This window comes from Bactrocera dorsalis, chromosome 3 (genome assembly GCF_023373825.1).
Source record: "Bactrocera dorsalis isolate Fly_Bdor chromosome 3, ASM2337382v1, whole genome shotgun sequence".
NCBI lineage: Eukaryota > Metazoa > Arthropoda > Insecta > Diptera > Tephritidae > Bactrocera > Bactrocera dorsalis.
In genome coordinates, this window is record NC_064305.1 from 92663425 (window position 1) to 92806997 (window position 143573).

A 143573-nucleotide genomic window follows, 5' to 3' on the forward strand; every position below is an offset into this window, starting at 1 on the left:
TTACAACGAACCAGTATTGAAATGATAGTCGACAATTGCAGGCTATCAACTTGTATCAGTTTGGGAGCGCCGCAAGGTCCCAATGAGTTTTTAAATGTTAATTCGCCATTGCAACTTGGTGGCACACCAGTGGATCTCTTGCAGCTAGGTGAAAAACTGAACTGGACATATACGCCGAGCCGTCAGGGTTTCTTCGGTTGCATACGTAACTTGACGATCAATAATCATACATACAATTTGGGAGCGCCTGCAATATCACGTAGTATCGATTCGGGTTGTCAGCGCGCAGTTGCTGTGGCCGTTAGTTTCGGCATTGATCGCAACTTTATCATTGCTATTGTGGCATGCATACTTCTTCTGCTGATTATTTTATTGGCTGTGGTAGTACAGAAGAAGCAAAAGAATGGTTGGCATGAAAAGGATATTGACGATATAAGAGAAACAATAATCAATTATGAAGATGAGGGCGGTGGTGAGCGAGACACTGACTACGATCTTAACGTGTTGCGCTCGCAACCTTTCTACGAAGAGAAGCTGTACAAAGATCCACATACCTTACAATCAATGAAAGTTCCAAATAATGAAATTCCCGATATTGGCGGCTTTTTGGGTGATAAAAAAGAGAATTGTGACCGGGAAGCCGGCACGTATCCGGTGGATGATGTGCGGAACTACGCGTACGAAGGTGATGGTAACTCGGATGGCAGTCTTTCTAGTCTAGCCTCCTGCACTGATGATGGTGATCTCAATTTTGATTATTTATCGAATTTCGGGCCGCGATTCCGTAAATTGGCCGATATGTATGGCGAAGAACCATCCGACACAGATTCAAATGTGGATGATGAACAAGGTTGGCGTATATAAAGCTGGATTATAGACTTCCATTGACATTTCATACCGAATGTAAAAGACTTTAAAATTAAGACCATAGCTAATGGTATAGTAAATGTATTGTATGGAATTAAATCCATAAATGTGTACAATTTTACACAAATCATACACAAATACATATGCAAATGTAAATTGGCGCTTGTCTTAATATACATAAATTTTTAAATTATTTTTTCGTCAGTAATTTAATATGGAAAAGTGATGTACATAATTATAAGTAAAAGCATATTGTAGAAAAAAGTGTTCGCACATACATTCACAAAATAACTGAACAAATATTTATATTAAATAGTTTTTTTCTTTTTTAAGAAACACATTGACAATCTCAAAGATAGCGAGTGTAGTATCCAGGGATGAGATATCCATATAAATACACATCGTATAAAATCAAACAAATATTGTGTTATTTAAAAGGAGTAAACACAAGTAAAACATTTAGATATCAGTATAATTTTTGGTTCCATTATTTTATAGCGTACGAAGAAGTCTTCAATTACATACTAAAATAATTCAAATTTTAACGGAATGGCTGCAAACTGAAACCGAAATCATACTACATATCTTATCTAGAAATGTAGTTAAACAATAAAACAATTTAAGGGTCATAAGTTCCAAAGGGAAACCTCCCTACCCATTTGAAGTCCTTTCACATACAAGTACGTAACTATAGCTCGATACAGCGCTGATGGATATGTACATAAATATATGAGATACGAAAAAAAAATTCTGATATGAATTAGATTTTAAACACTGCATATACATACATATACCTTAATATAGGTAACGACGATTTTTTAGTGTATTTTTGAACTATGTAGTCCCATTTACATATCTAAAAATGTAAATGTAACATAATATTTTTCCAAATATTCTAGGGTAGAAGTAAACAAAATCGAAAAACCACTTGTAGTTACAATAACTAATATAAAACGATATACAAATGTAAGTCCATATACGGACATTTGTTTCTAGACAGCTAAGTGTAATTAGTGGTATGCATTTATGTGTGTTTTTAATGTTCATACATACATTCAAATACATACAACACGAACATAAATTATTTTTGTAAGGCATTGATTTTTACTGGCCAGAATTTATTAAGGAAATAAAGAGTATATGGTTAAAGTGTGATTATTGATGAGTTTGAGAATCAAAATAAAAAAAATTGAAACAATATTATAATGTATTTTATTTTATATAAAACTTTCCAGTTTTTAAAAAATAATAGTTTATAAACATTATTTATATTTGTTGAGTATTCATCATTACGACGAAGAACGACTAAATTAACATAAAATATAAACATTCTCTAGTAGTAATTTTTTAATTAATTGTTTTCAATCTCTTAGCACAATACGAATACAGATCACGGATGGATCAGATAAAAAAATATTAAATGTATTTTCATCGGGAGATAAATATTTCTGTAAAACTCATAATCACGATAAAACTCAAATATGTACGTGTCCTAACATTTATGATCATTAAGTGTTATAACTTTCTGTATTATCTAATTTATAATTATGAATTTAAAAAGGATTGGCACGCAAAACGATGAATTTAATGTGAATAATATTAAATTTGTTAAATAGATTACTCTTAAAAAAATATTACGACTTTAAATTGTTTGATTGTTTTTTAAATGAGTCGTAGATAATAACTTTGTTTTTATAAAAAAGCCTCACTTAACTTCTTTTTATTTTGAAGAAAGCGAATGGTTGCTTAGTGAAATATGTATGTATGTATACATGTACATATAAATGTTGCTCACTTTATTTCTTCTTGTTGTTGCAGCGGCAGGAAACATCTTAGAAATAGCGGATAGACACATGAATGCATGTATAAAGGTTTCTTCCGAGCGGGTCGCTTTTGCTCAAGGGCATACAAAAACAAACATATATACATATATACATATATTTACATAAACTTATGCAGCTCCGATGTTTTATGTACATACATATGAAGCATGTAAACATTTGCTTTATTCTGTTTCTATATGTATATACATACATACATACATATGATGTGATGGCACCAGCTTTTTCATATGTTCGTGTTCGATAGTTTGGACTCAACTTCACGGCGACCCATCTGTTGCTGTTTACTTCTTTGTCGAATTCCTGTTAGTGTCGCCACCGACAGCCGTGGTAATCATTCTTGCTTGCTTTAGGTTTGGTTGTTAAGTCGATTCTATGCTATGCATTTTTATACGAACGTTACATACATACATATGTATAAGTATGTAAATGCATCACAAACCACAAATGCAATATATGAAAAAATGCTTATTGTTTGTGTATGGGTGTTCTATAAATTGTAATTGTTAAATATTACAATTAGAACGACAATGATTTACAAATTTAAGCATAATGGTTATTGTCTATGCACGTAGTACGATTGGTCAGATATTTTTTCTTTAGAAAATTCATTTGCTTTTTAAATGATAAATGACCTACATAATAGTGATGTTCGTTTTTTCTATTGAAAATAGAAGTAGAAATATCCACACGTATTCTTTCTAAAATATAAGCATTTTTATAAGCATTGAAGTTGCCTTTGAATTTATAAATCGAACTTATACAAGTAATGTAAAGGTAATGTAAAGGTGGCATTTCCACTATCATACAAATGCATTTGCACATCTAAATACATACATACAAGCAAACCATCCAAGTTGCTATATTCGCTTAGTTGTATTGGTGTCCAATGTGAATGTTTGGCTTTCGCTTCTTGCTGTCGTTGGAAACATCGGTTGGAAATAGGGGCAGATACGGCTACTGGTTGCGGCAACATAAACCAGTATTTTGTTTATCTTCGTTTTATATCGTTCATACTCTCCTCAAATGTATTTAAGTATGTATGTGCATCTATATACATATATGTATATATAAGTACATATGTATGCATGCATTTGTGTATAAATATGCAGACTTGTGCATTTCCTTCATACCTTTTGACTAAATATTCGTACATATGTATATTTTTATTCCACGGCGTTTTTTATTTAACCACATTTTCAGCACACCGTTTTGTTGGATTCCATTTGGAATATTCCCGTGTTTATTCGTTCGCTTTTACGTGTTGATCCGTTTGGTGTTGTGATAATGGCTTCTGAAACGAAGGCTGCTCAGCTCTACTTCACTTCGGCTCATTTGCTCGTTATTTTCTCTTGTGTTCTTATGCCGGTGTAGTATTTTACGCCATGGTATTAACCGATGCCATTTTATTGAATATGACACGCATGCATGCCATAAAATTCTTTGTATTACTCACGTTTCAAAACTCAACTACCTGTTGCCGACTCGGTTAAGCTGCGCATGTGCAGTCACTTTAATACTTTCGAAATGGCAAAAAAATATGAGACCTCTTTAATATAAACCACTTTTCTTATATCTTATATAGCTTTTCGAAAACAAAGTATTTAATAGAAACACATAATGCTATAACTTTTACTGAGATGTCTCTTGCACACGACAATAAAAGTAAATATGTATGTACTATGTGTCATGAATTCTACTATAGGGACTAATTTCATTAGACATGAAAGTAAATGAATATTTTTCATATTTTTGAAATTAAACCACATTATGCAATTGCTAATTCTTCTAAATTGATTGAGGTATCTAACTCACTAATCCTTAATATATCGGACCGATTTCATAAATTTTTAGCACCATAACCATTTAAATATTTCAATCTACATACCTTAACCGAACCACCAAGTCGACCAGATAGCGGTTAGCTTTATTTTAGGTACATGTGTATATGGGAAGCTATATAAAGGTTTTGAGTGAATTTTAAAGACAAGCCACATACTGAACCGATTTAAACAGTATTTGGAAGGCTAAACTAACCTAATGAGGGTCCTCATAATAATGTCACATAAGAATTAATTTTAGTTTCATTTCGTTAATTTTAAAACTAACATTAATGCCTATTGCAAATCATGCTTTGAGCCGTTTTTTGATTATCATAATTAATTTATATACATATGTATGTATGTATTATGAATATTAAAAATATTTTCCATAGGTTACTTCCTCTTATATTATTTCATGGCTGAGATAGGACACCCCGTATCTTTTGATTAGCGACATTTTCTTGGTGTGGTCCATGTGCAATGCTAACCCCCTTACGTTTTTCAGGATATACATATGTATGTAATTTCGGGAGTGAGAGACGACTGTTACACAATTGAAGTTTCACCTAATTGAATATGTTGGTATTAATTTCACACGTACATACATACATTTTATGTACATCACACGTACATAACATATACATACATAAATACCATTTTTAAACGTTGATCCGAGCAGTTGTACTCAAAATTTGTTTTATTTCTATGTAGTTTTTCATCTTTTGTTTCCAATACTTTTTTTTTCATTTCCGCCAGCAGCTGCATTCGGAAGTATGTATGTAAGCAGAACTCGCCGTCCATTTGAAACGCTAAATTTGCAGTTCAGTGTGCAACAATAAAACAGCTGCACATCGTGAATATAATAGACCCAGGTACAGGGTGGATTCAGTAATATTTACTTAAACAATTTTTTTAACTACTTTTTTATGGGTTGTACATATATGCACAATACAGAGTTATTGATTTGTACATAAAGAGAAATCATTTAAAAAAATTTAAATTTACTTAATTAGCTTTAAGTTCAGACCGAATAGCCCTCTCTTACTTGTTTCCATTGTTAAATATCTTGAAAATAAAAAATAGCATGCACTATGCTAATCATAAATTATTGAAGGATTCTATATAATATTTGCCATTTAAAATTAGAATAACAGAAAGGTTGATATGTAGGGTTGTGTGATGACACAAGTGAACACATAAATAGCACATTTTTAAGTACACTCTTTACTTTTATTATTGACAGTGATAATTATTTAGAAGATATTTTGTAAAAAAGTTGACAAGGAATACATTGCATGCCGGAAAAGACAGTGCTTATACGAGTATATTAGATGAAATGTCCACATCAAAAATCGTCTGCATTTGCAAAAGCTTTTTTCAGATTGTGCTATTTACATATGTACATATGTACATATATGTCCCAGCTGCCAAGCCGTCTATTTTTATTTATAAATGAACATTTATTGTTTTTGCGTTTAAGTGATATGAAAATTAATTAATATCCAAATAATAAATAATAATACTAATGTCTGTTTAAGTGCTATTTATGAGTCCATGGCTGCATCTTAAAGCTGTATAAGTCTTTCTTTTGACCAAGAGAGAGAAAGCTAATCGAAGGAGTAATCGCTTATGTAAGAACCTCAACTTTTGACCTATAATCGCCTTAACAGGCATATAAATGTGCATGTGATATAAGTACAGCCGTCGACCTTTAATGCATCTTCACAGGAATGGTTCAAATACCGTAAGAATAAGTTCACATTAATTTTTTTAATTTCAAAACAATGATGTACGAGTATTAATATTTTTTCTTGAAGAAATGTATTAATGTTATTTTTTCGAATAAACTTCGAAATGAAAACCTTAAAACTATTTCTGTGATATTGGCCTCGCACAATGTATGTATTTATTTATATTAAGAACTTACCCATAATTTTGAGAGTGCATATACATATGTACACATTTATGTTATATTTCAAACAATACCGTTTATCTAATGGTAAAAACGAAGTGCCAAGCAACGGACAAGTTGAAAATGCAGTTGAGAAACAATAGTTTGTACGAGTACATAACTAAATATGTATGTATGTATTAATGTACGTTTGCTTGTTATATAAGAAAGTTTTGTAAATGTGAAAAATAATAACTGAGAAAATGCTGAAACCAGAAACAAATGCAATAACTGCATAATGGATTTGTAGACTCTTAAAAATTGTAGAATTTATGAAATGCGAACTTGTTTTTTGTTCTTCAACTGTTGGGAATAATGGATGTTGGTGCCAAATAAGCTAATACGTGTATTTAAAATAGTCATATATTAATGTATGTAATGTAATGACGTATCCCGATTACGCCCATTTTCAAACGTTGGGAAGAGAGCTGGTGATAATGTTGATATGATATTTCACTAAAAATTCACTTGTAAGCTTTCTGTATCATCCTATCGACAAATTTAACGTTTCTGGCGTTATCAATCTCACCAAGTTCGATTTTAATGTCTATATTATGAGATACATAGAAACATCTGTATGTGTATATTAAACACAGCTTATTTTATATTAAAATTTTAAGCGGTTATGCCCGCCCTACTGTGACCTATAGCAAATAGCAAATGCAGACGATTTTAAGTTTACTGAGTGGTTAAGTAAGGGAAGATTATGTTTTACGGAATATAATTTTTTGTGGGCGTATCCGCTGACAATAAATTTGACTTAAGTTATCAGTGGTGCAATCATTCAAACGAACAATTTTGATATATAAATGTCAAGCGATACGGTCCGATTTCTTCATTTTCTGAAGGTCACATTTTAGCGGTAATTATAGCTTTAGTTTTAAAGCATAAGAGGAATAAAAATATTATAGGCATGTATGTGTGGCGTGTTTATATTTTCGCGACAATCCTCAATTTTGCTGAATAACAACACTTTTGCAGAATCAATTTATTTTAGCCAACCAGAAATAACGATAAAGTCCCTAACAACAAGATTGGAAATTTCATTGGAAACCTTATTGATGAAATATGACCTCAAAATAAACTCTAACCAATAGACATCAACCCTAAATGCAGTACATGTAAATATTGCTTGGGTCTTTTTACACATATATGTACATAACCTACAATGAATTGAACTGGTTTTGAACCACGTAGTATATGCAAACTGCAAATTACTGAACAACTGAATTACTAAGTATGTACTATGTTTTCTCATATGAGCAATTGGTCGGAGAAATGCCACTCTCGTTAATAAATAGTTTAAAATAAAAATCAAGCAAGTCTCTCTTATTATAAAATTAATAAATATCGTTGAAACATATACATATGTACATACATACATACCGCTCATTTGCTGCAAGACCGGCATAAATCAAAAAACGTGATTTTTGAGTTAATGCTGCAGAATTGTTCGTTATATCATACTTCATGTTGAGTGAAAAATTCATATGAATACCTCTTATATGCTCCGCTTGAGAAGAGGTGTAAGGTTGTAGTCAGTTGAAAACTTTAAACGCGTTTTCTGGAGAATCGATTTTTTTGACTTATGCAGGTGTTGCAGCAAATGAGCGATATGTTAAAATTATATGAAAAATCTGAAAGTGTAGAATCAGTGATTTCTAATTTAATATTCATATAATTAGTCAATTAAGCTAAACTGGTGATATTTCTCTCACATAAGGACATATGTAAATATGTTTGTTCAGTTTGGTAGTTTTTCGATTCCTTCTCATTTTCCTTGCATGGTCAATCTGTCAAGGATATTGATGTTCAACGGACAGTTGAAGTAATATTTTATGGTAAATATATGTATGTATATATCCAACAGGGTTTGAAGCAGGCAATGAAGCTAATTTCTTTTAATTTTGAGAAGAAAGTTGACACTTTATTACTCCAGGTAATAAATTAGAATTTGTGCATTTCATAGGTTTTTGTTAAGATCTGACATCAAAGTCCGAACATGAAAAAAAACCTTCCGTAGCGCGATAGCGACTTTCCTACAGATTAAAAATGGTTTGGAAATTTCGTCAGCTCCTTTTTTACGTGCCATTTCAACAATTTATTGAACTACTATATGTACACCCAATAAATAAACATAAAATTTAATTTGGTATTCGTCACGATTGTATTTATTTATTAAAAAAACCGGACCGGTTAGTCAATTCCAACATTAAAAAAAAATCGCGACAAGCAGTGATTTTTCAGAGGGTCACACTGAGACGATCCCTTAAAGAACGAACGGTTATAGTAGTACGATTTAAATGCTTTATCATGTTTAATAATTATCATCGCTGTCACTAAACATGACAATGATAATATATATGTATGTACATACATACATAGGACATATGTATTTACACCTGGGTAATTGAAGTATATACATACATATGTATGTACATACAATACTAAGAATATTTACTAAGATGACTATGTATGTACTTGCGCTCGCTTATATATACTATGTATACATACATACATGTGTATATACATAGGTATGAACTCACCACAAGAACTCTCAACTTTTGCTGCCATTGCGTTTTATAGTACGTGTACGTTGACACACTTCGTGACATATCACCAAGACAATTCGACTCTTGTTATGCAATTAAAAGCTTAAGCAATAACAAAACTCAACTAAAACAAAGCCATTGACACACAAGTTTCGTTTTACGGTGTACAAATTTCTATATATTTACATACACATATGTATATGTAGATAGTATATGACAGTGGCCAGCTATGTGTATAATCTATGTATGTATGTATATATATGGACCGGCTTCTGTGTCAGCACGAGCGATAATATGAACGTATAGTACATTCGGGTCACTTCAATGGCTGCTTTTTCTTGAAGTCAAAGTTGATCAGATACTTACATATATACAAACATAAGGAATACAAATTGTCAAACATACATACATATATATGTATGTACATATTTATATATATATGTACATATGTCACGTGCTACGGGAATATTTCAGTGTGCCGAATTTAAACTGTAAAGACGTACATCGAATCATTGGCTTTAAATAAGTACGTTTGTATGTCAATTCGAAAAAATATATCCATTCGCAACAATTAAATAATTTAAATAAAATTAAGGATGCACGAATAAATATTATTAGTTTTAATTTTTAAAGTAATACTTAGCTTTCAGAGTCTTCTATAATAAAAATGACGAGATGTTACTTGGCAAAACGTAAAAAGATGAGAGTTGTCCAACATTCCGCTTGGCTTCGGGTCAAACATTTTTTATGTGAAAATTCTTAATTTATTCTTTAAAATCTATGTCGTCTCGAAGTTGGTTGAAAATATGACGAAAAAATCACGAAGAATCATTATAGTATGCGACGGTGAATTATCGTGGTACAAAGACTAAGATCGGTCGGTCCAGTTCTGGCCTCTTTTTATGAATAGCTTCGCGCAAATGACATGTAATACTCAAATCCTTGTAGAGAGTTTCATCGGTTGAAAGAAATTTGGAGTGCACCACTCCTCGATAATCTTGATTTTTGAACTGCTTGACGTGGTTTTTTCGGCTTTGGCTCACCTTTGCCCGACTGATCGTCTTTTTCCAGGTGGTAGGCATATTTCCAATACTCGTCGTCAGTAATAGTACGTTTCATGACATCCTGGTAGTCCGAAAGCATTGTTTCATAGACCTTAACGCGCCGCAGTTTTTCCAAAAAATTTAGTGATTTTGTAACCAATCGTGTTTTCACTTTTCTTAGGCCCAAATGATCTTTTAAAAGAGTTTTCACTGATCCTTCCGATATTCCAATGATGCCAGTAAGATCTCTGACTGTTAATCGTTGAATTTCAAGCACCAATTCTTTTATTTTGTTGACTTGTTGATCATCAGTTTATGTTGATGGCCGTCCCTGGACGTAATTTGTACCAATCAAAAATACTTGCTCGCGACAAACAATTATCACCTTTTCCAACATTCTAAACGTTACGTCACCAGATTTTATTCCGCAAACAAAACTTCTTTGTTGAATAATATCACTCATCGGAAAAATCACCGAATGCGCTTTATGTAATTCAGAAAGACATTGGGCACAGATGTCACTGAGAGTCATACCAACCTAGAAAAAAATATTACGACGAATGGGTTATCGCGGGAAATTTAAATTAAAAAATTTTACTAATTTTTCCTCCAGGGGTATGTGAATTGGCCATTAACTCAAGTACGCTTGACATTTTACCTCTTCGATTCGGTTAGAAACGTATATAATAGTTGACCTTGCTTTCCTATAGTTTCTTACAAAGGCAACGGATTTTCTTTAGATAACTAACAAATATTGCGCATTATTTTAGAACTAAAATGAATGTATTGTACGAAAAATAATCAAGCTTTATGTTTAGTTTTAGTTATCTTTAAAATTAAGTGAAACTCTTCCCAAGGAATGGACATTCGCTGCCAGCGAAAGAAAACTACGATTTCAGACGAGCTTGGTACATATTTGATTAAGTTCTCTTACGACTTTGCTTGGCTTCAAAAAATTGCATTTTCTTCTTATTATTCCTGTAATAACTCTTTCCTTCATTCCAGGGCTACAAAGTGGGCGATATCACACTTTTCATCCCTCTTCACACCGGCTCCCATAAAAAGATAAAGATAAATAAATGAATGAGGATTGCACCGCGACGTAGGGTTTATTGTGCCCTCTCCCGATTCACAGTGTCTCAACCAGCCCCAGCAAATGGATGAATTCCAATATACTGCTAGGTGCTAGTGAGGCGATGTAATCCCTATTTAGAAACATGGATGCAAGGGCCTTAGTCCTGCGCCTACAGATTGCTGTGCAATCCATTAGCAGGTGTTCTGGAGTTTCGGGTTCCAAGTCGCAGAACCGGCAATTTGCACAAGAAGCTAGGCCCATGTTGAATAAGTGCTTCTTGAGTTTGCAATGGCCGGTGTAGAAGGGGAACAGTTGCCTGACTTTATCTCTTGGGAGATTGATTATAAATTTAAACCTTTTGAGGTTATAACCATTCATTAGCAACTTTGCGTGCCGCAACCCTGAAAGGTGTTGCCAATGTCTCTCCCTACCAACTGCTTCATCCTTGCGGAACTGTTCCTTTATGGTGTGGGGACCTACCGCTATGAAAGGTTCCGGTCCTACCATGCTGGTGGATGCTGCAGAGCGGGCAAGCTCATCGGCCAGTTCATTTCCGGCGATGCCTTTGTGACCAGGCACCCAAATAAGGTGCACTTGGTCCCATAAAATCATCTCAGACCATATCGGATGTAAAATTTAATGTCGCTGGCGAATTTAGTTATTGATTTATTGCGCTTTTAGTAGTTTTTAACAGTACCGTTATATGGGGAGTTATCTTACAGTTTCATCCATTTTCACACCATCGAAAGGAGTTCTTGTAACATTTGCACTGGACGAATTTCGTTGTTATTGCTTTAATAGCTCAGAATATATGTATATTAAACTTATTAGAGGGCGGGGCCACGCCCACTAAGAGACCCGCATACCTAATTTAATCAGGATATCCCAATTTTAACTTTAGTTACAGCTTGCATAGACGGACGGACGGGCATAGTTTATAGGGTAAGAATATTTAAAAACTATGTATAATCACAGATTAAACTCAACCTTTACTTCTTTATGTTGGAGATATGTCTAGTATTAAATATTAGTAAACCAAGTGCCCTCTTTACTTAAATCCGACTGCAGGTTTGAACAAAAGTAAAAGAGGTTTTGTTTGGTAGCAGTGACAATAGAATTGTGGGTGTATCTTTCTATTCAGAAGCTCAAATACGTATATATATATATATATACATATTTATATATATTTATGTTTATGTGTGTGTATGGGAATCTATTTTGGTTTATACATAGGTTAGTGTAATGTTTTCAGGTACTTCACGAAACAAACATAAAAGTTTCGGTGGAGAATTAATCAACTGTAAAAAAAACGAAATTAGCATAAAGTTGGCATCAACATTCATTTTATTATTTCCCGTTTTTGGTCTTTATTCGTATTATTTAATCGATCGCAACTTGTTAAACGGAATAATTGTTTTTTTTTCGCTCGACGCTCCTTTGAATTAACGCTACAAATGTATTCTCTTAATTTATTTTGCATAACCTACCTTATTGGAAACTATTTACACATAAATATCTTTTGTTCCATTTCAGTTTTGTTCGTAAATGAAATGGAAATTTTAGGTACATTAGTATAATGTTGGTATTTAACTGGCAGAATTTATATCATTGACATCTAAGAAAAGTCAAAATGTAAAAAGTGTTAGTTGAAAAAACGTTATTGAAAAATTGGGAGTCACTTCCACACATGTTCAAATTTTCTTTGCGCACACTTTGCGCTTGTTCAAGTCTACGTCACAATGTCATGATTTTGATAAATTTAGCATCCGGGTAATTAAACGAATACTAAGTCGACGGTTTGAGTTTAAAACTTTGCGCACACGAGTCACATTGTCGGTGTTTGACGAAGTCGCAGGTATCCCAGCACGGTCTTCATCAGCCACCTCTTCCCGGCCCTCCAAAAAGGCCTGGTGCCACCGAAACACACCACTTAGGTTAGGTTACACTGGCCGGCCGTAACGCCAATCATGGTCCAACTGGTCATTAGTAATGCCAAATGAAGGTTAAGTTTAATTTGAGTTTAAAGATTTGTCATACAGGACGTTAACGTTTCTTGCTTGATATCTGTATAATTATGATACGCCATCTAGTACTTGAACTGAGAAGTTATTAGATATCTAAGACGAAGTATAAGAGAGGTTCAACTATCTCAATGCACTTTCTGCATATATCGTCGTTACTTAAAGAATACATATTGGGCTCGCATGTGATGTCAGTAGTTTGTGACTTGTCATTAGGCCAACAATCGTCTTACAGTCTTTCCAGACCGTGACGGTAAAAATCTTGCATGTTTTTCTTCGGGGATTTTGCACATGATCGTGGTGATCCTGCATGACCTTAAGGCATTTCATCTCGCCTTTACTCGTCTCTCAGCACTTTCGGAAATTTCATTGTATTTAATGTTTACTGATTTCCGTATTTCCTGTGCTGGTTTGGTAACCAGCAGGATAGCACTTTTACCAATATAATAATTCATAAATAAATCATTTTCGTTTCCTGGAATTCCTTTCCTGGTACCCAGTATGATGCAGCCGCTTTCCGACATCCACTACATCTGCTGTCTCCCTGCTTTCAAGCGCATATATTTACATAATTCTATCGCTTACCAATTCAACAATCAGTGGTGTCGAATGTATAATTAAAAGCTGATCGAATAAGATTAAAGCTAGTATGTTATATAATCAACATAACCTCTTGTGAAATTTTCGACTCAAATTACTAGAAAAACAGAAACAAAGTTGAAAAAAAAATAAAAAAAAAATCATTTTATTTAAAGTCACCCTATTGAACTACCCCAACCAAGAATATTCGGTATATAACAGAAACTGTTTTATGATGATAATTCGAAAACACTTAAAACATAATTGGAAAAACTGTACCTGTAGTCAAGGTCAATGTTGACGAACGTCTCTTTGATCTACTTTCGCAATCCTAATACTCCCAATACTGTCTGAAATGGCGAAAAACTCGTTTATTTACATGTCAAAATCCCAACCATTTGATCAGCATGCCTTTTGTTAAGCCTCTAAGCTTCATTCTATTGTTTGTTTAATTTACCCACTTGTGAGGCTAATGCTATTATTTGATTATAACGAAAAATAACAGAGGATATCGTCATTGTCGCTTTGCATTAAAATAAACTCAAGAATTTATAAGATTTAACAGTGTATAAATCACTTCGAAACAGAAAAAAAACAAAAAAGGCGAAATAAAAAATGCAAAGCTTCGAGCTGACTAATCGTCTGTTTTGAAAAGAGCCTCGTGGCTTGCAACACGCATCTTTCACCCAATTACCAGCACCAACTGTCAGCAAGGCAATGAATGATGGTCCCATGTACGAGAATTCACGCAGTATAGTTGGGGCTATGACAGCTGACAAACCCCTCCCATTTCCAACAAGAAAGACACTTCACGAATTCTATATGGCATTGTATTCGTTGTCGCATGTTTTATTGCTGCCGACGTTGTTATTATTGTTATCAGTGCATTGGACGCATAAATAAGAGTGCGACGACGGCGAGTGTCATAAAATTTAAATGCCTGCTTTGGAGCTAATTTAGATGATCACTTTCACGCCACTCTCAACCTATGGTATTCTTGTAGCGAACTTCAAAGTATCTACTACAAAAACACACATGAAGATCAACACAAAGCATTCCAAGTTAAGTCTAGGCTGTGCTCATAATGCGGGAAAACCTATGTATGTACTATTGTGGGGAATAGTCAACTCTTGCTATATCCTGTTTTCAATTCCTTTAGTTCTTCTATTTTTCAATGCGACAGTGAGTACGCTTGTGGTCGGTCTACCTGCGCGTATGCAAAGAAAAGTGTAGAAAGAATGTTGCATTAGTTGTTCTGTTGAGTATTTAATGTACTAAAGTTAGTGAAGTTGATATTGTTGGGTCGATGTGTACTCATCGAAGATACTTATGTACGTATACTTAAGAAGTAGTTCATCCGAGCGCGGTATGCCCCTACCAGGCTAACCGCGACGTGCGGACACACGACATAATAGTTTGACATGACACTGACTTTATAAAATTAATTTTGAATATGTTTCATTTTGTTTGCTGTCAAATGATGTTTTGACCACAGAACCCAAAGTAAGGATCACCTTTCATTAGTATGGTATTTTAAAGTATAAGTGTGAAGAAAAATGTAAAAGGGAACAATATAAATATAACAGGAGGCAAAAAAATGGGAAGAGCGCACCTGGCAATTATTCCAAGTCTTGTGGGATTTGAAAACAACTTAGCCACTTACTCCTACTTATATTATTATATTATATATTTTACACAAAACTCTTTTCAAATAGTAAATACTTACGAGTATGTTCATACAAATGGCCATTACATAATATTCACTGAGAAAGCTCGAAATTACATTGGTGCAATGGTTTGATTATGGTCACAGAAAAGAGTTTTTTTATTAAACGCCGTACTTAAGACGTCCCAAGATTGCTTTCGAAACATTTATAGTAAATTGAATTTGTTTCTGCGGGTGGAAAATATTTATAAGCAAACCAATTGTGAATCCGCTATGGAGCGTTCTAAAAATACTCATTTGGATTTGTACCCTTGATTGGAGAAGTACATGACGTAGAGGAACAACAAATTCATTGTGGTCACAATGCGGTTCTTCTCAATGTGCCCCTGGGACAATTGAATGAATTATTTATATTTGGACAATGAGCGGAAGTTTTTGTATAGTTACATGTTAAGACGAATAGTTTGAAATGTTTTAGTGTTGGCGAGTCTCGTGAGAATTCACGACGTCCCCCCATAATGTAAGCAACAGTTAAAAGGTTTGCACTTGAATTGATGGTGGGTTAATACTGCAAAATATAAATATACCTTCAACGAACGGGGTAATTGGTTGATTGGTTATGTATTTGACCATATAATTGTTATTCAATTTTAATACAAAGCGAAAATAAATAGTTAATAAAAAGAAAGCAATTCTCTCGGAAATTAATTAGATGAAGAGATCATATCATTCTATTCGAATTCATAAGATTAATGTGATATAAACAACGCTCTTTAATTGTAATATTTTCTCAACAAGACAGAAACATTAAATATTTAATTAAAATTTTTAAAAGATTACAACAAGACTTTAGCATGTTTCTAATTCAAAAGGATGGACTTGGAACAAAACAAAAAGACTTGTGATATTCATTGCCTCCGTTATGTATGTACTGTACATGTACATATGTACTTCATAAAGTACATTACACATGTATAGCAAATCGGAAATTACTTTATAATTAATTACTAATCTAATATTTTGTCAAATGAAGTTTATTTTATATAAAAAAGGAATATAGTCTTGGAAAAGGGAGAGAGTTATTACTTACACACATATGCGCATAAAAATGGCAATATATTGTATACGTATGGCAGTATATGTATAAATAATATATAATGTACTTATGTACAATCTTCTGTAAAATCTTAATAAATAATTGTGAACGTCTGTAATTATACTGATATGTACGTAGATAAGTATTATATACATACATACATATTTGCACAGTTCACTTCTTGTTTGACTTCTGAGGAAATGTTTATGTTTCAATATGGTAAATGCGTATACAGGGTTTGTCCGGAAAGTAATAGGACTGATTTTCTTCCGCCGCGATTGTACTTTGAAGCGTGCGCGCACCGACTGGATGTGGTAGCGGGCGTTCCTAGCTAACGAACGAGCTCCTGGTCAGTTGTCTCCGAGTACCTGGAGAGTCAGGACAAACATTTTCGCGTGACGTGTTTCTGTGAGTGGTACAAACCGAAAATGCTGCGTTCGTTAGAGCAGAGGTACGCGATTAAATTCTGTGTTAAACTCGGTAAATCTGCGCAGCCGATTGAAAGTAGCACCACGACAACGCTCCGGCTCCCGTCGCCTTTCTTGTGAACAACCAAGGCCGGGATCCCAACGCTTCCGAAGCCGCCCTACAGCCCAGATGTGGTCCTCCCCGGACGTTTTTTTGTTTCCTTGCCTGAAAAGGCCGATGAATGACAAGCATTTTGAGACGACAGAGGGGATTCAAGTAGCATGCACGTCGGCTCTCAAGGCTATTCCAGAAAATGCCTTCCGTGACGTCTTCAAAGTTTGGAAATCGTGCTGTCAGCGCTGCATCGAAGCAGAAGGAGCCTATTTTTTTATAAGTTTTATAGAATTGTAACTATTGGTTCAAGTTTTTTTCAATAGACTCCGTCCTATTACTTTTCGGACAATCCCTGTAGTATGCAAGTACATATGCATGTATTTGTGCACAGATATATACATTTCATCATGTACATATCTCGGCTTGAATTTAATTGATTGCCCGATGAAAGAGGAGCATAGAATGAGCTGAGTTTGTAGTATTTGTTTTTATTCGAATTCAAAAGATACGAGTATTTCGTAATAATTTCTTTTACGAAGCAAGGGAATCTCTGCAGAGAGTACTTATATTTTGTAAATGTATGTACATATATGTATACTTATGTGCATGCTATATATGTATGTATGTATATTACGTGAAATACCAAATTTATTAAAGTAGATATTGATTGTTCGTTGTTTTGATGTGAAGAGTTGGTGTCAATCAACGATACTTTAATTGGATATTGATTGAATTAGCAGGGAAATAAATGCTGCGAGACGATTCGTACTGAATTGAGTATGCATCTGAATACATACATACGTATGTTTGCATATGTGTACATTTTTATGCTCTTGCAACAAGTTAGCTACAGTGTATTATAGTTTTTTCGCCTAACGGTTGTATATATCAACTAAAAGTAATCAAGATAGAAATAAGGTATATACATACATACATAAATGATCAGGGTGACGAGAAAAGTTGAAATTCGGGTAAATGTCTGTCTGTCCTTCCGTCCATGCTAGCTGTAACTTGAGTAAAAATTGAGATATCTTGATGAAACTTGGTATGCGGGGCCCTTAGTACAAAAGTTCGTTAACCGATAAATATAAAGTATAATAACTAATCACTAAATTAAGATATATCGCTCATTTGCTGCAAGACCGGCATAAATCAAAAAACGTGATTTTTGAGTTAATGCTGCAGAATTGTTCGTTATATCATACTTCATGTTGAGTGAAAAATTCATATGAATACCTCTTATATGCTCCGCTTGAGAAGAGAATATATTTCCTGTTTTCCGTGTAAAGTTGGAGTCAGTTGAAAACTTTTAACGCGTTTTCTGGCAAATTTTGACTTATGCCGGTCTTGCAGCAAATGAGCGATATGTAGAACTGTAATTTCCGGGCACAAAAGGTTGAAAAAGTGGGCGTGGACCCGCCCTCTAATAGGTTTAATGAACATATCTCCTTAACAGCTAACGCTACAACAACTCAATGCGTCTCGCGCAATTATTATAGGAACTCCTACCGAAGCTGTAAAAATGGATGAAGTACCATATAATGGTACGGTTAAAAGCTGCTAAAAATGCTGTGTACCGGTATAAAATGAGCGTATTTTTGCGAAAATGAAATACCGAACATAGCCATTCCTTACTTGTTCTATTTTATATGGTATCTAATAAAGCGTAAGGTTTTTCATATATAAATACTTCTCAACTCAATTTTTGGATAACCTTCGGCTCTATCAGCGATTGCATCTATCTTGTAAAACGACGGCTCGGTTTAAGGTTCGCTTTATATTTGGAAATAGAAAACGGCACACGGAGCCATGTCTGGCGAATATGGAGGCCGATGCATCGTTAGGGTATTGTTTTTGACCAAGAATTCACAAATAAGCAACCAAGTGTGAGCTTTCAATAAACGAAAATCGCTAAGCTCATAAAACAGAAGAAACATGACGATCATGTTGAAATTTATTGCAATAAAGAAGTGCTCAAGCTATTTTAGCCGGCAGTTCACACCGTACCCTTCAACCGACAAGGTCAAAAGATGTTTTACCCGGCGACTGCCCAAAAATGCCAAGAGACTGCGGGCCACTTACTCTCAGTCATGAGGAGGTGCAGAGTGTCATCAATAAAGTGAAATCATCCAAATCCATTGGCCCAGACGGAATTAACACATTGGTGCTAAAACATCTAGGCTCGACGGAAGTAAGCTACCTAACCGAGGTACTCAACAAGCTCCTTCTCTCTTCTCCCAGTAGTGATTACATTTGAAGCCTTTTACTCAAATTGGGCTTCTCGGCTGAAATTTATTCGAGCCAGTAGAGGTGTAATCGCAAACCCTTATCTTTATAATAAGGCGAAAAATATTAAATTATAAACTTATATGCTCCTATTACTTTTATTTAATTATTGTCATTATTCCACATGCATTTCTGAAACCGAAAAAGCTTTCTGTGCCTAAGTTAGTGACTTCTTCTCTTATCAATAACCTAAATACAAAATATTGTCTGTACATTTTCATATCTGTATGCTCTGTGGTGTTTATATATGATAAGTATGTATGCGATAAGATGTGTAGGTACATACTTATATGTATGTATCTCTTCAATTTTCTTATTGGGGAGAAAAAAATGTATGCACTTATGTACGAGTATGTAGCCATTTACAAATACAATGTTTATCATATCATATCGTCAATCAATTGCACCGATACTCATTAAATGGTGCACTGCTATGTATATGAATTATGAAATATATTGTACATATGTACATACTTGTACAAATGAAATATTCATATTATCCTCTTGCCACTGCCGGCAAATAACATACATATAACATATATGTACATATATATAATCATATAGAATTAATTAACAGTTATGGTTTTCTAAATATTAGAATTTCAATGTTATTACAATTAGCAGTTACTAAGTAGTTATTAGTAATAAAGTCGAATCCAAACTCAAACAAGGTTAAACCTTTTATAAATGGAAATTTTGTTTCGTAATGTATTTTGAAATTTCTTATCGTTAAATCACCTTTAAGATTTGCAGATTGCCGTGGCACCATTATGTCGCTGTGCATGTGAAGTTTTGTGTTTCTCACGCTGTTTTCGCGGAATTTTCATTCCATAAAATGTCGTAAAAACGTACGCGTAAGAACGCTATCAGCCGCACAAAAATAAGCATTATTTCAGCCTTTGATAAAGGAACCAAAAAAAATTGAAGTGGCAAAACATTTCGATATCGCTCCATCAACCATAACATAAATTCTTCAAATAAAAGAGTTTATTCTGTAAGCATCCTCTTTTAGTAAACTAAAACATGCATTGGCTGGCCAGATCATTTTAAACACCGGCACAGTATCTCATTCAAAAAATGTGCGGCGAAAGTTCGTCTGCTAATGAACGCGTATGTTCTGAATGGAAGGATTACAACCTACCAACACCACATCCAAGCTGCAGCCTCTTGATATACATATGTAGGTATTATAAAAGATTTTAGATCACTATACCGCCACGAAATGGTTATTAATTTGGGTAACAGTATAGATGAAAAAAAGTTTAATTGCATAATATTAACAGCTCTACAAATTGCTTATAAAGCGCCGAAAAATATTAGCATATTGTGTATTCAAAACTGCTTCCCTGCTTGCGGTTACAGTAAAATATTAAACGATACTCCATGTTCCCTGGCGAAAAAGTAAGGCGAAGTTTTCAGAGGGGCGTAACGCTACGACCACAAAACGCCATTAACCGAAAGCATATAAAGTGCCATAACTAAGCACTAAAATAAGGTATAAAACTTTAAAAGAGGTTCGCAAGCGTTAGAGCCATCTCCAGGTTAAATTTTGAATAAATGGGCGTGGCTCCGTCCTCTAATAGGTTTAATGTACATGTATTTTAGACCACTAAAACTACAACAGCCAAATTCACCCTGGATATATCCCTTAAGCACCTCCGCCGACAGAATAAAAATGGTTAAAATCGGAAGATAAGCCTATGCACTCCTTAAATAACGATACTGTCAAAAAGTACCAAAATAAAATAAATCAATATTTTATTTATGGGAGCCAGGATATTCTACGATGGACGTGGCACCGCCCACTTTCAGGTACAATTATATGCATATCTCGGGACCCGACTACAGTCCGAAAATGAGTGAAATCGGGTGACTTTATACTTCATATATGTGAGTTATTTGTTTCCGTCTTTCAATTATAACACTGTATCTTTGTACCTAATAACTAATATCAAAATTTTCGAATTTGTTTCAGTGAAAAGAGATTTAGGCTCTGCAGTGATTTTCAGTTGTATTATTACCATATTCGTATTTAAATAGGAATTTTAAATTGCAAAGGAATGCGATACATTACTTTTGCATAGCGGTTGAATAATTTCTTCTTCATAAGTGAGCAGCTGTTTACAAAGTGGGATTTCTTCGAAAAATGCAACTTAGAGAATCACGGGCCAATTTAAAAGATCGATTTATTGAAGGAAATTTGTACGAAATTTGTCTTCTATTGCCAAATCAAGGGTTTGAGTTATGGAGAACTTAGAGTTGAAGTTTAACTGTATTTCTATGTCTGCAATTTTTCCAAAAAAAGTGAACTATCAATTGTGTTCATCATGAAACTAATTACGCGGATTCCGCAGCTCTCGATCTCTGTTATATATATGTATATTTTTTTATATGTATTTGTACTTAATTGTGCGATATTTTTTAAACTTATTTACCCCACATTTAATGGTTGAAGACGCAAAAAACCATTGTTACAATATCATGTGGTGCGACTAATGAGAATGCGCTCGCGTGAAGTTTATTCGTTATTATGTTAAATCTTGGAAACGCATTTGCTTTGTAGTATGAGGTAATGGTACTGAGAAAAATATAACTATTTACAATATTTAGACATTCGGTTCTTTTTAGCGAGAATGAACGGGAAAAGAAAGCTGAACCATGTCGTGTGTTTACATACTGCTTAATTATTGAGATTGAAAATAAAAAAAAAGAAATAATTAGAGATACTGAGGATTATACAAATACCGAAAATTAATATCGCCTTAATGGTCAAGAGGGGACATGGTTGAAATTAAGTCTACTCTAATTTTCTGTTCTTCGTTTAGTGCCTCAGCGAGTATAATTTGTCTGTGATAAGAGTTGACTGAATTAAATTCGGGCTACGTACATATGTATACATAAGTAAGTATAAGAATACATTTTTGTTATTATTTTATTTTATATTTCTGTATTTTTAAGAGATCAATCTGAGATTATTGCTTTGCGAATGGTGGTATGTAACCTACACAATCGCCATCGGCTATTACCCAGTAATATGCATATAAAGTATGTATGTAAAATACCGCTATGTATGGTACATTCATATATCCATGCACATGTATATTTATATTTAATTGAAGAGCAAGGTCACCGATCATATTTAGATCAAATTGATCAATGCTCTTATATGAGTCATCGGAGTATTATGAACACAGATAATTGCTTCGCTATGCGCTAAGACTTAAGCGCGCTTGAGTACGAGTATTTACTTATGTACATATGTACAGTTAACGAGATATACATACATATATGCACATACACACACATATAGTACTCGTACCTGAACTTATTATGCGTAGAAAATATCTATGTTCGGTTTTCGCTTTATACATAACAAATGTATGCAACTCGACGAGAAAAATAAAAAAGAAAGTTACACTAAAAGTCACTGTAATGGCAAAAGTTCGCGCATTTTATACATATGTACTTATGATAGTTGTACATTGGTAGTCTTGGAACAGCATGGACATATCTCGAATTGGTGCTAGTTGCCGACCCAACCAGGTTTTAGAGATTGTAAAAATTTGTACCACAAAATTCAAAGGCCCCAAAATTTTCAACATTTACTAGTAGTTTTTTACTACTCGAATAAATCATTTATTTCGCTCTACAAGTTTCTTTCAGAATCACTTCAGATCGGACAATGTAGCAAATCAATCAGAAAAGCGCTCAACTTTGTGCATTGAATAGATGTGTTATTCACGGAATTATGGTATTATGTTTAAATACATTCTTATATATGTATGTATTTATATTAGGTGTAAGAATACAAAATAAACATAAACTAAATATCAGAAAACAATTAAACTTTTTTACAGTTTTATTATTATAATAATTTTACAGTTTTAGAGATTATAATGCTAAAGAGCTGGTGTGTATTTCCAGTTTTCTGAACAAGTCAAGTGTACTCTCAATTGTTTGAGCAACTACATACATACACATACATATGTATATGCAGTATGTCTGTCGACTATTTACCATAGTATTAACGCCCTAACTTTTTACAACTATTTGCAAATCTTTTAACATTGAAATCTGTAAGTCATATAGTATATACTCGTATATGTATGTATAATGATTGCATCAACTGAATTTATACTTTTTAATTCTTTATAATAATGTGTACGAGTTATTGTATACGTACAACATACATATGTATATAGAGCCATATATGTACATACATACATCGGTATAAGTGAATAATTAAGGAGATTTAAGTGCGAATGGGATTTGTATAGAGAAATATGCACATAATGTGCTTTTCACGTTCGCTCCTTTTCTTATTTCTTTATGCTCTAGTGGCTAGAATCTAACCTTCAGTCGCGTCTCACCGTTGGAATGCAGAAATTTATGATTGTCAACTGTGAACCGGCAGCAGAGAAAATATTTCATTCTCTCCTTTACATTAAGATATTTTCGAGTAAAAAGCGTAAATAGAGTGTGAAATAACAGCAGGAAAATATAATTTATGAACACAAATAATTTACATCTGTTGCTGTATAATAAGTAAAAAAATTAATAAATACTGGCCAAAATCATATCCTACATGGCAATAGGCAAGAAACATGAATAAAATCTTTATCACTCAAATATTTCGTGATTACTCCTGATATTTGATGTAATTAATAAAATAGTTCATACACGCTTTTGAAGCATAATAATTATAACAAAAACAACGACTGTGTAAAAATGAATTATAGAATAGACACTTTAATATGCAACGAAATCCAATTACACTCGAGAATTACATATGAATGTACATATGTATGTATGTGCATAAGTATGTATGTATATCCTAATATGAACAAAAAACAACTTCTCCCATAAATGTTTAATTCCCATCCACAGTGGGCTGAATCAGGAAACTAGCTGACAAAACCAATATATCAATTTTCCCGCTATTAAAACTTAGTCTTAGCTACAAATTTATTGTTAGTGCTACTTAATCATGTCATTAGTTTACGTATCTTACCTAACAGAAAAAAATGTCTATTTTGTTATAAAATTAAATTATAAAAGCACTTTCTGACTAAAGGAAGAATAAAAGACTACCTACAAGAAAATGTCAAATGTCTGATGAGATTGTCAAATTAATGTGATATATTTTAACTTAGACGAACTGATAATGGATAGAGCGATTTGTGTCAATGTAAACTATTAACTTTTTGCAAAAAGTTTTTGGTAATGAACTGACTGTTTTTCATGGCTTGGATTTTATCTGCGGCGTTCACCCAGCCAGCACCCAGTACCGTACGCAAAAAAGATTAAAGCTATTGATGGAAGGAGCGTATACACAGTGGCAACATAAAATCAGAATAATCCAATTCAATGAGGCAATCTGGCGTAGACTGCAATGAATATGTTGGGTAAAGACATGCAAATACAAAACAGATTTTCCCTCTTCAGCTTCGGCGTGATGCCATGGGAGGAAGGTTGTGCGACAGTGCCAATGGTTGAAGTGTGTCGCCACTAAGCTGCCCCGATGTTCTGCCGCGTGTCGCATGGCAGCCAAGTGGGGAGATTGTTGGAGCACCAATGCAGACGCCAGACGTAGCGTCAGCTTTTGTTGGTGCAGCATTCTGTAGTTGCAACTCATTTGTGTAAATGCGTAAATTGTTGTGCATTTTAGAAGCGGCGCTCGAGTTGGGTGAACGATCGCTCGTTCATTTGACCTCTGCTGTACTCATGCACAGACAGCAAGTGTTGGTATGCGCGACGGGCAATGTTGAAAAATATTGATAACGCTGGCTTGTTGAGCTTGCTCTTTACTTGCAACATAAGTGAACATATTTACGAGTATATATGTATGTATGAAATAATGTGTACCTCATATGATACGCGCCTCGTCTCGTAGGGTAACTCAGAAAAAGAGTCAAATTGTTCCAGTAGGCATATTGGGAGTTGGCATTTATTTGGAGCAGAAAATAGTTGTTGTACAGTGACCAACATCTCGCTGTTTTACTCATCTCTTAAAAGTCTTTGCTACTGCACTGGTGCTGCGTAAAAAGGGAACCGTCCGCAACCACGCTGGGGATAGCCTCGTTTTCTCTTGGGTTACCATGCTACTTTTACATATGTATGTATGTATATACCCAGCGCAATGTCGCATCGCACAAACATGCATATGTACAAATGCATTAAATCTTTTCAGCAATTGAATTTAATGAACACTTTGGACACTGTTCTATTCATAAATTGTTCAATTCAATGGATGTACCATAGATTAAAAATAATTCAGTTTGAAGTGGATTTTCCGACACTCATTCGATTTGATATTTGAGAGCTTTTATGAAAGTTGATATGAGCGATGGTATTAGATGAACAATACAATAGACCAAAAACGGTGAAGGGCCTACGAACTACTTAAGGCCTAAAAGGCATTAAATTGAAATAAATCTTGATTGATGTGTCGGGTGGGATAAGTTGTAAGAGTGTATTGAAAAGAAAATTCTTTTTAGTGTGTCAATTGTTTGCAAACCTTTGAAATAGTCGAGCTAGGTATAGGTTTATATGTCTAACAAATGATAACTGCCTTTGCCATCAAGTCCCTTCATTAAAACACGAAACTTACTTTAAATTATTTTTGTTTAATCAAACCTTTTTTCACATAAAATGCGGTCTAGCTACATATGTAACTATAGACCGAATTCAAAGAAACACTTCGAACTTCTCAGCTTGCTTGGTATATGAACACAGTACATAAGTAGGTATGCGTATGCGTATGCTGCACTTTAGATGCCTCCACTTAATTTTTCCGACTTATTGGCATGGTGTTCCCTCATGAATTACGATTTTTGTAGACTAATTGGTTTGGCTTTTATCGGTTTTGTTTTGTCATGCCATTAAGAAAATTGCGATTTTCCCAGAAATGAATGAAATGATTCTCAAGTACCTCTTTAGTTACCATTTATGGCAGTTTCAATGGCTTAATTATTTAAAAGTAAACAACTACATTTTGGCGCCCAAAAAGTTAAACAACTTGAACTTGATCACTAACGAAACTGTACGCCTTGAATTTGTCTAACGACCTTTTTTAAATTTGGTCGTCTAAATTTAATCTAAAAAGTAAAAAATAAAAATACATTTTGTAATATATTTTTTTTTTAGATTTTTGCTAGCACCTTTTAACATGAGTCTAGATGGGTCTGGCAGTGAACGAGGGCAAGACGAAATATCTCCTGTCATCAAACAAACAGTCGTCGCACTCGCGACTTGGCTCTCACGTCACTGTTGACAGTCATAACTTTGAAGTTGTAGATAATTTCGTCTATTTAGGAACCAGCATTAACACCACCAACAATGTCAGCCTGGAAATCCAACGCAGGATTACTCTTGCCAACAGGTGCTACTTCGGACTGAGTAGGCAATTGAAAAGTAAAGTCCTCTCTCGACGAACAAAAGCCAAACTCTATAAGTCGCTCATAATTCCCGTCCTGCTATATGGTGCAAAGGCTTGGACGATGACAACAACCGATGAGTCGATGTTGCGAGCTTTCGAGAGAAAAGTTCTGCGAAAGATTTATGGTCCTTTCGAGAGAAAAGTTCTGCGAAAGATTTATGGTCCTTTGCGCGTTGGCCACGGCGGATATCGCATTCGATGGAACGATGAGCTGTACGAGATATACGACGACGTTGACATAGTTTAGCGAATTAAAAGACAGCGGCTACGCTGGCTAGGTCATGTTGTCCGGATGGATGAAAACACGCCAGCTTTGAAAGTATTCGACGCAGTACCCGTCGCGGGAAGCAGAGGAAGAGGAAGACCTCCACTCCGTTGGAAGGACCAAGTGGAGAAGGACCTGGCCTCGCTTGGAATATCCAATTGGCGCCATGTAGCGAAGAGAAGAAACGACTGGCGCGCTGTTGTTGGCTCGGCTATAATCGCGTAAGCGGTGTCTACGCCAGTAAAAAAGAAGAAGATTTAAAAACTTATTATTAAAACATGGATAAATATCTTGTTAAAAATTTATAGTAAAATTATTTTGTTTTTATTTATAGCACCCGATACAAAATTCAGTTTAGCTAGTCTTTTTACTCAACATAATTCTAGGAACTCACTTTTCTGCCATGCACTTAGGCCTGCTTGCCGTTGGCACTGAGTCATAGGTAAAAGGTATGTCAATAATAACATTTCAGCCGTTAAATTTCCTGTTCGACGAAGGCAATCCTCGTCAAAATAAAGAGTAATACTGAAACACATTAGTAATGCTTTAAAAATGAATACTCTGCTCTTCTTCTTCTGAATATTTGTCATTGTCTTTATTTCCATTTTCATTTCCATTTTCTTGTTTTTATTTACCTTTTCCATTGTGATTGCATGCAGTTGGTAGATGCATTCGGAACTTGACGGTTACTCAGTGTTTGTCCGTCGCGTCGTTATCACATCTGGCCATGAATGCACCTTTATGTATGCCACATTTCATATATATAGTACATACATATGTACATATACATAGCATGGTAATTTATATGTACATATGTATATAGTAAAAATGTACAAAAGTGCGATATTTTGCTTCTTTTGAAAGTATTTGTTGGCTTGTCTTCATCCGCAATAATCTTTACAGCATTTGCACTACCAACAATAACCCTACTTGGCGTTTAGCGTCTGATAATGTGGATACATGTAGTGCGGACATTCGTACATACATATGTATGTATGTATGTATGTACATTTTTAATTTCTTATTTGTTCTTGTGTTACTTTTTCAGTTTTCCTCCCCTCCATTTTGGTTTTTCAATCTACATTTGTCTACTTCGTATAAATATATGTATACATATGTACATACATGAACGTAGTATATAAATACTTATTTTTATTTTTTTTTATTAAAGCTTACATAATAAACAAATTATTATATAAACTATAGTACGCAGCACTAGCATCATATAAATACTTATGTATATTATGTGATTTTTTGTGCAACGCGTATTTTTTTATTTCTTTGTTGACTCCGCAATGAAGAATTTGTGTACCGCCTTGTCGCCTGGCCGTTGTCAGTGGCAATTTTATGGACATTTAAAAGACAGTGTCTCAGACTGGAACAACAATTGTAATTTATAAGTGCATACAGTCTTGATTGAGTAATGAATGCCAACAACGGGTGCGTCATGATACGTGTGTGCCGAACGTTTAGAAAATAATCACTTTTCCATATATTCAAAATGCACGTTTTTTTTGTTTACATACATTCATACATATACAGTATACATTTACAAAAAAAATTTTGTTTTTGTTTATGAAATGCTTAAGCTCCATCTGACTGATATAGTTTTTAAAACTTATTGATGATAAATAAATATTATTGGTAGGTCTATTATACATAATGCACTTCAAACTACTTATGTATTTATATTTAAAATCGTTTTGAGAAGCTTTATTATTCCGAAAGATATAGTAATTAGAATTAAAAACAAAAGACTTAAGAACAGAACTTGTTAGTCGGATATATTTACATATGTACAATTTAATTAAATGTTAAAAAAATGTAATAGAACAACCAATTGCATAAGGTGATCTAATAATTTCCTAAAGAACATTTAATAGTTACTTCGTCCTCCATTGCCTTCTGCAGCATGAAATAATAAGAATTAATAACGTCATAGCCTCAAACCCGGTTTGAAACACATGGATAATGCAGAAAACACTTTTGCATTTCGCAATTCACATAACACGGCAGCTGCGAGAAGCAATTATTGTTACGTGTATGTGCATATTTAGATGCTTCAAACATGAACAAGCACACCAACTCCATTCTTTCCATTTCCAATTTACCTACACCTGTGAGCTCCTACTTATATACATATTGATATATACTATGTATCTCGAGTACAGTTTAATACTGTATTTGACACCTGAATCCAGCCCACATAGATATACATATACACATATGTACATATATAAATTAATAGGACGATAAAAGGAATTGTAATTTAGTTAGATGGCTTGCTTTAATACACAGTTATGCCTGAAAATATTTCCTAGTCTTTTATATGCATAATTATGTATGTAGTTTTTCCCTTCATTCTTCTAATTACAGTAACATACATTTGTATATGAGTTTAATAATTTTTTACCGACCAGTCAATTGCCGTGTAGGAATGATCTTTGTTGTAGCTCAGTATCGGTGTAAAAATCATGGTAGTATATATAAGGAAGGAGGACATACTCTTAGGAGTTACGTTAAGAATCTAAGAAAGGCAGTGAAAATTAACGTTTTTAACAATAATTTGTTGTGATTAGGCAAAATATATTTACAAGAGTAAGAGTGGATTTCGTATACCATTTTATACTGGTAACCGAGCTGTGCAATTAGTACAAGAGTTACAATTTATAAAACAGTTCAGAACTTAAAACGAAATGAATTCACCAAATTATTTTTCACATTATGTGAACGATATGAAAAAAGAAATAAAACTAATGAGACTTTAAATATAAAGCATTCGGTACACTAGCAAGGCTTTGTACTTGTATTAATTTCTAATTTGCTTCTTTAATACACTTAACTGTAAATTTTTACAATATTTAAAAGCAAATGTTTTTCGTTTTTCTTTTGCATACATCTTTATTTTTAATTCTCAGCGGTACGTTTGGCAGGGTCTTTCATCAGAGTAAAGTCATGAAGAACACCATTTAAAGAACCTTGTTGATGTTTGATTGGTGGAAAAAACTCCCATCCTTCTTCCTTTGATAGTTTTTTCACAGCACCTGCTATACCTTTATATACAAAATATATATGTGCTTTACAAAATTTTCAGAACATATTCATTTACTTACCAAGAAACAGACCAGCAACGAGGCCGGCAACATGATTCCGTCTCCATGCACCGTACACAGCACCAGCGGCAAAACCGCCAATAACATAATTCAATCTGAAATTAAAAGTATGTTTATATTTGGTGTATTAGTTTAATTTAAGAGGTATGTTATTACTTGTCATCCTTGGCGCGTACATTCGTCGCAACCAAAGTTGACAATGTGAACGCAGTTGCCATGCCCATCATTGGACCTGTGTTGTATGCAAATCGTGCTAATGTTGGTAGGTATCCTTGTGGTTTGGATAACATTAATACATCGAAAGTTGACCATGCTAGTCCGGTGCCAATGGCATATTTATTTGTGGCCACTATTTTTCCAAATGCATCCTGTCCATCAGGATGATCGTAATATTGTGATTTCAGGATCGACATTGTAAATGCTTCAAAAAATGTATAAAAAGTATATATTTATATTGAATATGAATTATAATAATTATTGGAATATTTTGATACACATTATGGTTTGAAATAAGCCTTTTTAAAACAGAAAACCATGTCATTGATAGGAAATGACTATATTTTTATACTTGCATTAGTGGAGATATTTTTGAATACATTTTTTAATTTGATATTCTTAGTTTTAAACACAATTTACTCACAATTTTACGTAATTTCCTTTCGAAAACAGTTGTAGCCGTATAAAGAATATTTTGACAAACAATCAGATGTTATTAATTGGAGAGTAGTGTGGCCACATATTTATTTTTATTAAGATTTATATTTTAATATGTTTTATAAATAATGAATCAAATAAAATATTATAAAAGAATAATAAAATACGTAAATATATTGATGTACTTTCTAAAATTAGAGATAAAATGGTTCAAACTATTAGAATTAAAATATAGTAAACATTTATTTTGAACAAAAGGTTTATGTTTGACTTAATTCAAACTGTTGCTTCCCTTTACTTCAAACTTATAGCGTGGTAAGAGTGCATACTATTTACGCAGCGGAAAAGCAAACAAGCGGCAACTGATTTGACAGTGTGCACTTACGTTTCAATTAGTTAACGGCGCGAAACCGTGAACTGAGTCAGCTGATACGATCTGTCCTATGAGAGTGCAGTGGATTGTTAATGCGTAATCTACCGGAGAACCATTTGGTAGACCAACTCTCAACTTTTTGCATACGGCAAGGTATTCAAGTGACATTTGACAACTTGACATCGATTCGCTCGTGAAAAATAATTGGTGGCAATAACGCTGCATCTCCACAGACAAAGTACATTGGCTAACAATCTGTCAAATACATTGCCATTTAGGTTGGCAATGCTCTTATTTTATATTTTATTTTAGATCATAAAATATGTAAGTATTCTTGTGCATGTTTTGAGCTACTGAACCGTTTAAAATTTGTATATATGAGGATGACAAAATTGTATTTTGGTACTTTTATTTTACAAATGTATTTTTTGGAAAAAAATTTCATATTATAAGTCCTAAATAATTATTATTTACCAATTAAATTAATTAATTACATATGAGCAATGATATTTACATATGCTAACAAATATCATTAAAATATTGCACATGCAAATGTATGCATTTAATTAACTGTCATGGTTTATTAAAATTACGTTTTGAATGAAAACCGCTCTGTCAAACCACCAAAATAACAGTAAATTGCTAGCAATGAAAGGCATGGAATATATTAAGCCATCAATTGCAAAATATTAGCAATGTGCTGTCTTCAAGGCAACATTGCCAGCAATCCCGATTTTTGACAATTTAATTTTTTTCATTTCTACTATTTTCCAATTGGATCAGAAATTATGTTACCAGATCTGTTGATAAAGAACAAAATACGGAATACTTGCATCATTATGAATCATTTTAAGCTAATTGCTGTCTTAGGATGCACCTAGGCCTTTAGGAGAAACATTGTGATACCACTGGGACTAAAGTCCCCTCACTCTATGGTTCCTCTCTGAACCTCCTCATGCCTCTGATAAATTTTTTCCGGGATTGGTTCCACCAACACTCGGCTATGTTTTTAATATGTCAAGTGGCAATTCTATTTACTTTCGAAAATCTGGGGGAACTTTTTAATTATCATAAAATGCCCCTTGTTGCCGTCAACTAATTCCATACGTCTATCGTTCAGGTTTGGTTTCCACGAAAACTTTCTGTCTAAAATTAGTTCCAGGCTGCTTACCTTATCTTCGATTACTAGCATGGCATCTTTTAATAACAGCGGAGTATTTTCTGCCTTAGTAAACAATACTAACTATGTCTTGCCCATGAGCGTCTGTCAATTAATTTACCTAGATGCCAAGATCTATGGAACTATTAACACTTTTATTGACTCCTTACTAGTGACCTTTGCGCTACTTGGTTCTGGATATTTTAGTAGGATTAAACTCTGACCTACTAAACATATTCCCTGCCAAACCAACTCCCTATGGTAAAGCGATTTCGGTGGCAATGGCCTTTTGAAAATGTGACAAATTTCGCTATTAGGTTTCTGCCTTTGTTTAAAGAAATATTTTCCCCTCTTTGAGTAAAGACGCTGATCCAATAATTATAAATTATAGTATATGTTTATACCATTGCAACATATTGCTACACAGTATAATGGTTTTGTTCATCTAACGGTGCATTTCTTAAAACTAATCGATATAGGGCTATATTCATATACATGTATTTATATATATACATATATATATATATGTATATATAACCAGGATGACGAGACGAGTTATAAAATATATAAGCAAAATACCACAGATTTTATTCTCAATTGGAACTTTCGTCAACTCGATCTAAATTTGTAAAAAAGCTTTTATCTGAAGAATTTTATTTACCCACCTTTTGATCTCATTGCAAAATTAAATAAATATTATTTTTATTTTACTAATTGTATTCTATTTCAATTCGGGGTATTTTACAAACAATTGTATATACATACATACATACATATGTATGTACTCTTGACAAATCACTGGCTAAATAAATTTATGTTGTTAGATGCATAAATATATATAAATTTTTTAAATAAACAATTATAATGAAAACATTTTCTAACTTTTTTAGTTTAGGATATGTGAGCATCAATGTGAAAATTTAGTTAATTTTGATTTTTTGGCATACTAAATATTTTGAGCACACATGTACACATTTATGTACATAAGAATACGAGCAAAAGTGGATAAACAGGAGAAGCGTTAGAATTTAATAGATAAAGAAATATAACGGATATAGAAATTGAAATTAATATTAAAAGAATTTCCATACAACGGAAGTACATGATTTTATTTTTGTTTACGACAAATATACACTTAACAAAATAATCAGAGTCTAGCAATACTCATGCACGACGTAAACTTCTCGGTCTTGGATAGCAATTTCAGTTCAAAGTTCAACGCTAAATCGATACGACTTAGAAAATACTATAAACGTACAATTCATTCATAGAGATTACCATAATATTATTGAAATTTATATAATTATTCATGTATATAATTCCCTTATTAATTGCCGAATATATTTGCGAATCATTGAGAAGATCTACGTCCAAGTCATTTGAAGAAGTTTTGACCGAAATCCAATTTACTTATTTTGTACATTGAATTTAGTAAAGTACATATTCACTTTTTGAAATAATTTCTATTTTTCGTCAGCACCAATTATTTCGATATCATCCGCCAGGGGACTTTCGATTTCCGGTTCATTTTCCACATAATTATTTTCATGACTTGTATCCAAATTGATTAGCGATAATGTCATCTTACTACTCAACACCACCTGAAGAATATATCAAAATAAAAGTATAATTAAATGGTCCTTTACACTAATCTTTTTCCACTATTTACCGCTGGCTCCTCTGGTGACCCATTGAGCTCTTTATCATAAACTTCCTCAGTTTTTATTTCCGAATCGGTAACCAATATTTGTGACTCGTGCGCCAAAGCACCTTCTAAATAGATGGATTGCGGTTCAGGCGCCTGACTTTCGTTATTATCATTGGACTAAACAATTTGAACAGAAAGAAGTTACATTATTACAATTAATAACAATTTTAACACTACGGAAAATATGCCATCATTTAAAAGCAAAAACTCAAATAGGTGTTAATCATATGCATGCCCTATGACAGTGGATGCACATATTTAATAAAAGCAGATTTACTTAACGATAAACAGCTCAAGGAGCTAGACCAGTATTAACGAGGCCTCCATTTTATGAAAAATTGAAATTTTTCTTAAACTTATAATATTGAGGCTTTTAGACTGGCTTAACCCCTTAAAATGAACACTGCGTTTTGTGTTGTATTACGATAGATTTTTATAATTAAATGAGTGAACCATGAACAAGAACCATTCAATTAAATGGATATCGGGTAATTGGAAGAGTTGTGCAATGTTTATGATGACTCGAGAGATTCAGTAAGAGCACATTTGTAATTGCATTCGCGATAGCCTGGTGCACTTACATGTTCATGGTGCGAAAAGAAAACAGGTGTTGGAGGGCGGCCTGTCCACTTTTGGCCACCCTCACAACTTGCTGTCACCTCCATTCCAAGAACCTAAACAATATTGAAAGATTAGAAGATACAATAGTATTACAAAATATAAAAATTATGGAAATTTCTTTTTCAAATGACTATCAAAGCTAACTAACATTTAGATCTAACTTTTCAACATATAGCTGTTAGTTGTTTTTTATTGAGATTTTTTTCGAACTCTAAGTGTCTGTAACATTTATTTAATGTGCATTTATAATTTGAGGCTCTTGTAAACAAGCGGAAATCGAAAAATGCCAAACAACAATTCCCTTTATATAAAGTCTTTGTAAAATGCAAAAGAAAAAAATATAAATTATGCATGCATACATAATACATGTATAATTATTATGTATATGTACATGAATAGTTTCAAAATATGTTGTTTTTTTAGTTTATAATCAAATACTTACCGCCACTGATCGATCAGCACTGCCTTCCCTTTTCATTCGTTGTTGGATGTTCTTTTGTTCAGCATCGCCTGTGGTTTTACTAATAGGACTCTGCACTTCATTTTTATGTTCTCTATCTACATTCGAGGGAGTTTCACTATTCGCCAGATTTAGCTCGTTTGTATCTTTATAATCTACATGCTCATGTTCCTGCTCAGATTTCGTATGCCCATTGGAAATGCCTCCAAAGTTCGATGTCGGATTTTCGCTTGATTTCTGAGTTTATTAAGATATGTAAGAATGTTAAAGCTTATACATATACTATATTTGCACATAGCCATTGTAATAATTTTGTATTTTAAAAGACTCAGATAATTGCAACAAAACCAATCAAAATGAAGCGATTATTTAGCTATATTTTATATGAAAATTTATATATACCATATGTGGTTTAATGTTTAGTGAAGAACATGCTATACTCCAGTTACATAAATTATAATAAAAACACAAATGAATAATAAATAAATGACCAACACAATCAGGCATTCAAAATTAAACAGTTAGTATGGAGTAAGAACAACTTAAATAATATTTAAGATAATTAAGATATGATTTTGAGCTTCAAAACAATTGGTTAGAGTAAATATAAATAGATTTTGATATTCGTAGCAGGTACTTTGAGTACGAATTTAGCGAAAACGGTCATGAAATAAATTTACATATGTGAGCGGGGCTAACCTTAGGTGTATCTGAAGTCGCATTATTCTCTCGTAATTTTATTTGCTCATCGGCAGCATCAATTAAACCTTGAATTGCTGTTACAACTACTCGTTTTTTCACGCATATATGTGTTTTTGTTTGAGTAGTGCATTGATTTCAATTTTGTCGAATTTTTATGGTTGTATGGAAAGAATAATGAAAAAGAAAGGATTGGTATTTAATTTTTGCTGAAGAGAACATTTTATAAATGTACTTATACCTATGTATATGTGTTGAAAGTGAATAATGAAGTAATATGACTGAAAGAAATTGCAATTTTGAATGATCCGTGGTGAGAAGAGATGAGATTTTTCACCGGTAATAGCCGAAATATGATATAGAGGCAGAAGTATATCACAGTAACTTAGTTATGGAATAATTTCGAAAACATACCACATGTAAGTAATACAAAAAATCATTTAAAATATGTCCTCTTCTTGATTGGTTCCTTTACCAATTGGTACCAATACCATTAGATTTTATAAATACTTTTCTCAAACTAATTGCGAATGATTGAAATTACGATACATATTTTTTAATATTTAGAAGTTAGTAGTGTTTATGGAAACATGCATTTATACAAAAAATTTAAGTTTTATGGCATGCCTAGGGTTCAAGGGAAGTTGGGGTATAGGACGCACAGCTTCATCGTACTCGTATACCAATGAGGGGCCGAAAGATAAAATATTCGAGGGAGAGCGGCTAAGTGCCACATAGCACTATAGAAACGCAAACTCTGTTATACAATTTCAACTGATTTTCATACAATATGTAGTATGGATTATTTTCAAGAATGCCTTTCACTTTGTTAATTACTTCTTGATTGAATCAGTAGGTGCTGCATAATTTTGGGGCCAACGGGTTGTGTTGTAGGCAATTTGAAATTGAATTGTAGAATTTATGCATTAGACAAACAATTTACATATGTATATCTATTTGCTAGTACTTAGGTTGGTGGTGTGTTGGCGTTAGAGCTGACTCTTAGATGATTTTCGTTCTTTATTTGATTCGTTGTGAATATTCTAATTCATTTTACTCTTTATAAATTGTATGGCGATCATCTTGAAATGAACATATGAATAAAAATAATATAATAAAACATATTTTTAATTAAGTCTATTATGAACACAAAAAGCTACAAATTATTGATTCAATTAACTTCGATATTTAGATAATATTTATAAAAACTTAATTTCTTACAAATGTACTTAAAAAATTACAACTAAAATGAATTTGCAAAATACTTGGCAAAATACTTGCTGAAGTTGTATTTTGTGTTGTACAACTGTACTATATAAAATATATACTACATGTAAACTAATTCCGTTAATGATATGAAAGCCCTAACATAACCCGTCGAAATATTCTTTTTCTGCTCTAGTAACGAACCAGCAATTGAAATAAGAGTAAAATCGATAATTCTGGTAAATAGTATTATCTACGCTCTTAACCTTCAATATAACATACTACTTTTTTGTGGAATTTGTTTAAAAAATTTTTGTTTATCACATTTATGGACATATGTGTGTACTTCCACCTGCTGTACATACATAAGTGAAATTTTGTTTATGTGAGAGATCAATGGATATTTTTCTCCTTTTCAGTAACAGGTTCATATATACGTATTTATGTATAATTAAATCTTAAACACTTATTTTGATAAAAAATAGCAACTTCAGCGTATATTTATTGCACTAAATCTGTCCCTAGCAGATCAATAAATTTAAGATTGTAATGCAATTTGACTTGAACCGCTTGTTCATTGATAAATATGTACTATATGTTTGTATTAATGAACTTTGCTTAAGGAAACGTCTACAGTTTGCAATAAATGAGTGTGTATGTATGTATATGTTTTGGGGAGCGTCTATCTAACCTTAGCTTCGTATTGATCTGAGTTCATTTCTGCGATCAATTTTGCCATCGCCTTTTCGGTATCCTCAAGCTTTTTACGCAATTTCTCAATTTCCATCAATTGTTCAGTTTCCTTGCTGTATCCGGCAGCCAAGCTTCCCCCAGCGCCAGTGCCAACACCACCAAAAGTGCTGGGTATACCATGACTGTGCTGCTTCAGCTGCGTCGAAAGAATGGATGCCGCCGTGGCAGTTGCCAAACTGGCATTGTAAAGCTCGCTACCACTTGCAACACCGCCGCCACCACCACTGCTGATCTGTTCATGTGGTTTGGACCCTAGAATGTTATTGGTTTCGGTATTTCGTTTCAGTGGATTAATATACAACACACTCCACTTTTAATCTCTAGTTTCTTATAATACACATTGCTTAATTTTGTCGCTTAATAAAATTATGAGTAAATTCAAAATAGTATGACGATAAAATCTACGTACATAAATGCGCAAAGTAAATACAAATGTATGCATCTGCAAGCGTTAACGGGATAAGTTGTGTATGTAATCGGATGTTCATTTTTATAGTAAAATGGAATAAGGCTTAAGTTAAGGTATGTAAATATGTGGGTGTCTGTGTTATTACAACATCATAATACTTTACAACAACAAAAGTCGGATATTAGCTTAAGTTAAGCTTAATGGGCTTTGGTGTGAATAAATAATAATAATGAAAAGGTAAAAAGTCTTGTGCCCTTTGCAGTTATGAGTAAATATCTATCAGTTTTACAGTGCTTTCTAAAGAAATCGCAATAAATCGTTCATGAGTAAAAGTATGTTTTTAAGTACACAGTCAGAAAAGTAGGACATATTTTAAAATGATTGAGATAAAAACTAGAAAAAAATACTTTCAACTAAAATGTAATCACGTTTTATAAGTATGCGTGTGTAATGTTCATTCATATATACTCGCATTGTTTTGAAAAATTTTGCTTACTTGCTTGATGTTCGCGCCACCCTGATTTATAATTTTAGATGAAGATAAACGAAGTAAGTTACGATTGAGTATAAATTAAAAAAATTACATATTTTTATATTTGTGGATAAATGTATATTTTCTAAAATTAAAATAATGCATGGAATAAACCTACGATGAAAAATACTTACATACATACATAAACGAATGCGAATATGTGATTGAAATATTATAACCTTAACCATCAGATGTTTTGTTATACCCATGATATGAAAAAGTAAAACGTTCCACCTAATGACAGACGTTGTCGCATTAACTATTACACGTTTGGCTAAGAATTATGATTTTTTCATATAAAATTCCATTTATTAAGTAATTCCATTTTATAAGTTCATTAAATCACAACGAACATTTAAAAACAGAGAAGTAGAGTCTGGGATTAGTACCCAAACATAAGAGCTTGATAGACAGCAAACAATAATTAATATATACTACATATTCAAATAAAATTTAATTGCTAACGCCGTGGTAACGTTTACTTTAACAATATTTAAACACAAGTATTTCCTTTTTGGTGCGAACTTTACTATAGAAGTTTAATATAGATATGTATGTATGTTTTTTTACAATCCTTTCTATTTTCAATCGCAAAAGTAGAATGGACCGACTCAAACAAGTACGCAACATAGAGCTAAGGTCATATCTTTTTATATTGCTACAAAAACCCGTTAGATGAACCAATAATATTGGGGAGAATGTACATATGGTTCTCTTTACGCACCTACACATACTTGTTTCAATGATTGGATAACAATGATTTAGAAACAAGACCTCAGAGTTTAAATTACTTATCAAAATATAGATACATATGTTAACTCACCTAGTTTAGAATTATTCGCTTCGTCAACTTGTCTTCCATTTTCTTGACCAAAGACTTCTTTTCTAAAGTCGGGATTGGTAGGCATGGGTCCATAAGGTGCATTCGGCGTTGGCCGCTTGAACACTATCTGTGAAGTAATAATAAGAAAATCAATTACTAAGCCATTTTCTGGAGTTTTCTGGAATTTTGAAAATTTGAAGGCTATTTAGATGGCAAATATAGTTGCTTAATACCAAAAAATTTATCTAAATTAATTTGTTTACCTTCATAATCGTGTAACCGAAGAAGACTATTATCCCAATTGTATAAAGTGGCATTATGAAGCCCATACTATTACCAGCACGGGCCTGCGGTTGATGCATAGATCCGGCGCCCATGGGTGGGCGCATTCCGGGAATAGGGCCAGGCTGTAAAGTTAAATGTATAATAACTTGGAATCCATGGACGTATGTAAAAATATTTGTTTATTATAATTGTGTTGGGTACATTGAATGTAAGAGTTCAGTATGTGACTGCGAGAGCATTAAAACACTAATGATATCCATTACATTCATACCACAAAAACACATATGTGCACACATTTATTATTCAATTGGCTATGTGTTTCCAATGTAAATGCAGAATTTATGTATGAACGAAAACAAATCGAAATGATCTTGGAAGAGAAAAGCGAAAGTTTTAGGTAGAGCGAAAAGTGTGCGAGTAATTTTGACCGTGAATTTTTTAATTTCTACTCAGAGTTCATTATCGCTATATGTATGAACACGAACATCGGTAGTATGCTGGACTAGTGGTGGTGTTATTCATCGCTACATATGTACATATGTATGTACCTATTACTATGTCTATATGTATATATGCTTTTGTTTATGAAAATTTAAATTGTTTTATGTTTATAGCTAGTCCATTTAAAGCGAATTGGTTAAATAAAAAAAAATCGTAGGACATAAACGGGGACTCTGACTAATTCCAGAGTGCGGTAAAGGGAAACTTACAAAATCGAGAATAATTATGTTATTATAATATACTATACATACATATATTTAAGTATGTATAATAAGACCTTTAAGAAATGAAAAGTATCAGTACGTTACGAGTATAGCGTTATTAGATTAAAAGGTCGGGACGTCAGTTTAAACCGTCTACATGTTATACTCACGCGGCCATCAACGACACGTGGCGGTGGATTGCTGGCTGATCCTTTGCGCTCCAAAATTGGCACTGTCGGTGTAGTTGCGGGAATGGCACGACCCCGTTCACGCATCGCTTGATAGATGGATTCGGGATGTAAATGTGCTGGACGCTCCTGCCGTAAACCTGGATTAGAATCTATTATTACATGGTGATTACCAATAAAAGTACATTTCTAAAACTTGTGTTAGTGTTGCTACGAAAAAATAAATAAAATATCGTTAAGGCGAAAAAAGTATACATTTTCCAAAAATAAGCTTTAGTCATATTTATCAACTATATTCAACAGTTAGTACAAACTTCAAAACATATGTATGTGTATTCATAAAACTTCTTCCTCTAAAATTCTGGGATGTGTACATACATACATTGTATGTATGTGTAAATAGATACATTCATAGTAAAGATATACTTTCCTAAACTCTATGAAAACTGATAATTACTCGTACATTAAGACAGACGAAATTTATCAATCAGATGTTTCTGTGTTTTCGTTAGTTTGTTTTTACGAGGCATATACTGTATTGTTCTTCCTTTGGGCTTGATGTCATAGTAAAATAATATTCGCAGAATAAGAGTAAACCCTTTATGCAAGACGCATTGAATCAAACACTGTTGGCTTTACATAAATTCCATTTCTAAGGGGCCTGAAGATAATAGTTTAGTTGAAAACATTTTTGATATTTGGACCGATAAGGGAAAAATGTCAAGGTGTAAATGCAGACACAAATCGATTGATTAACGTTTGCTACAAAGCATGGAAACTATACTAAGGATACCACGACCGTCGTTGTATGATTGTTATTAATCAAATTCGTAACTAGATTTCCTATTTGGAACAGCTTTAGTATGCACTATCTTTTTCGATTTCCTTTTCTTCCGGTAATATTACTTCCTTCTTCTTCTTTACTGGCGTAGACACCGCTTGTAAAGAAGAAGAAGGAAGTAATATTACCGGAATATTACTTCCCCTGGAACTAAAAATAGACACGAAACCGCGGGTTAAAGGATACCACTTTTATAAAACGTTTTTTTGGCCCTCAAACAATATTAAACACATTTCGGTTACGCAAACTAACTTTTATTAGTAATCCATAAATTTAAAGCCTATTAATATGTACAAAATAACTAATTTCGGGAGGGTCGATCGGTTTTAAGTTTCTTGGTGTTAGGCCGAATTTCATGAAATTAACGATATAATGATGCATTTTTTAAAGATTTAGTAGTGACAGCATAACAATATTATTTAAATGTGTAAACATGTGAAAACATACTCATCTCTCCGGTATATAAATTCAGTTGCTTGCGGTACAATTGTGGACCAATTTCTGTTGGAGTTTCATTCAGAAATTTATCTCTGTCAATAACAACATCACAACAACCTGAATATTGATACACAACACAGCACGCACAATTTTACAACAGATATACGTTTTCCATACAAAAGAAAAAATGTGAAAAATAATATACCGATTATTATAAATTGAAATAATGAAAAGAAAACTGGCAAATATTGTGTATTCGGATAATTTTTGGCCTACTCACCTCCCGGTCCAAGTTGATCCTTTAAATTTCCACTTTTCGCGGGCACGTTGCTACCGAACATCATCGGATAGAATACCTTCGGCCAAAGTATTGCAATGCAACCAACTACGGTCACAATTATGACGGCTGTTTTTTTAGGACTCAGTCCATCCTGCATTTGGAAAAGATGACTGGATTGCCTCCGCTGTGAACGCGTTTGTTGCATTTTTGCTTTATTGATTTTTCGATATTTTCGGCCTCCAAAAATTATTTATTGCTTAAACGGTGACTATTCTGAATATATTTGTGTGTATGCGTATGTACATATGTATAAAAAATATTCCAATTTCTCCACAGGTATTGCAAATATGTATGTACGTATAATTATAGTGGTTCTGAATTCAGCTTTTAAATCTTTTTCAAATTTGTTGTTGTGTGTATTTTCTCATTTATTTAAAACTATTTTTTATTATTCGTTGATTAATTATATGTAGTTATACTATTTATGTTATCGGTTTTTCGATTTTTTTTTAAATCTGTTTGTTGTTGAATTTTATTTTGCCATTTCTATCTGAAAAAAATACATTTTTGATGATTGTTCGTCATTTGATGTCTTTCCGGTTGCCCGAATAAGTCACAGTTTTTTTAACTATGTATTTTCTTAATACTGCATATTTGCAGCAGTTTAAAAAATAAAAATTAATAGATTTAGTTGGGAACTTGAACATGAATGCTTATATGTAAAAGATAAATGTGTCCCAACTAGAATATTTTGTTGCAAAGTAAAAAAAATATAATAAATAGTTTGTGAATAAGGGTGCTGATAATAACAACTGAATTTGAGATACTGACATAGTATACAATTAATTAATTAGTAAAAATATTAAATTTAAGGCATTCAACTTCACCATTAATTAATAAAAACATTTCCTTTTGTCACTTTATATCGTATGTACAATATACACTTTAGCTAGATGTTTTTCAGAGCCACTGGCCTCATTGGCACGGCCTTGACTTGAACCCACAGCCTAATTGGTTGAACTGATACACTCAACAGCTATAATAACCGGAACCAAATCGGGTAGTCTGTTTATGCATTGATGTAATTATTAAACGCACAAATGTAACTCCCTGTATGTAGATAACTTTATATGTAAAGCTAATGTTAAGATGCTCCAACGTATAAAAATCACTTTTCACCTGTAAATGGTGGATGCATTTACGAAAAGCGTTATCAAGTTTGATGTATGGTACGAGTATATGAAGGATTCACGTTATTTTTTCATAGTAATAAATATATTTATATAGTTTGCGCGCTTGTACATACATATGTGTACTTGGTTCACTTCATTACTACTTTTATTTTAAATGCATAATGTATGGACATATGCATGTAGTATTCATTTAAATTTGTTATTACATAAAATTTTGCGATCCGCACTGCGTTTTGTGCCTAATAACACATTTTGCCCGTAATTATTTATTTTTAGCTCACATCTTGAGCATTTCAAATTTAAAAATTTTCAGTATCTTCGGTATTTGTTCCACAACGAGCCAAAATTTACGTATATATATATGTATGTATGTATATATGTATATGTATTTGTTTTCCAAGACAAATACTATTAAACTTAATCAAATTATTAATAGATAAATAATGCGATTTTATCGTTGTTTCAATTGAAATTTTATTTTAAATGGACATTTCTCAATTTAATAATATACCGCTTTATTTAAACGTATTCCATCACTTTATACATGTACATATGTATGTATGCAGAGACATTGTTTGTATGTTTTTGGAACCTTACACTAAAGTCGATGCTCACGTTCGATCTAGTCAAGTAGAACTCGGAGACTACCTGGATGGCGAAATTTCGTCTTCGAAGTGAAAACTTTTAGACTATCACCACAACCACCATCAAAGCCGCACTCACTGTGCAAATGTGTTTGCATGCATACTTTCGCATATGTATACCAATGTTCCAATCATCGTTTCCACCAGGCATAATCCATCTTTTTTTTTTAGTCAATGGCGTCTATTGCATTCGCGTCTGTGAGTAATATTTTTATGAAAATTGTCGTTCATTGTCTACTGTGTATTTCCCGAACTCTAACAATTTGTTGTTTGAACTGAATACGTACATACACACATAGGCCTTTTCATAAACACATCATACCAGTTTTTCACTTAACACATTCTCTCTCGCGATTTTCCTCTATTCACTGTGCCACTCAATATATTTTCCTTCTTCAATGTACGAAAAATTTGCACTATTGCTTTGCTCTTCTCAATATGTTTTGTTTGTATGTAGATACATAAGAAAATATCAAAGCCTTTGTTTACATTATTTGTACTGCACTTGACCAATCTCGGTAATGAGAAATCGAAGAAACTTACTAAGCATTGAGCTACATACATACTCATGTATGTATCAATTTTAGAGTCCATAAATACATATGTACATTTTCATACATGGGGCAGAAAAAGTTATAACACTTTTCCATATACATACATACATACATATACATACATATAAACTTTTAATCTAATTTCTTTACTATTTCGACACACAAATGATATTTTTTATCACAATATGTCACATGTTTTTAAATTTGAGTACTCATTTCTTATGGTGATCCAAAGGTGACTTGATATTACGGGAAGCTTTCGATTTTCTGGTACATTATTATTCTAAAGCGACATGTTGCCACAGAGTAAAAATTATTGTTCACCTAATAATAATAATACCCAACGGTTACCCTCCTCCCGCCCAACCGACGCGAGGGGCGCAATCCGCGAACGAGCGGAATTAGCCGAGTCATAAAAGGCAAGAGAGTTTTAAGCGTTGCGATCTTAAGCTGCTCAGCCACAGAAACAAAAATTTCAACAGCCAAAATTAAGAATTAAATTAAAGTTTATACCTTTACTTGTTAAGATTAGCTAAAATAATTTTTTTAATTGTAAAAAGTGAGTCTGTGAAATCAAATGTGCTGGAATGAAAATTGAAATCATGACATATACGGCGGAATGGTTCGTTTAACTCAAAATTTGTTCTAGAAAATTTTAAAAGTAAGGGTCTAAACTGCCTGATAGAGCGAGCGGGGACGTTAAAATTAATATCAGAAAGAGAGATGGGCTACAGACTGACCCATTCGCGAGTTTTACAAGAAATATTATACCAACCATCTTCCTACGACTAGCGAGTGTCGGGAGATTTATAAGTTTTAAACGGTTAGTGTAAGGGGGAAGATTTAAACTGGAATCCCAATGCAAATGATTTAAGGCAAAAAGTAAGAATTGTTTTTGAACGGGCTCTAACTTATCCGAATGGACTTGGTAACTAGGGTTCCATACCACAGAAGCATACTCTAATATAGGCCTCACCAGAGATGTAAAAAGAATTTTTGTGGTAAGCGGATCTCTAAATTCTTTAGACCAACGTTTAACAAAACTAAGAGCGCCTTTAGCTTTAAAAACCGTGGAAGATACGTGAAGATTAAAATTGAGTTTGGGGTCCATAGTTACTCCCAGATCAACAAAACTGCATACTTGCTCCAACCTAAAGTTTTGTATTGTGTATGAAGTTGGGTCTACAGATCTACGTGAAAAGCACATTGTTATACATTTTTTAAGGTTCAATGGCATGTCATTTCTATCACACCAAGAAACTAGGTTGTTTAAGTCTGTTTGCAACTGGCATCTTTCGTTGTTTGAAGTATACGTTTTAAAAAGTTTTACATCGTCAGCATATAATAAGACTTTTGAAAACTTAACAACAGATGATATGTCATTAATAAATAACGAGAACAGAATTGGACCAAGATGGCTACCTTGTGGAACGCCTGAAGGAACATTGATTATGTCAGAAAAAGTATCGTTAAATAAGACTTGTTGAATTCTATTGCTAAGATAAGAAGCAACCCATTTTAGAAATATTGGTTGAAAACCGAGAAGATCAAGTTTATTCAAAAGAATTGAATGGTTTACTTTATCAAAAGCTTTACTGAAATCAGTGTATATAACATCAGTATTCTTATTCTCCCTAAAGCCAGCTGATACATGTGATACAAATTCAAGCAAGTTAGTTATTGTAGATTTCCCTTTACGAAAACCGTGCTGAGAACAAGAAATTAGTGGAGAGATCCGGAAGGTTATGTCGTCTGTTATAATTGCTTCAAAAAGTTTAGGTATAGCAGACAATTTTGCTATTCCCCTATAGTTTTCAATAGATGACCTAAATCCACTCTTATGTAAAGGAATTATAAATGACTTTTTCCATATGGGTGGAAATAAGCCTTGCATAAGGGATGAGTTAAATAGTTTTGTTAACAGGTTTTTTAACAGGTAAAACTATTCGAGACAGTTATATGGTATGAATAACGATGAGGAAATAAATTACCACGATGGTGAGATGAATTGATTTCTGTGTGTCACGTGTTCCTTGGCACAATTGCAATTGAGCGAATCGTCTCATGTCATTTAGTAGGTTCATTAGGTAAAATGTATGCACCTTTTTACAACTCTAATATAGAAACATATGTATATGATTACTAAAAATTTCTAATTGTTAAAAAAATTCAAATGTTGTTTGTTTAATGTGAAGCAAAATCGATACAATTAAATTCTAAATATAACTTCATTCAAATGACCTCCACGACTTCTTTTGCAGGAACTAATTCGATGAACCCAATTTTAGTGTACTTTTTCCATTAAATCAAGTCGTATGTCATGAATGCCACGTTCAATATTGACTTCTAAAGCTTGAAGAGAGTCTGGTTTATTGCTAAAGACCAATGACTTGAAGTTACCCACAAGAAGTAGTCAAATGGTATTAAATCACAACTTCCTAGAGGCCATTCAATGTCACAATTTCTTGAAATAATCGAATCTCCAAACTAATTCGGTTGTTATACGTGCTGTGTGGCACATATAGCGCCGTCTTGTTGGAACCAGATATTGTCAATTGGTTATCATCGACAGTAAAGCTGTCTCCTGCTCCATTTCGAAAGAAGTACGGACCAATGATTTCACCAGACTAAAAACCGCACCAAACCGTCAATTTAGGTTTATGTAATGGTTGTTCATAAATAATTTGTGAATTTTCTTCGCACAGTTTTGTTTATTTACCACACCACTCAGATGAAAGTGAGTTTCCTTGGAGATGATGATTTTCTTAGGAAAATCGTTAATTTCAAGTTGTCCCAAGGTGAAATCAGGAAATTCATGACGTTAGAATCGACAAATTACGGTCTTTAGCAACACTTGCCTGAACTACTATTCTTTGTCTTATTGGCACTGGAACATTAAGTAAAGAAAATGTACGCTCGAAATCTTTTTTTTAACAATTTGACGAATAGGGAGAACCAATGCCAAAAGCGCACGAAAAATTGCAATTGGAGAACGATTATTTTGATAATAAAATTGATTAATTTGTAAACGTTGTTGTTGCGTATTTCTTTCCGTGTTTAATTTGTAAACATTACTAAATACAATGGAAAGAAAATTACAAATCATGACATAATAAAAATGCCCGAAACGCCACATAAAAATCATATCATCGATATTGGAAAGAAATAAATAAAATAATTATAAAATGTTCAGTTGTATTCGAACTATCTCTCCCTCGCTTTAATACGTATGTATGTATGTATAAAAGGAAAAAATCTTTGTTGTCCTGGATATATTAGCAAATTTTGATGTTTTGAAGTATTCAGATTACGAGTTTTCTTCATACAAGTCTTGTTTCTATGATTATTGAATATCTTAAATTTCCACCAGTTATCAGCTTCTTAGTAATAAAATTTACTTTTCTGGTTATTATTAGGGTTCACCGCACCTTTTTCGCAAATACCAACATCACGCTTGTGTTATTATATGCAAGTTATTAATAAAGATCAAACGTGAACACATCTCGACAACTCTGCGTTCCAAAGTAACACACATTTAGGAATTTTAAATCAATTTGTCAAAGCTTTGGACGCGGGGGAGATTGCTTTCACTACGGTTGTAGAAAATTTCCAAAACTTACTATGCGAAAGAGGAACAGCGAAATTTGGATGGTTCTCAAGAATGGCACAGATGTTATCAAGGTTATGGCTGTTTCGGAAATTAAAGCTTGGACAAGTTTTTTGTTGATAGATGGGCATTTTTCTAGGTAAGGTTCTGTTTACTTCGATGTATCCTCATTTTTTCGAAAAAAAAACTCTATATATGTTTTTTCATATTTTCTGTTTATTATATTATAAAAAACCAATAAAAAACCAAATAGAACATCATAAATTCTAAAAATACTCCTCAAACTCAACCAGAAACTCGAGCATAGAATATATGTATGTATGTATACACGCCTATGTTTTGAAATTCTTGCAACATTTTGCATTTTGTAGTGTTTAATAGTTTGGCTACCTAACGGTTATTTCTAACACTTAGATGTACCTCCTTCCGAAGGCTTTTCAAGAAATCGGTTTTTTGTTATCTTACTAGGTACATACTATCACAAATTTATGCAAAATTTCGTAAGCCTATTTAAAAATTGAGGAAGATATGCCACTTGAACTTTGTTGCGCCGAGCAGGCCAACTTTTAAGCGCAAACTTTAAACGGCATGGTCTTGAAACGATGTTACGAGTATTCGAATTACTCTTAGATTATGGAAATTTAGTACATAAACCGATTTTCTTCATTCTGATTTTATTAAGGCATAAAAAGCTACCCTGTAAAAAGTGGGGACATAATGAGAAAAATTATTTTTATAATTTAGACAATTTTTAAGGCGACGAAAATTATTGCAAAAAAAGCCAAATTTTTGGAAATTTCTCATAGTTTATGTTGAAGTTTCCTTAAAACCGTATTTTATCTAGAATAAAAAACTCGAGTGAAAGAAAAAGTTCTCTCTAGAGTTTCAGATACAAATTACGTGCGACCACACAACTTACGGGAACGGTCAAAAGTCCAAGTCAGTTCGTGGAAACAACAACCTGAGTATTATTGGAGATATATTGATGAACATGCTTCCCCTGGCAATTTGAAGGTATTTGTAATGTACATATATGAACGGAATCAGATGACGTCCAAAAAACCACGTCTAAGACAAACCAAGTAAGGAAATACCTTCTGATGTTAACGAATGTTATTATTAAAAAATGCTTAGATAGAATTCAAAATTTATTATTCGACGAAATCGTGAATGGATTATAATTAAATTTGGCATTTTATTGAGCTATATTACAGGTGATAAACTCAGTTTAATTGCTAGCTTTATTATCAGCTTCAATTATATTAAAATCATCTTCAAATGAAATATTTGTATGTATCGAAGATGATCAATTTAATATATTCATTTTTTGTTAAAAATGTATACAGAAAGATTGTGACCAAGGTCTAGACCAACAGGCAACAACGCTTAGCGCTGCAGTTACACGATCAAGAACTTGCTATCAATTTGGTCACACAAACTAATGGCCAAAACTGATTTATATTGACAGTCCTAACGTTCTGCTATTAAGCTATTCGAAAATTGATTGAAATACTTTTCTTTTGATATCAGTCCATGAATGTAACGATTTTGCTAAACTATGCGATCAACTATTAAAAAAAAAACGACACAAAAGTCAGCTGGAAAGTCGGAAAGTGGGGGCAAAGAAAGGTCTGGGCTTTAAAACATATTTTAAATCAATTTTATAAACGGATAAATCACACACTGGAAGTTTGAAGATCTAATTTGGCAATATTATATAAACATTTATAGGCAATATTATAAAAGTGCTCTCCGAGTTTCGTTATGGTCCATTTTATCCACAATGATATACTATTATTAGAAAAGCTAGATCCCTCCATTTCATTAATTGTCCGATATAATCGGTAAGATTTCCACCGAAAGTTCGAAAATCTTTCAAAATTGATGCTATATTATAATTAAATACAGGGTGTCCCAAAATTAATGCATTTATGTAGTTAAGTGTTGACAACCCTTAAAAAATCAAATCGTCAGCTGAGAGTTTAGGCTTAGTAAAAATGAAGTGTTACCCGATAGAATAACGCGTCTTTATTAATAAACAGAATAGGTTTTAAGTTCGTCAACTGTAAAGAGATTTTGAAATTGCGGCAATTGTAAATCTTGAGCTACGGGCTTCTGTAAAGTCCTTTTATACTATTCCGAATGCAAAATTTATTGCTCCTGCCGTTTTTGGTTATTGAATTATCGCACTTTTAATAGTTAAAAAAAAACACTTTATACCGATTTCCTATTTTCACACTGTTGGTAGGGGTGAATTTAGTTATGACAGCTCTAGTGGTTTAGGAGATATGTTAATTAAACCTAGGAGAGTGCATCACCACTCCGATTTTTTGAAAATTTTCAACCCTCAGATTTCCCTCTTTGGGCAATTCCCTGTACCAAATTCTAGTATTACATATATCTTAATTTAGGCGAATCTTTAATTTCGCCAATATATAATGCCAATTGACAATTTATTTATTTATGGTTTTGAATAGCGGAAGTAGCTATGTATGTGGATTTGATAAACTACTACGTATGTCATATGTCACAGACTACTTGAAGTATGGCTTAAACTTTCTTTGTACATCTGTTAGATTTTCTATAACCTTTTCAATATACTAATAAACCGATGTTCAATATTCTCACTCAAATATGTACGGAACAGTGATATTTGTAAATTTGTGTACACTTCCAACACTCTTTTGACACACGGAAACTACTGCAATTAACCGCTATAAAAACTCCATCGTTAATCAACTATCATATGTACTTTCAATAATATGAAATCGTTCACCTATGATAAAAGGAACAACGCCGACAAAACTTTTCCCACTTACAAAAATGCCGTTAACACATCTACTAATAATATAAAAATCAATAATGGTAGGTATTGTCACCTAAAAAGCATGGTTGCCAAGTTTGATACAAAAATTTGCGTTTGAAAGCAAAAACCTAAAAAAGAGAAAATGGAAAGAAAATATATACATACATTTTTATCTTTGTTAATTACAAACTGTTAATATTATTGTATTTCATAAAATATTATGTTATCTGTACAATAAAATAATGTTTAATAAATTTTAACCTTATTTGTAATTCTGAATTGACATCACTGATCGATAGTTTTATCCGATCCCTTCTCTGATTTACAGTAGGGATGATCGATATTCAAAAAACATCGATGTTGACATCGATGTCATAATCGAAAGCTCAACATCGATGTTCGATATTTATCAAAAACCGAACATCGATGTTGGATCCATCGATGTTGGATCCATCGATAATTTTTACATTAATAATTGACAAAGAAATAAAACACAATATATAAATTCGAAATTTATTAAGCCACAGCCAGTGTGCATAGCACATTTACGACTTATTTTAAACGTTTTTCTCGATGTTATACTTGTATTTTTAAATAATCGTAACGCATATTTCATTTTAAATTCATTCATATCTTTAAAAACATGAAGTACAAATTATAAATAAATGTTATTACAACTTTAAAAATAAAATATTAAATTTCACAGTTTAATGGGGAAGTAAGTATATGATTGTCAAATATCTTATAAAAATATAAAAAGCTGAAATTGAATTTAAAAATTTTAGATTAATCTGGCTTCGTTATTTTCAAGTTTTTCAAAAAATTCCCAGAAGCGACTTTTTGGCGGCATTTTTAATTCTATTCATTTATAATTTATATGCATTTATAACCTTAAAAAGAATAATTTCCTTTAGCATGCGCAAAAAGCAAACAGATGAATTCAATATTTAGATAGAATTCAATCATTAAAAACTTACATATTGTTGTATTCCATGTAATATAAATATATATATGCACAACACCAGTAGAATACGAACAAATCAGTAAATTTAAATAGGTACGCACAACACAATTTTTTATTAACAAACAAATAGAAGTGGGAGTGAGCGTAAATGTGCAAGACGAATCACGAAGAACGAACGAATGAAGGGAACGACCGGAATGACGCGTTCACATTGTGAACGCAGCCACAAATCAGTTTGTGAAGTTCACAACTAAAAAATTTGATTTGTGGCTGCGTTCATAGAAGACATAATTTGTTTCCCAAGTTGGTTGGTTTGGTGGACGTCCGTGTCGTGCGTGAGGCCGTAAGTTGACATCGATGATTGATTCCGTTAACATCGATGTTGCGATATTTTTCGTATGGCAACATCGATATTAAAACATCGATGTTTTTGCTTTCAACATCGATGATCATCGAACATCGATGTTCATCGAGCATCCCTAATTTACAGTGCTTTACAAAGTACTTTGGTGAATAACATATTTTGCTTGCTGTTAAAGTGTCGTTTTTATGTGTACATAATTTGTTATTTCTGGTAAGTCGACAACAAAACAAAATTACAAAGTCCTAATAAAAAAAATCACATACTTTTTATAATATTAAAATGATAATATTTTTTAGCGATGTTTTGTTTGCGTTGGAAGAGTGTGGGGTGGTTGGGGGAATAAACAACGTGTATAAACATGACATCTGTGCACTGTACGAGTATATTAGACCAATTTATACATAAATGCTAACATATTTTTCATTGAAGAGTTTGGTTTTAAATGTATAGTAGAAAAACCATAAAATATTAAAAATTTTCCGAGTAACTCTCTGAAATTATGACAAATGCATAAATTTTTAAATTTGTTATTGTCTTACAAAAACAAGAATTGTATTCGCCGTTCGCTTTCATTGGGGTCAAATAACCAGTTTTGACGTTATTCAAATAGCTTATTAGCTAATAAACTACGCTTATTAGAAAGTAATGCCTTTGTAAAAATTCAATAAGTTATAAATATTAATTTTAAAAAATGTCAAAATTTCACACAGGGCTACTATTAATTAAAGGAATAACAATGAAGAACTTATTGGACGTGATGTCAGTTCAAAAGCGATCTGAAGCGAATAAAACCCAAAAACAAAAACCAACAGACTATCGGTAAAATTAATGTCATAATTCGAAAAATCTGGCGTATATAAGTACATCGCACTTGTGAACTAAAATATACAACTAATTGTAATAATTTCAGCAAAGTGGATAAGCCTGGTGTTGTACCACGTTTCCTATTTGAATGCGCTATTAAACTGCAAATTAAGCCACTAACATCAGCAAGTGCAGCTATAATATTTCACCGCTTCTTTAAAGAAGTATCAAGTACTGACTATGATGAATATGTAAGTCGATTAATAAAAAAAAAAATTGCAACTCTACATATATACATATAATACAATTTTCTTATTTGTTCTTATGCTTTCTTCCCAGCTTATTGCTGCTTCTGCATTATACCTAGCAGGAAAAATTAAGGACGATCCTGTAAAAATTCGAGATGTTATTAATGTTACACATAACACCTTAAATCGTGGGACGCCACCACTAGAATTAGGAGATGAATATTGGTCAATACGCGATGCCATAGTGCAGGCGGAGTTGCTAATCGCTCGCACTTTGAAATTTGATTTGAACATTGAACATCCACACAAGGTAGTATTATGGAACTTTATGCTTTCATGTATACCAAATAAACCTTTATTACAATTTTTACAACAGTATTTGCTTTACTATATGAAAACGCTGCAATCTTGGTTAGGTCATACCATTTGGTCATCAGTGCCGATAGCAAAGTCAGCAGCCTCGTTTCTTCAAGATTTTCATCACAGCTCAAAAATCCTTAACCATAAACCGTCACACATCGCAATATGTTGTCTGTCTTTAGCATTACAATCGTATGGCATTCAAGTCCCACTTGCTGATGAATCCGATGAAGCATCCATGTGGTATACGGCAAGTTTAATTATAGGATATAAATTTTGAAATTTATAATGTTTTTACCAACTCTCTTTCAGCCATTTGTCAGTGATTTGACAAAAGAAAAACATTGGGAAATTATTGAAGATATAATAGAGATTTATAAGCAAGAAAGCGAAATCAATTCTTTTTGAAGGAACTGTACTGAATTTATGTCTAATAAGCGTATATACTAACGTTAAAGTAATATGGTAAATTTGTGATAAGGAAATTCTTCAAGCTATAAAATTGGCTATGGCTTATTTCTGCCTCGTATTCTAGTTTATTTCCATTGAAACTGAATTCCATTGATATTTAAAATATACCTGCATACCAAACTTATTAAACCATGATCATGACAACGTGTAAGTTTCATTAAATAAATTTTATTATTTTTTATTACTTAATTATTGGAAATGCTTGTATTAAATACATTTATGATGTATCCTTCCATCTGAATTCAATGCTTATGGCGGCTTTTATGCTTCTCGCTACGATATTCTCGTTCTCTATCATCACGTTTAGTTGAACGCGACGATGAGTAGCCTGGGGAAGGCGATTTACGTGAACGTGGTGAATTTTCATATCGAGCTGATTTTGATAAATATACTGTGCGTTCTGCATACCTCTTTGGCGAGTCGGAAAGGGAACGTGAACGATTTCGTCTGGAGGATTTAACACTGCGCGTGCCAGAAGTGGTAGGGGATACTTCGCGTCGTGTAGTTAGTGGAGAACGTGATCGTTTATAACTTGTACGCGCTGGTGATGATCGTGAACTGCTACTATTATATTGTACTGGCGAAGGCGACCGCTTAACACGACGTGCTCGTCTGCTGGTGCTATCTGGAGATTCACTCCCTCGACGACTTTCTTTCGCATTGACATACGTTAGTGGGGAATCTGCTACATCAGTGTCCTTTAAGAAATAAAAAAAAAAATAGTTTTTATCCACTTTCAGTTCTTGCCGTACTACTGACCCTTTTTAGCAACTTCCGCCTAAAGTATTCAACTTGTTCACTTATAGTCCAGCCAGATTTTAGTTGTCTCAAGCCTGCTTCCAGCTCATCTTGATATTGCATTGTTTTCACTTCAATTTCACGTAGTTTTGTGCGTTTATCGTCGTCGTAATGATGTGCAACGTTATTGCTTATCTGTTCATCATCACTAGAGTCGTAAAACTTTGGTGCTTGTGGTGGATCCAAAGTATCCCATTTACTAGTTGTGATTGCCTGAGCTTCAACTTGTTCGGGATCAACTGTTTCCCACTTCGATGGTATGAACGCACCACTCTTGGCATTTGACCTCATTTGAGCATCGCTGAGATCAGAAGGTAGTTTTTCCAAAGGTATGCCATCAATGTCTTCGTCCACTGCGATTAAGAAACAAATGGATTAATTGTAACAAATCTAATTTGTAAATATTTTTGATTTAGAATTTACATGGTACTCCATCGATGTCGTCATCTTCTTCAATACCAGTACCCCGCCTTGTGGGTGTAGTTTTTTGTATTGACATCGCTTCTGGCAATCCCCTCATCAGAGCGCTCTTTAACAAAGCTGCACCATCCAATGGTATACCATCTAAGTCTTCGTCGTCTTTTTCATCACCTGACAAGGGAGCCCCATCAATGTCATCTTGCAGTTCTTCTACAGCTTCCTCTATTGGAGGTGGTGATGGCGCGACCTTCATATAGAAAATTCCAAGAAACAATATATTTATATGTAGAGCAAAAATTTTTAATACTGGCAACTATTTTTTATATATAAATTTTTACATAAAAAATGTTTATAAAAAAATGATTTCCTTTGCGAGGAACTTCTTATATACCTGTTTTCCCAAAAATATACTTTTCAGTTTTGCCAAAAATTCCTTAGGATATATTGTCCATTCCTCCCAAACTCGTATTACATTGATAACACGCGACTTTAAACCCTCAGCTTTTAACCGACTCTCCATTGAATTAAAAAAATTGTGCAAATTTTCGAATACTTCCATTAAATGTTTTTCAATGCTGAAATAGTTGAATTGTTAAATATTATCATTAAATATTTATGTTTATTTATATTTACGCTTTTCTGAAAAATGATGCATTCGAAACTTTCACAGTACAATTGTGCAACAAATCGGATATGAGGTAAAGACGAGCAATTTTTTTTGATACCAATGTGTCTGGATTGGATAACGATTCGGTAATGCACTCACAAATTTCATCTGCGGCATCAGCGTGTTCGATGCAAAATATCATTGCATCACCAATGCGTGAGCGTTCAGGTGTTATATGACGTAAAAGGTCTTCTAAGCGAATGCGTTGACTAAAAATAAAACGGTTTAGTTATGAATAAAACAGTTTCATCATTGCTGGATGATTACGTACGCATTTGAAAGTGCACCTTTATGCACAACGGTGGCATCTGGGTCAACCACCAGTTCTTCTGGCATACCCATTGTGTAAAAATTTGCTATCGGTGGCTTCCAGATAGGACCCCCTTTAAACATTCGAAACTCTTTTTCGTTCCATTCTGAGGGAGTATCACCTTGCAACAACGAAAATAGTTTCCATCGATAATATATATGCGCAGGACTTTCGTTGTCGAATAAAAACGAAAATAATGGATTTTCTATTTCACGACTCATTATCAATGCTTCAAACATAGGGCCTTCACGTATGACAAATTCAATCATACGATGTATAATATTCAGTACCGCTCTGCAATATAATATGAACATTTCTTACATACTTTATTTAGCAACTTTATCAACTCACTTTTCTGTAGGTATGAAGACTTTCACAACAGATTTATATAGAATCTATAAAAATTAAGAAAATTTTATTGAAGAGATAAAACATTAAATTGAAACAATCAACATCTATTACCTTTTCCATATTTTCCTTCTCTTCTTCTGTGGTGTATTCTTTGTAATTTATTCTTGGTATATTTTGAGCTTCTGCAGGTGGTGGTTGGGCGTTAAATGGTAGACCAGATGGCGGTGGTGGTAAAGTAAGTTCCAAAAGCGGAGGTGGTATAAAAATGGGTTGGTTCATAATTGGTACGGATTTACCCCAACCTAGCCGCATTTCATAACCCATTATGTACCGCCCATTCAGAGTTCTGAGAGCTCTTTCGGCGTCTTTACGACTCATATAAGCAACGAATCCACAATTACGACCTCTTTGTTTTTCTTCTTCAGAACGTGGCCACATAATTTTTATGCTAGCCAGCGGCCCATATCGTCCGAAAATTTCCATTAGCTGTTGTTCTGAAATCTGAAATGATGAATGTAAAAATAAAATACATACGTTTTTCCTACAATATTTCAAAAAAACACAAACCTTGGGACAGAGATTGCCTAAATAGAGATTAGTTGTATTTGGGTCGCCGGTGTCGAATGATCCCGATTCCCGTGCTTCGGGTGCATTCTCAACGATCTGTTGAGCTACCGCCTGACCCGCCAGATGTTTGTATTTGTGACGTTCTTCACGTTCCTCTTGTATTCTAAAAGATGTGATGCATTTAATACAGTGCGATAAAGTTCTCGGTAACTTACTGTCTTAATTCTTCTTTAAACAATTCTAAATTGCTCTTTTTCTTTTCTTGGCTTTTCTTTTTTAGCGGAACTACATCTTTTTTAAGGTCCGATGCAAGCATTTTAGCGTATTCCTGTGCCTTTTCTGCTGCGCTTTTTTCATCCAGCTTTGATCCAGGTTTATACAATTTGCCCTTTTCGCGGTTGTCTTCACCTTCGAAAATAAAATATCATAAATAACAAATACTATGTTAGTTAAAATATCATTAAACTTACGTCTTGAACCAGCATCGTAGGTACCGGCTTTCACCCATACTTTGGATGAGGCGCTAGGTGCTTCTTGAAATGTTTCCACAAATTCTTTGAATACCTGAGACATATAAGAAGGAAGTTTAGTACAGCATATACTTCTTATATAAATAAATAACTGATTACATGTGCGGCGGCAGCTTCGTCTTCTTTTTTCTTCTGTTCTTCAATTTCCTTTTTGGAAAGGGTGCGTTTGCCCATGTTCCCAACGGCGAAAGCTTCCAGTTTCTTTTCACTAATACGCTAAGAATGAAAAGTAAGTCATATTGTAGTGGAAGCAGATCACTTTAATATTTACCTTCATATTTAGTATTTATATATCAAGCAGAGTTAAAAAAAAAAACAATTCAATAAAATTTCGTTCCCAAAAAGTTAAGCTATTCGTTCTTCTTCTATAATATTAAAATATCGATTAAATTACTTAGAAATGGGGTTATCTTATCGATCTGAAATTCATTTTTCAAAATTCGTTAAACATAAGTAATATAAATTGCAATTTTATACTTCTATCAAAAATTAAAGTCAGTATCATCTTGCTTTCAGGAAGTGGGTAAATAACTTTTTTTAAATCCAATTATTTAATATATTATTCTTTAATGTTTATGCTTCAGCTTTTTTACTTAAAAAAGTGGCAACGCCTGAGAAGTCTGTAGTTTTGTTTACGGCTGGATTGATTTGTACTTTCTATTTTATTAGTTTTAATAGCTGGCAGAGAGTTATTTATCAAATTTTAATTAACCCTAGGGACATAAAAACAAATAAAAATGATTTGTAGATTGTGCCTGAAGCATTTTAAAGATGTAATTAATATTTTTGACGAGATAGGTATTGAATTGAATGTGGCTGCAGTACTTGCTAAATACTTCTGGTTCGAGGTAAGTTGCCAAAACATCTTCATTATCAACTTTTATCAAAAGGTTATTTTTTTTAGCCAAGGAGTGATGACCCAATATCTACTGCAATATGCAATTCGTGTTGGATTAGCGTTTCCAATTTCAATGAATTTTACTTAGGTGTGGAGGAAGCTCATAGGTTATTAACAGAACGATTTTCATTAAAGACCGATATAGAGCCCACTTGCCGTAGGAAGCGTAACTATTCAATAACCAACGAAAAAGATGTCAATGAATGGTTAGAACAAAATTTGTCAACCACAATTCCCAAAACCGACTTCAGTAATGATGATGACGTAATAAACAATCAACAAAATATCATTACACCGGAAAAGCTTGCTGTCAAAGGCTTAAACTGTGTGGAATCGAAAGAATTGAAATGTGAACAGTCTGTCGATAATGATGAGCCTTACATAAATAGTGAATCATTTATGGAAGAAGTTATGGGTATTGTGGAAGAAAGTGAAGGTGATAAATTTTATAAAAAAAATATCAAGCTATAAATATTTGCTAAATACTTACATATATATAATAAATTTCAGACGCACTTGCTTTACCGCTAGAACGACAGCTTCGTTCCACTCGCTCTAAAACAAAGAAAATTTCAGAACACATCAAAAGAACATCAGAACGTGAATTGAAAATAATGGACAATGAATGTCAAAGGGCAGATTTTGGAATTAGAAAACGTCGAGGTCGACCACCTAAAATTAAAAGTGAAACAAGGGATAAAAAAGGGAAAACGAAATCTAAAATTGATTCAAATGAAGGTGATTATTCGAAACAGGAAAGCTATGAGGAACGGATGCGTCTAATTGATGAAAAAATCGCGCAATGTATACGTTTAGTATGTGATATTTGTGCAACGGAACAACAGACATTTTCTCAATTAAGAAAACATATGGAGAAAATTCACCAATGTAAAGGATACGCAACTTGCTGCAATAAAAAGTTTCATAAACGAGCCCTTTTGGTAGGACATATAGAAAAACATATTAATCCGGATTGTTATAGGTAAACTTAGTTAGATTATATATTAAATCGAAATGTAATTGTTGATTGTTAAAACTTTTCTATGTCCAGGTGTGAGTCTTGCGACAAAACATTTGCCGATAAACAATGTATGCGTAACCATTTCTTGATCAAACACCAGCCGGAAGAAGAAAAACAGTATCAATGTGAACACTGTCCGAAACGGTTTGCACGTCCCTATATCCTTGAACAACATCGTCTTATTCATGAAGAACGTAGTCACATTTGTGATATCTGTAAAAGAGGGTAAATATAGTTTCTGTTATCGTAATTTTAAAAGTATTTATACGTTTTTTTGCTCAAAAGGTTCGCATCAGCCAACATGCTGAGCACACATATGAAAACAATGCATTCCAGTTATGGTGCCACTATGTGTGATGTTTGTGCGAAGGTCATAAGGGGGCGCACAGCTTTTGCCCGACATCAGTTGGAGCACTCTGGTATTGTTTTGCCGAAAGTTCAATGCGAAAAATGTGGATCATGGCATAAAGATAAATATAGTTTACAGAAACATAAGCGACGTCATAACGACGATGGCACCTTACACGTTTGTAGTATATGCGGAAAGGTGGCGCCAAATCGCAGCGCCCTACTCAGTCATCAACGTTATGTTCATAAATCTGAACGCGTTTTCGAGTGTAGTGTTTGCAAGAAGGCTTTCAAAAAAGCTATATCTTTAAAGGTATTTTCTAAAATATGCATTCGTTAATTACTTATAGTGATATATACACATATATACATGTGTGTGTTTTATAGGAGCATATGACCACGCATACAGGCGAGGTGTTATACAGTTGCCCACACTGTCCTAAAACATTTAATTCCAATGCAAATATGCATTCACATCGTAAGAAAATGCATCCTAAAGAGTTCGAAGAGACCCGCAAACAGCGGCGTGAAAATGCTGCGAAACCAGATGTTTATATCGATAAGATAGATAAAGACAAATCAACCGAATCAAAGTTTCCGAATAGTCAAAATGCTACAGAAGTCGATATCAGCAGTGATGATGATTCTATGCCACAAGTAATTATGATTAAATCAGACGATGGAAGAGAAACACACAACATTTTAGTGACAACAGAAGGTTTCAGTGATAACGAAGACGCGAATCCGAACGACAATAGTATAATTTTTACAATAAATTAGTATAAGGTACTTGAAATAAATTTTTATTTTATATCAAATACAAATCTGTTTAATTTTAAATATATCCATGTTTAGGCTAGCATATCAATTGGACAGAAAATTAAAATTATTAGTGATATTCAGCAATTGGTTATATTATTTATTATGATTTGTTTTTAAAGCGATGAACTGGAACAGATAATACTAACCGCGCTCGCATATTATTTCGACCGCATTCGGTTCCATAAGTATCGACTCTAAACATCGATGTACAGCGGATCCGAGTATCTCATCAAGCAGAAAATTTACGAGACTGAAATAAGTTCGTAAAATACTTTTTTGAAAGGAATCATTAGTAAATTAAACGATATACGATATTTACTTTTCATCAGCGACGAATCGCCAAAGATTCATTTGCAGATAATGAGTATCCACTTGTACCTGTTGCAAGCCAAATTTACTAAATGTGCGAAGACGTACGCATTCCAAAAGAGTCTAAAAATGTATGCATACTTTTAAAGAAAAAGAAACAATCCTAAGATATTCACCAAACTAATTTACCTTCAAGCCAATCTTAATGATACCAGTCACAATGGACACCTTTGAAAAATCAACATTAGTAAATATGTCAATGCGCTCCGAAAATAATCGATGAATATTCGAGACATAGTTAGATTCTAATTGTGATGGCGTATAATTCGACCAATTAGAACGATAATGTTGCTTAGTTGTTGTTAATGTGCTAAAATGGGTTTTACGACTAGAATCACTGCTTGCTGTTGTCCTAACGCCGGCTTCATAAAGGCTAGCCACAACGGTTTCGATTGACCCCAGCTCTTCCACAACCCGTTTCATTACAGCCCGTACTGAACGAGGTTCAAGACAGTTTAGCCAATCTCGAGTTTCTACGCTCTTCCTCATCATCTAATATGATTATAATGTACATACATATATACATATGAATATGTGTTATACATATATAGTAAATGTAATACCTGTGAAATATTTGTGCCCTGTAAACGAACATATGCATCTAATAGGGTTTGCGCAGTTTCGCGCATTTCTGCGCAAATTTCGGTTTCATGAGTTAATACTGCACTGTTTTCTGAATCGATTTCATATAAGTCGTCAACCAAAGTGATCTAAAATAAAAACGAGTAATATAATTTTTTGTAAATATTGTAGACCTAAGAATTTACCAGAATATGCACACCATTTTGCTCCATTTCCACACATGTTTTTGATAAAACCAATAGAAGATTTGGAGGACTTGGACTAGAAATTTCAGCAAAAGAACACATCATTTTAGAAATATAACGCATGAATCCTGAAAATTTTTATATACTATATATAATAAAAATTGATGTCACGTGGCATTATTTATATTTACCAATTAATAAACTCTCCCGTATACCTTCAACGCATAGACCTCCTTTGTAATCTGCTTTAATATTGAATGACCAATCCGTCTGCAGAAATACTAATAAATCTTGTAACACCCCTTTTACCTTTTCCACCATTGACATATACAAATTAGTAATTAATTCATTCAAATTTGCCCCATTATTATTGTCACTTTTTGCAGAAACTAGTGCCAAACGTACAGAGCTAAGGCTATCGGAGAAGTGATCTTTTAATGATTTAGAATGTGCTTCGCAAAGTTGATGTGCAGCTGCGATTATGATGTCTACTGTGTTACGTTGTATCTCCAATCCACGACAAATATTGCGCATAGCCAGAAGGCGTCGATGGAGGCGATCAAGGGCTCGAAGTAGTATTTGCGTATCACCAAAGCCAATGTCTGATTCAACACGATCATGAACGAGTGTCAAGTATTTGTCAATATTTTGGTTAAGAAATACGTTTAATTGGCGCAAGGAATGTTCTTGAAAATCATCGCTAAAGATAAAATTAAAGACAAATGTGGATTTTTATGCAATTCTGAGGGCACTTTTGAAAAACTTATAGTGCAGATCTTACCTTTCTTTATCATAGCTTTTTGTTACAAACATATCAAAATATGAAGTAACCACTAATGTTAGGTCATTGAGAAATCCTTCTATGCCCATATCAACAAATTCAATCATGTCTCGTTCAGTTTGATCCTTGTTATATAACAACCATTAAGCCATTTATGTAAAGATCACAATAAATTATATTACAAATACCTGCAGTAGTACTATTTGTTCGTGCAAACGTTTTGCAGCACAAGTCAGCATTTCATTAGCCAAATCTGCAGGTTTTTCATCTAACTGCAATAATAACTCACCAATTTCACTTAAAGATTGAGCTGAATTACTCGCCATTTGAAAATCATTCCTCAGGCGGCCTTTCAAGTCGAACAATATTGACGCGCAATCTCTCTGAATGCCATCGAATGAGGGTTGTCGACCATATTGTGCAAACACCTTTTGTGCATGTAAATAGTCTTGAACAGCTTGAGCGTAATTCTGTTCTTCTATTAGACCCTTCAATTTCGCTGGCAGAGAGGATAAAAATTGCAGACGTTTAAGTAGCGAGTGTTTTTCAGACAGACGACACAGTTGCGAACGAGTCCCCTGTAATGTATCTGTAATTTGCTCACTAAACGATGTTATGGAATTCATTTTATTGCGCAACAAATTCATATCCGATTCCATTTCCTTGAAATCGTTTTTCATTTTTCTTATAGTATCTGTTGCTGATATGAATTTATTATAGTTTTCATAGACGAGTGTCTGCATATCGGAATGTAGCGTTTGAGTGTCCTTTATTACAGCAGTTTCAGTGTCCATTATTTGTTTTAAAGTACAATCCTGTGAATCACAACAAAAATTTACAAAACACTTTCTTAAGAAATAAGGGTGTATGGCTTTACCTTTAACAACTTTTCCAAATATTTTTCAGAATCAAATGCCGAACTATCCATATCATATGGATTACTTGCATGTTCTGTCATCCTGGTGGAAATTGTTTGTTGCTTTAGGCGCTAATCGGTACACACTTTAAAAGTTGAATTATAGTATTTTTTGTCCAATGATATGCATAAATAACTAAATATTCTTCGTACAATTGTTAATAAACTTAAATATAGCAGCTGTGCAAGATATATTAGTGCTGCCAGATAATTATAATTAGTTTAGTTAGCATCCTAAGTATTTTACTAAACGGTGAACGTAACAAATCATAAACAGGTGGCAGAGAAGGTTGATTATAATACACCTTCTCAGCAGGTGGTAAAAACAATATTTGCTAAACAAAACAAATATAAAATAAACATTCGTAATCACCATGGAAACAAGTTTTATTATATGTTTGGGACTTTGAAAAAATTGTGTTCAATTTAATCGAAAGATAGCAACCGATACTTTAATTGAGCAACATGTTTGTATATTTAAGCAAAAAGGTCTATATTTTTTACGATATACATATGATATTTACACCAATAAAAAAATTAATAAATATCTCATCTAGATTGCTATACCGAACAATGTAAAATTAAATTGCATAGCTTGGAATAAGGAGCACGGGTATATAGCAGTCGCTGGTTCTGAGGGTCTACTTAAGGTCCTGAAACTAGAACAAGGTAGTACTGTAGTATCTTTTTATCTAATTTATTACCGCCTCCATTTATTCAGCGTCCAGCGGTCCAAATAAGGGTAATCTAGCTGCTGTATCAAATTTGTCTATGAATCAAACTCTGGACGGGCATAAGGAAGGGGTTAAAGTGGTCACTTGGAACGAAAGTCAGCAGAAATTGACTTCTTCGGATTTGGATGGCGTGATTATGGTTTGGATGATCTACAAGGGTTCTTGGTACGAAGAGATGACTAATGACCGAAAAAAATCGACCGTTAATAGCATGTGTTGGACATCAGATGGAGCTAAAATATGCATAGTATACGAGGATGGCGCTATCATTGTAGGTTTGTATATATAATGGAATTACTGAATGTATGCACACTATGGTCATTCACGGCTTTGGATTCGAATCACTTGGTTAAGGTATAAAGTAGTAATGCATCGTAAACGTTTTTAACATACCTCGCAAGCCCAAGACCAACATGAAAATTTAAATAATATTCACTCACTCACATTTTCTGATTTCTCCAGTTTTCACACATAAACTGATATATGCTACATAATTTAAGGCTCTGTTGATGGAAATCGTATTTGGGGGAAGGAGCTAAAGAATACTCATTTAACTAGTGTGCAATGGAGTCCAGATAATCGTTTAATATTATTTGGGTTAGCTAATGGTGAATGTCATCTTTATGACAACCAAGGAAATTTTGCGGTCAGTAGTTAATAGTATATACATTAGTTTAGCGCTTACAAATCTATACATTTCATACCAAAAACAGATGAAGCTGAATATACAGTGCGTCACCCTTAGTCCAAATAGAAATTTTAGAATCTCGGCACTTTGTTGGTATAGCGGACGGGCACCATCCAACCGACCAGTTCTAGCTGTTTGTTTTGAGACGTGCAAATTGCAAATTATGCGAAATGAAAGCGATGACGGTATGTAATTTTGTGTAAATTACACGTGAACAATCAAATTTCGAAATACATATATATGTCTATGTGTTTTTATTAATTTAGCCCCAGTTATCATCGATACTGGTATGCGAAATATAGCTGCTGAGTGGAATCAAGACGGTTCTGTGCTTTCTGTTTGTGGAATTCTTATAGATTTCAATACTTCGAAAGAATCGAATCAAGTAAATTTTTACTCCCCATTCGGACATTTGATACGCACTTTAAAGGTTCCAGGGAATGAGATCTCTTCACTTTCATGGGAAGGAAAATCGCTACGCATTGCAATGGCTGTCGATTCATTCATATATTTTGCAAATATACGTCCAGATTATATGTGGTGTTATTTTGAAAAAACGGTTGTTTTTCTTAATAAAAGCAATACCAATCAAACGCGAAATTCAATGACCAATGTTATCACTTTCTGGAATACAGTTTCTAATCAGGTGTTGTATACATAACAAGTCAATATGTATTAAATGTATAGTATAGTGCAAAATAGTATATTATAAATATTTTCAGAGTTTCCTAAAGGAAGTCGAGCCAGCATTGGGGATGGCTGCTTGCAACGAGCATTGTGTTTTAGCTGTAGAATGCTTAAATAGTAATATGAAGGAAAACATTGTAACTGTTTCAACAAATCCAATTCAGAGTGACGATAAATGCTATCAGTTAATGTTGTGCAACTCTATTGGTACTACTGTGGACTGTAAGTACAAAACTGAACGGTAAAATTCCAAACACAACATTATCTTGAGGCTATACAAATAAGTGATCCAATTCTAGTTACAAGTAGAGTAGACCAACGTTTTATGAAATGATATTTCGGCATAAAAAAAAAATATTTTAAACAAATTTATTACTGAATCTACTTTCAAAAGATCTTATTAAGACCAAATTACTGTGCATGGAAAGTTTTGATTTTTCAAAGACTATCGAGGAACTATTTTGTGATACTAGCCAACAATACACATATACTACTAGTCTAGACAAAGATAGACCTATAAAATCTCAAATATCTCATCTCTGTACATAGCAAGAGTTATGGTTACATGCAACAGCATCTTTTAAAATCCAATGTCTAATTTAAATACTATAAGGAATGTGCTATTCTAATACTTCAAAATATAATAATCATTAATAATGCTGTTATGTACATATGTCACTAATGTGATGGCATAACGCGCTACAAATTAAGTGTTTGCAATCTTAAAAACTTCTGGTTTGAGTTTTTTAAAAATCCAACGAAGTACAATCTATTCAAATATAAGCGGTGTCAAAGGCAACTCTGACGGAAAACACTATTTGTTCGTTTCTGCAAATATTTGCTTATAGCATTCTGCTAATAATTTTAATATAATATACCGAAAGTGGTTTTGAGACCATATTAATGGTAAAAGAGTTTACAAGTTTTTAGTTAAAAATTGTGTCGATTTTTGAAGAGAGTCTACACTTAAGTGACGTTTGACGACCAATATAGAAACGAACAAGATAGTAGTTCAGTCAGATCTAATTCCAAAATGTACCACAAAACTAAGGTTATTTATTTCGGTCTCATTTTGGCAGCAAAATACACTGATATGAAACCAAATTTTATTGCCATTAACTTTGGACATGTAACAATATCCTCTTTTGATGAAGTACTCATTTGGCACTACAACACTCCCAAAGTAAGGTCCAACTATATAATTTCGAAAGCGTATGTAGATTTTTTTTATTGATTTATATCTGTAGAGTGCAGCGAATTTGCATGGAGCGAAGGGGCGTAAAGAGAATCGATTTCATATAGACGACACGCCAACTGGTGTCGAAATGGCCAAAGACTTAGTAATTGCTACAGGCGGCGCAAGTTATGATAAAAAGGCTTACAAGCAACACGTTAACATAGACCCCATATGCGCACTCGCCATGTCCGAAAAGATATTGTTGGTGGCACGTTCCTCGGGGACTATAAATGAGTACAGTGTGCCGAACGTAGCGCTTCGAAATCGTCATAAGATTAATACAAAGCCTTATAAATTGTCAATTAATTGCAATTCCAGGTATGTAAAATTGTTCTCAGTAATTAATTTTAATGAATGTAATAAAATGTAGTAAAATCCCTTTTCAAGTCGTGCAGCCGTTATAGATGATGTTGGTGTTATGACGTTGCTTGATTTGGAGGATGATCGTCAATCACAGTTGAATTTCAGTCGAGTTGAACGCAAGGATGTTTGGGCCGTTTGCTGGGCCAAGGATAATCCTTTATTACTCGCATTAATGGAAAAGACGCGCATGTATGTGTTTCGTGGCAATGATCCCGAAGAACCTATTTCTTGTTCCGGTTATATATGTGCTTTTGAAGATTTGGAGATTACTAGTGTTCTACTAGATGACATAATTAGTGGTGATGAGACTCAAAATTCCGTTAATCATATTATACAGTTGCGAGTTAAGTCGTTGCGTGACACTGATGATTTATTGCATCATGTGGGCTTAGAAGACGCGAAGCAGTTCATTGAAGATAATCCACATCCGCGCTTATGGCGCTTGTTGGCTGAGGCAGCTTTAAAGAAACTCGAATTAGGCATTGCCGAAAATGCATTTGTGCGTAGTGCTAATTATCAGGGAATTCAATTAATTAAACGTATGCAAAACATATCAGCGCCCATGTTACAAAAAGCCGAAGTAGCCGCTTTTTATGGCGAGTACGAGGAAGCAGAGAAATTATACATGGATGCTGATAGAAGGTAAGTTCCGTAAATAAAATAAGGGGACTATAATCATCGATATTTGGTTAATTTCTTTCTGTATGTATATTATCTTCTTTTGGGAACAGAGATTTGGCAATTAATCTACGCATTACTCTATGCGACTGGTTCCGTGCTGTTCAACTTTACCGTATGGGTTCGGGAGTGTCCGACCAACAAATGGAAACCGCATGGCGCGAAATTGGCAACCATTTTGCAAGTTTACGCTCTTGGTAAGAACAAGATGTCACCAAATTTCGGGAAGTGTGTACTTCGAAAACAAACAAGCTTTTTTTACTGAACTGTTCACAGGGAGAGCGCAAAGGAATATTATGAAAAATCACATCACTTAGAGGGTTTAATGGATGCGCTTTATCATCTTGAGAGATTTGATGAGTTGGAACAATGCATTGATAAATTGCCTGAAAAAAGTCCATTATTGGCAAAAATAGCCGAGATGTTGGCATCAGTTGGTAAGTAACATTGTTAGGCCATACCGTAAATATGAAGTTATTAAACTTCATTCATTTATAGGAATGTGTACAGAGGCAGTCAAGGCGTACTTAAAAATGGGCGATCCTAAATCGGCAGTAAATGTTTGTGTTAATCTGCGACAATGGGGAGAAGCGGTGCAGCTTGCTCGTAAATTCGATATGCCACAAATTGGAGAATTGTTAAGCAAGCATGCAGCTCAGCTCATCAAAGAGGATCGTCTACCAGAAGCAATTGAACTACAAAAGAAAGCTGGATTTTATTTAGAAGCCGCGCGTTTGCTAGGTAAACTGGCACAACGAGAAGTCGAAAAGGATTCCAGTATGCTACGCATTAAAAAGCTCTATATTCTAGCTGCATTATTATCCGAGGAACATCTAAAATCATTGAGTACAATAGAATTGAGTTACAAAGTGGATAGAAATTCCATATTGGACACTATGAGTCCAGAAGACGCACACGTCGTAGAACATATGTGGCATGCAGCAGAAGCTTATCATTTTATGTAAGCACAAATACTAATACATACTAATACATTTGTGGATATGTTATTATATTGAATTTTGTACAGGATGTTAGCACAGCGTCAGTTACGTTTTGGTATTACACGCAATGCTGTCGTTACTGCATTGCGCTTGTGCGATTACGATGATATCTTGCCAACAGAAGATGTATATAATATACTCGCGCTTTCTTGCTGTGCAGATCGATCATTTGGTGGGTACAAAATATTTTGGTATTGGAATTAATTTATCGAAACAAAAATTAACATTAGCTACATGCGTCAAGGCTTTTACCAAGCTAGAATGCTTGGAGAGTATACCGGAGTATAGAGTTCAGGAATATAAAAGGCTCGCGGAAAATATATTTTCAAAGTATACATCTGAAGATACCAGAAATGAAATGGTTAAATGTTACGCATGCAACTCGCCGGTACCCGATAGGTTCGGATCTTCATTTTTAAGATATCTCTATACACATGTGTAGTGAAATAAATAAATCTTTTCTAGTCTGCCAGCCTGTAGCATTTGTGATGTTCGCTTTCCAGCATGTGTGTCATCAGGCAAACCCATCACTCAACCCACCAGCAATATTTGGATTTGTGGCATTTGTCATCATTGTGCCATCCCAGTTGAAATCTCACGACATCATACCTGTCCTCTTTGTCACAGTTTGATAATTTCAATGACAGTTGAAATTTAATGAAAAGTTCAAAGAATTATTTCATTTAAACTACTTAAATAAAAACATTTATATTACTAATTGCTAAATTATTAATTCTAAGAAGAAACAGTCAAGCTAGCGAAGCGAAGTATCTCTACCTATTTAGTAGGCCTAGGCGACTGCGATAGAGTTAGACGAAGTGTTGTAATAAAAGAGGGAGGGTACAATAGACTGAAGATCAAAGTTCATCTATAATTGAATAAAATGTAATACAAATATACAATGGTGCTGTTATAATTAGAACCGGCTCTGTGGTAAATAATTAAAACTATTAATTGAAATTAACATAGCAACACATTTTATTTGAGTTTTACATAAAAACAATATGAATCCTATTTTTAAGAAAATGAGCTAAACATAAAAAAAAACAAATTTTGTCTGGTCTTTTGATTAGAAACGATAGTAATAACTTACAATATCTATACAAAATGGATTAGATTTTTAATATTTTGTTGGATAACACGTATTTTTAACACATTTTCCAGCCTTCGAAGAAAACTTTGAATTAAATGTTGGCATATTTACCGCTGTTTCACATTTGTTTAACCATTTGAAACAATTCGTTATTATTTCGCGTATTCTTAAGATCTTGTTTCACAATTGCCCATAAGTTTTCAATTGGGTTGAGGTAGGGACATGGTGGACGACAGCGCAGGTCATCAGTATTTTTATCCGAAAACCAGCTCTTCACTATCCTTGAGGTGTGTTTTGAGTCATTGTCATGCTGGAAAATGTGATGGATTGGCACAGTATATTTCAAAGGCATATGGTTCCATTACGTTATCCAAAATGTTTTTACATTGATGTTGGTCAATTATACTTTGAACACGGATAATTGAGCCAACACCACGACAGGAAAAGGCTCCTCAAACTATAACAGATTCTCCGCTATGTTATACTATTTCCACAGAGTACCTGGGGTTTAGGGTCATGTTTTCCATTCGATAGGAATAAATTGAACTTTTACTCGTCACTCCAGAGTACTCTATTGCAGTATTGGGAATTTTTTACATTGCATTTGCAAATCTTAACCGCTTCTTAATATTTAGTTTTTGATACGAGGGGTTTTTATTGCCAATGAACGCACGAAGGCCCAATTCTTGTAAGCGCCTCCTTATCGTCCGAATTTCTTCATTAATTTGATATCTTACTTTAGCCTTTATTTCACGAGAGATCGTGAACGGACTCCCTCAGTCAATTACAGACAGTCAACCGGATTTCAACTTTTCTCGTCATCCTGATTATTTATGTATATATATATAACCCTACATCTATCTCGTTTAGTTTTAGGTGATACGTACACCTTTTAGGTGAACAAAACTATAATAATCTGTAGCAACTGGGTGCAAGAGTATAAAAACTCCACTTTTCTAATTGCATGGCCAGCCAAGAAACACAAACCGGGAAATCAATTTTGATTTTTTGTAATAACCATTTAGCAAATTGCCATGTATTTACTTACAAAACCCGTTCATTGTGTACACTATGAATAACGGTACTCATAATTTACAGTGCACGATTTTTTCTAGTACATATATGGTTTCTAATTGTAAGGCCACCACTGTATATACAAATTTATTGCAAATGAAAGGCTTAAAACTGAAAACCCAATAGCCTTGCCAAAACATTAGCACTTAAATCTTAGAAAATATAGCGATTACAACATAATAACTGGCTGGAGTGTATTTGTGACATAAAATATCGAGTCATAAGACATATTTAATAGTAATAAAATAGCCATAGCCAAGAGCTATTATACTAACTGTACATATAAATACAAATGTATGTATATTTAATGCAAAAACATTCACTATGATTATGTATTAATTGTTATATAATGAATACAAGTTTTGTGTATTTTCCTGTTGATTACTCAATATCTGCTGTGAACTTCCATTATTTGTTTTTTTCCAATTCTCCCATTCTAGGGGATGCATTTTCTTTTTATGCGAATGCATATTTGCATTTGAATTGGAAGTACGCGTACAAAATGGACATTTGTAAAGAATTTCACCAGTATGTTGTGCCATATGTTCCTGAAAATACGAATGAAGACAAATTGATATAATTATACGTTGATAGAGTAAATTAAATGGAACTATTATAAATTAATTAATTTTTACCCGCAAATAAATCGCTCGCTTAAAAGTCTTTTTGCATTCCTCGCAGGTAAATACGACATTTGAATGAACCCGATATTTATGTCTTGTTAAAGCATCTTGATTTTTACATTCCCGTCCGCATGTTTCACACGTGACCGCTTTTTGATCTTTGGTATGTAATCTTCGTATATGTCGTCGAAGATTATCTTCATCCTTGAGCCAACGATCACAACCATCCAATGTGCATTTTACCTTCGGACCACCATCATCGAAATGAGACCGTACATGCTTTTCAAATGACGCTTTATCCCGTATCTCTTTAGCGCACACATGACAAACATTGGTTGGTCGACGGTGCCGCATGCATACGTGAATTTTCAAAAGGTCATTACTGGCGAAGCGACTATTAGGACATAGGTCACAAACGAATATTCGCTCGTTCTGGGGCACATGCGAGTTCTTATGAATTTCAAGTTTCTTTTGGCAAGGAAATCTCTTAGGACATTGATCACAATTGTAATTTAGTTCCTCCTCTGGTGCATGGGCAGTTATCATATGACGGGAGAGTGTTGACTGTTCCGCAAAATTTTTTTTACAGTCTTTACACCTTTAACGGAATTAGAATTATAAACCATAATATAGACCCATATATTTAACATACCTAAAAAACTCAGGATTGTCGTGTTTATACGCGTGACGTACGATCTCAAGAGGGTGAAATAATTTTTTATTGCAACATCTTACGTATGATTTTATTTTTGGATGCTGTTTTCTGAAGTGTTTCCTAACTGAAGAATAGTCCTCGCTGATAAATGTGCACAACTCGCAGATCATAGGAATGTATTTTTTAACCATCTCTTTGTCTTCCGAACTTGATTTAATACTTGATCGACCTTTCATCTTTTTCGGACAATCATTTGGTTTTGTAGATTTATCTCTTTCATTTTTACGCTTCATTTTTTTAGAGCTTAAAAATTTCCGTGTTACGTATTTTTGCTTCTTTCGGATTTCTGAATTTGTTGATTTCATGTCTTTAAGCAAAATAATATGAAAGAGTTAATAGGTGCTCATACATATATACATTCACATGCCTTATATTACCTGCAACCTTAGGCAAATTGTTTGCATCATTCTTAGATTCAAGTTTCTCGAAAATGTCATTTTTTATTTTATGGGAGCTTAGTTCACTAAAAGGATTTAGCAAGTCCGTTTCAGTATTTGTTGCTTCGTTACTAATTGAAGAGGGCATTTCTAGTTCGCAAAATTGGTTTATATCCTCACTCGAGTTGTCTGTTGACTTTTTAGCCTTCGAATTTGTTTTTTCATCTGGTTCTTCTTTAATACTTAGATCAGGATCAATAAATTCAATGTCCATTAATTCACTTAGGGGCTCCTTTTTAATGCTGTTATCAGCAAGTACCGAATGAGCCTGTTCTACCATCTTATAAAATTGGTGAAAGTTGTTTAATTTTAACCAGCACGATGGACAAATCGCTGCATATATGTCATCATCAGAATGTAACTAAAATAATTTATGTAGGATCTATACAAGAAATCTTTATTCAGTATATGTGTATAAGTATGTACCTTAAACCAAAAGTGTAACCCGATAATATCAGCAATACCCATTTGAACACCTTCTTCTTTGAATATGCCTAGCAAACCATCTGAATATTTGACACAAAGTTTGCAAAACATATTAAAAATTATTTTAATCCCACAAAATACACATCAAATGTTATCACAAAGAACAATCCTCAATGTACAAAGAAGTAGCGAAACCTTAAATTTTTAACAAAAATTAACATGGCTGTCTATGGTGAATCAGGGTTGCGGTATTTCATATTCACCAATATGAGTTGCGTATTGTCAAAAACTACATCAATATTTACTATGTTTATTTTTTATTTCCGCTCGCATATATTCTATTATAGAAAATTTGTATATTCTATCCAGGTAGACCATTTAACTCCCCGGAAGACGGAGCAAACGTGTAAGTGACTTGTTATTGTTCACTTTTGTAAACGTTAAACTTTTCTTAATTTTGTTCATCGTAGATTTGTACATATGTGTCGCCACTTGAAGTTCAATTGTTTTCTCGCTCTAACTAATGACAAATATGGCATGTTGTTTTGTTTTAACAGAATTAAACAGAGTTTGTTATCAAATCTCTTTACTGTCTGTTAAGTTATGGAAAAACAAGAAAAAACGTTAACTTCGGTTGTACCGAAGCTAAATACCCTTCACAGGTGCATTTCTGTTAGTAACTATGTGTTTAGTTTGGAAGCTATATGCTATAGTAATCCGTTCTGAACAATTTCTTCGGAGATTACCCTGCTGTCTTAGAAAATAATCTCTACTAAATTTCGTGAAAATATCTTGTCAAATGTGAAAGTTTTCCATACAAGCATTTGATTCCGATCGTTCAGTTTGTATGGCAGCTATATGTTATAGTGGTCCGATATCGGCCATTCCGACAAATGAGCAGCTTCTTGAAGAGAAAATGTCGTTTGCAAAATTTCAAAAGGATATCTTAAAAGCTGAGGGACTAGTTCGCATATATACAGACGGACGGACGGACGGACAGACAGACGGACATGGCTAAATCGACTCAGCTCAACATACTGATCATTTATATATATACTTTATAGGGTCTCCGACTCTTCCTTCTGGGTGTTACAAACATCGTGACAAACTTAATATACCCTGTTCAGTGTATAAATATAATAATGTTATTGCTTTAATGTTATAAAATATAAATTTGGGTAACAAATACTTATTTTTTATGCATAACACATAGGTCAGTTATGCGCTAACAAAAGTATTTGTTACCCAAATTTATTGTTTATAACATTAAAAAAATAACAAAATTATATTTTTTCCATAACTTTTGACCCTTGCTACTACTAGGAGCTCTTTGCAAGTTTTTTTCAAGTATTTTTCTTAATTTTCTTGTTTCCACCCATATCCGAAAACCATCGCGATCCTTTGCCATCTCAGCCAAAGTAACGGCGCAGATAAAGACCACATCTTCTCGTTCTAGCGGATGTTTAAGATGAAATTTAAATTTTAGTAAATTGGAATATTTTTTACACACACGTGCACGATATGCTCGTACAATTCCGGTCATTGTCGATATCGCCCGTTTAGATGCCTTGTCCTTCAAAATGTATTAAATGCTATTGGAATCGCGCAAAACCTTTATCATACAACCATCGGGTAACTGTAGTAAAGAAAAAAACATTATATTAGTAAAATTCGTTAGTTGAAAGCTATTGGTGACCAGCACAGTTGTTTCTAACGCTACTCCATGTTCCATCACGATGTCATAGGTGATACGAGTATTATTAATTGTAATGATCGTATTGCAAGATTCTCTTTCAGCTGCATCAAAAGCAAGCAGCTGTAAAAAAGTAATTTCTTAATTTTATTAAGCTTCTTTTGTCTAACTTTATTATTATACTAATATATGTACATATGTGCTAAGTGCCACTAACCTGAAACAGATATCGCGATATACTACATACATACATATGTACATAAGTATATGTTGGGGATTTTGTTCGTCGATGATTCCATTATTTAACACTTTACACATTTCCTTCATTACTCTTAAAGAACCTAACTGTTCCTGTCCCTCTTCTCTTTATTAGCAGAATACGATCAGACCTAATTCTGTAACAGATTAGCGGCCTTTACACGGTCAGATATGTGTGACAACATGTGTGACATCACACCAAGTTTGACCGTGTAAAGGAGGAAAAAACATGCTTGTCACGCATGTTCAAAGTTTTTAAACTTGTTTAATTTTTCTGCTGGTATGTCACACAAGTGTGATCGTGTGAAGGGCTGCATGATGCACGCAGTGTGTTTCTTCAGTCGGAAAAAAGACAGTGTGCAGGAATGGTGTCGCGCATGAACGCATGGTAACGCTAGCTTGGACAATATAAAATGTAAAATTAATTCATTTCATTTCGTTCATTTGTAATGCTTTGGGCAAGATATTTCCAGTTCTTCTAACAAATTTGTATGCGAGCGTGTTGGTCTTTTCTTACGCCAATCTTGCACCAAAATTCGTTTTTTCTTGCCACTTTTTGCAATTTCTTCCTCTTCCTCCATTCCTAAAATTTCTTCAATCAGAAGAGCTGCCACTACTTCGCGTGCCATGTTTACTCGTTAACAGCTGAACGAAAATGAAGTTCACACACATGCATGACCGTGTAAACGAAAACGTCAAACTTGTACATCAAGCCATGTTGTCACACATATCTGACCGTGTAAAGGCCGCTAATTTGCGCATTTACAATCCAAAGTACCGTAATATATGCCATCTATGTGTCGCCTATTTCAATTAATTCTTTAGCACATCCCGTTACCTACGAAATATTAGCATTCCGGCATACGCATATACATATACTGACATACAAAATACAAGTACTACCGTTCCGATATATCCATATAATATTCTCATCAATAAAAAAAATTAATAAACATCTCATCTAGATTGCTACGAGTATATCGAACAATGTAAAATTAAATGACATAGTACTTAGCTTGGAATAAGGTTTTGAGGGTCTACTTAAGGTCCTGAAACTGGAGCAAGGTAGTAAGTAAGTAAGCAAATAAGGTCTAATTCTAGACGGGCATAAGGAAGGAAGGAGTTAAAGTGGTCACTTGGAACGAAAGTCAGCAGATGATCTACAAGGGTTCTTGGTACGAAGAGATGACTAATGATCGAAAAAAATCGATCGTTAGTAGCATGTGTTGGACATCAGATGGAGCTAAAATATGCATAGTATACGAGGATGGCGCTATCATTGTAGGTTTGTATATAACGGGTGATTTTTTTGAGGTTAGGATTTTCATGCATTAGTATTTGACAGATCACGTGGGATTTCAGACATGGTGTCAAAGAGAAAGATGCTCAGTATGCTTTGACATTTCATCATGAATAGACTTACTAACGAGCAACGCTTGCAAATCATTGAATTTTATTACCAAAATCAGTGTTCGGTTCGAAATGTGTTTCGCGCGCGTGTTTTGTTCAGCGATGAGGCTCATTTCTGGTTGAATGGCTACGTAAATAAGCAAAATTGCCGCATTTGGGGTGAAGAGCAACCAGAAGCCGTTCAAGAACTGCCCATGCATCCCGAAAAATGCACTGTTTGGTGTGGTTTGTACGCTGGTGGAATCATTGGACCGTATTTTTTCAAAGATGCTGTTGGACGCAACGTTACGGTGAATGGCGATCGCTATCGTTCGATGCTAACAAACTTTTTGTTGCCAAAAATGGAAGAACTGAACTTGGTTGACATGTGGTTTCAACAAGATGGCGCTACATGCCACACAGCTCGCGATTCTATGGCCATTTTGAGGGAAAACTTCGGACAACAATTCATCTCAAGAAATGGACCCGTAAGTTGGCCACCAAGATCATGCGATTTAACGCCTTTAGACTATTTTTTGTGGGGCTACGTCAAGTCTAAAGTCTACAGAAATAAGCCAGCAACTATTCCAGCTTTGGAAGACAACATTTCCGAAGAAATTCGGGCTATTCCGGCCGAAATGCTCGAAAAAGTTGCCCAAAATTGGACTTTCCGAATGGACCACCTAAGACGCAGCCGCGGTCAACATTTAAATGAAATTATCTTCAAAAAGTAAATGTCATGAACCAATCTAACGTTTCAAATAAAGAACCGATGAGATTTTGCAAATTTTATGCGTTTTTTTTTAAAAAAAAGTTATCAAGCTCTTAAAAAATCACCCTATATAATGGAGTTACTGAATGTATGCACACTATGGTCATTCACGGCTTTGGATTCGAATCACTTGGTTAAGGTATAAAGTAGTAATGCATCGTAAACGTTTTTAACATACCTCGCAAGCCCAAGACCAACATGAAAATTTAAATAATATTCACTCACTCACATTTTCTGATTTCTCCAGTTTTCACACATAAACTGATATATGCTACATAATTTAAGGCTCTGTTGATGGAAATCGTATTTGGGGGAAGGAGCTAAAGACTACTCATTTAACTAGTGTGCAATGGAGTCCAGATAATCGTTTAATATTATTTGGGTTAGCTAATGGTGAATGTCATCTTTATGACAACCAAGGAAATTTTGCGGTCAGTAGTTAATAGTATATACATTAGTTTAGCGCTTACAAATCTATACATTTCATACCAAAAACAGATGAAGCTGAATATACAGTGCGTCACCCTTAGTCCAAATAGAAATTTTAGAATCTCGGCACTTTGTTGGTATAGCGGACGGGCACCATCCAACCGACCAGTTCTAGCTGTTTGTTTTGAGACGTGCAAATTGCAAATTATGCGAAATGAAAGCGATGACGGTATGTAATTTTGTGTAAATTACACGTGAACAATCAAATTTCGAAATATATACATATGCTTATGTGTTTTTATTAATTTAGCCCCAGTTATCATCGATACTGGTATGCGAAATATAGCTGCTGAGTGGAATCAAGACGGTTCTGTGCTTTCTGTTTGTGGAATTCTTATAGATTTCAATACTTCGAAAGAATCGAATCAAGTAAATTTTTACTCCCCATTCGGACATTTGATACGCACTTTAAAGGTTCCAGGGAATGAGATCTCTTCACTTTCATGGGAAGGAAAATCGCTACGCATTGCAATGGCTGTCGATTCATTCATATATTTTGCAAATATACGTCCAGATTATATGTGGTGTTATTTTGAAAAAACGGTTGTTTTTCTTAATAAAAGCAATACCAATCAAACGCGAAATTCAATGACCAATGTTATCACTTTCTGGAATACAGTTTCTAATCAGGTGTTGTATACATAACAAGTCAATATGTATTAAATGTATAGTATAGTGCAAAATAGTATATTATAAATATTTTCAGAGTTTCCTAAAGGAAGTCGAGCCAGCATTGGGGATGGCTGCTTGCAACGAGCATTGTGTTTTAGCTGTAGAATGCTTAAATAGTAATATGAAGGAAAACATTGTAACTGTTTCAACAAATCCAATTCAGAGTGACGATAAATGCTATCAGTTAATGTTGTGCAACTCTATTGGTACTACTGTGGACTGTAAGTACAAAACTGAACGGTAAAATTCCAAACACAACATTATCTTGAGGCTATACAAATAAGTGATCCAATTCTAGTTACAAGTAGAGTAGACCAACGTTTTATGAAATGATATTTCGGCATAAAAAAAATAGTTTAAACTACACTTTATCTACATATTTTCAAAAGATCTTATTCAGACCAAATTACGGCGCATGGAAAGTTCTGATATTTCAAGATATATGCAGAAGAAATAGTAAAAAAACTTCCTGGGCTATCGAGGAAGTATTTTGTGATTTTTATACGAAAACCAGCTCTTCACTATCCTTGAGGTGTGTTCAGAGTCATTGTCATGCTGAAAAGGAATATGGTTCCATTACATTCTCCAGAATTCTTTAAATTTCGTCTTGGTCAATTATCCTCTGAACACGCATAATTGAGCCAACACCAAGGCAGGAAAAAGCTCCCCAAACCATAGCAGATCCCTGAGGTTTAGGGTAATGTTTGGAGAAAGCCTTACATATGATTTTCCATCCGATTGGATTCGAACAATGTTTTGGCATAAAGTGGTACACACTTAAGACATTATTTGTGCAAAGTTTTATCCCGTTATATTAGTTGCATCTTGATTTGTGTATTGGAAACTGAACGAATCAAGTAGAATTTAAAATTTGTTCTATATGGGAAGTAAGCGTCGTTGTTGTCCGATTTTGTCCATTTTCATAATGTGACATAAGAATGCAAGAAGAATGCCACGTAGTACATTTTGCCCAAATCGATTTTTCGGATCCGAGGTATGGGATTTCACCAAAAACTGGGCGGTGCCGCGCCTATCGTTCAATTTTCACACTGGTTTTCATACGGCTCTCTCATACCATCTCTGTAGTAAAATTAAATGTGTCTGGCGTATTTAGTTATAGATTTATCGCGCTTTTCGTACTTTTTAACGTTACCATTATATGGGGATCGGTTTTATCGTCCGATTTCACCCATTTTCACATTGTCGGTAGAAGTTTTGTTCTCCGAAAATTCGGTTGTTGTAGCTTAAGGGGTTTAGGATATATGTACATTAAACTTGTTCGAGGGCGGGGCCACGCCCACTTTTTTTTTTTTTAATTTTTGTCCACACTCTGTATCAAAGTATAGTTTTATATCTTAATTTATTCCTTAGTTATGGCACTTTATATGTTTTCGGTTAATGGCGATTTGTGGATGTGGCAGTGGTGCGATTACGCCCATCTACGAATTCGATTTTTTTTGTACTAAGGAAACCACATACCAAGTTCCATGGAGATATCTCAATTTTTACTCAAGTTATAGCTTCCACGAACGGACGGACGGACAGGCAGACAGTCAACCAGATTTCAACTTGTCCCGTCATCCTGATGATTTATGTATGTATATATACCCTACATCTATCTCGTTTAGTTTTAGGTGATACGTACACCTTTTAGGTGAACAAAACTATAATAATCTGTAGCAACTGGGTGCAAGAGTATAAAAACTCCACTTTTCTAATTGCATGGCCAGCCAAGAAACACAAACCGGGAAATCAATTTTGATTTTTTGTAATAACCATTTAGCAAATTGCCATGTATTTACTTACAAAACCCGTTCATTGTCTACACTATGAATAACAGTACTCATAATTTACAGTGCACGATTTTTTCTAGTATATCGTTTCTAATTGTAAGGTCACCACTGTATATACAAATTTATTGCAAATGAAAGGCTTAAAACTGAAAACCCAATAGCCTTGCCAAAACATTAGCACTTAAATCTTAGAAAATATAGCGATTACAACATAATAACTGGCTGGAGTGTATTTGTGACATAAAATATCGAGTCATAAGACATATTTAATAGTAATAAAATATCCATAGCCAAGAGCTATTATACTAACTGTACATATAAATACAAATGTATGTATATTTAATGCAAAAACATTCACTATGATTATGTATTAATTGTTATATAATGAATACAAGTTTTGTGTATTTTCCTGTTGATTACTCAATATCTGCTGTGAACTTCCATTATTTGTTTTTTTCCAATTCTCCCATTCTAGGGGATGCATTTTCTTTTTATGCGAATGCATATTTGAATTGGAAGTACGCGTACAAAATGGACATTTGTAAAGAATTTCACCAGTATGTTGTGCCATATGTTCCTGAAAATACGAATGAAGACAAATTGATATAATTATGCGTTGATAGAGTAAATTAAATGGAACTATTATAAATTAATTAATTTTTACCCGCAAATGAATCGCTCGCTTAAAAGTCTTTTTGCATTCCTCGCAGGTAAATACGATATTTGAATGAACCCGATATTTATGTCTTGTTAAAGCATCTTGATTTTTACATTCCCGTCCGCATGTTTCACATGTGACCGCTTTTTGATCTTTGGTATGTAATCTTCGTATATGTCGTCGAAGATTATCTTCATCCTTGAGCCAACGATCACAACCATCCAATGTGCATTTTACCTTCGGACCACCATCATCGAAATGCGACCGTACATGCTTTTCAAATGACGCTTTATCGCGCATCTCTTTAGCGCACACATGACAAATATTGGTTGGTCGACCGTGTTGCTTGCATACGTGAATTTTCAAAATATCATTACTGGCGAAGCGACTATTAGGACATAGGTCACAAACGAATATTCGCTCGTTCTGGGGCACATGCGAGTTTTTATGAATTTCAAGTTTCTTTTGGCAAGGAAATCTCTTAGGACATTGATCACAATTGTAATTTAGTTCCTCCTCTGGTGCATGGGCAGTTATCATATGACGGGAGAGTGTTGACTGTTCCGCAAAATTTTTTTTACAGTCTTTACACCTTTAACGGAATTAGAATTATAAACCATAATATAGACCCATATGTTTAACATACCTAAAGAATTCAGGATTGTCGTGTTTATACGCATGACGTACGATCTCAATAGGGTGAAATAATTTCTTATTGCAACATCTTACGTATGATCTTATTTTTGGATGCTGTTTTTGGAAGTGTTTTCTAACAGAAGAAAAGTCCTCGCTGATAAATGTGCACAACTCGCAGATCATAGGAATATATTTTTTAACCATCTCTTTGTCTTCCGAACTTGATTTAATATTTGATCGACTTTTAATCTTTTTCGGACATTCATTTGGTTTTGCAGATTTATCTCCTTCATTTTTACGCTTAATTTTTTTAGAGCCTAATATTTGAAGTGTAACGTATTTTTGTTTTTTTCTGATTTCTGAATTTGTTGATTGTATGTCTTTAAGAATGCAAAATAATATGAAAGAGTTAACAAGTGCTCGTATTTATATATATACATACATATACATATTTATATTACCTGCCATCTTAGGCAAATTGTTTTCATCATTTTTAAATTCCAGTTTCACGACGATATCATTTTTTATTTTAAGGGAGCTTAGTTCACTAAAAGGATTTAGCAAGTCCGTTTCAGTATTTGTTGCTTCGTTACTAATTGAAGAGGGCATTTCTAGTTCGCAAAATTGATTTATCTCCTCACTCGAGTTGTCTGTGGACTTTTTAGCCTTCGAATTTGTCTTTTCTTCGGGTTCTTTTTTAATAGTTACATTAGGATCAATAAATTCAATGTCCATTAATTCACTTAGGGGCTCCTTTTTTATGCTGTTATCAGCAAGTACTGAATGAGCCTGCTCTACCATTTTATAAAATTGGTGAAAGTCGTTTAGTTTTAACCAGCACGATGGGCAAATCGCTGCATATATGTCATCATCAGAATGTAACTAAAATAATTTATGTAGGATCTATACAAGAAACCTTTATTCAATATGTGCATAAGTATGTACCTTAAACCAAAAGTGTAACCCGATAATATCAGCAATACCCATTTGAACACCTTCTTCATCGAATATGCCTAGCAAACCATCTGAATATTTGTCACATAGTTTGCAAAACATATTAAAAATTATTTTAATCCAACCAAATACTCAGCAATTGTTATCACAAAGAACAAATCAATGTATACAATAGTAGCGAAACCTCAAATATTTAACAAAATTTAACATGGCTGTCTGTGGTGAATCAGGGTGGCGGTAGTTCATATTCACTAATATGAGTAGCGTATTGTTACAAAAAGTAGTATTAAGTTGTATTTGTATTACTATATGCATCCCTGATTATGAACAATAGCTGTAGGTATATGGAATAGCATTTGTCTTGTTGTAGACATCTGGCGCCACACTGTCTGCTCGTCTAGTTAAACAATTGCTGAGTCTGGCGCCGCGACTGTCTGCTTGCGTCTGGCGCCGTATAGCCGTATGTTCTGGTAATTTCCAGACGCGATATTCTAGAAGGACACGTCGGCATCAGCGAGAAGTGCGTGGCTATAGCCGTATGTTCTGGTAATTTCCAGACGCGATATTCTAGAAGGACACGTCGGCATCAGCGAGAAGTGCGTGGCTATATAAGCCGTGGCAGCGCCAACGTAATCAATCAGTGCTAAGAGTAAACTGCTATAGTGTAGACGAGTTGTGAAATAAAGAGTTGTTGAATTAAATTAAACAGTGTTGATTTTATTTGTCAATCCAGAGATACGAACCTAACAAAGTAAACTAGCAAGAGTAAATTCGTAACAATTGGTGTCAGAAGTGGGATTGTCAAATAATCCAAATTCAAGATGGTTAAATTCGGAGAATTGAGAATTCAGCAATTAAAAAAGGAACTGGAGGAGCGTAATTTGCCGATAAGTGGGCAAAAGGCGGATCTGCAGGCACGATTACGTGAAGCAATGGAAGCGGATGGAATTAATGTGGACGAGTTCGAATTTGTTGGGCCAGAAACTTCTACAAAGGTAGAAGAAAAAGTAGAAGAACAACGAACATCATCAAGTGTGGACATGAACTTGCTGTTAGTGGCTATTAAGCAAATAGAAAATCGTCTGGCACAGCAAATAGCTGAAAATACAGAAAATGCGGTGCAAATAGAAAATCGTCTGGCACAGCAAATAGCTGAAAATACAGAAAATGCAGTGCAAACAGAAAATCGTCTGGCACAGCAAATGACGCAAATAGCTGAAAATACATCACAGTTAGAGTCTCGCCTTACACAACAAATGACTGAAAATAATACGCAGTTAGAAAATCGTTTGGTACAACAGATTACGGAAAATACTACACAACTACAAAAACAAGTGCAAGAGAAATTTTCAAAATTTGAAGACGAATTAAGCACTTTAAAAAATGACGAAGAAAATTTGAAATCAGAAGTTCTTCATTTGAGTAATCGGATGCGAGAACTGCAACTGCATGGCCCTGCACTATCAACAAATAATCCAAGATTGAAGGCACCCACATTCGATGGAAGTATTCCATTTCAAATTTTCAAACTTCAGTTTGAAAAGACAGCATTGGCCAATAACTGGAATGCAGCGGACAAAGTGGCGTCCTTGTTTGTATCATTGAAAGGACCTGCGGCAGAAATCCTTCAGACTATTCCAGACTGTGAACGGGACAACTATGAGGCATTGATGAGTGCGATAGAAAGACGATATGGTAGTGAGCACCGGAAACAAATATACCAGATCGAACTGCAAAATAGGGGTCAGAAAATGAACGAGTCATTGCAAGAGTTCGCAACTGAAATAGAACGACTGGCTCATTTGGCAAATGCAGATGCACCTGTGGATTACATTGAGAGGGTAAAAATTCAATGTTTCATAAATGGAATTCGTGATGTGGACACCAAACGCGCCACATATGCATTGCCAAAAAGAACGTTTGCTGAAACGGTTTCGCACGCCCTCACACAGGAAACAGCTTCCCTACTAAGTAAACCAGCACTCAAAGTACAAAGAGTTGAAACGGAACAACCAGCGCTGATGGAAGAAATATTGAAGACTCTGAAGACAATTGCTGCACAGCGAGTAAATACAACAGGCAGATGTTTCAACTGTGGAAAAGCGGGTCACTTTGCCCGTAATTGCAATATAAAGGTAAACCCATCAAAACGGAATCAACCAACAGAACACCGAAAGAGGATTCACCACAAAAATGCGGATGCATTATCGCGTCGCCCTTGTCCACTGGAATTTAAACATTGCTCCAAATCAGAAGGAAAAGAAGGTATAATCGACGTGCGATCACTGAATATAGAACCTGAAGATGATTGGACTCCTCACCGCATCAGAATCAATCAGCTGGAGGACCCTGATCTTGCAAAGCTGATAATAGCCAAAGAAAATGGGGTACGACCACCAAAGGAACAAATAAGTAGCGAGAGTCCAACTGCAAAAGCATATTGGGCCCAATGGAACAGCATAAACCTCGTTAATGGATACCTTCATCGTACCTGGGAAAGCGAAGATGGCAAACATTCTCGTCTGCTGATCATAGTACCGAAGTCCATGATCCCAAAAGTATTGAAAGAATATCACAATGGACCTAGTGGAGGGCACCTTGGAATAACAAAAACTATAGAGAAGATTAAACAACGGTTCTACTGGATCGGTTGTCGAGATTCCATAGCAGAATGGATAAGTAATTGCGTAGAGTGCATGGCAGCTAAAGGTCCTAAAGCCAAAAGTCGCGGTAGGCTACAACAGTACAACGTGGGATCACCATTTGAACGAGTCGCAATGGATATTGCAGGTCCGTTCCCAACCAGTACGGCCGGAAACAAATATCTACTGGTTGTCATGGACTATTTCAGTAAATGGCCAGAAGTATATGCCTTACCAAACCAGGAAGCGAAGACAGTAGCCGAAGCGTTTGTAGAAAATTGGATAACAAGGTTCGGAGTGCCCGTCGAATTACACTCAGATCAAGGCAGGAATTTCGAATCTTCCATTTTCCAAGAAGTCTGTACATTATTGGGCATCCACAAGACACGGACAACAGCGTTACACCCACAATCAGATGGGATGGTAGAGAGATTCAACCGAACGCTCGAAGAACATCTGCGGAAAATCGTTGATAAAGAACAACGGAATTGGGACAAGTGCATCCAGATGTTCCTGCTGGCGTATCGTTCAGCGAAGCACGAGACAACTGGTTACACGCCAGCAAAGATTATTTTCGGATCTGATCTGCGACTCCCTGCTGATCTTAAGTTTGGTACGAATCCTACAGCTGTAAGAAATGATGGAGATTATTGTTCTGCCTTAAAGGAAGAAATGAATGAATTGCATCTAATGGTAAGACAGCATACGCATCTGATGAGCAATAAGATGAAGGACCGGTTCGATCAAGCGGCAAATTCAAAAGGTTTTGAAGAAGGTGATCTGGTCCTGTTGTACAATCCACTTCGAAAGAAAGGCTTGTCCCCGAAATTGCAGACAGCCTGGGAAGGACCCTATATGGTGATGAAACGACTTAATGACGTGGTATACCGCATACAAAGAAATGGGAAAGCACGATGTAAAATGAAAGTAGTACATTTGGAGAGGCTCGCCCCATTTGGTTCAAGAGGATTTGTGCCTAATCGGGACGATTAGGCTTTAGTGGAGGGCAGTGTTACAAAAAGTAGTATTAAGTTGTATTTGTATTACTATATGCATCCCTGATTATGAACAATAGCTGTAGGTATATGGAATAGCATTTGTCTTGTTGTAGACATCTGGCGCCACACTGTCTGCTCGTCTAGTTAAACAATTGCTGAGTCTGGCGCCGCGACTGTCTGCTTGCGTCTGGCGCCGTATAGCCGTATGTTCTGGTAATTTCCAGACGCGATATTCTAGAAGGACACGTCGGCATCAGCGAGAAGTGCGTGGCTATAGCCGTATGTTCTGGTAATTTCCAGACGCGATATTCTAGAAGGACACGTCGGCATCAGCGAGAAGTGCGTGGCTATATAAGCCGTGGCAGCGCCAACGTAATCAATCAGTGCTAAGAGTAAACTGCTATAGTGTAGACGAGTTGTGAAATAAAGAGTTGTTGAATTAAATTAAACAGTGTTGATTTTATTTGTCAATCCAGAGATACGAACCTAACAAAGTAAACTAGCAAGAGTAAATTCGTAACAGTATTATCAAAAATTGTATCAATACTTGCCATGTTCATTTTTTATTTTTACTCGGTTTTGTATATTCTATCCGAGTAGACCATTTAACTCGTGGTGAAAAAGTGTTTTTGCATGTGGTTGAATATAACCGAGTCAAAATGAAGCATAAAGATAGTAATTGATTGCTTTACTATTTTATTATAATAATACTATTTTGCAGTTCAAATAAATTAATTAAAAAGTGGGAATTCAAATTCATTTGTGTTATGACTTTAACTTTATTATTCAAAAGTATATGTAGACATAATTTTTGAGTTAATGGATTTTTTTATAATGAGCAAATTAATTTAAAACTACGTTGTGTGTGACATTGTATGTATTATATAAATATTTGTATGATATTTAAAATTTTGTAAATAATAATATTTAATAGAATCTAATGTTTAAAATATATATTTATATTAATATTTTAAATGTCATTTAAATTTTTAATTTCAATAAATATATTTTAAAGTATAACTACAGTGATTGGTATATATCAGAAGAGTGATTGGTATATATCAGATCAGTGTTACTGATTGGACCTTATCAGTGTGGCTTCAGACCTGGTAAATCAACAACCGACCAGATATTCACCATGCGCCAAATCTTGGAAAAGACCCGTGAAAGGAGAATCGACACACATCACCTCTTCGTCGATTTTAAAGCTGCTTTCGACAGTACGAAAAGGAGCTGCCTTTATGCCGCAATGTCTGAATTTGGTATCCCCGCAAAACTAATACGGCTGTGTAAACTGACATTGAGCGGGACCAAAAGCTCCGTCAGGATCGGGAAGGACCTCTCCGAGCCGTTCGATACCAAACGAGGTTTCAGACAAGGCGACTCCCTATCGTGCGATTTCTTCAATCTGCTGCTGGAGAAAATAGTTCGAGCTGCAGAACTTAATCGAGCAGGTACAATCTTTTATAAGAGTGTACAGCTGCTGGCGTATGCCGATGATATTGATATCATCGGTCTCAACACCCGCGCCGTTAGTTCTGCTTTCTCCAGACTGAACAAGGAAGCAACACAAATGGGTCTGGCAGTGAACGAGGGCAAGACGAAATATCTCCTGTCATCAAACAAACAGTCGTCGCACTCGCGACTTGGCACTCACGTCACTGTTGACAGTCATAACTTTGAAGTTGTAGATAATTTCGTCTATCTTGGAACCAGCGTAAACACCACCAACAATGTCAGCTTTGAAATCCAACGCAGGATAACTCTTGCCAACAGGTGCTACTTCGGACTAAGTAGGCAATTGAGAAGCAAAGTCCTCTCTCGACAGACAAAAACCAAACTCTATAAGTCACTCATAATTCCCGTCCTGCTATATGGTGCAGAGGCCTGGACGATGTCAACAACAGATGAGTCGACGTTGCGAGTTTTCGAGAGAAAAGTTCTGCGAAAGATTTATGGTCCTTTGCGCGTTGGCCACGGCGAATATCGCATTCGATGGAACGATGAGCTGTACGAGATATACGGCGACATTGACATAGTTCAGCGAATTAAAAGACAGCGGCTACGCTGGCTAGGTCATGTTGTCCGAATGGACGAAAACACTCCAGCTCTGAAAGTATTCGACGCTGTACCCGCCGGGGGAAGCAGAGGAAGAGGAAGACCTCCACTCCGTTGGAAGGACCAAGTGGAGAAGGACCTGGCTTCGCTTGGAATATCCAATTGGCGCCACGTAGCGAAGAGAAGAAACGACTGGCGCGCTGTTGTTGACTCGGCTATAATCGCCTAAGCGGTGTCTACGCCAGTAAAGAAGAAGAAGTTACACCAGGTTGTTCAATAAGTTTTGTCGTTCGATAAGAGAGGTCATCGCTAATTGCCAACATTTTTTGTTTTGTTGGTACATATGTATATCATTTCATTCTTTTACAAGCAATTTGGCGTCGCCGGGTCACAGTATCTTTTTAAAATATGATAAAAATTATTTTTTTTGGAAGGTGTAGCACCAAAAGAAATTCACGAACGAATTTAAAAAGTGTATAATGATTGTTCACCTACAATTAGAACGGTAGAAAGATGGGTTGCTGATTTTAAACGTGGTCGTACAAGCCTTGAAGACGATCCACGTGAAGGACGTCCAAAAAGCGCATCAACACCAGAAATCATAGCCAAAATACAGGATATGATTTTGGAATAACGTCGAAGATGGTTATGGGATCAGTTTTTTGGGATGCGAGAGAAATTTTGTTTGTGGATTACTTGCAAACTGATAAAGCAATCAATTCTGAATATTATTGCTACCTTTTGGACCAGTTAAAAGAAAAAATTCGTAAAAAAAGACCCGGTTTGGAGATGGATAAAACCCTTTTCCATCAGGACAATGCACCGTGTCATAAGAGCACTTTGACAATGGCAAAAATCCATGAATTAAAGTTCGAATTATTGGAGCATCCCCCTTATTCACCAGACTCGGCGCCCAGCGACTTTCATTTGTTTCCAGAACTCAAAAAATTTATGAGTAGCAAACGTTTTTCATCGAAAGAAGAGGTCCTAACGGCTGTTGGCTGTTGCAGGGAAATTGTACTGAATAATAAAGTGTATTTTAAATCATAAAATTGTGTTTTTCTTATCAAACGACTAAATTCATTAAACAACCTGATAGCTTCCGTTCAGCCGAATTTAAAGCCTTTCGTCAAAAGTTAGTTTTCGGTCAACAGCAAGAATGCAATAAGCAAGGAACGCTATTTTTTGGACGTATACAAAAGGATAATAGAGATCTGCCCCACAGCTGTGAAACGGTGATTAAAAATAACGGTTATTTTTAGTCATTTGTTAATAATATTGATTTTGTCTTATAGATATTTTAATGTGTGCTAAATTCTCGTCCATACGTTGTATTTTTATTATAGAAAAAAAGTTTCAGCTATTTTAATTTTTAGTGAAGTAATAAATAATTTTTGTATAACATAACGGTTTTACTTTCATTAAATGCAAGCCGAAAATGCAGCGTTCGTTAGAGCAGAGGTACGCGATTAAATTCTGGGTGAAACTCGGAAAATCTGCGGCAGAGACGTTTGATATGATCAAGCAGGCTTACCCAGATGTTGCTTTAGCAAGAAGTGGAGTGTTTCGGTAGTATCAGGCCTTTTTGGAGAGCCGGGAAAAGGTCGTTGATGAAGACCGTGCTGGGAGACCTGCGACTTCGACAAACACCGACAATGTGACTCGTGCGCGCAAAGTTTTGAACTCAGACCGTCGAATAAGTATTCCTTTATTTTTTTAACTCAAAAGACTCAAACGAAGAGTCAATCCGGTCTGATAAGACATCGCAGCCGTTTGGAAGCTGCACCACAACAACGCCCTTGCTCACACCGCCTTTCTTGTGAACAGCTACCTCAAGGCCGGTATCCCAATACTTCCGCAGTCGCCCTACAACCCAGATGTGCCCCTTCCGGACTTTTTTGTTTCCTTGTCTGAAAAGGCCGATGAAAGGCAAGTATTTTGAGACGACAGAGGGGATCCAACAGCATGCACGTCGACTCTCAAGGCTATTCTGAAGAATGCCTTCCATGACGCCTTCGCGCTGGCTGCATCGACGCAGAACGAGACTATTTCGAATGTTTTTATAGAATTGTAACGATTGGTTCAATGAATTTTTTTAATAGCTATTATTACTGCTATGCATTTTATTTACAAAGTGCTCTGTTGTTTACTTATCAACTGCTGTGAACTCCCTTGTTTCGTTTTTCGCCACACATCCCATTCAATAGGGTGCATTTTCTTCTTATGCGAGTGCATATTAGCATTTGAATTGAAAGTTCGAGTACAAAATGGACACTTGTAGAGGCTTTCACCAGTATGCTGCGCCATATGTTCCTGAAAGACGAGTTTGTATTAGAATTATGTATTTATGCAAATATCTATTAATTATATATATGTATATAAAATAATATTCCTGCTCACCCTCAAAGTAATTGCTTTTTTGAAAGTTTTATTACACTCCTCACAGGTAAAAACTTCATTTGAGTGCACATAAAGTATATGACTTCGTAATGCGCGACGATTTTTGCAAACACGGTTACATTCATCACACTTGAAAACCAGTCCCTCATCATTATGTCGACGCATATGCTGCCGCAAATTTTCTTCATCCTTAAGCCATCGATCGCAATCAGGTCGTGGACATTTAACACGAGGTCCGCTGTCTTCGAAATGTAAACGTACATGTTTTTCAAATGATGCTTTATCTCGAATCTCTTTAGCGCACACATGACAAACGTTAGTAGCCCGACGATGACGCATGCTTATGTGAATTTTCAATAAATGATTGCTAGCAAATCGACTGTTTGGACATTGATCACATATAAAAGAACGCTCATCCATTGGTACATGTGAAGGCCGATGTAACTCTAATAAATGTTTTCGTGAAAACTTTTTGGGACATTGGTCACAGGCGAAATTGAGTTCTTCCTCTGGGGCATGCGCAGCAATCATATGAGATTTTAAAGTGTACCGATCAGAAAAAACTTTTTGGCAATCCTGACATCTAAAAATAATATACTATTAAAATATGTATGCAAATGTTAATTTCTTAGAAAATTATAGTTAAAAGCGCTTGGAATGCAGTTAATTAGTTATTTTACAGTTCTCTAGGGTGACTAAGATAAAATAATCAACAATTATCGTACTTAAAAAAATCAGGATCTTCGTGTTTATACGCGTGCTGAACAACTTTGAACCGTTTATTTAATTTTTTGTTGCAGCAACGAATGTACGGTTTAATCATGGGATGTTGCAAACGGAAATGTTTAGCCATTGCGGTGAAGTCTTCGCCCACAAATGTACAAAGTTCACAACCCATGGGAATGTGTTTTTTTAACCATAGCATCGTCTTGTGGCGTTGAGGTAATAACTTTTTGCCGTTTTGGTTTCTCCTGCTCATCATCATCATCATCATCTTCACTGTCCTCTTCATCTTCATCCAGTTTACTCTTTCCCAGTCTTTTTTTAGATTGTGTCCTTCGCACATATTTCCGCGTTTGTCTCGGTGTTTTTTCTAAATGAAAGAAATTACTATAAACCTATTCATTTATTATTACACTAGTGAAATAATTGACGAACCTGTTATGTTTACAGCATTTGACTCATTTTTAATTTCTTTGGTTTTTATTTCATCTTCTTCTGAATCCTCATTCATACTATGCTCAAGTTCGGCTTCATATAATGGATTAACAGATTCTTCAACTTTCTCATTTACGCGTAAAAATTCTAAACATTCCTCTTTAATTTGAACAGACTGTTGAGTAAAATCCTGTTCAGTCACAGTTACGGTTTCAAGTTTCACGCAGGTATCACTTAGACTCGATTGCGCTTGTTCTATTGCCAAATAAAATTGATGGAAATCGCTTACTTTTAACCAACAAATTCGACATATCAACGTTGAAATGGTGTCATTAGGCACAGGCTAAAGCAAAAGAGTTATATAGGAATTAAACAATTAAAAATATGTTCACATGAATTTTGATGATTGGTTTGTAGTTATAAACACCTGGAACCAGAAGTGTCGTTTCAATATCTCCGCAATTTCCAGTTGTTCGCCATTGACGTCAAATATTTCCAAACAGCAATCAGAATCTTTTAAACAGAGTCGGCATAACATTTTGTGAAGTAAAAACTTTTATTTTAATTTTATGTTTTCACAAGGAAAGTAATTTGTCAAACAACATCAAAAACACCAGATTATTTGCGTAAATAGCGTTGCCACCTTTTCAATCATTTTTAACTAAGCAGAAAAGGCTTAATTTATAGAAAAGTCTTCCATTGATATTGTTACGAATTTACTCTTGCTAGTTTACTTTGTTAGGTTCGTATCTCTGGATTGACAAATAAAATCAACACTGTTTAATTTAATTCAACAACTCTTTATTTCACAACTCGTCTACACTATAGCAGTTTACTCTTAGCACTGATTGATTACGTTGGCGCTGCCACGGCTTATATAGCCACGCACTTCTCGCTGATGCCGACGTGTCCTTCTAGAATATCGCGTCTGGAAATTACCAGAACATACGGCTATACGGCGCCAGACGCAAGCAGACAGTCGCGGCGCCAGACTCAGCAATTGTTTACCTAGACAAGCAGACAGTGCGGCGCCAGATGTCTATTGTTTCGACGAGCAGACAGCCGTGGCGCCAGATGTCTACAACAAGACAAATGCTATTCCATATACCTACAGCTATTGTTCATAATAAGGGATGCATATAGCAAAACAAATACAACTTAATACTACTTTTGTAACACTGCCCTCCACTAAAGCCTAATCGTCCCGATTAGGCACAAATCCTCTTGAACCAAATGGGGCGAGCCACTCCAAATGTACAACATACTTTCATTTTACATCGTGCTTTCCCATTTCTTTGTATGCGGTATACCACATCATTAAGTCGTTTCATCACCATATAAGGTCCTTCCCAGGCTGTCTGCAGTTTCGGGGACAAGCCTTTCTTTCGAAGTGGATTGTACAACAGGACCAGATCACCTTCTTCAAAACCTTTTGAATTTGCCGCTTGATCGAACCGGTCCTTCATCTTATTGCTCATCAGATGCGTATGCTGTCTTACCATTAGATGCAATTCATTCATTTCTTCCTTTAAGGCAGAACAATAATCTCCATCATTTCTTACAGCTGTAGGATTTGTTCCAAACTTAAGATCAGCAGGGAGTCGCAGATCAGATCCAAAAATAATCTTTGCTGGCGTGTAACCAGTTGTCTCGTGCTTCGCTGAACGATACGCCAGCAGGAACATCTGGATGCACTTGTCCCAATTCCGTTGATCTTTATCAACGATTTTCCGCATATGTTCTTCGAGCGTTCGGTTGAATCTCTCCACCATTCCATCTGATTGTGGATGTAACGCTGTTGTCCGTGTCTTGTGGATGCCCAATAATGTACAGACTTCTTGGAAAATGGAAGATTCGAAATTCCTGCCTTGATCTGAGTGTAATTCGATGGGCACTCCGAACCTTGTTATCCAATTTTCTACAAACGCTTCGGCTACTGTCTTCGCTTCTTGGTTTGGTAAGGCATATACTTCTGGCCATTTACTGAAATAATCCATGACAACCAGTAGATATTTGTTTCCGGCCGTACTGGTTGGGAACGGACCTGCAACATCCATTGCGACTCGTTCAAATGGTGATCCCACGTTGTACTGTTGTAGCCTACCGCGACTTTTGGCTTTAGGACCTTTAGCTGCCATGCACTCTACGCAATTACTTATCCATTCTGCTATGGAATCTCGACAACCGATCCAGTAGAACCGTTGTTTAATCTTCTCTATAGTTTTTGTAATTCCAAGGTGCCCTCCACTAGGTCCATTGTGATATTCTTTCAATACTTTCGGGATCATGGACTTCGGTACTATGATCAGCAGACGAGACTGTTTGCCATCTTCGCTTTCCCAGGTACGATGAAGGTATCCATTAACGAGGTTTATGCTGTTCCATTGGGCCCAATATGCTTTTGCAGTTGGACTCTCGCTACTTATTTGTTCCTTTGGTGGTCGTACCCCATTTTCTTTGCCTATTACCAGCTTTGCAAGATCAGGGTCCTCCAGCTGATTGATTCTGATGCGGTGAGGAGTCCAATCATCTTCAGGTTCTATATTCAGTAATCGCACGTCGATTATACCTTCTTTTCCTTCTGATTTGGAGCAATGTTTACATTCCAGTGGACAAGGGCGACGTGATAATGCATCCGCATTTTTGTGGTGAATCCCCTTTCGATGTTCCGTTTCGAAGTCGTAATTCTGCAATCTTTCGATCCATCGTGCAATTTGGCCTTCCGGATTCTTAAACTGTAATAACCATTTTAATGCTGCATGATCGGTCCTCAGCAAGAACCGTTGTCCATACAAATACTTGTGGAAATGTTTTACACATTCCACCACAGCTAGTAGTTCTTTTCGCGTCACACAGTAGTTTTTCTCTGGTTTCCCGAGCACTCTGCTGTAATACCCAATTACTCTTTCTTGTCCGTCGATGAGCTGAGACAGGACACCTCCAATTCCATAAGCGCTCGCATCTGTATCCAGGATGAATTTCTTTCCAGGTATTGGATAAGCTAACATCGGCGCCGTACAAAGTAGTTCTTTCAGCTGCTCAAATGCTTTTTCTTGTTCCAACTGCCATACAAACGGACGATTCTTCTTGGTTAAATCATGTAAACTTCTAGCCACGTTCGCAAATCCAGGTACAAAACGGCGGTAATACGTGCATAAGCCAAGGAAGCTGCGGAGTTCATGTATGTTGGTGGGTCGAGGCCAATCTTTGACTGCTTTTATTTTTCCTTCCTCGGTGTGAATCCCCTCAGTTGACACTTTATGTCCGAGATATGTGACCTGCTTCTTCCATAATGAACACTTTTTGGGATTCAAGCGTAATCCGGCTGCTGCTATTCGCTGAAAGACTTCCTCTAGATTTTTCAGATGATCATCAAAACTTTTTCCCATGATGATAATGTCATCAAGATACACTAAACATGTCTTCCAGTTGAGTCCTTTTAACACATGTTCCATCAGTCGCTCGAACGTTGCAGGCGCATTACATAACCCAAATGGCATCACAGAGAATTCCCATAACCCGTCGCCCATACTGAAAGCGGTCTTTTCACGGTCACATTCATCAATCTCGACTTGCCAATATCCACTTCGTAGATCTAATGTAGAAAACCATTTCGCTCCAGACACCTTGTCTAATGTAGCGACGATTAGTGTTATAGGATAACTGTCTATCTTTGTTAAATCATTCAACTTCCTATAAACTACGCAGAAACGGTTGCTACCATCTTTCTTTTTAACTAAGACGATAGGTGAGCTCCATGGACTTATTGAAGGTTCGATTACACCGTTTTTGTGCATGTCTTCAATAATTTTGTTAGCATCCTCTCGTTTTGCTAGTGGAACCCTACGCGGAGCTTGTCGGATTGGTTTAGCGTCTCCAGTATTTATGCGATGTTTGACAATGCCGGTTCTTCCTGTGTTTCCTTCGTTTGCAAATATGGATGCGTATTTTTCTAATAGTTTTTCTGCTTTTAATTTTTCATTTCCATGCAGTTCGTTCAGCAAATTATTTAGGAGTGTAGGACTTATCTGCTGAGGCTCAATCGTAGGCTTCTGTTGTGACCGTTCGCATCGTGCTATTGCACTTATATTCTGGCACTGTCCAATTACTGCTCCTTTCTTCAGACTTATAGGCGTGTTGAATTCATTCACTACTCTCACCGGAATGGTGGCGTCTTCTCTAGTTTTCACAAGCGTTCTTCCTACCAATATGGGTGTATCTATTTTTGTTGGTTCCACAATCCACAACTCTTCAGTCCCACCTCCTCCATTCACTTTAGCCCATACAATCGCCTCAGATTTTGGTGGAATGCTCTGATTATCATCAACAATCACCCTCTTACTTTCAACGTTGGTCACATATCCGGTGTTTATAGGCATCTCCATGTTCTGGCAAAACAGCATTTGCTTGTTTAAATCCAAAGTAACCCCGTGATCAATCATGAAATCTACTCCCATTATAATTTCATCCGTGATTTCTGCTACGATGAAGGTGTGATTAACTTCCAGGGTACCAATCATCACTTCGCAAAACACTTTTCCCGCGACAGCTGCTTCCTCCCCGGTGGCCGTTCGAAGCTTGCAACCGACTAATGGTTCAACCGTCCCTCTTACCACATCCGGTCGGATAATTGAATGTGTGGCACCAGTATCCAAAGTAAGCGTTGACAGTCGTCCATTTACGATGCCGTTGATAGTAAGATTGTTGTCATGGCGACCTATTTGTGATATCGAGATGGTGGGGCAAATAAAGGGTGATTTTTTAAGAGCTTGATAACTTTTTAAAAAAAAAAACGCATAAAATTTGCAAAATCTCATCGGTTCTTTATTTGAAACGTTAGATTGGTTCATGACATTTACTTTTTGAAGATAATTTCATTTAAATGTTGACCGCGGCTGCGTCTTAGGTGGTCCATTCGGAAAGTCCAATTTTGGGCAACTTTTTCGAGCATTTCGGCCGGAATAGCCCGAATTTCTTCGGAAATGTTGTCTTCCAAAGCTGGAATAGTTGCTGGCTTATTTCTGTAGACTTTAGACTTGACGTAGCCCCACAAAAAATAGTCTAAAGGCGTTAAATCGCATGATCTTGGTGGCCAACTTACGGGTCCATTTCTTGAGATGAATTGTTGTCCGAAGTTTTCCCTCAAAATGGCCATAGAATCGCGAGCTGTGTGGCATGTAGCGCCATCTTGTTGAAACCACATGTCAACCAAGTTCAGTTCTTCCATTTTTGGCAACAAAAAGTTTGTTAGCATCGAACGATAGCGATCGCCATTCACCGTAACGTTGCGTCCAACAGCATCTTTGAAAAAATACGGTCCAATGATTCCACCAGCGTACAAACCACACCAAACAGTGCATTTTTCGGGATGCATGGGCAGTTCTTGAACGGCTTCTGGTTGCTCTTCACCCCAAATGCGGCAATTTTGCTTATTTACGTAGCCATTCAACCAGAAATGAGCCTCATCGCTGAACAAAATTTGTCGATAAACACATTTCGAACCGAACACTGATTTTGGTAATAAAATTCAATGATTTGCAAGCGTTGCTCGTTAGTAAGTCTATTCATGATGAAATGTCAAAGCATACTGAGCATCTTTCTCTTTGACACCATGTCTGAAATCCCACGTGATCTGTCAAATACTAATGCATGAAAATCCTAACCTCAAAAAAATCACCCGTTAGTTGTGGGAACCAGCTCACGCCCCTTTGAACTGTTCCGTTTTAGTTTAACGACTTGTGAGATGTGGATGCTCCGTCCTCGTTATCTGTTGGTTGTTTCCGTTTTGATGGGTTTACTTTTATATTGCAATTTCGGGCAAAGTGACCCGCTTTTCCACAGTTGAAACATCTGCCTGTTGTATTTACTCGCGGTGCAGCAATTGTCTTCAGAGTCTTCAATATTTCTTCCATCAGCGCCGGTTGTTCCATTTCAACCCTTTGTACCTTGTGTGCTGGTTTACTTAGTAGGGAAGCTGTTTCCTGTGTGAGGGCGTGCGAAACCGTTTCAGCAAACGTTCTTTTTGGCAATGCATATGTGGCGCGTTTGGTGTCCACATCACGAATTCCATTTATGAAACATTGAATTTTTACCCTCTCAATGTAATCCACAGGTGCATCTGCATTTGCCAAATGAGCCAGTCGTTCTATTTCAGTTGCGAACTCTTGCAATGACTCGTTCATTTTCTGACCCCTATTTTGCAGTTCGATCTGGTATATTTGTTTCCGGTGCTCACTACCATATCGTCTTTCTATCGCACTCATCAATGCCTCATAGTTGTCCCATTCACAGTCTGGAATAGTCTGAAGGATTTCTGCCGCAGGTCCTTTCAATGATACAAACAAGGACGCCACTTTGTCCGCTGCATTCCAGTTATTGGCCAATGCTGTCTTTTCAAACTGAAGTTTGAAAATTTGAAATGGAATACTTCCATCGAATGTGGGTGCCTTCAATCTTGGATTATTTGTTGATGGTGCAGGGCCATGCAGTTGCAGTTCTCGCATCCGATTACTCAAATGAAGAACTTCTGATTTCAAATTTTCTTCGTCATTTTTTAAAGTGCTTAATTCGTCTTCAAATTTTGAAAATTTCTCTTGCACTTGTTTTTGTAGTTGTGTAGTATTTTCCGTAATCTGTTGTACCAAACGATTTTCTAACTGCGTATTATTTTCAGTCATTTGTTGTGTAAGGCGAGACTCTAACTGTGATGTATTTTCAGCTATTTGCGTCATTTGCTGTGCCAGACGATTTTCTGTTTGCACTGCATTTTCTGTATTTTCAGCTATTTGCTGTGCCAGACGATTTTCTATTTGCTTAATAGCCACTAACAGCAAGTTCATGTCCACACTTGATGATGTTCGTTGTTCTTCTACTTTTTCTTCTACCTTTGTAGAAGTTTCTGGCCCAACAAATTCGAACTCGTCCACATTAATTCCATCCGCTTCCATTGCTTCACGTAATCGTGCCTGCAGATCCGCCTTTTGCCCACTTATCGGCAAATTACGCTCCTCCAGTTCCTTTTTTAATTGCTGAATTCTCAATTCTCCGAATTTAACCATCTTGAATTTGGATTATTTGACAATCCCACTTCTGACACCAATTGTTACGAATTTACTCTTGCTAGTTTACTTTGTTAGGTTCGTATCTCTGGATTGACAAATAAAATCAACACTGTTTAATTTAATTCAACAACTCTTTATTTCACAACTCGTCTACACTATAGCAGTTTACTCTTAGCACTGATTGATTACGTTGGCGCTGCCACGGCTTATATAGCCACGCACTTCTCGCTGATGCCGACGTGTCCTTCTAGAATATCGCGTCTGGAAATTACCAGAACATACGGCTATACGGCGCCAGACGCAAGCAGACAGTCGCGGCGCCAGACTCAGCAATTGTTTACCTAGACAAGCAGACAGTGCGGCGCCAGATGTCTATTGTTTCGACAAGCAGACAGCCGTAGCGCCAGATGTCTACAACAAGACAAATTCTATTCCATATACCTACAACTATTGTTCATAATAAGGGATGCATATAGCAATACAAATACAACTTAATACTACTTTTGTAACAATACATATGTGCAATATATATTTTTAAATCACCCAAATATATTTTTTACAACATTAATCTATTAATATCTCTAAAACTCTTGGACTCTGAACAAATGAAATAAGTTTATTTCCCAAATTAAGAAAAGTGTTTACGTTTTTGTTTTCAATTTACCTTCTATTCTATAAGTATAACGTCATATAGTAGGTTGCTTCTGAAGTAGCACCTGTTGGCAAGGGTTATTCTGCGTTGAATTTCGTGACTGACATTATTATTGGTGTTAATACTGGTTCCAAGATAAAGGAAATTATTTACGACTTCGAAGTTCTGGCTGTCAACTGTGACGTGAGCTCTAAGTCGCGAATGCGACGACTGTTTACCAAATTCAGACATAGCGGCTAAAAGGCAGCTCCTTTTTATGCTGTCGAAATCAGCTTTAAAATCAACGAAGATCGATCGATGTGCCGATCCTTCGTATCGTATCCTTCGCCTCCGTAGCTCGCCGGCAATCCATCGGCCCATATTTCGGGCCCCGGCGAAGTAGATCAGCCTCAGCCCATTTGGGGATGTTTCATCATGTAGGCTGAATTTACCGACCGTTGTGCTAGAGAAACCACAGTTCTCACAGGTGCGCTCCAAGCGCTCATAGAAGATATCTTCGGTCGCATCGTCCCTCCCTTTCGTCGGGGCCTAGTCACAAATCAGCGATAGTTTGAAGAACCCCGCTTTGATGCGGATTGCGGCTAGACGTTCATCCATGTGGGTGAATGGCAGGACAACGGAGTCTCTCTCCTATACCGAATTCGTGCTTCTTTATATTGCCACTGCAGTAAATGTCACAAGGTTCTACTCGTCTTAGTCCTTGTCCCGTCCATCGCACTTCTTGAACGACGGTGATGTCAGCCTTTGCTTTAACGAGAACATCAACCTCAGCGCACAACCCTGTAGAGGGGATGTTTTGCCTTCTCACCTTAGCTCACCTTCAAGCGGATGTTCTTAGGTTACCCAAAGGATACTTGGTCTAGAACCGGAAGTCGTGAGCTGCTTGATCCGTATGTTAAATAATTGTTTCTGATCACTCACAAGTGAATGGCGCTCAGAGAACTTTTCCCTTTCGCGCGAACTTTTACACAAGGCTCCATCCTCTTGCTTTAGAAATCACTCAAGGATAATAAGGTGCAATGATTATAAATTCTTTAGCTAACTAAATTATGGAAGGAATAAAGAGAGCTACTTGTGTTATTCCAATCGTCTTGGCCAAGCGTCTGCAAAATATGTACATAAATGAGAATTATCTACAAATGTATGTACATATATGCCAAACTTAAAATATAAAAAAATATAAGAAAACAATTAATTCAGATTTTATTATTCGTAATTTATTAAGACATTAATTTAGAGCTTTGTAAGTTTATAACTGTTTTTTTTTTATATACATATATTATTAGATTAGTTTAAATATATTTTAAATCACAGCAGTCTTCATATATATGTATGCATATATATTTTATATAAACAATATATTAGTTTTTACTGAATAAATTCCACATTCCACAAAATTAATTTGATGGTACATCAGTTCACATAATTTTTAACATTTTCTTAAGAAGTGTTTATTTAATAGTATCTATTACTGTATATTTGTAGCATAAATTTAAGCAAAAAAAAAATAAACAAGAAATTGAAAAACACGAAAATTAAAAATATTAACACATAAATATTTTTTTAAATAAAGAAATGTAACACTACTTTGTGGGTTAACTGTGTTTAAGGATTTGGAGTTTGAGGCATATTGGAAGTATTGTTAAAATTCTAAATACTGCACTTGAATAAAAGCTGATAACTACTTAAACATTATCCTCATATATTCTACATATGTATATACAATTGCCTGCTCTGCTACTTGTACGGCAACAACAGTACTTTACTTGCCAATCAGTTCTTTTAGGAAATGATCAAAGTTTCGTCGACCTGGCATTTCTAGATATGGGCTAAAGCCCAGTCAAACGTAAAACATATAAACCACAAGTTATTTCTGAAATGAAATCAGCTGAAGTTAATAGTTCGGTCCCCTAAGGCTGATTTAATTTATTTATGCAAATATTTTACTACATGGAATGTAATTTATATTCTTACTGATGTTGCACTTGAAGAATACGTTTACTTGTTCTTTTCTTTGCATTCATTTCTGGCTGTCTTTAAGAGCGCTATATACAAGTGAAGTTGTACAACTGTTGATATATAGTATTACTTGATTAAATAAAGTTACATACAATTATCATACTTAGCGCCAATACATACATATATGAATAATATAAATAAAAGAATGAATATTTTCTAGGTTTTGTTTGCACTCTGCCAATATTTGTGTAATAAGTTGTATATGCGTAATTTCTGCATGAAACTCACTCGGTAACGACGGACACCAATCCGCATTTGCTGCCGAGGGAGCTCTTCGGATTTGAAAATATGGTTTCCGGCTAGTGTGCCAAAAGTTAAAAATTATAGAACAAAATCTTATTGTTGACGTAAGTATTATGTCAATGTGCACACTTCGAATTTGATTAGTAAGTAGTGAGCTTCTTGCTGTTCTCCTTAAACTAGGAATAACAACATCTGATTACATTAAAATTTAGAAAAGTGTCCTACTAACAAAATCATTTGGACAGATAAATATGGTCGAAGAATGTTAGGTACGTACATACATATGTGTATTCCACAGTTAAGATTACATTTTGAATGTAAATTTAATTTTGATGATGTAAAATATTTTTAATAATGCCAAAATAACACTTTACTATGAAATGAGCAATATAATCAATAGTATAATTTGCTTAGTGGTTTCAGAAGTTATATATGTTGAAATTAGAAAATTTCAATACCACATACATAAATTTTTTTAAATGTCTGTTTATTGGTAGTGTTCCTTTGCCTCATGCATATGCAGACATTTATTTTATTGTAGTTGAAATTTCGTTTTGTTAAGTGCGTACTTCACTTGGCGTGCTGAATTTATGCGAAAGATTCCTGCGGATTTTGCTCTTCTTAATATTTTAATCGAGCTACATATGTACATGTTTAAATGTTCAAATGTATTGGATATATGTATATATTCTGTGTGTGTGTACTTATGTATGAAATGTTGTCCTGTTTGCGAGGAATTTCATTAATCTACATTTGTAGATTTATTATTATTATCGCAAAAAATTAAAATTGTTTGGAAACTAACTATACTTTTAATTGTTAATATACATTATACCTATACATATTTTTATTAATATTTAATGCGAATTTCAAATGCATAACTAAAATAGTAAAAGTTATACTCTTTTACTGTCTATGCATTAGCAAATGACAAAAATATTTATTTTTTTTAAATTTAAAATTTGTTTAACAAGGCTACTTTTGCATTGCACAAGACGAAATTATTAGCTGATATAACCTTAGTAATTATATACATGTAGGAGTATGTATCCAGATACATTAACACATATGTTCATAATATGCTTTATGATTTTTTCTGGTTATATTTACGTACTTGCTACATATGTACATAAAAATTTACGAGAATTTCTATTTACGAGAAGTTTCACTTAGCTTTTATACACACGAGTTTTTATATGCATTTTGCAATAATTTTGAACTTTCACACATGTCTATCTACATACAATAATTACATATACTATGTATAATGCATATTCGAATATGCACACATACACACCTTGCACATTAACGTTTGTGTTCTCTAAAAGCCAAAATGAACGCATTATTTACCGTACAAACATCAATAAAACCTGATCAATTCCGGCGATTCTTAAATATATCCACTTCTAATAATTATGTACATCATTCAGTTTGAGTGTAGATGAAAATTGAATCGTATTCATAATATTAAAAATGTTATCGTATTTAATTGCAAAAAGTCTATGTACACAAAAGTGGGGTTAGGACGATATTTACTTCTTTTTAATTAATTGATTGGCAAAGCTTTTTCGTATTTGTCAACTATAGATATTTCTATCACGATATTAATATATGAATGTTTGTTCCTTGTGTATGTCTTTGTCTTTTATTTGGTAAATGCTACGTTACTAACACTTCATGCACTCTTTTCGCAATGCGTCATATGTATGTAAGTATAAGGAACTTGGGGATCATGGTCGCGATGTTACCGCTGTAACCTGTTTAACCAGCGACCTGTTGCATGGTCAGCTTATTGATCAGTTGCTGACATAATTTTCCATATTCGAATTGGTCCCCCGAGATACGTCGTAGTTTGATACCTTTGCCAGCTATTTGGTTGTCACGGCTACGACCTTCGCACACTTGTAACTCTATTTGCAAACCGCCCGAGTATTCTAAGCTGAGATTTGTACTTGTGCTGCTGCCGATGCCGACAAAGCTCCCATAGCAGCCGGAGATGCTTCTGTTAGTGTCCATTGAGGTTGCCGACGATTCACTGGTAGTATTCGAAGCATTGCTTATACGTGCCTCAGTATTCGCACTCGATGCACCAGCTGCATCACTATACTCTTCAGACAGCCCTTTGTGAAGGACTGCTCCTTTCGGTGGCATTGTTTGGTCGATGGTTTGTTTGACTAATTCCAGTATGCGTGTCGGATCGAGGTTAGAGCATTCATGTGGTAACGGAACTTCGTAACACATTTCCTCGGACATACGACGAGAGTCACAAATGGAATCGGGAGACAAATGTCCCTCCGTATGATCGCCAATTTCAGAATGCGATTCCGATTTAAAGCCTGAACTGGCAGATGGTTCTTGACATGGTGAGAGATTGTTGGAATCATTACTTAATGAATCGTCGGAGAAGCCAAGGGACTTATCACTTCCGCGGCGATTCGACTCGCTGACATTGTTCGTTGCACTAGCATCGCTTTCCAAACGGATTGACGGGCTATCACCTGCACACTCCAAACTAGTTTTACGTGCGGTACCGCGTGTGATCGAAGGCATATCACTGGAGGATTCTGTTATTATGAGGCCCTGTTAAAAAAGGTTCAGGTCGTATTATAACATCAAATTCGATTCATTGGTGAATAAAAAATTGCAAAAAATAGCAAAGCATTCACAGTTGGAATATATTTAGAAACACTCACTTGCAAAGACATCAGCGGTGCGGGTGGTTCCAGTGAATCGCAATCACTATCTCGACTATTTTCCGAACTCAATGCTACTAGTGTGATTTCGCTACCTTGCACGTCCGTAAGACATATTTGTGGATGAGAAGGTTGAAAAGATGATATGTCTTCATTGATAAGGCCACCGGTGCAACCGACATGCGGTGTCCCAGTTGAAATTGTATGATACATCTGTCCATTTGCATTCTCTTCTTGTATTATACAGAGATTAGGAGAGGCGGGAGGCGTAGGTACCACTCGTACAGGTTGCGCTGGGGACAAATTTAGAGGTTTGAGATCAAAGGTAGATAACTGTGGTATCATCCAATTCACATGTTGTTGAGCAAACGTATTGATTGGTATCTCAGTATTGTGGTCAGATGTGCACACATCCATGGAAAGATCTAAGGGTTGGTTGACAGCAGTAGCAGCTGAACCTATGGACGTAGCGGATGATGCAATTTCACTAGCAGCTGATGTGCCACGGGTGATGGAACCGCCTCCACCCGTAGATAACACAGAAATACCTTTGGTTATTTGATGAAGTGGCGAAGATCCGCCACCACCATTGCCACTAATGGAGTTAGAATTAAATGGTCCAGTGCCTGGAATATAAGGATTTGGCGAAGAAGAGCCACTAAAGCTACTATAGATTGGTGACTGACAACCACTACTGCTATTTGAACCACTGAAGTGTCCCCCACTCGGAGATGCAACCACACTCTGACTAAGGGTTATGTGACTGAATTGTCCCACAATACCATTACTAGGATGATGCATTTGTGGATGCACTAGTCCAAAATGATGCTGCTGTTGATACGGACCTTTTCCTAACATTTGTTTCGAGTATGTGCCCATATTGTGGCTGCAAGATGGTTGTTGAGTAGTTAGCGGTCCACTCACGGCGCCGATAACACTTGTATTGGCGCTATTTGGCAAAGATAGTGGCGAAACACTTAAACTATACATTGCAGCCTGATGCTGCATGCCAGGTGACGTCATATCGAGGTGGCCACCACTCACTGCGACATTTCCCGAATGTGCCGTCAATCCCAAATGACAGGCCAAGTCCAAAGGCACAATTCCAGTAGAAACAATTTGGTTTGCCACTTCTGTACTGAAACGGTGCTCCTTGACGAGGCGATCCAGATGTGGCATCAGAGCACGCACTGCTTCTGGTGGTACTTCCAGATCCTGACCACGTCGAAACACCATATGTGGAGCAGGTTTACCGTGTATAGGAGAACCTTAGGAAAAGAAGTAGAAACATACATATATGTATATTATTTATTTCCTGGTAAACTTATGTATTTACAAATGTTTGGAATTTTTCACAATATGTATTAGAATGTTAGATCCGTTATTTTCAATAAATTCGATATGTGACCGAATCAATATGATTAATGTATTTAAGTCAGAGCTTGATACAAAACCTAAATAAATATAAATATAATTATGTATACATATGTATGTAAATACATTTTTGTGTTCATTGATCTTACAAATTCATAAAATGAATAATGAATAGTCTATTTAAGAATAACGATTTTAGAAATTTTATGTCTGAATTTTGGAAGCTTACCAGGCAAACTAATCGAGTTCTCAGAAAGTGGGGGTGTTGGAGCGATTAGAAAGTTACGTTGTGCCGATACTTTTTGTAGATACTGACATTCTTGCAGTGGTCCTTGGAATTGCGTTTTAGAGCCTTCTGAAGCACGTCGTACTGGGCTATATCGTCCTATAAAGATAAAAAATGCATTGGGAGAGGAAAAAGTAAGTATAAGATTATATGTTGAGTGGATATTTATATTGTATTCATATAACAGTTATGACGGACTAAACTAAATTTAATTGGCATAATTACAATTTATTCCCCAGATTATTTATATACTTTATACATTACACAAAAATATTCGAAATTTTACTCTTGAATAAAAATGCATATGTTCTTATTAGACCAGGCTATTTAATTTTTGAAAACAAAAAAAATCATAGTAGGATAAATCAAACAATCAAATCAGAAACGAAATATAAAATTGCGAGTATAAAGACAATAACAATTTATGTGCGATCTGAGGTCCAAAAAGGGCGAGGCTGAATTTTTAAGGATTAAGAATGATTTAGCTCGATTTTCGGCAAAACTATCAGTCCTAAAGAAAAAGTTGTATGACAATGTTGTAGGTAAACCATTCCAATCCCTTAAAATTTAAATTTTTAAATTCAGCCTCAACCCGTTTTTCTGACCACAGATCACCTGTAAATTATTTTCCCTTAATGTTTGTTATTTTATTTTTCATTTGCGATGAGTTTCATCCTATTATGAATGTATTTATTTTTTTATCATTTTCAAAGGCTTCTGCACTAGTCAAAATAAAGCTTTTTAATTGCGAAATGTCTACATTTAATGAGACATGATGTCTAATATGTAAAGGGACATTAATTAATTAAACTATGTTATCATATATATGCAAGTAAACACAAATGTAATTAATAAACCGTTTTGTAATTATGCAGATTAAACATCTAGTGCTAGTTCAACTATTATTAAGCATTTCTTATTTATTTCATTTATGAATAGTTCACTTGCTGCATTTCAGTAACCTTGAACAAATAATATTGTAAGCGAGAAACATATAACGGGAATATATGTATGCACGTAATTAAGTGGTTAATACATATGTGTAAGTAAGCGCACTGATTTTTAATTCTAAAATATTGACACCACAAACGCAGTATGCCTGGGCAAGCAAAAAAAGTAAATTTTTTTTTATAATTAAACATAGTACATACTAATTTTGATACATTTTAGATATGGTGTTTTAATTGTTGTAAACAGGGTCTGTACATAGATTCATAAATTCATATTTTTTGTTAAGTTTTTTAATTTACTAGTATGTATGTATATGCTCGCATATTAATTAATTAATTCGTAACAAAATCATATTTTAACTAACACAATTGAAAGGCAAAATAAAATTAAATAAAAAATAAAAAGAAATTACTATATTATACTTAAATTTAACAAAAAATCATATCTTAAACAGAAAATAAACGCATTAAATATTAAAATTAAAATAACACAAAACAAAAACTTACCAACTTCTTGGACTGTTGGAAGTTTATTTGTGGACTTGAAATGAACTCGTCTATTATTTCCAGTGGCGCTTGGAGGACCTTGTTGCCCCGCCAACGCTGCATTACTCAATGCCTGTGCTGGCAAAATATTGGAACTTGACGACGTATGGTAAGTCATTAGGCTGGTTGTGGGAGGGGATTGACTGAGTGTGGGATTCGGTGCGCCATGAGAATGTGTATGCGATTGATGTTGCTGCATTTTCAAAGCAGGTGGCAGGTAATTTCGATTCATACGCGATTCCACTTCACGTATGAGTTCGGGACTAATAACTATGATGCAAGGAAGGGAAAAGGAATGGATGGTTTGGTGTCGTGGTAGCCGCCGGGGCGGGACAGCGCCGATCGCTACATGGTGGAGGTAATGCACGGCATTTCGGTTTTTAGTTGATTATACAATATACATTATATCCAAGCAAAAATCAAATAAAGTAAATTTTAACGTTTGTTTATAATGTATGAATATATAAAACGAAAAGAGAACGAAAAGTAAAATTTAATTGATTAATTCAAACAACATAAAATTTATATGTAATAAAAACAAATAAGTTTAGAAAGATTATAATGAAACAGAAAATTAACTTAAAAAATCAGCTGTTATTATTTCGTAGTACTTGTATATTCAAATATAAATATACATACATATGTATAAGTGTGGTCATAGTAGTATATGAGCAATAACTGTAATATAGCGAATCTGCGCATGCGCATCGCAAGCCTTTTAAATTGATTTGCGGTTATGAGCATGTTTATACAGCGTTCGTTTATCAGAATATTAAACATATGAGCAATAAGAATGTGAAATATTTTCAACTAACCTGGCGGACGTTCCGTAACTGTGAGTAGACCGGTACGTCGCGTGCGCATTCCACCACCACTACTTGTACCGCCAGTTCCCGACTGTGGTGACATGATTGTCGGAATTTGTGGCACTTGAGGCGGTTCATATACACCACAAACTGGGCAAGTTTCGCCCGGATAGTGCTGTATTGATAGGTCTTCGGTGCAACTGACTGTGTGTCGTTTTCCACGAATTTGAATATATCTGATGTGTATGTAAAATTAACAATTTTTTTAACAATAACTTGAATACATTTTTTAGAATATCTTTGAGATATCTTTTAAATTCTTTACAAGCAAGCATTTTATGTATAAAGTGGTATAAACCTCCGAAAAAACTAAAATATAGCAGATGACTTTGAGTTTACTGATTTACTCATAGTTAAATAAAGCTTGCAAACTAGAGAAGTGCATTTTTCACGGATGATACGAATTATATTTGCTCACGTGCAATTCAATTATCATTGAACTTACTTTTGTATCTCCTCGCTGTTCTCCTCGCTAACAGTATCTCCCACCCCCAATTGAGATAAATGGGTTTGTTCACGCATACCGTGTACCGTATGTCTATCGGTGGAGGCCCCACTCAATCCGCTCGTATTAGCTACGGTCGGGGTAATATAGTATGTGTTTCCTTCCATCTGTTGCGTTTGCCCAGTTACTTGGTGCGTATTACTCCCCGTCGAGGGATAATAAATATGCAGATTTGCACCACCATCTGATGCACGACGTCCAAATGAACCTAAGTAGATGAACATACAATTAATAGACAAGAATGTGAATTATTTATTATGCATACTTGCGCCCATCACCATTGGAGGTTTCAAAAGATGCTGATCCTTAATAGTTAAATTGTGCAAAGGTTGATTCTGTAACATTGGCAGGTTCATTGGCAAGTATGGGCCAGTCTCATCCTTATTTTCAGGAGAACATTTGAAATTGATTGGCGGCACATTTGGATTGGCAAGTGCTTGCTCGTGTGCCACATCACCAGGTCCTACAGTGTGTCGCCGTGTATTACCACCGTTTCCACTAGCATTGGCACACAAATGATTTTGATTCTGTGGCTGAAATGTTGAAAATTATACTATATTTCATAATGCAGAGAGCAATGTGCCTTTACTGACCTCATTTGGTCGCGCCAGACATTCCAATTCAAAGTCGCCAAATTTCTCCAAGTCCACCGCAACGTCAGTCCATTGGAAGCCTAGCCGCCTTGCAGCCCATTTGTGTTGGTCAGCGGACTCAAGCGATCAATCGATTCCTGCTTAATCGGTTCAGAACGGTCGACAACACCCGTAGTAATGCTGGTTTTGCGTAATCTGAAGTTATAAGAGCAGAAGCCGTGTTAGTAGGGGAGCCCGGAGTGCTAAATTTGCAGTTACTGGAGCGTCATGGAGACTTAGTAGATTGTCAAGATAACGTTTAAAAAAGAAGAAAGTCTAGGTGAAGTTTTCCATTTTAGTGGGGAGAAGAGCGGGAAATTGGTGTCAAAAATGTAAAAAAAAACAGTCACATGAAAATACTCAAGCGCGTCAGTCATTTATGGTATATACGCGCATTGTATTTCTGATAATCGATATATATTAATCTGACAATCAAGTCAGGGTTGAAGGCCGTAATGACAGGTTAAAAAAAAAAAAAAAATTAAGTTACTCGAGCGCGTCAGATTTTCTAAGCGAATGTTAATGAACCTCTAAAAAGTGTACCATTTAATATTCTGACAATTTCGACGTGGACAAAAGTCATTTATTGATTTTAAAACTTGTAAAAAAAAAAGGTGACCTTGAGATACTCGAGCGCGTCAGATTTTTATACAGTGGGATGAACTTGATGTCAGAGTCTTCCCAAAAGATAATCTGACAATTATATAGAGGCATATCGTTAATCTGACGATTTAAAAGTGGAAGAATTCTGTTTGGTTCTTGTTTTTGTTACAGGATGTAATAAAAACAGTGTATACATATACATATGTACATATATGTATACAATATTATATGTATTATGTATATTGTATACATATACATATGTATATGTATAGGAAATTGAATAATTTATTAATATGAAAATAGATCTAAATATTAATAAAAAAAAATTTAGAGTTTGTGGAATAAACTTTTTTCTTCATACGTTTCTTCGCCACAGTAAACACATTTGACACTAACGTCACTCATTTTTACAATGGATGTAAAACTGATCGCTGTAAACGTACGAAACAAACAAAAGTGTCAAGCGTTTACTAACAACAACCACGCTATGGTGATTAGTACGCTTGACCTTTTATCGACGATTTTACCTGTATCGCCCCACGCAAATTGTCAGATTATATGATTTTCGTGATTCTGACAGAATTACCTTTAAAATGAAAAAAAAATCTATCGCGCTCGAGTATTTTAAGGTGACGTTTTTTTTTTTTACAGATTTGTCACCCTGCTATTTCTCTAAGCCACCCTCAAACTGTCAGAATATTGAAATATACACTTGTCTTCATGCATTTAACATACCATCTCTTAATCTGACGCGCTCGAGTTTCCCGAAGGATCGATTTTTTTTCTCTAATCTGACGAACCCTCCCCAACGCACGCCTCCATATTAAGGGCTCATATTTGGTAGGGGTACATAAAAGGGTGCAATGTTTCTCCCCATATAGTTTTCTGACACGCTTAAGTAACTGCAAAAATCCCCTCTTGGGCTCCCCTACTATTATGAATACATTATGTATCGTTATAGCTCGGTTTTTATATATCGTACATATTATCTAAACTACACTTGTAAAACTTATTACATAATAAAACTTTATTACAGTAGAAACTCGTTTATCCGGCCCTCAGTTATACGGATTCGCGATTATCCGGACTACCAATCGCGACCAATTTATATGTACCTACGTAGAAATTATGGAATCACGAACGTGTCGGAACTTGCATATTCCGCTCGCGCAGGTGGGGTCGCTGCCGCTGCCCCGCGCGTTTCATTATTGTTTTAGTTCATTTGCAATTGTGACTCCGCTCTGACGTGCGGGTCACGTCTACATATTTAAACCTGCCAAAGCGTAAGAGACAATTTAACGACGCTATATGACTTTATGTAAAATATCAGCTAAAACAGGGTTGCAATTATATTTTTCCATGACATTGCACGCAAATATACATGGTTTTTGGCCTGACATATTTTACAGCCCGTGCAAATAATTTTCTGCGTGTGTTTGTTCTTGTGCCGGTGCACTGAGAGGAAATATATGCAATTCTTGCACCGTGCAAGGGGTTTGCAAGAGCGAGAGAATACTGTGAGTCTAATACAACTGAAACGAATTCGTGATATAGCAGCAATGAAGAGAAAAAGTTGCTTACGTCAAATGACAATTACCAAATATTTTAAACCAAATTAAACTTATTACCTACCTACTTATTTCATGATTACCAAATGCAAATTACCAAATACATACATATTGTAGACAAATTATTCGTACATACGTACCTAAATATTTTATTGTATTTCATGATTAATGCTGCAGTTTAGTATTACGTATGTACTGTAATCTAAGAAAATATGTACATACATACATAAGTAAGTGTTCATTTCTTAATAAACATTGATTTTCGTTGCAGGATATGAATATCTATTTGTTTTTCTTCATACATTCGATTATCCGGATTTTCGATTATCCGAATGCCTATCGACAACAATTAGTCCGGTTAATCGAGTTTCTACTGTATATGTAATTTAAATATTGTTTGATTTGCTTTGAAATCGATTATCCGGATTTTCGATTATACGGAACACCCCTGGTTTTATTTGATCCGGATAATCGGGATTCTACTGTACTACCGTTCCGATATATCCATATAATATTCTCATCAATAAAAAAAATTAATAAACATCTCATCTAGATTGCTACGAGTATATCGAACAATGTAAAATTAAATGACATAGTACTTAGCTTGGAATAAGGTTTTGAGGGTCTACTTAAGGTCCTGAAACTGGAGCAAGGTAGTAAGTAAGTAAGCAAATAAGGTCTATGAATCAAATTCTAGACGGGCATAAGGAAGGAAGGAGTTAAAGTGGTCACTTGGAACGAAAGTCAGCAGATGATCTACAAGGGTTCTTGGTACGAAGAGATGACTAATGCACACTATGGTCATTCACGGCTTTGGATTCGAATCACTTGGTTAAGGTATAAACTAGTGATGCATCGCAAACGTTTTTAACATACATACATACATATGTATGTACCTCGCATGCCCAAGACCAACATGAAGATTTAATTTAATCGTATTTGGCGGAAGGAGCTAAAGAATACTCATTTAACTAGTGTGCAATGGAGTCCAGATAAGCGTTTAATATTATTTGGGTTAGCTAATGGTGAATGCCATCTTTATGACAACCAAGGAAATTTTGCGGTCAGTAGTTAATAGTATATACATTAGTTTAGCGCTTACAAATCTATACATTTCATACCAAAAACAGATGAAGCTGAATATACAGTGCGTCACCCTTAGTCCAAATAGAAATTTTAGAATCTCGGCACTTTGTTGGTATAGCGGACGGGCACCATCCAACCGACCAGTTCTAGCTGTTTGTTTTGAGACGTGCAAATTGCAAATTATGCGAAATGAAAGCGATGACGGTATGTAATTTTGTGTAAATTACACGTGAACAATCAAATTTCGAAATACATATATACAGGCTGACGTATCTACGAGATTGTTTTTTTGGGGGTCCACTGCGCGGTTTATTTTCGTTGGAACCATTATTTTTAAAGTTTTTTAGAATTGTTTGTACTGTTGCTCGACTCAAGTTTAAAATTTTAGAAATTTCACCATATGATTTTTTTTCTTTTCTTTCTTTTATCACCAAATTTCTTACATCAATTGATATTTCATTTCACGGAGCCATTATAGCTATTGAAGTGTTTAAACCACAACTAAATTCAATAAATATCAAACAATAAACATATTGAAATAAAAGAAAAAGGCTAACGTTACCTTACTGTTAATATAACAATGTACAAAGTATGAGATTTGAACTGTATGTAGACTTTTGTCAAAGCAATTTTTGAGTTTTTCTTCCATAAATTTGTTGTTTTATGTTAAATAATGGATTTTTTTAGTTAATTGCTATTATAATAAATATTAGAATAAAACTGTATAAATACATTTTTCTAAAAACTTTTTGTACTCTCACATCGAAGAAAACAGGGGGTGTATGTAGACTTTTGTCCGCCACTGTATGTCTATGTGTTTTTATTAATTTAGCCCCAGTTATCATCGATACTGGTATGCGAAATATAGCTGCTGAGTGGAATCAAGACGGTTCTGTGCTTTCTGTTTGTGGAATTCTTATAGATTTCAATACTTCGAAAGAATAGAATCAAGTAAATTTTTACTCCCCATTCGGACATTTGATACGCACTTTAAAGGTTCCAGGGAATGAGATCTCTTCACTTTCATGGGAAGGAAAATCGCTACGCATTGCAATGGCTGTCGATTCATTCATATATTTTGCAAATATACGTCCAGATTATATGTGGTGTTATTTTGAAAAAACGGTTGTTTTTCTTAATAAAAGCAATACCAATCAAACGCGAAATTCAATGACCAATGTTATCACTTTCTGGAATACAGTTTCTAATCAGGTGTTGTATACATAACAAGTCAATATGTATTAAATGTATAGTATAGTGCAAAATAGTATATTATAAATATTTTCAGAGTTTCCTAAAGGAAGTCGAGCCAGCATTGGGGATGGCTGCTTGCAACGAGCATTGTGTTTTAGCTGTAGAATGCTTAAATAGTAATATGAAGGAAAACATTGTAACTGTTTCAACAAATCCAATTCAGAGTGACGATAAATGCTATCAATTAATGTTGTGCAGTTTTATTGGTACTACTGTGGACTGTAAGTACACAACTGATATCCCCACAACGGTAGAATTCCAACAATAATATCGTCTTGAGGCTATACAAATAAGTGATCCAATTGTAGTTACGAGTAAGCCAGCGTTTTATAAAATGATATTTGCGCACAAAAAAAAATAGTTTAAACTACACTTTATCTACATATTTTCAAAAGATCTTATTCAGACCAAATTACGGCGCATGGAAAGTTCTGATATTTCAAGATATATGCAGAAGAAATAGTAAAAAAACTTCCTGGGCTATCGAGGAAGTATTTTGTGACCAGCTCTTCACTATCCTTGAGGTGTGTTCAGAGTCATTGTCATGCTGAAAAGGAATATGGTTTCATTACATTCTCCAGAATTCTTTAAATTTCGTCTTGGTCAATTATCCTCTGAACACGCATAATTGAGCCAACACCAAGGCAGGAAAAAGCTCCCCAAACCATAGCAGATCCCTGAGGTTTAGGGTAATGTTTGGAGAAAGCCTTACATATGATTTTCCATCCGATTGGATTCGAACAATGTTTTGGCATAAAGTGGTACACACTTAAGACATTATTTGTGCAAAGTTTTATCCCGTTATATTAGTTGCATCTTGATTTGTGTATTGGAAACTGAACGAATCAAGTAGAATTTAAAATTGTACTATATGGGAAGTAAGCGTCGTTGTTGTCCGATTTTGTCCATTTTCAAAATGTGGCATAAGAATGCAAGAAGAATGCCACGTAGTACATTTTGCCCAAATCGATTTTTCGGATCCGAGGTATGGGATTTCACCAAAAACTGGGCGGTGCCGCGCCTATCGTTCAATTTTCACACTGGTTTTCATACGGCTCTCTCAAACCATCTCTGTAGTAAAATTAAATGTGTCTGGCGTATTTAGTTATAGATTTATCGCGCTTTTCGTACTTTTTAACGTTACCATTATATGGGGATCGGTTTTATCGTCTGATTTCACCCATTTTCACATTGTCGGTAGAAGTTTTGTTCTCCGAAAATTCGGTTGTTGCAGCTAAAGGGGTTTAGGATATATGTACATTAAACTTGTTCGAGGGCGGGGCCACGCCCACTTTTTTTTTAAATTTTTGTCCACACTCTGTATCAAAGTATAGTTTTATATCTTAATTTATTCCTTAGTTATGGCACTTTATATGTTTTCGGTTAATGGCGATTTGTGGATGTGGCAGTGGTGCGATTATGCCCATCTACGAACTCGATTTTTTTGTACTAAGGAAACCACATACCAAGTTCCATGGAGATATCTCAATTTTTACTCAAGTTATAGCTTCCACGAACGGACGGACGGACAGGCAGACAGTCAACCAGATTTCAACTTGTCCCGTCATCCTGATGATTTATGTATGTATATATACACTACATCTATCTCGTTTAGTTTTAGGTGATACGTACACCTTTTAGGTGAACAAAACTATAATAATCTGTAGCAACTGGGTGCAAGAGTATAAAAACTCCACTTTTCTAATTGCATGGCCAGCCAAGAAACACAAACCGGGAAGTCAAATTTGATTTTTTTATAACCAATTAGCAAATTGCCATGTATTTACTTACAAAACCCGTTCATTGTCTACACTATGAATAACAGTACTCATAATTTACAGTGCACGATTTTTTCTAGTATATCGTTTCTAATTGTAAGGCCACCACTGTATATACAAATTTATTGCAAATGAAAGGCTTAAAACTGAAAACCCAATAGCCTTGCCAAAACATTAGCACTTAAATCTTAGAAAATATAGCGATTACAACATAATAACTGGCTGGAGTGTATTTGTGACATAAAATATCGAGTCATAAGACATATTTAATAGTAATAAAATATCCATAGCCAAGAGCTATTATACTAACTGTACATATAAATACAAATGTATGTATATTTAATGCAAAAACATTCACTATGATTATGTATTAATTGTTATATAATGAATACAAGTTTTGTGTATTTTCCTGTTGATTACTCAATATCTGCTGTGAACTTCCATTATTTGTTTTTTTCCAATTCTCCCATTCTAGGGGATGCATTTTCTTTTTATGCGAATGCATATTTGCATTTGAATTGGAAGTACGCGTACAAAATGGACATTTGTAAAGAATTTCACCAGTATGTTGTGCCATATGTTCCTGAAAATACGAATGAAGACAAATTGATATAATTATGCGTTGATAGAGTAAATTAAATGGAACTATTATAAATTAATTAATTTTTACCCGCAAATGAATCGCTCGCTTAAAAGTCTTTTTGCATTCCTCGCAGGTAAATACGATATTTGAATGAACCCGATATTTATGTATTGTTAAAGCATCTTGATTTTTACATTCCCGTCCGCATGTTTCACATGTGACCGCTTTTTGATCTTTGGTATGTAATCTTCGTATATGTCGTCGAAGATTATCTTCATCCTTGAGCCAACGATCACAACCATCCAATGTGCATTTTACCTTCGGACCACCATCATCGAAATGCGACCGTACATGCTTTTCAAATGACGCTTTATCGCGCATCTCTTTAGCGCACACATGACAAACGTTAGTAGCCCGACGATGACGCATGCTTATGTGAATGTTCAATAAATGATTGCTAGCAAATCGACTGTTTGGACATTGATCACATATAAAAGAACGCTCATCCATTGGTACATGTGAAGGCCGATGTAACTCTAATAAATGTTTTCGTGAAAACTTTTTGGGACATTGGTCACAGGCGAAATTGAGTTCTTCCTCTGGGGCATGCGCAGCAATCATATGAGATTTTAAAGTGTACCGATCAGAAAAAACTTTTTGGCAATCCTGACATCTAAAAATAATATACTATTAAAATATGTATGCAAATGTTAATTTCTTAGAAAATTATAGTTAAAAGCGCTTGGAATGCAGTTAATTAGTTATTTTACAGTTCTCTAGGGTGACTAAGATAAAATAATCAACAATTATCGTACTTAAAAAAATCAGGATCTTCGTGTTTATACGCGTGCTGAACAACTTTGAACCGTTTATTTAATTTTTTGTTGCAGCAACGAATGTACGGTTTAATCATGGGATGTTGCAAACGGAAATGTTTAGCCATTGCGGTGAAGTCTTCGCCCACAAATGTACAAAGTTCACAACCCATGGGAATGTGTTTTTTAACCATAGCATCGTCTTGTGGCGTTGAGGTAATAACTTTTTGCCGTTTTGGTTTCTCCTGCTCATCATCATCATCATCATCTTCACTGTCCTCTTCATCTTCATCCAGTTTACTCTTTCCCAGTCTTTTTTTAGATTGTGTCCTTCGCACATATTTCCGCTTTTGTCTCGGTGTTTTTTCTAAATGAAAGAAATTACTATAAACCTATTCATTTATTATTACACTAGTGAAATAATTGACGAACCTGTTATGTTTACAGCATTTGACTCATTTTTAATTTCTTTGGTTTTTATTTCATCTTCTTCTGAATCCTCATTCATACTATGCTCAAGTTCGGCTTCATATAATGGATTAACAGATTCTTCAACTTTCTCATTTACGCGTAAAAATTCTAAACATTCCTCTTTAATTTGAACAGACTGTTGAGTAAAATCCTGTTCAGTCACAGTTACGGTTTCAAGTTTCACGCAGGTATCACTTAGACTCGATTGCGCTTGTTCTATTGCCAAATAAAATTGATGGAAATCGCTTACTTTTAACCAACAAATTCGACATATCAACGTTGAAATGGTGTCATTAGGCACAGGCTAAAGCAAAAGAGTTATATAGGAATTAAACAATTAAAAATATGTTCACATGAATTTTAATGATTGGTTTGTAGTTATAAACACCTGGAACCAGAAGTGTCGTTTCAATATCTCCGCAATTTCCAGTTGTTCGCCATTGACGTCAAATATTTCCAAACAGCAATCAGAATCTTTTAAACAGAGTCGGCATAACATTTTGTGAAGTAAAAACTTTTATTTTAATTTTATGTTTTCACAAGGAAAGTAATTTGTCAAACAACATCAAAAACACCAGATTATTTGCGTAAATAGCGTTGCCACCTTTTCAATCATTTTTAACTAAGCAGAAAAGGCTTAATTTATAGAAAAGTCTTCCATTGATATTTAACAAAAGAAAATTAAGATTTTTTGAGTATGAAAAACTGTAAATAAATGTATCTGCAATACTGAAAGCTGGTTTGTGTAATAGGGAGGATGTTGATGTAGTTGTAGTTAAGTAGTTTGAGGCCCGGTGTCGAGTTGACAGTCTTTGGCCGGATAAAAGTCCGGATCCGTTCCGGTTACTGAGAAAGGCTGTTGTGGGAAAGGTGTAATATGCAGGTTCTTCACTGTAGACTCTTATCAAGCACAATCCCTATTAATCATTCACTTAATTAGCAATTATGATGTCAATAGAAAAATATATACTGTTACGATTTTACTGCTTGCTAGTTTACTTTGCTAGGTTCGTATCTCTGGATTGACGAATAAAACCAAAAACTGTTTAATTCAATTCAACAACTCTTTATTTTACAACTCGTCTACACTATAACAGTTTACTCTTAGCACTGATTGATTACGTTGGCGCTGCCACGGCTTATATAGCCACGCACTTCTCGCTGATGCCGACGTGTCCTTCTAGAATATTGCGTTTGGAAATTACGAGAACATAATGCTATACGGCGCCAAATGCAGACAGCCGTGGCGCCAGACTCAGCAATTGTTTAAGTAGACAAGCAGACGGCTGCGGCGCCAGATGTCTATTGTTTCGACAAGCAGACAGCCGTGGCGCCAGATGTCTACAACAAGACAAACGTTATTCCATATACCTACAGCTATTGTTCATAATAAGGGATGCATATAGCAATACAAATACAACTTAATACTACTTTTGTAACAATACATATGTGCAATATATATTTTTAAATCACCCAAATATATTTTTTACAACATTAATCTATTAATATCTCTAAAACTCTTGGACTCTGAACAAATGAAATAAGTTTATTTCCCAAATTAAGAAAAGTGTTTACGTTTTTGTTTTCAATTTACCTTCTATTCTATAAGTATAACGTCATATAGTGGCGGCTATAATGTAATACGGTTTTGTAACAATTGTTACAGAATAAAGTAACAGTAAATACGTTTCATAATCTTGTATTCCATATTTTTTGGTATTACGTTTTCAAAAACTATTTCAAGGTAGTAGGTTGCTTCTGAAGTAGCACCTGTTGGCAAGGGTTATTCTGCGTTGAATTTCGTGACTGACATTATTGTTGGTGTTAATACTGGTTCCAAGATAAAGGAAATTATTTACGACTTCGAAGTTCTGGGTGTCAACTGTGACGCCCCCTGCGGGGAGGGGGATTGAGAATATTCCCGCGGTAAGGCATGCCTAGGAGTTCTTAGGGTCCCCGACTGGCAGTAGATCACAGGTAACACTGTGGTCTACAGGTCATACCAAAGACTAAAACATGGTACCACGGGGAGCAGTTTGCCCTTGGAGTTCGCTCCAATCTGCTCATTGGGTTCGGCCCTTTGGGGAGATTCGTGGTGGCTGTGGTTTAAACCTAAATGCAGGAAGGACTTTTGTCCAATGTGGAGTCGCATCGCGGCCGGGTGTCGGACCCAGAGTACGGCAGAGGTTTGGGTAGGCCTCGTACCCGACCAAGGTGGCTAGGGTGTTTTCTTTCTGTTTGCACCCGAACCGATTGGAACCAAAGTATAAGTGTGTTGCGGCACTTTGCTCTGGTTCTCCCAAGGTATAGTGTTGTGCATGCACTTATGCTTTGGGGCGTTGATCGGCGCATTATACTGATCCACGTGTTTCTAGCAATAGAAAACACCGTGGATTTGAGCCCACAAGTGGCAGATACTCACGTTAAAACACATTGACAGTTGTCAACTGTGACGTGAGCTCTAAGTCGCGAATGCGACGACTGTTTACCAAATTCAGACATATCGGCTAAAAGGCAGCTCCTTTTTATGCTGTCGAAATCAGCTTTAAAATCAACGAAGATCGATCGATGTGTCGATCCTTCGTATCGTATCCTTCGCCTCCGTAGCTCGCCGGCAATCCATCGGCCCATATTTCGGGCCCCGGCAAGTAGATCAGCCTCAGCCCATTTGGAGATGTTTCATCATGTAGGCTGAATTTACCGACCGTTGTGCTAGAGAAACCACAGTTCTCACAGGTGCGCTCCAAGCGCTCATAGAAGATATCTTCGGTCGCATCGTCCCTCCCTTTCGTCGGGGCCTAGTCACAAATCAGCGATAGTTTGAAGAACCCCGCTTTGATGCGGATTGCGGCTAGACGTTCATCCATGTGGGTGAATGGCAGGACAACGGAGTCTCTCTCCTATACCGAATTCGTGCTTCTTTATATTGCCACTGCAGTAAACGTCACAAGGTTCTACTCGTCTTAGTCCTTGTCCCGTCCATCGCACTTCTTGAACGACGGTGATGTCAGCCTTTGCTCTAACGAGAACATCAACCTCAGCGCACAACCCTGTAGAGGGGATGTTTTGCCTTCTCACCTTAGCTCACCTTCAAGCGGATGTTCTTAGGTTACCCAAAGGATACTTGGTCTAGAACCGGAAGTCGTGAGTTGCTTGATCCGTATGTTAAATAATTGTTTCTGATCACTCACAAGTGAATGGCGCTCAGAGAACTTTTCCCTTTCGCGCGAACTTTTACACAAGGCTCCATCCTCTTGCTTTAGAAATCACTCAAGGATAATAAGGTGCAATGATTAAAATTCTTTAGCTAACTAAATTATGGAAGGAATAAAGAGAGCTACTTGTGTTATTCCAATCGTCTTGGCCAAGCGTCTGCAAAATATGTACATAAATGAGAATTATCTACAAATGTATGTACATATATGCCAAACTTAAAATATAAAAAAATATAAGAAAACAATTAATTCAGATTTTATTATTCGTAATTTATTAAGACATTAATTTAGAGCTTTGTAAGTTTATAACTGTTTTTTTTTATATACATATATTATTAGATTAGTTTAAATATATTTTAAATCACAGCAGTCTTCATATATATGTATGCATATATATTTTATATAAACAATATATTAGTTTTTACTGAATAAATTCCACATTCCACAAAATTAATTTGATGGTACATCAGTTCACATAATTTTTAACATTTTCTTAAGAAGTGTTTATTTAATAGTATCTATTACTGTATATTTGTAGCATAAATTTAAGCAAAAAAAAAATAAACAAGAAATTGAAAAACACGAAAATTAAAAATATTAACACATAAATATTTTTTTAAATAAAGAAATGTAACACTACTTTGTGGGTTAACTGTGTTTAAGGATTTGGAGTTTGAGGCATATTGGAAGTATTGTTAAAATTCTAAATACTGCACTTGAATAAAAGCTGATAACTACTTAAACATTATCCTCATATATTCTACATATGTATATACAATTGCCTGCTCTGCTACTTGTACGGCAACAACAGTACTTTACTTGCCAATCAGTTCTTTTAGGAAATGATCAAAGTTTCGTCGACCTGGCATTTCTAGATATGGGCTAAAGCCCAGTCAAACGTAAAACATATAAACCACAAGTTATTTCTGAAATGAAATCAGCTGAAGTTAATAGTTCGGTCCCCTAAGGCTGATTTAATTTATTTATGCAAATATTTTAATACATGGAATGTAATTTATATTCTTACTGATGTTGCACTTGAAGAATACGTTTACTTGTTCTTTTCTTTGCATTCATTTCTGGCTGTCTTTAAGAGCGCTATATACAAGTGAAGTTGTACAACTGTTGATATATAGTATTACTTGATTAAATAAAGTTACATACAATTATCATACTTAGCGCCAATACATATATGAATAATATAAATAAAAGAATGAATATTTTCTAGGTTTTGTTTGCACTCTGCCAATATTTGTGTAATAAGTTGTATATGCGTAATTTCTGCATGAAACTCACTCGGTAACGACGGACACCAATCCGCATTTGCTGCCGAGGGAGCTCTTCGGATTTGAAAATATGGTTTCCGGCTAGTGTGCCAAAAGTTAAAAATTATAGAACAAAATCTTATTGTTGACGTAAGTATTATGTCAATGTGCACACTTCGAATTTGATTAGTAAGTAGTGAGCTTCTTGCTGTTCTCCTTAAACTAGGAATAACAACATCTGATTACATTAAAATTTAGAAAAGTGTCCTACTAACAAAATCATTTGGACAGATAAATATGGTCGAAGAATGTTAGGTACGTACATACATATGTGTATTCCACAGTTAAGATTACATTTTGAATGTAAATTTAATTTTGATGATGTAAAATATTTTTAATAATGCCAAAATAACACTTTACTATGAAATGAGCAATATAATCAATAGTATAATTTGCTTAGTGGTTTCAGAAGTTATATATGTTGAAATTAGAAAATTTCAATACCACATACATAAATTTTTTTAAATGTCTGTTTATTGGTAGTGTTCCTTTGCCTCATGCATATGCAGACATTTATTTTATTGTAGTTGAAATTTCGTTTTGTTAAGTGCGTACTTCACTTGGCGTGCTGAATTTATGCGAAAGATTCCTGCGGATTTTGCTCTTCTTAATATTTTAATCGAGCTACATATGTACATGTTTAAATGTTCAAATGTATTGGATATATGTATATATTCTGTGTGTGTGTACTTATGTATGAAATGTTGTCCTGTTTGCGAGGAATTTCATTAATCTACATTTGTAGATTTATTATTATTATCGCAAAAAATTAAAATTGTTTGGAAACTAACTATACTTTTAATTGTTAATATACATTATACCTATACATATTTTTATTAATATTTAATGCGAATTTCAAATGCATAACTAAAATAGTAAAAGTTATACTCTTTTACTGTCTATGCATTAGCAAATGACAAAAATATTTATTTTTTTTAAATTTAAAATTTGTTTAACAAGGCTACTTTTGCATTGCACAAGACGAAATTATTAGCTGATATAACCTTAGTAATTATATACATGTAGGAGTATGTATCCAGATACATTAACACATATGTTCATAATATGCTTTATGATTTTTTCTGGTTATATTTACGTACTTGCTACATATGTACATAAAAATGTAGTTCTATTTACGAGAAGTTTCACTTAGCTTTTATACACACGAGTTTTTATATGCATTTTGCAATAATTTTGAACTTTCACACATGTCTATCTACATACAATAATTACATATACTATGTATAATGCATATTCGAATATGCACACATACACACCTTGCACATTAACGTTTGTGTTCTCTAAAAGCCAAAATGAACGCATTATTTACCGTACAAACATCAATAAAACCTGATCAATTCCGGCGATTCTTAAATATATCCACTTCTAATAATTGTGTACATCATTCAGTTTGAGTGTAGATGAAAATTGAATCGTATTCATAATATTAAAAATGTTATCGTATTTAATTGCAAAAAGTCTATGTACACAAAAGTGGGGTTAGGACGATATTTACTTCTTTTTAATTAATTGATTGGCAAAGCTTTTTCGTATTTGTCAACTATAGATATTTCTATCACGATATTAATATATGAATGTTTGTTCCTTGTGTATGTCTTTGTCTTTTATTTGGTAAATGCTACGTTACTAACACTTCATGCACTCTTTTCGCAATGCGTCATATGTATGTAAGTATAAGGAACTTGGGGATCATGGTCGCGATGTTACCGCTGTAACCTGTTTAACCAGCGACCTGTTGCATGGTCAGCTTATTGATCAGTTGCTGACATAATTTTCCATATTCGAATTGGTCCCCCGAGATACGTCGTAGTTTGATACCTTTGCCAGCTATTTGGTTGTCACGGCTACGACCTTCGCACACTTGTAACTCTATTTGCAAACCGCCCGAGTATTCTAAGCTGAGATTTGTACTTGTGCTGCTGCCGATGCCGACAAAGCTCCCATAGCAGCCGGAGATGCTTCTGTTAGTGTCCATTGAGGTTGCCGACGATTCACTGGTAGTATTCGAAGCATTGCTTATACGTGCCTCAGTATTCGCACTCGATGCACCAGCTGCATCACTATACTCTTCAGACAGCCCTTTGTGAAGGACTGCTCCTTTCGGTGGCATTGTTTGGTCGATGGTTTGTTTGACTAATTCCAGTATGCGTGTCGGATCGAGGTTAGAGCATTCATGTGGTAACGGAACTTCGTAACACATTTCCTCGGACATACGACGAGAGTCACAAATGGAATCGGGAGACAAATGTCCCTCCGTATGATCGCCAATTTCAGAATGCGATTCCGATTTAAAGCCTGAACTGGCAGATGGTTCTTGACATGGTGAGAGATTGTTGGAATCATTACTTAATGAATCGTCGGAGAAGCCAAGGGACTTATCACTTCCGCGGCGATTCGACTCGCTGACATTGTTCGTTGCACTAGCATCGCTTTCCAAACGGATTGACGGGCTATCACCTGCACACTCCAAACTAGTTTTACGTGCGGTACCGCGTGTGATCGAAGGCATATCACTGGAGGATTCTGTTATTATGAGGCCCTGTTAAAAAAGGTTCAGGTCGTATTATAACATCAAATTCGATTCATTGGTGAATAAAAAATTGCAAAAAATAGCAAAGCATTCACAGTTGGAATATATTTAGAAACACTCACTTGCAAAGACATCAGCGGTGCGGGTGGTTCCAGTGAATCGCAATCACTATCTCGACTATTTTCCGAACTCAATGCTACTAGTGTGATTTCGCTACCTTGCACGTCCGTAAGACATATTTGTGGATGAGAAGGTTGAAAAGATGATATGTCTTCATTGATAAGGCCACCGGTGCAACCGACATGCGGTGTCCCAGTTGAAATTGTATGATACATCTGTCCATTTGCATTCTCTTCTTGTATTATACAGAGATTAGGAGAGGCGGGAGGCGTAGGTACCACTCGTACAGGTTGCGCTGGGGACAAATTTAGAGGTTTGAGATCAAAGGTAGATAACTGTGGTATCATCCAATTCACATGTTGTTGAGCAAACGTATTGATTGGTATCTCAGTATTGTGGTCAGATGTGCACACATCCATGGAAAGATCTAAGGGCTGGTTGACAGCAGTAGCAGCTGAACCTATGGACGTAGCGGATGATGCAATTTCACTAGCAGCTGATGTGCCACGGGTGATGGAACCGCCTCCACCCGTAGATAACACAGAAATACCTTTGGTTATTTGATGAAGTGGCGAAGATCCGCCACCACCATTGCCACTAATGGAGTTAGAATTAAATGGTCCAGTGCCTGGAATATAAGGATTTGGCGAAGAAGAGCCACTAAAGCTACTATAGATTGGTGACTGACAACCACTACTGCTATTTGAACCACTGAAGTGTCCCCCACTCGGAGATGCAACCACACTCTGACTAAGGGTTATGTGACTGAATTGTCCCACAATACCATTACTAGGATGATGCATTTGTGGATGCACTAGTCCAAAATGATGCTGCTGTTGATACGGACCTTTTCCTAACATTTGTTTCGAGTATGTGCCCATATTGTGGCTGCAAGATGGTTGTTGAGTAGTTAGCGGTCCACTCACGGCGCCGATAACACTTGTATTGGCGCTATTTGGCAAAGATAGTGGCGAAACACTTAAACTATACATTGCAGCCTGATGCTGCATGCCAGGTGACGTCATATCGAGGTGGCCACCACTCACTGCGACATTTCCCGAATGTGCCGTCAATCCCAAATGACAGGCCAAGTCCAAAGGCACAATTCCAGTAGAAACAATTTGGTTTGCCACTTCTGTACTGAGACGGTGCTCCTTGACGAGGCGATCCAGATGTGGCATCAGAGCACGCACTGCTTCTGGTGGTACTTCCAGATCCTGACCACGTCGAAACACCATATGTGGAGCAGGTTTACCGTGTATAGGAGAACCTTAGGAAAAGAAGTAGAAACATACATATATGTATATTATTTATTTCCTGGTAAACTTATGTATTTACAAATGTTTGGAATTTTTCACAATATGTATTAGAATGTTAGATCCGTTATTTTCAATAAATTCGATATGTGACCGAATCAATATGATTAATGTATTTAAGTCAGAGCTTGATACAAAACCTAAATAAATATAAATATAATTATGTATACATATGTATGTAAATACATTTTTGTGTTCATTGATCTTACAAATTCATAAAATGAATAATGAATAGTCTATTTAAGAATAACGATTTTAGAAATTTTATGTCTGAATTTTGGAAGCTTACCAGGCAAACTAATCGAGTTCTCAGAAAGTGGGGGTGTTGGAGCGATTAGAAAGTTACGTTGTGCCGATACTTTTTGTAGATACTGACATTCTTGCAGTGGTCCTTGGAATTGCGTTTTAGAGCCTTCTGAAGCACGTCGTACTGGGCTATATCGTCCTATAAAGATAAAAAATGCATTGGGAGAGGAAAAAGTAAGTATAAGATTATATGTTGAGTGGATATTTATATTGTATTCATATAACAGTTATGACGGACTAAACTAAATTTAATTGGCATAATTACAATTTATTCCCCAGATTATTTATATACTTTATACATTACACAAAAATATTCGAAATTTTACTCTTGAATAAAAATGCATATGTTCTTATTAGACCAGGCTATTTAATTTTTGAAAACAAAAAAAATCATAGTAGGATAAATCAAACAATCAAATCAGAAACGAAATATAAAATTGCGAGTATAAAGACAATAACAATTTATGTGCGATCTGAGGTCCAAAAAGGGCGAGGCTGAATTTTTAAGGATTAAGAATGATTTAGCTCGATTTTCGGCAAAACTATCAGTCCTAAAGAAAAAGTTGTATGACAATGTTGTAGGTAAACCATTCCAATCCCTTAAAATTTAAATTTTTAAATTCAGCCTCAACCCGTTTTTCTGACCACAGATCACCTGTAAATTATTTTCCCTTAATGTTTGTTATTTTATTTTTCATTTGCGATGAGTTTCATCCTATTATGAATGTATTTATTTTTTTATCATTTTCAAAGGCTTCTGCACTAGTCAAAATAAAGCTTTTTAATTGCGAAATGTCTACATTTAATGAGACATGATGTCTAATATGTAAAGGGACATTAATTAATTAAACTATGTTATCATATATATGCAAGTAAACACAAATGTAATTAATAAACCGTTTTGTAATTATGCAGATTAAACATCTAGTGCTAGTTCAACTATTATTAAGCATTTCTTATTTATTTCATTTATGAATAGTTCACTTGCTGCATTTCAGTAACCTTGAACAAATAATATTGTAAGCGAGAAACATATAACGGGAATATATGTATGCACGTAATTAAGTGGTTAATACATATGTGTAAGTAAGCGCACTGATTTTTAATTCTAAAATATTGTCACCACAAACGTATGATTACGCAGTATGCCTGGGCAAGCAAAAAAAGTAAATTTTTTTTTATAATTAAACATAGTACATACTAATTTTGATACATTTTAGATATGGTGTTTTAATTGTTGTAAACAGGGTCTGTACATAGATTCATAAATTCATATTTTTTGTTAAGTTTTTTAATTTACTAGTATGTATGTATATGCTCGCATATTAATTAATTAATTCGTAACAAAATCATATTTTAACTAACACAATTGAAAGGCAAAATAAAATTAAATAAAAAATAAAAAGAAATTACTATATTATACTTAAATTTAACAAAAAATCATATCTTAAACAGAAAATAAACGCATTAAATATTAAAATTAAAATAACACAAAACAAAAACTTACCAACTTCTTGGACTGTTGGAAGTTTATTTGTGGACTTGAAATGAACTCGTCTATTATTTCCAGTGGCGCTTGGAGGACCTTGTTGCCCCGCCAACGCTGCATTACTCAATGCCTGTGCTGGCAAAATATTGGAACTTGACGACGTATGGTAAGTCATTAGGCTGGTTGTGGGAGGGGATTGACTGAGTGTGGGATTCGGTGCGCCATGAGAATGTGTATGCGATTGATGTTGCTGCATTTTCAAAGCAGGTGGCAGGTAATTTCGATTCATACGCGATTCCACTTCACGTATGAGTTCGGGACTAATAACTATGATGCAAGGAAGGGAAAAGGAATGGATGGTTTGGTGTTGTGGTATACGTCGGGGAGGGAAAGAGCCGATCGATAAATGGTGGAGGTAATGCACGGCATTTCGGTTTTTAGTTGATTATACAATATACATTATATCCAAGCAAAAATCAAATAAAGTAAATTTTAACGTTTTGTTTATAATGTATGAATATATAAAACGAAAAGAGAACGAAAAGTAAAATTTAATTGATTAAATCAAACAACATAAAATTTATATGTAATAAAAACAAATAAGTTTAGAAAGATTATAATGAAACAGAAAATTAACTTAAAAAATCAGCTGTTATTATTTCGTAGTACTTGTATATTCAAATATAAATATACATACATATGTATAAGTGTGGTCATAGTAGTATATGAGCAATAACTGTAATATAGCGAATCTGCGCATGCGCATCGCAAGCCTTTTAAATTGATTTGCGGTTATGAGCATGTTTATACAGCGTTCGTTTATCAGAATATTAAACATATGAGCAATAAGAATGTGAAATATTTTCAACTAACCTGGCGGACGTTCCGTAACTGTGAGTAGACCGGTACGTCGCGTGCGCATTCCACCACCACTACTTGTTCCGCCAGTTCCCGACTGTGGTGACATGATTGTCGGAATTTGTGGCACTTGAGGCGGTTCATATACACCACAAACTGGGCAAGTTTCGCCCGGATAGTGCTGTATTGATAGGTCTTCGGTGCAACTGACTGTGTGTCGTTTTCCACGAATTTGAATATATCTGATGTGTATGTAAAATTAACAATTTTTTTAACAATAACTTGAATACATTTTTTAGAATATCTTTGAGATATCTTTTAAATTCTTTACAAGCAAGCATTTTATGTATAAAGTGGTATAAACCTCCGAAAAAACTAAAATATAGCAGATGACTTTGAGTTTACTGATTTACTCATAGTTAAATAAAGCTTGCAAACTAGAGAAGTGCATTTTTCACGGATGATACGAATTATATTTGCTCACGTGCAATTCAATTATCATTGAACTTACTTTTGTATCTCCTCGCTGTTCTCCTCGCTAACAGTATCTCCCACCCCCAATTGAGATAAATGGGTTTGTTCACGCATACCGTGTACCGTATGTCTATCGGTGGAGGCCCCACTCAATCCGCTCGTATTAGCTACGGTCGGGGTAATATAGTATGCGTTTCCTTCCATCTGTTGCGTTTGCCCAGTTACTTGGTGCGTATTACTCCCCGTCGAGGGATAATAAATATGCAGATTTGCACCACCATCTGATGCACGACGTCCAAATGAACCTAAGTAGATGAACATACAATTAATAGACAAGAATGTGAATTATTTATTATGCATACTTGCGCCCATCACCATTGGAGGTTTCAAAAGATGCTGATCCTTAATAGTTAAATTGTGCAAAGGTTGATTCTGTAACATTGGCAGGTTCATTGGCAAGTATGGGCCAGTCTCATCCTTATTTTCAGGAGAACATTTGAAATTGATTGGCGGCACATTTGGATTGGCAAGTGCTTGCTCGTGTGCCACATCACCAGGTCCTACAGTGTGTCGCCGTGTATTACCACCGTTTCCACTAGCATTGGCACACAAATGATTTTGATTCTGTGGCTGAAATGTTGAAAATTATACTATATTTCATAATGCAGAGAGCAATGTGCCTTTACTGACCTCATTTGGTCGCGCCAGACATTCCAATTCAAAGTCGCCAAATTTCTCCAAGTCCACCGCAACGTCAGTCCATTGGAAGCCTAAGCCGCCTTGCAGCCCATTTGTGTTGGTCAGCGGACTCAAGCGATCAATCGATTCCTGCTTAATCGGTTCAGAACGGTCGACAACACCCGTAGTAATGCTGGTTTTGCGTAATCTGAAGTTATAAGAGCAGAAGCCGTGTTAGCACAACATTAAACGACAGACAAGGCCGTCATATTCTACGTTAATGTTTAACTGGCAAGATTAATGCAATTATCTGTAAAATGAATAGAAGCAATGCTCAATGTACCTTGAATAAGCGGCTTGATGTTGCATCCTATGATGCTCACGCCGCTTTTGTTGCAGTTTGTCGGCAAGCAAATTGTAGATGGCATAGATATTATCGAATCGTTGGTTATGCACCGATTCAGCAATCATATCGGCAGTCAGTCCGGGCAACTGCAGCATATTTCTCATTATCTCTGTATCCAGATTGGCAACAGCCACGGGTCCATGCGGATGAACACTAATGTTGGTGTCGCTTTGAACAAGTGAATTACTCTCCGTCTGTTGGGTATATGTTGCGGCGTTGGCGCCACTGCTACATCCCCCAATGCTGTCACTGATGTCGTTCAGTTCCGCTGCCCAATCGCTAAGCCAACGATGTTTAATAATTTGTTTCAATGTATATCGGCGATCCGGCTCAACTACCAACATATTACGTAATAGGTGCTCGCAATCTGTGTCAACAAAATTAAATGAGTTAAGATACTTCTGATTTGCAATTGGAAAACTTTAATTTACCTCGTGACATGAAGTAGGGAATGCGAAATTTTCCAGTAACTACCCGTCCTTTTAATTCTAGCAGCGTGTCACCATTGAAAGGTAATGCACCACATACTAAAGCATATAGCACGACACCCAGGCTCCAGATATCCGCTTTAGGTCCATCGTATTCCAGACCTTGAAAAACTTCAGGTGCGGCATATGGTGGTGAACCGCACCATGTAGTTAATGGACTGCCCTCTTCGTACCGATTACTGAAGCCAAAATCGGCAAGCTATTTAAAGCGTATAGAAATATATATACATAAATTGCATATGTAAGTGCAAAGGAATGTAATCACACCTTTATGTTCATATCCTTATCGAGTAGCACATTCTCCGCCTTGAGATCTCGATGCACAACACCCATAGAATGACAATATTGCACAGCAGAGACCAATTGTGTGAATACACGCGCTGCTTCGAGCTCCTTCATGGGTCCATTCTCTGCTAAATGATCGAATATCTCACCATTTGAAGCATATTCGGTGACAAGATAGATCATCGTTTCTGACTGCATCACCTCATAGAGGCGGGTAATATGTGGATGACGTAATGATTTTAAAATGGAAATTTCGCGGAATGTTTTGGTTAGGTACTCCCGATTAAGGCAAGTCTTATCAATGATTTTAATCGCCACCTAAAAGTTGAAAAAGAAAGTTGTCACTTGTACAGTACTTATATGTATTATATGGTTCATATGTATATACTATATGTAATGTATATTTAAATAAACAAACCTCAAAGTTATAATGGAACAGTTAGAAAAGCTATAAGTTAACATAAATGCCTAATATTCTAGAAGTGTAAAAATCATTTAAAAATTAATTTTAAAAGGTGGTACATGACCACAATAATAACTAACAAAAAAACTTCAACAACAAGCTATAAGACAGGAGGACAATTGTAAAAGAGCCAATAAAAAATAAGTTTGTCCTCTATTCCCAACTTTCGAGCACTTTATTTTACATGGTTTTTCAAAAGATTCATATATAAATCATATTTCCTTCGATGATACGAACATTTTCCGGTCCACCAGCAGATATCGCAAACCCTACTATCACAGAACCAAGACCGTCTTTTAACGTAGGATGAAGGTTCTCTTTTATGGCTCTTAATTAGCTTTGCGTTTTCAGTAAAAAAAAATTTTTATTTATGTGCTCCTTGCAAAGTTCCTCCTCTTCTATATATCGGTATTACTCACAAATGGTTTCTTCCTTGAAATTCTACCATTGAAGTGGTATTTTCTAAGCATATGTTGGGTTTGCGTATGTTTTTTATTGAATTCGAAGCTGATTTGAAGCTACAAGGTTTTTCTTTATTTCTTTGATATTGAATTATGGTTTTATAATACCGGTCGACACGATTTTTGGATCTGCATGTTAATTATCAGATTCTTCTACACCAAAAATAAAGGATTTTCTTGGTTTAATAATGTGCTTTCTTAGAAGTTTTTCCATATTTCTGTTATGTTCGTATGGGTAAATCAGGGACATTCGTATCGGATAAAAGCGAGCTGTTAGAGCTGAAGAGCAGTTTTTTCAATCTCTGTATTCAGAATTTGAGCATGAAATTTTTTAGTTGATCGGTGTAATTTAGCATTATTTCTTACATTATATTATACATATATTACTTTTTAAAATAAATTTCTATAGAATTAATAAATTTTTTTAGGTTAACATGTTTTTGCCTGAATATACAAATATGAAGGTTTTCCGACGCCCGAATACGCGACCTATAATTGTCAAGCCGTGAAACAATGCAACTCCAAGTTGATCTCGCAAACTTCCAACAACTAACCACCTTGCGATTTATATAAAGAAATGGTTCTGTCTAATATGTGTACTATACTACTACTATATTTTTGAATGTTGACCAAGAAGCGCTTAGAATCATTTCCAATCCCAGAAAGTTTTGGCCGGTCAAAATGGGTATGGTGGAGCCGATGTGTGAGAGCTCGCATTGTCATGGAGCACAATGATTCGTCTTCTCTTGTTCGTTTTTCGAATTTCTCCGAAGACTTCAGGCAAACAAATGGTGGTGTACCACTCAGAATTGACCGTCTTACGTTGCCCAAGCGGAACAGTCGCCACATGACCAGTTTTGCCGAAGAAACAGGCGACCATTTGCTTCGAAGTGCTTCTTCCACGAACAACTTTCGTTGGATTTGGCTCGTCTTGGAAGACCCACACGGTCGATTGCTGTTTTGTTTCGGGCTCATACGCATAGATCCATGATTCGTCACCTAAGACGATCTTATAAACGTCTTTTGAAGCACCGTAAGTATATATAAACTGCGTCTGCGAAATGTATCAATTTAATTATATCGTTCTCGCTGTTGTTGAGTTTGATGTACACGAACTCGTTGTATTCTAAGTCTATCTACACCATTGTCACTCACTAAAGAACGCAATTCGGAGAATTATCTCGGCAATTAATTCAAGACCAAAACAAGTAAGGGCTAAGTTCGGGTGTCGCCGAACATTTTATACTCTCGCATGATAAAGTGATAATCGAGATTTCATTATCCGTCATTTACATATTTTTTTATTTTGCTGTAAAATTAATTAGAATTAAATTCTGAAGGATTTACCGATATTTTCGGTGAAAAATTACGTTAGGTTAGGTTAGACACTGAGTTCTTCGTGTTCGATATAAGGGAAAGTTATAGTCCGATCACGACAATTTTTGCACAAGGGATACCTCAGCTCAAATACCGTATTTGTGTAAAGTTTTATTCCGCTATCATCATTGGTGCCTAATGTATATATTATACAGAGAAGGCATCAGATGGAATTCAAAATAGCGTTATATTGGAAGAAGGCGTGGTTGTGAACCGATTTCACCCATATTTCGTACATGTCAGCAGGGTGTTAAGAAAATATTATATACCGAATTTCATTGAAATCGGTCGAGTAGTTCCTGAGATATGGTTTTTGGTCCATAAGTGGTTGACATAGCTATAGTAGTTTCCGAGATATGTACAAAAAACTTTTTAGGGGGCGGGGCCACGCCCACTTTTCCAAAAAAACTACGTCCAAATATGCCCCTCCCTAATGCGATCCTTTGTGCTAAATTTCACTTTAATATCTTTATTTATGGCTTAGTTATGACACTTTATAGGTTTTCGGTTTCCGCCATTTTGTGGGCGTGGCAGTGGACCGATTTTGCCCATCTTCGAAATTAACCTTCTTATGGAGCCAAGAAATACGTGTACCAAGTTTCATCATGATATCTCAAGTTTTACTCAAGTTACAGCTTGCACGGACGGCCGGACAGACAGACATCCGGATTTCAACTCTACTCGTCACCCTGATCACTTTGGTATATATAACCCTATATCTGACTCTTTTAGTTTTAGGACTTACAAACAACCGTTATGTGAACAAAACTATAATACTCTCTTTAGCAACTTTGTTGCGAGAGTATAATTAATCAAATTGGTCCAGCATCATACATATGTACGCGTACATTGTATGTGTACATTGAAGGTTATTCTAAATATACTGAACCGATTTTGGTGTTTTCTTCGCAGTTTTCCCATATTTTCTCACCGTTTAAACCTTCTTTGGGCTGCTATTAACCAAATCGGTATGAAAGTGAATGAAAGCTATTGAATGGAAAATAAATATATATAGTATATATGTATGTATATAACATATATTTTTGATGGGCTGAAGGAAAGACAAAAAACTGCCAAATGTATTTGTGTAAGAAAGTTCTCATAACTTGTATTTTTGAAAATAAAGATAAACAAGTAAGTTCGAGTATAACCGAATATCTCTTGCATCTTGAAAGGATTCAAGGTAGAGGGGTACATGGCTGATTAGTTATATGGGATCAGGTACATAAGGCTGATTAGTTATATGGGGTCTAGAGCGAATTTTCACTCGATTCTCTTCATTCTAAGCTCGAATATGCACCATTATAGATAATCTAACATCCTGTGTAAAAATTTGTTTTTTTCAAGTGATCGTACTTAGCAGCGAAGCGGGAAGGACATTTGCTCATATTTCAAAAAATACGATCGGATCATATGTACTTGTATATACAAGTATGAGCAGTGCCATTATCGCATGGCACATGACTAACACTGATGACGACAATTATATAATCATATGATTTTGCTTCCTGCAAATACGAATTGTTTGCCAAAACAACCCACAAATAGTTTTACATTTGTAAATGCACACATGCATGTGTGTTCACATATCAGGACTCTTTTTGAAATTATCGTAGTTGTAAAATTTTGAAATAACCATTGTAAATACATACATATGTATGTATGTATATGGATGTGTCTATGCTTAACATATCTAAGGTAAGGAAACGTAAATACAAAACATGCATATGTATGTATGTACATTAGGGTGTTTATTAAAAACGGTTTGATTTCCTGGCGGACACAAGAAAATTGTGTTTTTTGTGTTGAAAACAATCCCGGAAAATTTGGTACCGTAATTTTGACTTTGAGTACTTTCATGTAAATTGTTCACGTTTTTCCACATATTATTGAAGAAAGTTAGTGAACACCTGGTTCTATCGAAGAACTTCCTCAGGAAAAATCGCTATATCTCTGAAACAAAGCATGAAAACAAAACGTGAAATAAAAAGAGGGTTTAAATGAAACACCCCAATGTACATACATATGTTTTCGTATAAGACTATATAACACTCGTGCAATGCGGCAGGAGTGACAAGTTAGAGGACATATTTTCAATGTTTCCGCGCTTTAAGGACTAGACTGCACATGTTACTAGAGATTATCACCAACAGCCATAGGCCTAAATAGGCTGATGTGTGTTTTTGTAAGGACAACTTTTTGTCGTTCGAACTTCAAAAGTGTGTGGTAAATTATAAAAATAGATTTAAATATGTTTGCCACGTTTCGTGTATAGCCTTCGCTTACGTTAGGTACTGCAGAGCGTGGATATTTGCATAATTTTGCAATGCAACGGCAATGAGGTCAGGTTGCGGATTGACAAAGTACGAGTATTAGTGTCGTCACAATTGGAACTGGAAAATCTTGATCGGTAGACGAAGCAATTTCCAAACGTTACGTCATTTCTCTATAAACCCCGTTATTTTGTAAAGGAGGATATAACTTTCACATTGAAAATAACTCTTTTTTTTTAAATATAACTGTATATTTGTATGTATTTTCGACTGCGCATTGACCTGGGACCGAGCAATTTTGTGGAACGAAAAGGTTTAGTAACCTTTGGACTAAATTTCAAGTTTCAATATTATTCAATAAGAAAGAAAAGAAAACAATATTTTTTAAGCAAAATAAGAAAGGAATTTTCAAACTATAGAGTTGAAATATTCAAATGCAACCAAGTGAAACCGAATCGGGTTCAGCCAAGAGAGCTTATGTCAGTTTTTATTTGTTTTAGGGAATAGCAAGTGAAGCCATAGTCTGAATTTATTGGAAAGTAGGAAATCAAAGGAAAGCAAAAATAAGCATTGGTGAACCAACTACAGCATCAAAAGCTCATCGTAGCGAAAAAGATTTTAAATCTATGCCAAACAGAGAGGCCACTATAAGAAGCGAAACCAAAGCTAAAAAGCTAAAATATAAAAGTAAAATAATCGCAAAATAAAAGGTGGCAAAGAATAACAGTTTTAGAGAAGGCGCGCACCTATCGATTAAACTACCACACAAAAGAGTGAGTAGCCTTGCGACATTTCGACGGCCGGGGAGAGAAATGCGATTATATTTCTAGGACAGAGTGGCTAGCAACTATTCACGCCGGTTTCAACTTCAATATTTGTATGTAATTGTGTAAGTGTTGGGCAAATCAAACTAAACGGGCGTGAGGAGATTGTAGTTGGTAGTGGCAACTGGATTGGATTTGATTACATTCCGTAAATAAGAAGGAACAGTAGCAACAGCCAATCACTCGTTTAACCACGCTATTAAAGATAGACTGTATGAAAAGAGGGTTGAAGTAAATTTAGCTCACTTGAGTTCGGGTGGACAATTGTGCTAAACGTATGAGGCACATGAATCTGCACGTGACAAATAGATACGAGCAGAAAGTTTTAAGAGGCGAAAAATCAAGAAATCAGGAAATCGACTTGGCAAAAATCCTACAAACAGCTGGAAAATAATGAGGGTCGCGGGGAAATTTCATAATTCAAAACCTAAAACGGCTGCCGACTCAATTGGGCACACAACAGGCTTAGAAGCAGTGCCTTTACAAAGAGCGACCAAAGTCGCCGGCAATGCCGAGCTGGGCTTGCGTAAGAAAAAATCTTACACATCGCTTCTTTGCGAGCTGACACGTCTTAAGTCCCAGCAAAAGTATCTCGAATGTAATCAGGCCAAGTTAAATGCGACTCACTATGAGGATCCACCGGTTAGCGGAAGAAGTAAAAACAATAAAACATCACAAATGATAAATGAACTTGAAACCCTTAAAGCATATTTAGAAGACAGCTTGAAAACTTATCGGGACAACTGTTATTGTGAAGTACAAGAATTGCGCCAAGTGGTCGGCTCCATACGCGAAGATGTTCAGCCCCAGCGTTTGAGCCAGTGCTCATTGCCGGAATTGCGTGAGCGCATTATTAACACAAATACTCAACTAATACAACTGTGCGACAAAAACGAAAAGGAATTGGAAAAACTGCGCGATGAGTGTGAAAAGATAGAGCGCGACAATAAAGTTATCGTGAATGTTTGAAATAAGAAATTATAAGTTTAACAAATAAAAAACCTGAAAGCATACATACATACATATATTTATTTATGTCGTGTCTAATTAAAACTCTATTCTTATTTAGCAAGTATAAATGAATGTGTGAATATATTATATATTTAAATGATTGGAATGTAATATACGGATTGGCATACACACATACATACGTTATTCATCTCAATCCCCGTTCTGTTGGTGAACGAAATTACTAAATTAATTTTTTGTTTATTAAATAAATTACTACATTTAACCGCAAAATACCGCAAGTTTACCTATGTATGTATATATGGAAACCAAAATAGTGTCTTCTATTAAAAAGTATTCTCAGAAAATATAGTTAAATGGCCTTAATCAACATTCTAGGTTCCGCTCTTTACAAATTCTTAGTAAACTTTCGATGTTTGTAAGTACCTTTCGAGGTATGTTTCGGATTCCCTTCGGCAGTATTTGCACATATAAAATAACCATAATAACTTCCCCTATAAATTAGTAAATGTGTGAATTTTTGTAAAGAAAATCATTTTAAGCACTAAACTTAAGCGTCAAGAAAGCTCATGTGGTAAGTACAGCTATGTAAATTTCTGAGATATATAACTGAGTTCAGAAGAACAATTTCCGGATAATCGTGTGTCCTTATGACAACAAGGTATAAAATCGGGTCAACACTACTCCTAGAAAAAATATACCTCATATAAAAAATTTGGAACTTCAGACTGATTTTATACGGCATATATTGCTTAATATACGAGTTAACTCAATGGAACTAGGAAAGTATCTCTTGTGCCTAAAATGGATCAATTCATATGAATACTCATCTAGACTCAATATACCTAATGTAAGTATTTCAGCTATACCATATGAGCATATCAGTCAACGTGTAAGATAGCTAAGCAAAATAAAGTGAACATAAAATATTGGATATACTACTTAAAGCTTAATGTAAATGAAAAAGATGTCGAAAATGTGTAAAGTCGGTTCGCCCCATGATTTTCATTACACCAAAGGTTAAAGCAAGCATAAACCAATATACTCGATAGTGCGATCTCTCATTTTTCATCTTCCTTAACAGGTTAAACCCTGAATATGAATAAATTTCGTCCAAATCTTATATTTTTAATATAGTAATTTTAATCTTCTGGTTGACGTTTTCCTCATACAAACAAAAATATAAGCTTTGTTTGACTCCCGAGCGACTATCTGTCTGTCCATCCATGCAGGCGAGAACTTAAGTAAAAATTAAGATATGATGAAACTTCGTACGTGTATTCGCTAGTACTATAGATGGACCGAATCGGTCCATTGCCACGCCCATAAAATAGAAAACATGCCCACAAGTAGAAAACATATAACAAGTGCGCCTATCTACCTATCTTCCTAAGTTTTTTCAGTACTTTTTAATACACTGTAAAAATGGATATTATATGTATGATAACGGGTGATTTTTTTGAGGTTAGGATTTTCATGCATTAGTATTTGACAGATCACGTGGGATTTCAGACATGGTGTCAAAGAGAAAGATGCTCAGTATGCTTTGACATTTCATCATGAATAGACTTTCTAACGAGCAACGCTTGCAAATCATTGAATTTTATTACCAAAATCAGTGTTCGGTTCGAAATGTGTTTCGCGCGCGTGTTTTGTTCAGCGATGAGGCTCATTTCTGGTTGAATGGCTACGTAAATAAGCAAAATTGCCGCATTTGGGGTGAAGAGCAACCAGAAGCCGTTCAAGAACTGCCCATGCATCCCGAAAAATGCACTGTTTGGTGTGGTTTGTACGCTGGTGGAATCATTGGACCGTATTTTTTCAAAGATGCTGTTGGACGCAACGTTACGGTGAATGGCGATCGCTATCGTTCGATGCTAACAAACTTTTTGTTGCCAAAAATGGAAGAACTGAACTTGGTTGACATGTGGTTTCAACAAGATGGCGCTACATGCCACACAGCTCGCGATTCTATGGCCATTTTGAGGGAAAACTTCGGACAACAATTCATCTCAAGAAATGGACCCGTAAGTTGGCCACCAAGATCATGCGATTTAACGCCTTTAGACTATTTTTTGTGGGGCTACGTCAAGTCTAAAGTCTACAGAAATAAGCCAGCAACTATTCCAGCTTTGGAAGACAACATTTCCGAAGAAATTCGGGCTATTCCGGCCGAAATGCTCGAAAAAGTTGCCCAAAATTGGACTTTCCGAATGGACCACCTAAGACGCAACCGCGGTCAACATTTAAATGAAATTATCTTCAAAAAGTAAATGTCATGAACCAATCTAACGTTTCAAATAAAGAACCGATGAGATTTTGCAAATTTTATGCGTTTTTTTTTAAAAAAAAGTTATCAAGCTCTTAAAAAATCACCCTATATAATAACCACGAAGTGGGTAACGGTTATGTTGTAAAAGAGTGAATAAATGAGGTACTAAGCTTTAAATTTCACAACCAGAAAGCAGAGAAAGGCTTTATGGGAGCTGCTGTAGAAATTTGTGAAATCTAATATTTCAGGAACTACATGACTAATTTCAACCAAATTTAGGGCGTAGGATCAGCCAAATATTCTTATTAATTACTGCGAAAACGGGCGAAATCCGACTACAGTCACTTTTCAAACTTCCAGAAATCGATAACAAAGCGGAAATATCGGTCATGGCATCTGTTGAAATTTTATGCTGTATACGTCATAGTGTGGTCTGGTGGTAAAACGGTTCCAATCCGTCCAGTTAGTTGGTAGACTATTTCGGACCTCACACAAATTTTATTAAAGACGAATATTGAAATGAAGATAAATATTATTCATTATTGTTCTGATTTAGTCTTTCCTTTATATGTATGTATGTATTTGTATACGCATACATTGTGAAGAAACAACCACCAACGCTTCTTATCGCTCCCGCTAAAAGTTTAATTGCGTGCAAAAATTCCTTTTTATCACTTGTCCGTGCTCATCCCTTGTCAAGAGTTATCTATGTGTCCAAACTCTAAATGTGCATATTTTATGATATTTCCATAACTAAGTGAAAATGAAATTGCCCTAACATATACATATACATACATGTATGAATATGCCTATATGTGTACATATGTATGTATACGAGCGTCTATGATAGTGATTTCTTTAGTATGAATGACCACCACACAATGTTCAAACAGCTCCAACGATCTTTGTATTTATTCGAGAGTATTCAGATGCTCATATTTATATGAGAATACATATGTATGTATGTGCTTAGTATGTAAAGACTTATTTCACTGCACTAGTGTGTGCATAACTTGCTCATAGTGTTGCCTCGCGCTGGTAAATGTGTAATTTATAAATTTGCAACTTGTTGAGAAAAAGTGAGCAATAACAATAATAAATGTTTTATTAGATATGTACCTATATACATATTTACCATATTTTTACTTTGTATATTGGAAGCTCGCTCGTGTCGATAAGAAGATATAGTCTACATATGGCTTTTTTGAACGCACGAATTCGCATGCATAGAGTTTTTCACAGCCACAGTCGTTTAATTGACACCAAAAGGCACATACATTGTGGCAAAAAAGCACCCGGAAATTGTAATTAAATTCCCCGGGTAAATGATATTTAAAAAAATGTATTTTGCTAAGTTGGTAGGACTGTCCTTAATTACTATGCCAAATATGAGCGCGATCTGTCAACCAGTTTGTTTACAGCAGCTGCTTAAGTCGGTACACCTCAGTAGTGCGTTGCGATTTTTACAATGAATAAAAATATCGAACAAAGAATTTGTCTAAAATTTTATATTTCTAACCAAATTTTGTGTGTGGAATCATTGGGAATGTTTGAAAAGGCTTACGGTGATTCTGTTTCTTCAAAACACCACCATACGAGTGGTACAAAGCCTTCAAAGATGGTCGAGAGTGTCCTCGTTATGGACGACATTCGAACTCTTCAACAGATGAAAATGTTAAAAAAGTGAAGGATATGGTGCTTGAAAGTCGTCAGGAAAGTGTTAGAGAGATGGCAAGAGAGCTCGACATCTCTCGCGAGTTCTTTCGAATGATTTTGGTGAATATTTTGAGTATTATGTGCTGAACACAATGACCGCGACAGACTGCAAACGACATCTGTCAAACATTAAAATACACACCTTCTTGTGGACACAGTTATTTGTCCATACCAGTTGATGCCACTAATACGTAAAATGTAAAATTATTCACAGCTCTAACAAACTTGACACTATATTACAAATAAAAACATAAAATAGCTCTATTATATCATTTGTAATAACAATTGATAATTTAAAACAAAAATATTTACCTATTTACTTATTTTTTGCATACAAAATTTCACTTTAAACAAAATATTAAAATTTCATTGAAGTGAAAAGTATTAGTATGGCCACAACGAAATTGTGTACATACAAAATGGAGCACTGCGTTGTTTTGTGTACATGCCGGTCATTGTTATGTCGCTGCTTTCTTACAAATGTTCATGTAGTAGGATTCACAACGTCATTCAGTTCACTGTCGTGCTGCTGCAATCTGTCGCGGTCATTGTGTTCAGCACATGAAACGCGATCTTGCTCTACTTGTCCCGATAAAGCTGATTTTTTTTTTCAAAAAGAGTCTGATTGCGAACGAATTTAAGGCAAAAACGCAATGACTACCATCGATTAACAACCATATTCACCAGATTTGTCTAGGCAAATTGGTCTTGAAAAGTGTTTCGAGGATTTACAAATTGTTGGTAATTGGTATTACATCTGGTGGGGATTACTTTGAAGGCGACAAAATAAATATTGATGAATAATTTAATATTTTACGTTTTATTTACAATTACATATACGAAAAAGAACTTCGCCTTCACCTATAATACCCTTAATATTTAGGTGCCATATCAAAGACATTTTGATCGAATCGATGATATTTTATAGAGTCTTCGACTTTTCGTTATGGATTATACAAACTTCGTGGAAAACTAAATACACCCTGTTCAGGGCATAAAAAGAAATCTACCTCTACAGTACAATTTTAATAACTTTGAATATTTTATAGTAGCCCTCTTCATATTTTTTTTTAACTTTTTCCAACGTATGGTTATTATTTGTGTACTTAACAGCCCTTAACAACCCCCTTAAAACACCCTGAGGTTAAGATGCTGATACTGTGAGGGCCACTTTATAACAAAAACGAGCTCGTTATGTAACCGATTCGCAATGGATTTTGATCAGTGCCTTGAGTTGTTTCAGTCGACGTATGAAAGCGCGCATTTCCATGGTTAAGAGTACCGTTTTCCTGATTTTTTGAAAGGCAACAGGGGGAAAATAGTTGTGTGGCACTTAGAATTTACTGTTCTTTAGTTGTATAATTGCGACATGTCAAGTTTTTCCAAAAAAACAGGCATACAATTGCTAGGAGTGTTTCGTCCGCGAACAACTTTTGTTTGATTCGGCTCATCTTGAAACAATCGTACAGTCAACTGCTTAGTTTCAGGCAGGTTTTTAAGCACCGATATCTTATTTTTTTTAACATATCTTTCGACCAATCCGAC

General features: G+C 35.2%; 14 protein-coding genes and 1 long non-coding RNA gene across 65 annotated transcripts in view; 6 read left to right on the forward strand and 9 right to left on the reverse strand.

The window, feature by feature from the left end:
- Nucleotides 1-2067, forward strand: part of LOC105230634 (DE-cadherin) — a 10712-nt gene extending 8645 nt beyond the window's left edge. For all 3 annotated transcript variants that reach the window (XM_011211539.4, XM_019991872.3, XM_049453803.1), the window contains one exon: nt 1-2067. This exon is cut by the window's left edge and continues 3045 nt beyond it. In XM_011211539.4, coding sequence (XP_011209841.1) covers nt 1-864 — 864 coding nt within the window. In that variant the 3' untranslated portion in view covers nt 865-2067.
- A 27721-nt stretch (nt 2068-29788) lies between these two features.
- Nucleotides 29789-30931, reverse strand: LOC105230635 (uncharacterized). The gene is made up of 4 exons (XM_011211541.3): nt 30779-30931; nt 30295-30559; nt 30139-30233; nt 29789-30078 (listed from the first exon to the last, which is right to left on the reverse strand). The coding sequence occupies exons 2-4, from the start codon at nt 30549-30551 to the stop codon at nt 29933-29935; spliced, it is 498 nt and encodes a 165-aa protein (XP_011209843.2). The 5' UTR covers nt 30552-30559; nt 30779-30931; the 3' UTR covers nt 29789-29932.
- A 2089-nt stretch (nt 30932-33020) lies between these two features.
- On the reverse strand, nt 33021-51106 carry LOC105230636 (uncharacterized). Of its 30 annotated transcripts, XM_049452229.1 has the most exons (13): nt 43976-44106; nt 42742-42817; nt 42272-42597; nt 42001-42108; nt 40695-40864; nt 39799-39942; nt 39536-39662; nt 38677-38697; nt 37710-38023; nt 35096-35350; nt 34614-34706; nt 33994-34149; nt 33021-33925 (listed from the first exon to the last, which is right to left on the reverse strand). In XM_049452229.1, exons 3-13 carry the CDS (start codon nt 42474-42476, stop codon nt 33788-33790), a joined length of 1731 nt encoding a protein of 576 aa, XP_049308186.1. In that variant the 5' UTR covers nt 42477-42597; nt 42742-42817; nt 43976-44106; the 3' UTR covers nt 33021-33787. The 30 variants fall into 30 exon arrangements, 26 of the variants coding, with proteins under 26 accessions (XP_049308186.1, XP_049308175.1, XP_049308179.1 ...); XM_049452218.1 differs by lacking the exon at nt 43976-44106 and adding an exon at nt 51046-51106 and having other exon boundaries at nt 42272-42821; XM_049452222.1 differs by lacking the exon at nt 43976-44106 and adding an exon at nt 51046-51064 and having other exon boundaries at nt 42272-42817.
- A 1393-nt stretch (nt 51107-52499) lies between these two features.
- Nucleotides 52500-54475, forward strand: LOC105230637 (cyclin-Q). 2 transcript variants are annotated; one of them, XM_011211554.4, is made up of 6 exons: nt 52500-52613; nt 53114-53222; nt 53314-53458; nt 53547-53765; nt 53832-54065; nt 54128-54475. In XM_011211554.4, exons 2-6 carry the CDS (start codon nt 53140-53142, stop codon nt 54221-54223), a joined length of 777 nt encoding a protein of 258 aa, XP_011209856.1. In that variant the 5' UTR covers nt 52500-52613; nt 53114-53139; the 3' UTR covers nt 54224-54475. The 2 variants fall into 2 exon arrangements, with proteins under 2 accessions (XP_011209856.1, XP_011209858.1); XM_011211556.4 differs by lacking the exon at nt 52500-52613 and adding an exon at nt 52766-53045.
- LOC105230638 (U2 snRNP-associated SURP motif-containing protein) lies at nt 54435-58359 on the reverse strand. Its single transcript, XM_011211557.4, has 13 exons — nt 58201-58359; nt 58029-58145; nt 57870-57963; nt 57615-57807; nt 57400-57562; nt 56944-57333; nt 56833-56876; nt 56443-56775; nt 56138-56380; nt 55896-56079; nt 55508-55751; nt 55046-55437; nt 54435-54984 (listed from the first exon to the last, which is right to left on the reverse strand). Exons 1-13 carry the CDS (start codon nt 58204-58206, stop codon nt 54529-54531), a joined length of 2859 nt encoding a protein of 952 aa, XP_011209859.2. The 5' UTR covers nt 58207-58359; the 3' UTR covers nt 54435-54528.
- A 170-nt stretch (nt 58360-58529) lies between these two features.
- LOC105230640 (transcription factor grauzone) lies at nt 58530-61020 on the forward strand. Its single transcript, XM_011211559.4, has 6 exons — nt 58530-58777; nt 58834-59263; nt 59338-59809; nt 59879-60073; nt 60134-60509; nt 60584-61020. The coding sequence occupies exons 1-6, from the start codon at nt 58667-58669 to the stop codon at nt 60974-60976; spliced, it is 1977 nt and encodes a 658-aa protein (XP_011209861.2). The 5' UTR covers nt 58530-58666; the 3' UTR covers nt 60977-61020.
- Nucleotides 60977-64042, reverse strand: LOC105230639 (vacuolar protein sorting-associated protein 51 homolog). 2 transcript variants are annotated; one of them, XM_029552202.2, is made up of 10 exons: nt 63813-64037; nt 63124-63750; nt 62936-63060; nt 62346-62854; nt 62155-62282; nt 61951-62097; nt 61517-61879; nt 61338-61450; nt 61165-61268; nt 60977-61052 (listed from the first exon to the last, which is right to left on the reverse strand). In XM_029552202.2, the coding sequence occupies exons 1-10, from the start codon at nt 63891-63893 to the stop codon at nt 61048-61050; spliced, it is 2202 nt and encodes a 733-aa protein (XP_029408062.2). In that variant the 5' UTR covers nt 63894-64037; the 3' UTR covers nt 60977-61047. The 2 variants fall into 2 exon arrangements, with proteins under 2 accessions (XP_029408062.2, XP_011209860.2); XM_011211558.4 differs by having other exon boundaries at nt 60977-61268; nt 63813-64042.
- Nucleotides 64043-64170: 128 nt separating this feature from the next.
- On the forward strand, nt 64171-69957 carry LOC105230641 (WD repeat-containing protein 35). Of its 2 annotated transcripts, none has more exons than XM_049452214.1 (16): nt 64171-64340; nt 64409-64520; nt 64573-64860; nt 65086-65231; nt 65299-65458; nt 65540-65919; nt 65996-66182; nt 67040-67143; nt 67208-67515; nt 67585-68202; nt 68292-68435; nt 68515-68675; nt 68737-69199; nt 69266-69411; nt 69470-69638; nt 69682-69957. In XM_049452214.1, exons 1-16 carry the CDS (start codon nt 64317-64319, stop codon nt 69869-69871), a joined length of 3600 nt encoding a protein of 1199 aa, XP_049308171.1. In that variant the 5' UTR covers nt 64171-64316; the 3' UTR covers nt 69872-69957. The 2 variants fall into 2 exon arrangements, with proteins under 2 accessions (XP_049308171.1, XP_049308170.1); XM_049452213.1 differs by having other exon boundaries at nt 69705-69957.
- A 1644-nt stretch (nt 69958-71601) lies between these two features.
- LOC125777422 (transcription factor grauzone-like) lies at nt 71602-75418 on the reverse strand. 2 transcript variants are annotated; one of them, XM_049452240.1, is made up of 7 exons: nt 75310-75417; nt 73871-75243; nt 73608-73802; nt 73122-73542; nt 72682-73051; nt 72042-72627; nt 71602-71954 (listed from the first exon to the last, which is right to left on the reverse strand). In XM_049452240.1, exons 3-7 carry the CDS (start codon nt 73716-73718, stop codon nt 71742-71744), a joined length of 1701 nt encoding a protein of 566 aa, XP_049308197.1. In that variant the 5' UTR covers nt 73719-73802; nt 73871-75243; nt 75310-75417; the 3' UTR covers nt 71602-71741. The 2 variants fall into 2 exon arrangements, with proteins under 2 accessions (XP_049308197.1, XP_049308198.1); XM_049452241.1 differs by having other exon boundaries at nt 73608-75243; nt 75310-75418.
- A 5459-nt stretch (nt 75419-80877) lies between these two features.
- Nucleotides 80878-83047, reverse strand: LOC105230643 (transcription factor grauzone). The gene is made up of 5 exons (XM_011211562.4): nt 82913-83047; nt 82429-82849; nt 81978-82347; nt 81338-81923; nt 80878-81250 (listed from the first exon to the last, which is right to left on the reverse strand). Exons 1-5 carry the CDS (start codon nt 83021-83023, stop codon nt 81044-81046), a joined length of 1695 nt encoding a protein of 564 aa, XP_011209864.2. The 5' UTR covers nt 83024-83047; the 3' UTR covers nt 80878-81043.
- Nucleotides 83048-89936: 6889 nt separating this feature from the next.
- LOC105230642 (transcription factor grauzone) lies at nt 89937-92847 on the reverse strand. The gene is given in 6 exon segments (XM_011211561.4): nt 89937-90932; nt 91020-91602; nt 91745-91932; nt 91934-92112; nt 92178-92520; nt 92605-92847. Coding segments are annotated over 6 exon segments (1590 nt in total). The 5' UTR covers nt 92716-92847; the 3' UTR covers nt 89937-90746.
- An 8003-nt stretch (nt 92848-100850) lies between these two features.
- LOC105230646 (uncharacterized) overlaps nt 100851-143573 on the reverse strand; it is a 64394-nt gene continuing 21671 nt past the window's right edge. For 7 of the 16 annotated variants that reach the window (XM_049452197.1, XM_049452203.1, XM_049452204.1 and 4 more), the window contains exons 3-13: nt 131656-131991; nt 131332-131587; nt 130838-131267; nt 130507-130702; nt 130179-130446; nt 129854-130121; nt 129358-129584; nt 128503-128811; nt 126979-127134; nt 125376-126643; nt 121627-125262 (exon numbers count right to left, since the gene is read on the reverse strand). In XM_049452197.1, the coding sequence (XP_049308154.1) occupies nt 124444-125262; nt 125376-126643; nt 126979-127134; nt 128503-128811; nt 129358-129584; nt 129854-130121; nt 130179-130446; nt 130507-130702; nt 130838-131267; nt 131332-131587; nt 131656-131991 (4533 nt within the window). In that variant the 3' untranslated portion in view covers nt 121627-124443. Of the gene's footprint in view, nt 104733-104845; nt 106114-106448; nt 106605-107962; nt 108272-108816; nt 109044-121626; nt 125263-125375; nt 126644-126978; nt 127135-128502; nt 128812-129357; nt 129585-129853; nt 130122-130178; nt 130447-130506; nt 130703-130837; nt 131268-131331; nt 131588-131655; nt 131992-143573 lie in introns of those variants that run through there. The other 9 variants (XM_049452207.1, XM_049452199.1, XM_049452208.1 and 6 more) reach the window with 9 other exon arrangements.
- On the forward strand, nt 112570-116906 carry LOC125777424 (uncharacterized). The gene is made up of 5 exons (XR_007422304.1): nt 112570-113238; nt 113306-113465; nt 114094-114473; nt 114550-114736; nt 116769-116906. It is a non-coding gene; the product is annotated as an uncharacterized LOC125777424 (long non-coding RNA).
- LOC125777423 (transcription factor grauzone-like) lies at nt 116498-118770 on the reverse strand. The gene is made up of 5 exons (XM_049452242.1): nt 118551-118770; nt 118124-118466; nt 117692-118058; nt 116964-117549; nt 116498-116876 (listed from the first exon to the last, which is right to left on the reverse strand). Exons 1-5 carry the CDS (start codon nt 118659-118661, stop codon nt 116664-116666), a joined length of 1620 nt encoding a protein of 539 aa, XP_049308199.1. The 5' UTR covers nt 118662-118770; the 3' UTR covers nt 116498-116663.
- On the forward strand, nt 136516-138297 carry LOC105230645 (uncharacterized). Its single transcript, XM_011211563.4, has one exon. It carries the CDS (start codon nt 137465-137467, stop codon nt 138038-138040), a length of 576 nt encoding a protein of 191 aa, XP_011209865.1. The 5' UTR covers nt 136516-137464; the 3' UTR covers nt 138041-138297.

Bases quoted from the DNA above. Each gene is read 5' to 3' on its own strand.
- LOC105230635 (XM_011211541.3), bottom strand. From the start codon at position 30,551: ATGTCGATCCTGAAATCACAATATTACGATCATCCTGATGGACAGGAT. The intron at 30,234-30,294 runs GTAATAACATAC...TTTTAATTTCAG, and splicing joins GTACGCGCCAAGGATGACAA to ATTGAATTATGTTATTGGCG. The intron at 30,079-30,138 runs GTAAGTAAATGA...TTGTATATAAAG, and splicing joins CGTTGCTGGTCTGTTTCTTG to GTATAGCAGGTGCTGTGAAA.
- LOC105230636 (XM_049452218.1), bottom strand. From the start codon at position 42,476: ATGCAACAAACGCGTTCACAGCGGAGGCAATCCAGTCATCTTTTCCAA. The intron at 42,109-42,271 runs GTGAGTAGGCCA...ATCAATATTCAG, and splicing joins GGATCAACTTGGACCGGGAG to GTTGTTGTGATGTTGTTATT. The intron at 38,698-39,535 runs GTGAGTTAACAT...ATTATAAATCAG, and splicing joins AGCGAATAATTCTAAACTAG to GGTGGCGCGAACATCAAGCA.
- LOC105230637 (XM_011211554.4), top strand. From the start codon at position 53,140: ATGAAGAACTTATTGGACGTGATGTCAGTTCAAAAGCGATCTGAAGCG. The intron at 53,459-53,546 runs GTAAGTCGATTA...CTTTCTTCCCAG, and splicing joins GTACTGACTATGATGAATAT to CTTATTGCTGCTTCTGCATT. The intron at 54,066-54,127 runs GCAAGTTTAATT...ACTCTCTTTCAG, and splicing joins AAGCATCCATGTGGTATACG to CCATTTGTCAGTGATTTGAC.
- LOC105230638 (XM_011211557.4), bottom strand. The intron at 57,563-57,614 runs GTAAGTTACCGA...CACATCTTTTAG, and splicing joins TTTAAAGAAGAATTAAGACA to AATACAAGAGGAACGTGAAG. The intron at 55,438-55,507 runs GTAAATTCTAAA...TCTTAATCGCAG, and splicing joins CGACATCGATGGAGTACCAT to TGGACGAAGACATTGATGGC.
- LOC105230640 (XM_011211559.4), top strand. From the start codon at position 58,667: ATGATTTGTAGATTGTGCCTGAAGCATTTTAAAGATGTAATTAATATT. The intron at 59,264-59,337 runs GTGATAAATTTT...AATAAATTTCAG, and splicing joins TATTGTGGAAGAAAGTGAAG to ACGCACTTGCTTTACCGCTA. The intron at 60,074-60,133 runs GTAAATATAGTT...TTTGCTCAAAAG, and splicing joins TGTGATATCTGTAAAAGAGG to GTTCGCATCAGCCAACATGC.
- LOC105230639 (XM_011211558.4), bottom strand. From the start codon at position 63,893: ATGACAGAACATGCAAGTAATCCATATGATATGGATAGTTCGGCATTT. The intron at 63,751-63,812 runs GTAAAGCCATAC...TGTGATTCACAG, and splicing joins ATTTGGAAAAGTTGTTAAAG to GATTGTACTTTAAAACAAAT. The intron at 61,451-61,516 runs GTAAATTAGTTT...ATACATTTTTAG, and splicing joins TCATTAAGATTGGCTTGAAG to ACTCTTTTGGAATGCGTACG.
- LOC105230641 (XM_049452213.1), top strand. From the start codon at position 64,317: ATGTTTGTATATTTAAGCAAAAAG. The intron at 66,183-67,039 runs GTAAGTACAAAA...TCATTTTGGCAG, and splicing joins TATTGGTACTACTGTGGACT to CAAAATACACTGATATGAAA. The intron at 69,412-69,469 runs GTGGGTACAAAA...AATTAACATTAG, and splicing joins CTGTGCAGATCGATCATTTG to CTACATGCGTCAAGGCTTTT.
- LOC125777422 (XM_049452241.1), bottom strand. From the start codon at position 73,718: ATGTTTTGCAAACTTTGTGTCAAATATTCAGATGGTTTGCTAGGCATA. The intron at 72,628-72,681 runs GTATGTTAAATA...ATTCCGTTAAAG, and splicing joins GACAATCCTGAGTTTTTTAG to GTGTAAAGACTGTAAAAAAA. The intron at 71,955-72,041 runs GTAAAAATTAAT...TCGTATTTTCAG, and splicing joins AGCGAGCGATTTATTTGCGG to GAACATATGGCACAACATAC.
- LOC105230643 (XM_011211562.4), bottom strand. From the start codon at position 83,023: ATGTTTTGCAAACTATGTGACAAATATTCAGATGGTTTGCTAGGCATA. The intron at 81,924-81,977 runs GTATGTTAAACA...ATTCCGTTAAAG, and splicing joins GACAATCCTGAATTCTTTAG to GTGTAAAGACTGTAAAAAAA. The intron at 81,251-81,337 runs GTAAAAATTAAT...TCGTATTTTCAG, and splicing joins AGCGAGCGATTCATTTGCGG to GAACATATGGCACAACATAC.
- LOC125777423 (XM_049452242.1), bottom strand. From the start codon at position 118,661: ATGTTATGCCGACTCTGTTTAAAAGATTCTGATTGCTGTTTGGAAATA. The intron at 118,467-118,550 runs GTGTTTATAACT...CTTTTGCTTTAG, and splicing joins AACGACACTTCTGGTTCCAG to CCTGTGCCTAATGACACCAT. The intron at 117,550-117,691 runs GTACGATAATTG...TATTATTTTTAG, and splicing joins GAAGATCCTGATTTTTTTAA to ATGTCAGGATTGCCAAAAAG.
- LOC105230645 (XM_011211563.4), top strand. From the start codon at position 137,465: ATGAGGGTCGCGGGGAAATTTCATAATTCAAAACCTAAAACGGCTGCC.